Raw genomic sequence first — 144179 nt, forward strand, 5'->3', positions numbered from 1 at the left:
TTTTGGAGGCAGCCATTCAAATCTCTACAGGCTAGAAGCAAGCCTGCTGCTAATCCACCATCCACTGAGAATTAATAATTAGTAAGGGCCGGTCAATTCACTTTCCTTGCTTTTCAGACACTCTGTGTCCCTTACCATCTTCATTCTCCTAGTATGGTAGTAACAATAAGCAGAAGCTGTTAAAATCCATCTGTCGAGCTCATGGAAGGCAGTTGTGATAAAAGTCACAGTTGGGGATATGCTAAGAGAGGGGATTTACATTATGTTTTGACTTCTGTTATGGACATATAATCATCACTTTTGACACCTTACACCAAAAAAAAAAAAAAAGAAAAAATGGAGGAGCATGGGTAATTGACATGTACTGAGTTTGCATTAGCTAGAAGGCCAAGTGTTAAGTGTTTTTGTGTTGAATATTTTAGATCATGTTGTTTCCTTTATTACTCATAACAACAGGGCACAGCAGGTGATCTTAATCTCATTTTAATACAAGATAAACTATCAGTTATATATGCTGGTAAGTGCTGGCTTTTGAATATAAATCCAGGACTCTCTAAATCCAAGTCCATACTCTTTCTGTCACATGACTTTTGCTATGACTGAGGGCAAATGAGATGCTTGTAAACAAAGGCTATGCTTTCTTCTGCAAGGTGCAAAACTCTCAGCAAAATTTCCATTTGCTTTTGTGGATGGGCAATGTGGAAAACTGCCATTTCAGAAGGTAGAACCAATTAAGGAAATGAAGCGGCAGGAAAAGGGGGAGAGAAAAAGCCTATCTTTGAAGTGAGCTGCCTGGAAGAGAAAAAAACTTGTTCTGCAACCTCTTTCTGTAGGAGTCCAACATGATCAGGTTGTGAAACTGCACCTTTTCAAGACGGAGGCCAAGTAAAAGGCCAGGACAGAGCAGGGAGAGCTCACTCCAGCCTTCATTCCAGCTCACGCAGTTTGGAGTGTAGCAAGCCCTTTGCCACAGTGCTCTGAATGCTGTTCAGTGAAATTCCATGCGGCTTTATGTTTACCTTGGGCATTTTTATATCCTTATACAATTTTAATTAATCCTTTATGAACTATAGTGAGAGAAATGCCAAGTAGCTGAATCCCCACTCTCTGTTCCTGGCTATGGCTGTTGGTCATTAAATAGTCTCTCTTCCAATTATGGTGGGACCTCATCTGGCCTCATATTATGTCTTCTTCAATTAAGAGCACCACAGCAGCATGCCCTTACTCTTTTAGCAGCACAGCTGTTTCCTTGGACCAGGACCAATGTTGTGTGTGCCGAAGAGTTTGGGGGAGTCTTAAATCCCTGGGTGATAACTGCTATCCCAACTACAGTTCTCAATATTTCTTCCTTTCCCTTTACAGCCTGGACACCTGTAGGATTCTGAGTCTAGTGTGGGGTTACTTCCTTTCAGCTAATGCAAACATCTCACCCTAAAAACAGTCTCTTAGGGATGCTCTTTGCAGCTCTTCAGAAAATAGGCAGCTGGAGTCATATAGAAGTCTGTTTATGTGCTAGGGACACATTGTAAAATGCTGCTATATGTACTTTAAGAGCATGCTGAGACTGGACATGTGGCATAGCACTCCTCCTCCCTCTCTCCCTTTTAACAGTAATCTCTGCAACTTTTTTTAAACTTGATTTATTTTTTAAAAATTAATATATATATATATATTCCTTTATTTATTTATTTATTTTTCTATATATGGCTGCATCCATGGCATATGGAAGTTCCCAGGCTGGGGTTGAATCAGAACTGCAGCTGCCACCCTATGCCACAACATGGCAATGCCGGATCCAAGGTGCATCTGGGACCTGCACCAAAACTTGTGATCCTTAACCCACTGAGTGAGGCCAGGGATCGAACCCACATCTTCATGGAGACTATCTCAGGTCCTTAACCTGCTGAGCCACAGTGGAAACTCCTAAACTTGATTTAGATGCCTTAAGTTTTATTTTAACCAGACTTTCTCTGGGGAAATATATTCAAGGGGAAGACTCAAAAGTGGGAGATGTGCTAAATAAGCAGAGATGGCCTAAGGATGGATAAATGACTCCTGATTCAGAGGTGTTTAATGCTATGCCCAGGAAATAAGGAGGTTCTATAAGCATTGTACCAAGCCACAAATATCACCATGATATGAAGAAAGATGAAGAAATTTGCTGCTAAGTCTAAGACAGAGTCAATGCTGATTGAGATCTGTGTCTTTCAAGATTCTCTCATGACTTCATTTAAGGTTATTCAGAATTTAAATCAAATTCCATGTGACAAAAACAAATCCGAGAAATGTTATCAACCTTTCCAAATTCAACCTGAATTTCCCCTCGGATTGTAATATCCTTCCCTCATGTCTCTTTGGCACCCATATTAAACCACGAGAACCAAGGACCACTTGCCTATTTAATTTCCTTGTTTGCCGAAAGGGACATTCTCTTTCCTAGGAGGAACTCCTCCCTAATTGTCTGTTTATTTTTATCCCTATCTGAATATACAAAATATCACCATATGCAGATTAGATAAATATATGGTGTATGTTTATATGGTGCATGGGTAAGTAACTGGCACCAATGTGTCTGAGAGGAGGATGTCTCATGGCAAAAACAACTGAGCTATATAAGAAAAAAAAATGAAAGTAGTAAGAAAATGAACGAAGTGAAGATCTGGAACTGCAAAAGATTCTAAGACAACTAAAATGAGCAGTCAGCAAATAACCAGGTCTTAAGGATATTGAGAAGCTTGGTGGAAGAGTTTAGATATGAACTGACAGGCAGAGATGACAAGGAAACTTTTTGAGCAGAAGAGTGAAATGATTAGATAACATGGTAGAAAAAGTCACATTGATGGTATCCGGAAGGAAAAATTTCTCTTTTTTCTTTTTTGGTTTTGTTTGGCTGGTTGAATAATTAAAATGACACGAGACTGACTAACAGTAGAAAATCAAATTTGATATTATCTATACGGGAACCCCACATACATGAGAAGTTTGGGACCCCCACATAGATGAGACATTCAAAGACAAAAAGGTAAAATGAGGTTCTATATGCCAACCCAAGCAAAGGAATGGGACAGGAGCCTGGGACTTCTAAGGACAAAAGGTCATTCACGGGACCAGGAGAAGAAGAGCTGATGTTTGGAAATGAGATCTTTGTCCGGCTATCTAGATGGGGTTGCTTAGATAAAATTTATCTCCAGCAATAACTCTTCCCTGGGAAAAATCCCCAGTATAAATTATAGGTAGTTAAAGGAGGACAATAGTTTCTCTTGAACCTGCAATGTCTCCATTGCCTTTAGCGCAAAGTAATCTTCATGCAAAAGTGGCATATTTTGAGGAGGTCTGTTTCTGAAACCGTCCAACGGCAGTGTGAAAGGTAGAGTTTAGAGAGAAATGAAAGATAATGAGAACACTGAGTTGCCTCTGGTCCAGTTTAGAGGAAACAGGCTGCTTCAGGGCAGTAACTGTGGAGATGTTGTCATGCAGATACAGAAGAGAAGATGAATGTGAAACAAGAAATAAAGTTAGCAAGACTTAGAAACAGGGTAGATGTGAAAAGTGAGGGGGCTTCAGCAATTCAGGTGGTTTCTCAAGCTTGTATTATAATGGGTTTCAATTTGAAAAGATGAGATATTTCAAAGAAAGAATTGTTTTGATGTTATGGATTTGAGGTGCTGGGAGTAAGAAGATTTCAATAAGGAGGGCAGGGTTGCAGTACAGAACACTAGCTTTGCACAAAATCTCTATTTATAACACCCTTGAAGGAAAGCGTGATAAAGAACAGTCATGCTTCAGAGAAGTGAAAAAGAATGAAGTTTGAAATTGTCTCATGAGGGAGTTTGTGGCTCAGTCGTAACAAATCCGACTAGTATCCATGAGGACACGGGTTCAAACCCTGCTCTTGCTTAGTAAGTTAAGGATCTGGCGTTGCAGCATATGGAAGTCTGGAACTTCCATATGCTGCACCTGCAGTCCAAAAACGACAACAAAAGAAAAATAGAAATAGTCTCATGATAGCAAGTAGGAGGCCGTTGGTTAATTTTGCTAAAGATTTTTGGCAGAAGACTGATTGCATTTGTATGAGGAGAGACTGTGAGGTGAGGAAATGAAGACAGTGACAAGGAAAGACATGATAAATATGGGATTTAGAAAGTATATGTCCTTTCTCTTAAGAATTACAGTCCTGCACAGCCTGTCATCCAGTGCATAAAAATACCTGCCCCTACTATGCTCAATTTTATGTTTGTTTATGGTGGAAGGCATTTCTGCAATCTATGATGAGGTTTCCTAAGAGAAATTTTGGTGAGTAATGTTTTTTTTTCCAATAAAAATTGCATATTTATTAAATAGAAGACACATAGCAGACTATTTTTAATGTTGAGATAAGAACAATGACTATTTGTTGAATGCCACTCTACCTTATTAAGAAATATTTCATGATAAGATGCATAGTGATGAAATATCACCAAAATGTTTGCTCTGCTCTGGTGGAGTAGTGATTGTCCTAATTTTTAAAGGTGAAAAACAGACTAATTCTACATGATATTGTAACATATGTCAACTAATAAATAATAAGACCAAGCACTAAATCCATTCATTTCTCTGATTCTAATGCACTGAGTCATCAGACACTTATTAAACCCTCAATAACTATTTATTGTATTATAGGCTTATTTCACACCTAAGAACATTTTGTATGTTTAAAATATTTAAATTTAAAACACATTAATATATCTGAAAACATAAGGAAATGATTACAGAATTTATGGCTTTGAAGAGTTTTCTAAGCACAACATCAAAGGTGAAGCTATAAAGGTCAATATATTTCACCATCTAATTTTATAATTAAAAAATATCTGTTGTCAAGTGTATGAGAAAATGTTGAATGACAAATGGTAAGCTGGGAAAATTATTTGCAATATATGCAATAGGAAAACATAAATTTTAAATGTATACTAAGTTCTTAGATATAGTTTTAAAAAGATAAAACCAGAAACAGAGAAATGGGGTACAAACAAAAAAAAGAACTTTGTAAACATAGAAACACATACATTAAGAATATGAAAAAATACACAATCTAACTTGTAGTAAAGAAAATTCACATTGACACAAAAAATTAACTTGCAATTTTTACTTATGAACTTGAAAACGATTATGACACACAGTAATATTCTGTCTTTTCAAGCCTGTTGAGAAATGAGTATTCATATATAGTGCAATAAGGTTGTAAATTAATGATTGGTTAATGGAACAAAACCTGTTAAAATGTGAACGTTTTGTCACTTAGAAATTCTGCTTCCAGAAATCCGTTCTGTATAAATTATCGTTTATATATTGATTGTTTTTTTGTTTTTGTTTGTTTGTTTGTTTTGTCTTTTCTAGGGCTGCACCCACAGCATTTGGAGATTCCTAGGCTAATCGGAGCTGTAGCCTCTGGCCTACGCCACCGCTACAGCAATGCAGGATCCAAGCCACATCCGCAACCTATACCACAGCCCACAGCAACGCCGGATCCTTAATCCACTGAGCAAGGCCAGGGATTGAACACGCAACCTCATGATTCCTGGTCAGACTTGTTAATCACTGAGCCACGATGGGAACTCCTATTATGTTTGTTATATATATGATTTTCCAGAATACTATAATTCATAATTCAAATTACAATGGTGAAATTTGGAAGTTATTATTAAACAGTAAAAGTGCGTTCAATGGTTAATGGTATATTATAATTTCAAAAACTCTGCAGCATTTACAAATACTGATTGTTGCACATTGTACAAGATTGTTGCATGTGATAGGGAAAATGTTATGATGTATTTTAACTGGAAAAGGAAGTTAAAATTATATAGACATAACATTGTGAATAGTTTGGCCTCATTTGTGTCATATTCACACATACATGTCTAGTAGTTATTTCTAGATAGTGAGAATTTTTCTTTCATTTTGAGTGTCTTAATTTCTACAGTACTGAATATGTATTGCCATTGTAAAATGTTATTTAAAGTTACACACACACACACACACACACGTACATCCACAGAACACATCTCAATTCTATAAAATTAGATCTGAAGTGATAATAAATCTTTTGGCAATATCTTTTAATCCTTTTAATACCTCTATTTTACTTTCAGGCAATTCTTTTTTCTTTCTTTTCTTTTTTTTTTTCTTGTCTTTTTCTAGGGCCGCGCATGTGGCAGATGGAGGTTCCTGGGCTAGGGGTCTAATCAGAGCTGTAGCCACCAGCCTATGCCAGAGCCACAGCAACGCAAGATCTGAGCCGCATCTGCAACCTACACCACAGCTCATGGCAATGCTGGATCCTTCACCCACTGAGCAAGGCCAGGGATCGAACCCACAACCTCATGGTTCCTAGTCAAATTCGTTAATCACTGAGCCATGACGGGAACTCCCAGGCAATTTTTCTTTGGATGGTATTTTTAAAAAACCTTTTCATCCTGGAGCTTCACGCTTTTATCTGAACTAGCACCTCAAAGTAAAAGCTCATTGAGTGTGACTGTATATGAAAGAGAGCATCATAACTGTTCCCAAGGGAGTGTATGTGACTATGTGTGGAAGGAGGTGCGGAGTTTAGCAATGATGAATTGGTCACTGATCAATGCCTGGGAAAACAAGTCATTATTGACTCCCCAAATTCCACCAAATATGATGCATGAGGTTGAAATATTTCGAGGAATTTCCACTGCAAGCAGCATCACTGGGAGCTCTCTCAGAGCAAGGAACCAAAAGAGGGAAAAAGCAGACAGTCCTAAAATCAGCTCTGATCTAAGAACCAAAGACATATGATGATTATTTGACAAGGCTCCTTTACAAAACACTCTACAAGCTTCAGCTTTGCCTGCTGTGCCTTGAGTCAAGTGGTGGCTGGTGCTCTGAAATCCATCCCAGCACCTTGTGTTGGCAGTCCCTTGCCAAGTGAATTCAAGAGGTAGCAGCTGCCTTGGAGCAGCGGTGTGGCTGCTACTTCCCTGGGCTGCAAAGCAAGAACTGGAACCCATCATGATTCCATTTCAGTGAACAGAAGGATCTGAACTAGGGGATGTCTGTCCAAGAGTCAGAAAATATTTGCCAGCTGAGAAACTGGATTATGGCTCCTACAGCTTCTTTTCTAACCCATGAACATCTTTGGGGGGTTGCCTCCCTGGGATCCTCAAATTGCCAAACAAAATTTGAATTAGGCCCAGAGTGAGGGAAAACTCAGATGCTTTATTTTGCTTCTAGGCAAACATATGCCTATTTAAAACTTAGATTCTTCTATGAATTTATTTTAAAGAATGTTCTAAATTCAGTTGCTTTTCAGAGGAGAATGAATTCCTCTTCTTGCTCTACACCTGAATTTGGCCACATTTTGGACAAGGATAAAATTGCATTTGAAGACACAGCCCTTCAGTGAGAAGGTCGTTAGGATAAACAGTATAGTACATGACACTTTTCTCCATGAGCAATGAGACATTCCATTTTTTGTGCGTGAGTGCTGCAAATTTACACTCAGGCTACCTAGATAATAACTCCATCTTCTCAAATCTGCTCCCAAGAGGGACCCATGTCCCCTTCACCCAGAACAAGTCCCAACCCCAGGGTGAATTTTAAGAATGAGTTTGCTATTCAGTGAATTACTTCCTTTTTCTTTGGTTGCTTGGGGTTAGCTCTAGAAGGTTCATAAATTTTACCTCTGCTGATGGGCTACTTAATTCTCCAGCCACCATGTGAGGAGTTAAAGATTTATGAGAAAGGAACTCTACCAGATGCTTTTCTGCAGACTGGTCAGGGGTTTCATTTAAATCATTAACAGTTTAGAGAACTGGGGGAGAGTATGAATGAAACCCCATCATTCTGTCTTCAAAAGGAAATCCTTAAGTAAATAGTCTTTCCTTCTCCAGGAAGGAGAAGGAAATCATTGCAAATCACTATAATCATTGCAAATCATTATAGCAGTTTTGGGTTGGGTGTCAATCTGGGGAGCATTTGGGGGTCTGTAGTTGGCTATGGAATTTCTAGAGCTTCCTTAGCCCTGATAAATTAAGGAGAGAGTGAGAGAGAGGAAGGGAGGGAGGAGGGAAGAAAGGAAGGAAGGAAGGAAGGGGAAAGCTAGCTGACTATAGGCTTCAGAAGATTCTTCAAATCTCTGCATAGCCAGAGATTTGATTTTGTCTTTTTTCCAGCCTAATTGCAAATGGTACCCAAATTGAGCCCTTCTGTCTTTGCATAAACGCACAGGAAGATAAGCAACAATATTCAAGGAAAGACTTTGACTCAAGGGTCCTCTCTGTGTACAAAGTCTAAAATGAGAAGGGTTGATGAGGAAGATGGCTCCCCTCTGTCCTGTAACTCCAAGGTATTGACTCTTCCTGTCAGGTTGGCAGGATGGCTGTAGCTTTGCAGCAGCCTGCTCTTCAAACTTCTGAGAGAACAGCAGAGAGCTAGGTGCAACAAAGAAACTGCTATGTTTGATTAATGCATCAGAGTCTGCACTATGGTACTGCCAAAGTCTCATTTCAAGCCTCAGCACAGTACTTTTGCAGAGAGTGAATATTCAGTGTAGCTTCCTCTTTGGAATTCATCATACAAAAGCATTAACAGATTCCATGACTTTCATGAAAGCTGTAAGTTGAGATAATTTCTCTCCTTTGCACCTGCTTCAGCCCTGCCATCTTTGTGCAGCAGGAAGGTCTAAATATTGTGATTTGCTTGCATGGCAGTATGTCTTTTTAAAATTATTCCCTTTTATACCCAGCCAAAGGCTTTAACATTTCAGTAGTGGTTATGGAGTGATGAAAGCAGCTAAGGATGAGACTTTCATGCCACTAAAGTCCTCTTATCAACAGTGGGTACCTAAGCTATGGAAGGTCCTTCATGGAGAGGTGCAGTTTAATACTATAACAGGGAGACAAGCATTTTGATTCCTAGATGTTTCCTTGAATGAAGGAGAGGGGTTAACTTGTTGCTGAAGCATATAGAGTCAGAGGAAAGATGGCAACATCACTTACAATAGTAAGAAGTCTGGAAGAGGAGCAGAATGGGTCAAAGTGACTCATTCAGTTTGGACATAATATTTAAGGACAAAGGAAAGTACATGGAAGTTTGGTTTATCTAGGTCTGGAATTTCAGAATGAGTGAAAGACAAAGGGGTAATGTATTCTACGTAACTAAATGTGTAATAGAAATGACTGACATAGGAATTAGACAAGAAATTAGAAATTACTTGGCCTGATTCCTTGTCCATAAACCATTTAAGGACCATGGGATTCCTCTCTTCTGTCCTTTCTTGGTGGAATTCAGAGACACTTTCCAGAGTTGTTTTCAGTATATAAGCCAAGTTCCACACTAATGTCCAAGTTACGTTTCCAGTACATTCAAGGGACCCAAAAGGTCTGGAATTTCTTTCTGAAGCCACACTTCCTGAAAGGGACATTAAAGACTCTTTCCAGAATCTTCCCAGATATTCAGTTCTTGTGATTGCATTGATGGATTATACTCCTAAACTACACAGACACCCAAGAAACAGAGGTTTTCCTTCTTGGTCTCTGTTTTTCAAATTGGTGTTCAGAGAGTTCTCAATCTAAGCATCATCACTAATGAATGAGTCGCAATAATCTCTAGTGTTTTACAAAAGCTGCCATGCTGCCCAAACAGACAGCCTCTCAAACGTCTAAGTCTAAAAGGGTAAATTAAACAATGGGAATGGTATATATATGTTAACAACAGTGTAGGGACTTCTCTATTCCAGCTAGTTACCTCTTGGGGCAATAGCCTGGTCCCATCCCAGGTCCCTACTGGCTTCTGAGGTTGCAGCTGGCTAAGTACCAGCCAATTCTTGTTTATGAGGCAATGCCTGATAGTTAATTAATTCCAGGGGAGTATTTGCGACTTCTTGGCTTCTCTAGGATGCAAAAATTTCTATCTGCAAGTTTACCGTGCTTTGTTCTTTGATTGACCTGTACATGGTGTTTTACTGAGCTGTCTCCATTGGCTGGAGATGGGGAAGAGCTGACAAAACTCCAGGAGTTGAAATTATATTCCATAGAGGCACATGTGATAAGATGGTATAGTATATGCATACTGGTCAATGGTCCTTAGCAACAAGTGTTATAAAAGACCAATGAAGGTGCTGGTGATGCTCTGGGATTTGGAGGACCTATGGACAGATCTCAATTTATATCACAGAAGAGATCCTGATTCCATTTAGTTTGCTAACTAATCATTTTTTCATGTTGCAAATTGGTCAGTATTCAATGTGAGTGATTTTTTTTTTTTTTGTCTTTATAGTAGCATGCCCACAGCATATGGAGGTTCCCAGGCTAGGGATCTAATCGGAGCTATTGCTGCCAGCCTACGCCAGAGCCACAGCAATGACAGATCGGAGCCACAACTGCGACCTACACCAGAGCTCATGGCAACACTGGGTCCTTAATCCACTGAGCGAGGCCAGGGATCAAACCCACAACCTCATGGTTTCTAGTCGGATTTGTTTCCACTGCGCCACAATGGGAACTCCCGATGTGAGTGATTTATAAAGTACAACAGCAAAAATAATATTAACCCAAAAGTGCATCGTTGAACACTGATGATTTTTATTGCACTCTTTTTTCTAGGTCATAATTTTCAAAAGTGAGTTATATGAATCTAGTATCCTGGGGAATGTAATGTGTTATGGGTTAACAAAGTTATAGAAAAAAATTAAGTGGTGAATAAGTTTAGAGAATGCTAAGTTAAACAACAACAAAAAAAAACCTAAAATGACCCTTAAAACATTAATCTATTCTATATTTTCCCAAAGGTAAATCAATTAGGCTTGTGAGAATATATACATATTCTCTTTTCCCCCAATCCTGTAAAGGCCAGTGTGGGGGATAGGGATGGTGAGAAAAAAAAATGCTATGATTCTCTGTTGGTGTTTAGGTATTTTCTGTGCGTGTGTGTATTTTGTAATTTTTTTTTTAAATGGCTGCACCTGTGGCATATGGAAGTTCTCAGGCTAGGGGTCAAATCAGAGCTGCAGCTGTAGCCTACAGCCATGGCAACACCAGATCTGAGCTGTATCTGTGACCTACAACACAGCTGTGGCAATGCCAGGTCCTTAACCCCTGAGCAATGCCAGGGATTGAACCCACATCCTCATGGAGATGACTTCAGGTTCTTAACCTGCTGAGCCACAATGGGAAATCTGTGTATGTTGTATTCTTTTAGCCTGCCAATCCATGAGAGAAGAAATTATTCTGTATACAAGTGAGTTGCCAAGAGATATTTGTTTTTATAAATAAGAAAAGCATGCTACATAAATGTATTTGCATAGTACCTTACCATTTTTTCATACCTCTTTCATACCTGACTGCATCCTCAAAAAGAGAGTAAAGAAAGTTCATGTCTCAAGAAGTTGTCAGGATTGCACAGATTCAGTTCCAAATCACAAAATAAAACCTGAGAACTCCTAGCTATAGGCAATGATTCAATTTCACAGGTAAAGTATATGCTATGGAAGTCAAAGCTCAAAGTGTTAGCAAGATGAGTAAAAATTAGAATGAGAAACAAGATGATATGAAGTAAGATTTTTTTAAACTTCTCTTTAGTCAAACTCCTAGCTACATTTGCTTTTATGTATTGATCTACAATTTAAAAAAAAATAGTCTGTTTTATACATATATTACATACATTAAAGAATATATATTTATATATATTTTACATGAAGAGCATCACATAATTTCACAGTAATTGTAAAAATTATTAAAACTTAAAAGAAAAAAAGCAGAAGGACAGAAGGAAGAGGGAGAGAAAGAGAAGAGAGAAAAGAAAAGAAAGGGAAAAAAAAGCTGTATTTGGTGAAACAGAAAACAGAAGAGAATTCTTGATGAGGTATAAACTGGCCAACTTCTAGTGAACATTGCAATAGAAATAGCCTTTTACAGGCTCCCCAAGATTGCTTGAGCTTCAGATTCTAAATCAGCCTGAACAGGGTATTCTGGAAACAAGCCTGTTCCTGTTGATGTTTTCTTGCATCTGGTTTTACATTCTTACGGGGATCAAGAACAAACAGACCACTTAATCTCCATCCCCCAAGTATCACAATTTGGCTTTCTGTAGAATGGATGAAAAGTGTTGCCAACTCCATTCTTCTTTCCGTGTTCCTTAAAGCAGATGCTTGGCCCCATTAGAAGGAGATACCTTAATGGCCCCAAACTAGTCTGTCATCAAATACCAACCAAAGCAATACAGAAAATTGGTAGAAACACCTGTTTTGGGAAGGGGGTCCAGTTTAATTTGTAGAAGCATTTTTCTGAAGGGAGTATCTATCTAGCACATGTGGTGTCAGGATCAAGAGGATAATTTGTTCCATCCCCAAATGTAGCCCTTGAAGGTTTGCTGAAGACCTAAATTATATGGTTGAAAGTTAGATTTTTCAATCCATGACACAAATATGATCACCTTAAAAGATAGTGTAGTTAAAAGGACACACTAAGTGGGGAACATGTGTTCCATCCCTGATTGGACCAGCAAATAACTATGTAATTTTAAATGTACCACGTTTTCTTATTGAATCTCACTCCTTTCTTATATATGAAATATAAGGATTAGATTTCATGACTTCAAACCTTGATATTTCAAAGGATATTGTATCTCAAACTATTATCAGTCACTTATGCTTTGGTGTATGGATGAGTTTCAGGTTCATTATTGAGAGGACTTGCCAAGGCAGGAAGAATTAGGATTTTGTATGTTTCATGTGAAGATGGTGACAAAGGTACAAGTGACATAATTAAAGGCTCCAAGGCAAATTTTACCATATAATTTTGTTTGTACTGGTAGTACAACTTATAAAAAATATTTTTAAGTTCAGTTAAGTCTAAGCTTCATTGCAAACTCTCATGTCTTTACCAAACTGACCAATCTCATTACACTTTGTGCCGTGCTTTGAGATAGGAGTGGAGGAGTTTATTATCAAGACTAAAAATTATAAAAACATCATGCTTTGTTATGTGTTTTGCCTTGGTTTACTGTTTCTCCCAAGTCTCCTGTCTAAGGTAACATGCCAAGAAAAGTCACATGTCATCCCTCTCTTAAATAGAATTCCTTGGTTGTAAGGCTGTCTATAGAATACAAGCTCTTTGTTGCTGTCTCTGAAAGTTATGGAAACTTAAGCTGATCTAGATAAAACCCTACTTAAAAAAAATAATCAGTTCAGCTACATTCATGACAGGTTCATGCTGGGTAAAAAGTCTTACTGTGTCACTCCTTCAGAGTCCTGGAATCTAAGGGCTTATCTTGTCAAGTGGTCTATTCTCATTTTGGGTATTTTTAAAATGCCAATTCTTCCTCTTATTAAGTTGAAGAGGAGTGTTCAACCTCTAGGTTTGTGGATCCCATTCCCTATAAGAACATGATTATAAATCTGTTCCCTACCCTACCACTGTGATTCCAGTATTAAGTCACCTATCATACCTAACCGAATTTCTTTTTTTCCAAACCTGCACTGCTAATATGGCAGCTACCAGCCCATGTGGCTCTGAAGATTAGTTTTATATATCACCTTAGTTAGGCTTTTGTCCCCCATTATATAATCAAACACTAATCTAGGTATTGCTGGGATGGTATTTTGCAGATGTGGTTAATACCTACAATGTGCTGTCTTTGGAGATTATCCTTGGTAATATAAGTGGGTCTCTTTCAGTTGGTCAAAAGATTTTTCAAAACAGAGCTGAAGTTTCCCTGAATAAGATTCTGCCTGTGGAATACACCTTTAGCTCCTGCCCAAGATTTGCCCAGGAGTTCCCAGGCAGCCCTCTCTGGCAAGACCTCACACTCACAGAAGCCAATTTGTTGCAATGAATTAATTTCTCTATGTATACACATACATGTAACTGGTTCTGTTTCTCTGGTGGAAACCTGGTTAACACAGTTGCTGTTTACATTTTGCTTTAAATGAATTAAAATTAAATAAGACTTAAAAGTCAGTCAAAGTGGCCACACTTCACATTTCAGATGTTGGCTACCCATTTGAGACTAAGGTCTATTGTACTGGAGGGCATGGAACATTTCCATCATGGCAGAAAGCACTCATGCACAGCATTTATCTAAACCAAGCTTTTCTAGTTCCCTCAATCATTTTTTATTTCACATGTTGCTTTAACACCATACTATATTATCTTGTTTGAGCTTTAATATCTCTGTTAAAATATTATACTGGCAATTGAACATTATATCCTCCAAGTGAAATCTAATTGGCTCAGGATATAAGGGAATTACTATCCCTTAAACTGGATATTATTGAAATGGTTCCCAAAGCTATCTGTATCTAGATGGTCAGGCTTATTTTCCCAACCTTTATGGAAAATCTTGTTCCATATATCCCTCTAGCTTACCAGTGAATAGTTTTACTGTAGAAATAAAACTAATTAATAGAGAAAAGATGGAGGAGAGAAAAACCTAACCCCAAGAGCTACATTGCTGAGATATTTGCATTGGAAAGTTTAAGATTTACTCATAAACAGAAAAAAACAATAAAAGAATAAGGAAGAAGAGAGAATTAAGGGAAACATACAAGATTACATGGTAGAAAATAGAAAAGAGAGAAAGGGTGAGAGATGGAAGAAAGAGAATCTTCTAAGCAGATGAAGACCCTAGGAAGATTGGAGAAAGAGAGCAATGAGGGAAAGATGACTTTAAGAGGTGGTGGTTGCTTTTTGAAATAAATCCTCTTTAACATTGACATAGAAATATATGGAAGGACTGTACTTACTTTAAATCACTTTTAATTGTAACTAGTTTTCATTTTTAAAATTTGCATTTTAATGAAATATTGCCCTCTCCCTTAGTTATGGAGACCCAGAGTTTATTATATTCCTATTAATCTCATCTTAGATTATGGTTAAATTTGTTTCCATTGCATCTCTTTGCTCATTTTGTGTGTGTGTGTGTGTGTGTGTGTGTGTCTTTTTGCCCTTTCTTGGGCCACTCTCACGGCACATGGAGATTCCCAGGCTAGGGGTCTAATCCGAGCTGTAGCCACCGGCCTACGCCACAGCCACAGCAACGCAGGATCCAAACTGCATCTGTGACCAACACCAGCTCACGGCAAAGCAGGATCCTTAATCCACTGAGCAAGGCCTTAACCCACTGAGCAAGGCCAAGGATGAACCTGTAATCTTAGGGTTCCTAGTCGGATTCGTTAACCACTGAGCCACAACAGGAACTCCTCTCTTTGCTCATTTATATTGTTTGTAGTCAATAAAAACTGCTAAATGCTTTTACCATGAAATTCTATTAGGTTTCATCATTCCTTCCTGTACATGGGTAACTGATTGCCAATGCATATACAGAATTTTACATTTTATGTTAAATTTGTTACTGTGAATTTGGTCCCATAATACTAACATGTCAAGAAATTTTTAGAAATTTTCTCTGATAGCTCATATCTTATTTCTTTCTCAAAATTAGAATGATTTTAGCTCCAAAAACCAACTACCTATAAGAAACTCACTTGAACAAGGAAAATTACTGGTTTGTGTATCATTAAAGTAGAGGTAGAGTGGACTTCAAAGTTCATTGACCTAGGGGTTGTACAATGCCATCCATCAATGTTTCAGAGTCATTTTTTCCTTTCAATGTGCTTTCTGCAGTTTCATCATGAAATGGTGTACCCTTATGGTAATACAGTAGCTGCCAGGAACATTCAGGGTCATTGCTTCCTTGATCACACAAAAGGTAGCAAGAGTAGCTTTCACAGCTTCCCCTTAAGAGATAAAATTTTTTTAGTAGTCTCCAACAAACCACTTCTTGTCGATCAGATTAGATGACATGCTTATTTCTGAACTATCTCTGGCAAAGTAACAGGACTGTCTTAGACTAATTATATCTCACCTGTAAGGTGAGCATAGTCAGCTTCCTTTGAATAAAATTGTATTTATGTTAAGAAGAAAGAAGTGGAAAATAGATGCTAAATCAGTAGTCTACATTTGCTCTTTCAAAAATCCTTTCAATTTTGAGTGACTGAAATTTTTGATTATGTCTTTATCCAATTTTTAATTAAAATGTTCATAAGGTGACATGCAGGAATACCTCCAGGAATCACTTTTCAACATGTCCTCCATTTGTTAGTTAACAGGCTAAGTGTTAATGTAAGAATCACTGACAAAATATTAACTAATTAGGATCCAGAGTTTCTAAAGTGCAATAATTTGGGAGTTCCCGTTGTGGTGCAGTGGTTAACGAATCCGACTAGGAACCATGAGGTTGTGGGCCTTGCTCAGTGGGTTAAGGATCTGGATTTGCCTGAGCTATGGTGTAGGTTGCAGATGTGGCTCGGATCCCATGCTGCTGTGGCTCTGGCGTATGCCAGTGGCTACAGCTCTGATTAGACCCCTAGCCTGGGAACCTCCATATGCTGCAGGACCGGCCCAAGAAATGGCGAAAAGACAAAATAAATAAATAAATAAATAAAATAAAGTGCAATAAGTTGTAAGATGTGTTAAAACTTGTTGCTAATAAGGAAAATCCAAATGTTTACTGAACACCTATTATGTGCCACATACTTTTCTAGGTGCTGAGAATGTATGGTGAACAGAAGAGGCTCACATGCTTATTCCCATGGACCTTATATTTTAATATGAGGCATTGATTCAATAAATGAATGAGTTAAATTTTTAGCATATCCAATAGTGATAAATAGGGGAAAATAAAACAAGAAAGGACATGAGAAAGTGCAGGAAGTATATTGGGAGTGATTAGGATTTAAATAGGATGATTACTAAGAGCCTGAGAGGAAGGAACAAAGATCTGAAGGAAATCAGGGAATAAGATATAAAGATTTGTGAGGAAAGATCATTCCCCACATAGGGAACAACAGGGCAAAAGGAAGAGTTCAGAAAACAGAAAGAAGACATTTACGGGTGGAGCCAAGTAAGAGTGTTAGAGAGGGAGGTTGGGGACAGTGCAACGGGAGAGGGTAGCAATTACGTTGGGCTAAGATAATATGGGGCCATTTTAGTGACATTGGCTTGTATTCTGATGAAGATGAGAAGCGTTGGAGAATCTTAAGCTGTGAATTGAGGTAATCTAAATTATGTCCTTAAAAATATTTTTCTGGCTACTGTGTTCAACAGTAACTTTCAGAAGGATGAAGGAAGAAGCTGGAAATCACACTGAAGACCATTGTGAGAATTCAGGTGAGAAACGATGGGAGAAACAGAATGATGATTCTGTATTGAAAAGAGGTCAGAGTCTGGATGCATTCTGGAAGTTGCATTCCTACCAACAGAGTACAAGGGTTCCCTTTTCTCCACATCCTCACCAACATCTGTTATTTGTGTTCTTTTTGATGATAGATGTTCTGACAGGTGTGAGGTGATATCTGATTGTGGTTTTGATTTGCATCTCCCTATGAATTAACAGTGTTGAACATCTTTCATATGCCTGTTGGCTATTTTCATTTCCTCTTCAGAAAAATTTCTATTTAGTTCTCCTACCCATTTTTTAATTGGGTTGTTTGTGTTTTTGATGTTGATTTGTATTAGCTGTTTATATATGTTGGATATTAATTCCTTACAGTCACAGTATTTGCAAATATTTTTCCCATTAGTAGGTTGTCTTTTTGTTTTGTTGATGGTTTCCTTTGCTGTACAAAAGATTTTAAGTTTAATTGGGTCTCATTTGTTTTGCTTTTATTTCCTTTACTTTGGGAGACAGAGCCAAAAAATATTGCAGTGATTTATGTCAAAGTATGTTCTGCCTATGTTCGCCTCTAGGAGTTTTATAGCATCTGGACTTACATTTAGGTCTTTAATCCAGTTTGCATTTGTTTTTGCATATGGTGTTGGAGAATGTTCTAATTCCATTCTTTTATATGTAGCTGTCCAATTTCCCCAGTACCTCTTTTTTTAGAAGAGAGTAAGATACTATGCTTATACATTGATGGAAAATGATGCAGAAGAAAGGGAGGGAAAGATGTTGAAAAAGAGACAGGGCAGAATTCCAGATATAGCAACCATGTCCTTTTGTTAAAGAGTTGGAATGACATTTACTGCACACTTGTTCTAAATGTGAATAGCCAGCAAATGAGTCATTGGGAGATTCCACAATGAGATTAGGGAGCAGTAGCAGGTAAGCATCTTTGTCTTCAGTGTGTATAGGCCATTCATAGATGAATGATAGTTAGATAGTGTCATATATTTTATCCTCTGAAAAAGTTAGTTTCATACTAAAAAACACATCATTCTATGTGATTGCACAAGAGGATAGCCTATTACACATTCATAAAAATACTTTTAGATTGTGTTAAAATTAATTTTATTATTGATTTTAAAATGATATAATTAAAAAGACATCAGGGGATAATGGGTCCATTTAAAGAGTCAAGAAGAAACCTAATGGGAAGTAAAGTCTGCAGAAGTCTCAGAAAGCATATTAGTTTCCAACTGCTGCATAAGCTAACTTGGAGACTTAAGAAGACAAAAATATATTATCTTAAAGTTTGCAAGAGCTCCTGTTGTGGCTCAGCAGGTTAAGAACCTGACATAGTGTCCACAATGATGCAGGTTTAATCCCTGGCCTCATTCAGTGGGTTAAGGATCAGGTGCTGCTGCAAACTATGGCATATGTCACAGATGCGGCTTGGATCCCATGTTGCTGTGGCTGTGGTATATGCCAGTAGCTACAGTTCCCATTTATTCCCCACCCTGGGAAGCTCCCTATGCTACAGGTACAGCCCTAAAAAGAAAAAAGAAAAAAAATAGTTTTCATGGACCAGGAGTCCAGGTATCGATTAACCAGGTCCTCTGCTCAGGTCTCACCTGATGGAAATCAAGGTGTACACCTGGGATTGAGATTCTCATCTGAAGTTCAAGGTCCTCTTCCAAACACTTGTTGTGGGCGCTCATTTCCTTGAAGCCATGTGACCAGTATCCTCATTTTCTTGCTAGCAGCCAGCATGAGATTTCTCTCTGCAACTAGAGGCCACCACAGATCCACATGGACCTGATAGGTAATTCAAAGCTTGGCAATTTGCTTTCTTCCAGGCCAGTAGGAACACATGGTTATGATATTCCACCTTCTTTTAAAAGGTCCTCTGATCAGGGCAGGTGCACCCAGAATGGTCTCTCTTTTGATGAACTCTAGTCACTTGATTAGCAGCCAAGCACAGGAGTGATACCCGGTCTTATTTGCAGATTGCTCACACAGGCAAGGTGTTAGTACACAGGGTGTGTACTCCAGAAGGTAGAAATTTGAGGGGACAAACCTTTTTTTTTGTCTTTTTTTATGGCCTCACTCATGGCATATGGAGGTTCCCAGGGGTCCAATTGGAGCTGTAGCTGCTGACCTACACCACAGTCACAGCAAAGTGGGATCTGAGCTTTGTGACCTATATCACAGCTCACGGGAACGCCAGATCTTTAACCCACTGAGCAAGGTCAGGGATCAAACCTGTGTCCTCATGGATGCTAGTCAGATTCATTTTTGCTGAGCCATGATGGGAACTCTGAGGGGACAAATCTTAGAGTCCTACACCACAGAGAGTAAACTGTTCAATGGAAATATATAAAACCTACCTCACCATTCTTGGTGTCTTGACTTTATCTGACTGAGAAAGAGAAAGAAGATAGAGATTTGAGAAGAATATTGCATGATAAACAAGGCCCATTTCTGGGGAAAGACTATGTTGTCTAATGAAGGTCTGCAACCACGTGAAAGGAGAAGTTACCATTCATTCATAAGTATCATATTACATTGTCTCCCACTGACCTTAACATATACATTTATATATTTATGTGGGTAGATATAAATGGATCACTTTATTGTATAGCAGAAATTATCACAACATTGTAAATCAACTAATACTTCAACAAAGCTTTAAAAAATTAAAAAAATTTTGGGAGTTCCCATGTGGCTCATTGGGTTATAAACTCAGCTAGTATCCATGTGGATACCAGTTCAATTCCTGACCTTGCTCAGTGGGTTAAGGATCTGGCATTGCTCTGAGCTGTGGTGTAGGCAGACATGGCTTGGATCTCACATTGCTGTAGCTGTGGTGTAGGCAGGCAGCTGTATCTCCGAATCGACCCTTGACCTGGGCCCTAAAAAAAAAGAAAAAAAAGAAAAAAGAAAGAAAAAAGAAATGAAAAAATTAAACAAAGAAAATTGGGGTAGAAATTTTCTTCCCCCCACCTGCAAAGAAAAGATAGGAAACTCAATGATTTGGGAAATCCATAAATATATTGCTTTAAGATAGATGATTTTTGCTTTGAGATCTGAGCATCCTTTAACCTGGATTCCCCTTGAATGAAGGCAGCAGTGACTCTAGGGTGAGGTGAGGCAAGACTCAGGAAGACTGAGGCTTTTTGATATTTTTACTCCCCACAATTGGGAAAATCAATGGAAATTCGAAATTGCTTGTCTGTGCCATGAGATCACAAGGGATTTGAGCGTATCTACGTTGATCACCACACCAGTGGATAAACTAAAAAAATAGCTCTGTTGGGAGACAGATGAGAAAATCCCGTGGGAAGGCTTTTTTCAGAGGATTCTCTGGGCATAAAAGATGAGACTGTCACTGATTTATTACATTCTCTTTCTGAGATGAGCAAAGCCAGACCCAGTCCATCCAAAAAAGAAGGCAAACTGTGTAAACATATTCAGATAATTTTGGCTTGTTTTCCATTACCCTCCCTGCTTGTTTGGCATTGAGCTTGGTTGGAGGGCCAGTATCCACCCCCTCCCCAGGATTTAGGTTAAAGGGGAAAAACACAAAATGGGAAGTTTTCCAGGAGTTTGAGTACAGAATGGCTCTTTCCCAGCACCCTGGTGGTGAGTGAAGCCTGAGTGACTCAGGAATAAACTCTGACAGCCAATGAGCAGACCTCAAATTGGCCCTGAGTCATCCCATTATCGTTTTGTAATTACATCTTCACATACAGCGGATTTACATGTGTTAAGATTCATTTAGAAATGGCACAGGAGCACCTGCAATTTGGCATTCCAGTTAGAGCGTCAGTGTATCAAATACTTGATTAATAAACTCTGAAGTGTTGAGATGATTCTCTGTCATTAATCATATTCTCTTCTACCTCTATATTACCTGAAATCATTAGAGGAGAAGAAAGCCTAAAGCATAATCAGCTACCAGCATGTTAACGCAATGACTAGACACTTAGCTCCGAAGAGGCAAAAGAAATTAAGTAGGTGGGAAATTACACTAGATGTGTTTTTTATTGGGGGGCGTGATTGTAGGGCAATCCTTCTTTAAAGCAGGGGATAGTGAGCGAAAATCACCTATTAATAATGATTAAGAGAATTTATGACCACAGATAGGGTTTCATCTACTCAAATAAGAATCTGAAGAGCTTGTTGCTTTGAGCAAAAGGAAACCCCCAATAGCAACTCGGGAATTTATCCTTTGTGTGTGTGTGTGGAGCTATTGGTAATGAACCATGCAAAAGCAGCGGGAAGCTTCTTTTTTTACATCATCAGTTATCTCATTCATATTCACACAGATTTAATTCACTCATCAATCAGTGCTTACCAGGAGATAATGCAGTCTCTTTGAGGTATGGATGTGTCTATATTTCAGTGAGATCAAGCAGCCTCATAGTCGAGGTGTTTAAAAAGATTGTAGCAAAAATCAGAACACATCGGGGACAAAGTCATACAATGTACATCGGCTGGTCGATGTAGAATTTTTCAGGAATGCCCTGAATTATTGTGCACCTAAGAATTAATGTCACTTGCAAAATTGTAGAGGATAAAAGACTTTTTACAAGGCACAGGCAGAGAAAAATCTTTTGACTCAGACAAGCTAAATCACTATGAGTGTTGAATCCTAATATGGAAAGGGATTTTAATATGCAGACTGGAGTGGGGAAGAGATACTTACCTTGAATCAAATAACTCTTATGTGCACTTTGTTTCTTATAATTTAAATATTATATCTTTCTAGTGTCAAAGATCCTGAAAGAGCAACCCTACTAACTTTTAAGAGGCTATGTTAATGGAGTTATTTCTTAAATGTACGGAACTATGTAGATCACCCAGCCTGGGATGTACTGGGCTGCTAGTCCTTGGTTTATATCTTGAAGAGTTGGCTGAAATATGTCATTTTTACCTAATTATTTTAAATTATTGAATTGGCTGTGGAAGTTACTGAGGCTAAGAATGGAAAAACAATATATTCATATTTCATGTCCACATTTTTGCATTACCCAGTAGTTCAATTCAGTGGTTTTCTCTCATTATTTGTGAAGTAAAGACTCAGACCAGGTGACCTCTGAATGACCCCCGGCTCACACACTCTAGGACTCTTCAACAAATGCACAAAGATGTAAGCTCCATGAAGGCAAGGACTTTGGATTTTTCTGTCTACTAAAATCTTTAAAGAACATGTACATTCATGACTTCACTTGTTCCCCACAGAAATCTTAGCAAGCAGGACTATCAGACTTCTAGCTTCATTTTACAGAAGGGAAATCGGAAGCCAAGAAGTTAAGCAATTTTCTCCAAATCCCAGAAACCAGTGGCTGAGTCAGGACCTGATTCCAAGTCTTTCCATAAAGCTTAGAGCTGGTGGTATCCTGGTGAATGTTTAATAGTCTGATCTCGGAGGAGATAGCTCTATGTATATAATGTATCCTTTATACATATGATATTTACATAATATATATGATATATATAAACCTATAAATATACATGATGTATTTCCTATATATAGGATATTTATATATATATATATAAATTTATAAATATATAGGATATCTATATCCTTTATAGGAAACTTACTGATATAAAGGAGGTACAACACAATTTAAAAATAATAATACAAATATGCATTACTCTTTATTGTAAATTCCTACAGCCAATTGATTCCTGCAGATTGCTTTGGTTGATTTCTGCCAGACTTTTACATTTGAAAGCACCACAATTTGACAAATAGGGCTTCCTTCTAATTTAAGAGCTCTTTCCCAATAAATGCATTGTCATTAAATCTGATATGTAATATACTGTAAAACTTTTTCTCATTTTGTATAATACTAATTAAATTGAAACCTTTTTAAACTACAGTACCAAATCAATCCTTAATTTGTCATGTTTTCTGATTTTTGGTGGTGTAAATACTTGGTCATGTTCAAGCCACCAATGTGACATGACTGAACACAGATTTGGGAAGAGATGTGCAGTGACCCACTATCCTAGAGTGTTTCCACTCAACAGGTGCAGCAGACATAAATAAACACAGCACTGTAGGCAATGGTAAGTTTAAGTAATGTTGCTAGGAAGTAATGAGCTTCAAGAATTTATTACCTTTGGCTTTAATATAAGTTATTCAATCATAGGCTTTTATAATTTAAGTTTTAATAAAGAATGTGTTTAACTACTAGGTTGCAAAATTTCCTGAAAATTTAATGATTAGCTCTTACAAACAAAGCCACCTGGACCTGAACTTTTTTTTTTTTTTTGGCCTCTCAGGTAATTCTATGCTTTCTTACTATTTTAATGTTCATGTGGGAAAAATACTTTGCCTCCCTTGAGGTAGGTGTATTTGACTTTAAGATGCTCATGATATTTTTGTTTGGTGGTGGTGGTGCAGCCAGATAACTGGTGTGCATGTGAAATGATCGACTCTCTGAAGGAAGTTCTCTAAGCCCACAGTGAAAAATAACTGCCTTTGCATCCTCCATGCTCCCATCATTCTGGTTTCAGATGCTCTCTGCTGACTATCAGGATGGACGTCCTAGCTTCTTGACTAGCTACCTCATCCCCATCATTCTCAGGGAACCACTGGCTTTCCTACTTCCTCCCTTACACCACTCCGCCCACCAGTTCCTGCTGACCCATCCTTCAGAGGCCTTGCACATTACCCGTATAAATGTGACCACTTTAAGTTCTGTAACAATGCATTTTGATGCCTCAACCATAAATAGTTTCAAAATTAAAAATTAGGTGTCACTCCAGCATGTTCTACCTGCAGACATATTGTGCTTCTTAAGTGAATTAGTCTAATCCTTTAGCCATATAAAAGCCAAACCAATCCAACATGCTAAAATGAAATATTTTGACTGCATTTCAGAGTAGCATTTGATTATACAATGTTTGATTATATATATGTATTTATTTATATTAAATATATGTGTGTGTATATATATATATATATATATATATAGTTTTAAATTATTTTCCTTTTCTTTTTTCTTTTTTTAGGGCCACACCTGTAGCATATGGGGTTCCCAGGTTAGGGGTCAAGTCAGAGCTGCTATTGTGAGCCTACACCACAGTCACAGTAACACCGGATCCAAGTTGCGTCTGGGACGAATGCCAGAGCTTGCTGCAATGCTGGATACTTAACCCATTTAGCAAGGTCAGGGATCAAACCCACATCCTCCTGGATACTAGTTGAGTTCTTAACTTACTGAACCACAAGAGGAATTCCTCTACCCAAATATTTTTGTTCAAAAAAAGCAGAACTAAAGTTCTATACCTTACGCTCTAAGTCTATACCTGACGTTCATAATAAAAAGTCCCGTTACATTATATCCTTTGTAGAAATACATGATTAATGACAACAGACTTTGATGTCTCAACCATGAATAATTTCAAAATTAAAAATTAGATGTCACTCCAGCATGTTCTACCTGCATACATATTGTGCTTATTTGGTGAACTGGTTATTAAGAAAAAGCGCCTCTGCAGCAGACCATGCTGTGTCTGGATTTCCATCATATACAGCATTAGAAAGAAATCCTATAGAGCCTTAGAATATGGGTTACTGATTTTCAGAGTTTCATCCTTCCAGAGGTTTAGAATGTCCAAATAGGTGAGAACTAAATAAGGAAGAGGAAAAATTATTCAAATCGGCCATTTATTTATAATCTGCAGAGCTTGCCTTGCTCTTAGCCTTACTTCTCTGCAGCATCACAAAAATGCTGTTCTTCTCAAGCTGTTACAAAAGGGTCTTTCCTAGGCAAGTGTCCAAATCCTTAATAAAAAACCCAGCACAGGTCACAAATATTTGTCATTGAGTTTCCTTTCCTTTCCTTTCCTTTCCCTTTCCCTTTCTTTCCTTCCTTCCATCCTCCCTCCTCCCTCTCTCTTTCTGTCTGTCTTCCTTTCTAATTTCTTCTTTTCTCTCTTGTTCACAGCCACATGTGTGGCAAATGGAAGTTCTCCTTGGCAACACTGGATCTGAGCTTCATCTGCGACCTATGCCACAACAGCTTGTGGCAACAATGGATCCTTAACCTACTAAGTGAGGCCAGGGATTGAACCTGAATCATCAGGGACACTAGTCAGGTTCTTAACCCACTGAGTCACAATGGGAACTTCATTACTGAGTTTCTCTCCAAATGCCAAACACGAAGTGATATATTTTTTTCCTTTTTTATTTTTATTTTTCCATTATAGTGGATTTACAGTGTTCTGTCAATTTCTACTGTACAGCAAAGTGACCCAGTAATACATATTTATATATATTCTTTTATTCACATTATCCTCCATTATGTTCCATCACTAGCGACTAGATATAGGTCCCTGGGCTATACAGCAGGATTTCATTACTTATCCATTTCAAATGGAACAGTTTTCATCTACTAACCCCAAAGTCCCAGTTCATCCCACTCCCTCTCCCTCCCCCTTGGCAACCGCTAGTCTGTTCTCCAAGCATGTGAGTTTCTTTTCTATGGAAAGTTTCATTCGTGGCATATATTCGATTCCAGATGTAAATGATATCATATGATATTTGCCTTTCTCCTTATGACTTACTTCACTTAGTATGATAGTCTCTAGTTCCATCCATGTTGCTGCAAATGGGTTATTTTTCCCCTTTTTATGGCTATGTAGTATTCCATTGTGTATATGTACCACATCTTCTTAATCCATTCATCTGTCAGTGGACATTTAGGTTGTTTCCATGTCTTGGCTATAGTGAATAATGCTGCAATGAACATACCAGGACATGTATCTTTTTCAAGGAAAGTTTTGTCTGGATATATGCCCAAGAGTAGGATTACTGGGTGCTATGGAAGTTCTGTATTTAGTTTTCTGAGTTTCTACTGCCATACTTTTTTCCAAGGTGGTTGTACTAATTTACATTTCCACTAACAGAGTAGGAGGGTACCCTTTTCTCCACACCGTCTATGGCATTTGTTATTTGTGGACATCATTCTGACAGGTGTGAGGTGGTACCTCAATGTAGTTTTAATTTGCAATTCTCTAACAATTAGTAATGGTGAGTGTTTTTTTATGTGCTTGTTGGCCATCTGTATATCTTCTTTGGAGAAATGTCTATTCAGGTCTTTTGCCCATTTTTCAATTGGGTTGTTGTGTTTTTTCTGTTGAGTTGTATAAGTTGTTTGTATATTTTAGAGATTAATCCCTTGTCAGTTGCATAGTTTGAAACTATTTTCTCTCATTCTGTAGGTTGTCTTTTTTTTTTTTAAGGTTTCTTTTTCTGTGCAAAAGCTTGTCAGTTTGATTAGCTCCCATTGGTTTATTTTGCTCTTATTTCTGTCGCTTTGGGAGACTGACCTGAGAAAACATTTGTAAGGTTGATGTCAGAGAATGTTTTGCCTATCTTCTCTTCTATGTTCTCATAAAACTTGTAGGAGTTTGATGGTATCTTGTCTTATGTTTAAGCAACTTTAAGCCATTTTCAGTTTAACTTTGTGCCTGGTGTGAGGGTGTGTTCTAGTTTCATCGATTTACATGCTGCTGTCCAGTTATCCCAGCAACACATGTTGAAAAGACTGTCTTTTTCCCATTTGATGTTCTTGCCTCCTTTGTCGAAGATTCATTGACCATAGGTGTCTGGGTTTATTTCTGGGTTCTCTATTCTATTCCATTGGTCTGTATGTCTCCTTTGGTACCAGTACCACACTATCTTGATGACTGTGGCTTTGCAATATTGACTGAAGTCTGGGGGAGTTAAGCCTCCTGCCTGGTTTTTGTTCTTCAAGATTGTTTGGGCAATTCTGGGTCTTTTGTGGTTCATATAAATGTTTGGATTGTGTGTCCTAGTTCTGTGAAAAATGTCCTGGGTAATTTGATAGGGATTGCATTGAATCTGTAGATTGCTTTGAGTAGTATGTCCACTATTATGATATTAATTTTTCCAACCCAGGAGCATGGAATATCTTTCCATTTCTTTTAATCCTCTTCAATTTTCTTGATTAATGTTTTATAGTTCTCAGCATATATGTCTTTCACATCCTTGGTCACATTTATTCCCAGGTATTTAATTTTCTGGGGTGCAATTTTGTATTCCTTTTCTAATATTTCATTGTTAGTATACAGAAATGCAACCAAATTCTGAATGTTAATCTTGTATCCTGCTACTTTGCTGAATTTGTTGATCAGTTCAAGTAGTTTTTGTGTGGAGTACTTAGGGTTTTCTATATATAATATCATTTCATCTACATACAGTGACAATTTTACCTCTTCTCTTCTAGTTTGGATACATTTTATTTCTTTTGTTTGTCTGATTGCTGTGGCTAGGACTTCCAATGCTGTGTTGAATAAAATTGGTGAGAGTGGGCACCCTTGTCTTGTTCCAGATTTCAGAAGGAAGGCTTTCAGCTTTTCTCCACTGAGTATTGTATTTACTGTGGGTTTGTTTTAAGTGGCTTTTATCATGTTAAGGCATGTTCCTTCTATACCCACTTTGTTAAGAGTTTTGTCATAAATGGATGTTGCAGTTTGTCAAATGCTTTCTCTGCATCTATTGAGATGATCATGTGGTTTTTGACTTCTTTTGTTAAAGTGGTGTATGACATTGATTGATATGTGTATGTTTCAGTTGGTTAAAATTTTGATGAAATTTTTGCATCTATATTCATCAAAGATAGTGGCCTATAATTTTCTTTTTTGATAGTATCTTTGGTTTTGGTATTAGTGTGATGGTGGCTTCATAGAATGTCTTTGGGAATGTTTCTTCTTCTTCAAACTTTTGAAAAAGTTTAAGGAGGATGAGTATAAGTTCTTCTTTGTATGTTTGGTAGAATTCACCTGTGAAGCCATCTGGTCCTGGACTTTTATTTGTAGGGAGTGTTTTTATGACATATTCAATTTCATTTCTAGTAATCAGTCTGTTCATTTGATATATTTCCTCTTGATTCAGTTTTGGCAGGCCGTAAATCTCTAGAAAGTTGTCCATTTCTTCCAGATTGTCAAATTTGTTGGCATATAATTGTTCATAGTATTCTCTCATGGATTTTTGTATTTCTGTTATATCAGTTGTGATCTCTCCCTTTTCATTTCTTATTTTGTTTATTTGGGTTTTTTCTCTCCTCTTCTTGGTGAGTCTGTCCAGAGGTTTGTCAATTTTGTTTACCTTTTCAAAGAAGCAGTTCTTGGTTTTATTAAATTTTTTCTATTGTTTTTTTGAGTCTCTATTTTATTGATTTGCTCTTTGATCTTTATAATTTCCTTCCTTCTACTGACTTTAGGTTTTGTTTGTTCTTTTTCTAATTCATTTAGGTGGTGGGTTAAGTTGTTGATTTGAGATTTTTCTTCTCTTTTGAGGGAGGACTATATCACTATAAACTTCTCTCTAAGCTTGCTTTTCTGGCATCCTATAGATTTTGAACGGTTGTGTCTTCATTATCACTTGTCTCAAGGTATTTTTTTAATTTCCTCTGATTTCCTCATTGATCCACTGATTTTTTTAGTAGCGTGTTATTTAGTCTCCATGTAGTCGGTTTTTTGTCATTTCTTTTCCTGTGGTTGATTTCTAGTTTCATGCCATAGGGATCTGAAAAGATACTTGAAAAAATTTCTATAATCTTAAATTGGTTGAGGTTAGTTTTGTGCCCCAGTATGTGGTCAATCCTTGAGAATGTTCCATGTGCACTTGAAAAGAATGTATATTCTGATTTTTTTTTTGGATGTAGTGTCCTGAAAATGCCAATGAAGTCTAACTTTTCTATTGTGTCATTTAGGATCTCTGTTGCCTTAATGATTTTCCACCTAGAGGATCTGTCCATTGATGTGAGTGGAGTGTCAATGTCTCCTACTATTATTGTATTTGTATCAATTTCTCCCTTTATGTTTGTTAGTATTTGTTGTATATATTTGAATGCTCTTATGTTAGGGGCACATATATTGATGATTGTAATAACCTCTTCTTGAATGGATCCTTTTGTCATTAAATTGTGTCCTTTGTCTTCCTTTATGGCCTTTGTTTTAAAGTCTATTTTGTCTGATATGAATATTGCAATTCCTGGTTTCCCGTCTTTTCCATTGACATGAAATAACTTTTCCCACCCCCTAACTTTCAATTTATATGTGTCCTTTGCCCTAATGTGAATCTCTTGTAGATAGCAAATTGTAGGCTCTTGATTTTTAATCCAATCTGCCACTCTATGTCTTTTGATTGGAGCATTCAGTCCATTGACATTTAAGGTGATTATTGATAGATATGTATTTATTGCCATTTTAAACCTTGACTTCCAGTTGATTCTATGTTTCTCCTTTGTTCTTTTTTTTTTTTTTTTTGGTTGGATGATTTCCATTTATTTTATGCTCATGTCCTTTTCTTTTTAGTTTTGTGAATGTAATGTTTGGTATTGATTTGTGGTTGCCCTGTTTTTCAAGTATGTAAACCCCTTCCTATATCTGCTTACTTTAGCCTGATAGTCACATAGGCTCAAACACATTCTAGAAAAAAAAGAATCTAGATTTTTCGTTCTTTCCTTCCCTATGGTTTATGATTTTGAAGTCATTTTTTAACATCTTCATATTTGTCCTTTTGCTGTTTCTTGTGTTGATTATCACTTTTACAATAGGTTTTTTTTTTTTCCTTTTAGATATGTATACTGGCTTATATAAGTGACTGCTTTCCAATTCCAATTTCCTCCAACCTATTTCTTTTTACTTTTTTATTTAGAGAAGCCCTTTCAGTATTTCTTTTAGAATGGATTTGGTATTGCTCTACTCCTTCATTTTTTTGTTTGTTGGAGAAATTCTTTATTTCTCCTTCTATTTTAAATGATATTCTTGCTGGGTAGAGTATTCTAGGCTGCAAATTTTTCCCTTTTAGAACTTTGAATATATCTTACCGCTCTCTTCTGGCCTGTAGTGTATCTGTAGAGAAATCACCTGTTAGCCTTATGGAAGTTCCCTTGTAATTAATGCTTTGTGTTTCTTTTGCTGCCTTTAGAATCCTCTCTTCATCTTTAAATTTTGACATTTTTATTGTAATATGTCTTGGTGTGGACCTGTTTGGACTCAACTTGCTTGGGGCCCTCTGTGCTTCCTCTATCTTGATATTAGTTTTCTTTTGATTTGGAAACTTTTCAGACATAGTTTCTTCAAATATATTATCAATTGCCTTTTCTTTTTGTTCTCTGTCTGGAATCCCTATTATGCCTAGATTGGCCTGTTTTATATTATTCCATAAATCTCTTACATTGCTTTCATGTTTCTTCATTTCATTTTCTGTCTGCTGTCCTGACTGGGTGATTTCCATTAGTTTATCTTCCAAGTCACTAATTCATTCTTCTGCATTATTCATTCTGCTCTTTAGTGCCTTTAGCTCAGTTTGCATCCCTGCAAATGAATTTTCTAATTTTCCTTGATTCCTCCTTATATTTTCTTGTTCCTTTCTAAAATAATCTGCATTACTGTTTATATACACTCTTAATTCCTTCATATTCACCCTTAATTCCTTCAGTATTTTCACTATCTCCTTTTGAACTCAGTGTATATTAGACTGCAGAGGTCTATTTCATTGTTTGCTGCTTCAGGAGAATTCTCCTGTTCTTTTAACTGGGAATGGTACTTGAGCTTCTTCATTTGGCCTATATGTGAATTTAGGGAAACCAACTTCTGTAGGAGGGTTACTTCTATGCAAGTGTGCCCCTTTGTATTTTGTGGGGGGGTTACTACTTATTTTTGCTGTGGAAGTTTGGCTATTTGGTGTCTCTTTCTTCAGTGTGAGCTGTTATCCCCTTGATAAAGTGCTGAATGTGTTTCCAGGGAGAAGTAGACAATGGGTAGGTCTAGTAGTTAGTGCCTGGTTGCTGGGCTCTTGCCAGTAGCAAGGACCTGCAGGGAGGTGGCACAGGATACTCTTAATTGCAAGGCTCTTGGCAGTGGTAATGAGACTCAGGCAGATTTAGATGGGGCCAAGTGCCTGGAGCATTTGGCAGCAGTAGTGGCATGGTGTATGAGTTCCCAGGGAAGTGAGAGCAACAATGGGTGGCGTTCAGTCACAATGCCCTTCTCTGTGGTGCCCTCTGAGCTGACTGGGGCTGCAAGTGGTGCCTGTTCACAGACCCCTAGTGGTGGGGGGCACGTCCACCTCTTGAGTCAGAGATAACTTCAGTGGTTTGCCCCTGCTACCTATAGACCATGCACTATACACCCTGTCCTGCTTAGCCCACACAGGAGGTGCTGCTCAGACTGTTCATTGTTGCAGGGTCCTGGGATTGACAGTGACTCAATTGTGAGTGCTGCCTGGAGCATTTGGCAGTGTCATCAGCAGGGTGGGTGTGGTCCTAGCAGAGTGAGAGCAACAACAGGTGGTGCTATGTTGCAGTGCCCTCTTTTTTGCCAACCTCTGGGGTTACTGGGTTTGCAGGTGAAACATGTTCACAGACTCCCAGTGGTGGAGGGTCATGTCTCCCTCTGGTTTCTGATATGACTGCTGTGGTTTGTCCCTGCTACCTGTAGACCACATGAGAGGTGCGACATTGCACTTAGCCCCCCACTGCCTTTAGCCCACACCAGAGGTCCCAGACAACCTCTAGCCCACACAAGAGGCACCCAGTCTCTTGTAGCCTGGGCAAGGCGCCTCTCACCACCAGTAGCCTGTGCCAGGGGTGCTCCACACTCTGAGAGCCCACACCTGCACAAGGAAAGAGATTTCTATGGTGGTCCACGCAGCCTTCTCTTGCCCTTGCCAACAATGGCACCTTGCTTCTCCTGTGAGCCCAGACTTCCTCCTGGGTTCCCTCTGCTGTGGCATTTTGCTCCCCAGCTCATGGTGCACTACTCCCCTAGCCCCTCAGGCTGTCTCCACACAGCCAACACTAGTCCTCTCCCTGAAACTGACCTCCAGAGCCGTAGTCTCAGCACCCAGCCCCCACCAGAGTGTCTTAGGCTGTGCCATTCAGGGCAGCGGTGCAGATGATCTGTGTGGCTCACTCTGCTTTACCCTTCTCAGTCAAGCTGCTATGCTTTTCTCAGTGACTTTGAGGCCCCACCATCTTGGCTGATCTCCTGGTCAATAAGGTGTCTTCCCAGGGTGTGGGTTTCCTTTCTCTTTAACAGCTCTCTCTCAGGACTGGTAGTCCCATCTTAATTTCTTCTCTCTCTCTCTTCTTTTTTCTTTTGTCATACCCAGTCATGTGGAGGGTTTTTTGCCCTTTTGGAGGTTTAAGTTCTTCTGCCAGCATTCATTAGATGTTCTGTTTGAATCGTTCTACATGTAGATATTTTTTTTTCTATGTCTTTGTGGTAGAAGGTGAGTAGATGTCTTACTACTCTGCCATCTTGATCCTTCCTCCATGAAGTGGTGTAAATCTTGTTCCCAAGAGTTTTCTGAATCCCTCATTAAGCAGATCTCTGATGATTCTATAAATCCTTCAGAATAATGGTATTTGAACTTTAATAAAAATTCCTAATTGCAAAAAAAGTTTAAGGATTTAGTCTGTTTATAAGTGTATAAATAAGCAGGTATATGTGATATAAATACACTACTGAATATGTACACTAAAAATGAACTCTAAGGTAGAAATTTTATGGAATAAGATGGAAGATACTTATAAAGAGCTGTTGTGTTACAGAATATTGAGTAGAGATTCCTGTGCTATACAGTAGGTCCTTGTGGTTACCCAATTTATATATGGTAGTGTGTATCCGTTAATCCCAAACTCCTAATTTATTCTCCCCCTCTCCATATTTCCCCTTTGTTAGCTATAAATTTGTTCTTGAAATCTGTGAATCTGTTTCTGTTGTGAATAAGTTCATTAGCATCATTTTAAGAATTAGGTTCCACATATAAGTGACCATATATGACATTTGTCTTTCTCTGACTTACTTCACTTAGTATGATCATCTCTAGGTCCTGCAAATGTTGACTATTCCTGCAAATGTTGAATCTATATGGGAAAATAATCTGAAAAAGAATGAATATATGTTTACATATAACTGAATCACTTTTCTATTTCCCTGAAATTTACATAACATTGTAAATCAACTATGCTCCAATAAATAATTAAAATTAAACAATTTTTAAAAAGAGTAATTGTAGTGTCTCCCCCCTGTTTCCCTCCCTTACAGGGGATCATCAAGATTGAACCCCTGGGTAATAGTGCTGGATTTGGAGATCCCCCAACACAGCTTCCAATTTTAAGCAGAAAGCTCTGCTAAGACAAGAGTGAGCCTAGACCACTGCATGAAAGATACTCCTTTCAATAATATTAGGTTTGTTGATTTAGGAACATGACTGCTCTTCTCTGTATGTACTTCATTTCTTGAATGTAGTTTAATTCCTACTTGGTCTATTTTTCTCCTCTCTTTTCCTTCCTGCCTAAACATCTTACACAGAGTTCCATCCCCTGGAAAATCCAGTTATGCTTATCCCTGGTATCTCCGCATCCAGAGCCTTTGGGATAGTTTCCTTTTTGGTGGACTTAACAATATAAACGCCCCTTTAGTTCACATTGCACTCCTGTAGGAGGTGATAAAAAGTAAGATGTGCGACATCTGCCTGGGTTTCCCAGCTGAACATCAGAAGCAGTTGTTGCAGCTGGGCTGGAGGAACTGATTCTGAACAAAAGGGCTGTGAATCGTATTTCTACAGCCCTCAAGGGACTGTGAAGGTGGTGTGCTCGCATCAGTTATTTTACGACTAAATTATCCAGTTTGAGAATTATTCAATCTCATGTTTCCTTTTCTTTCCTGTTGCCTTCCTAATGTCACTTAATCTAATCCCTTCGCTGACATGTGACAAGAGGATGGGAAATAAAATCCTAATCAGCCAATGTGACTGCTTTGCTTTACCTGGTCACATCTAATCTTAGGCTGCTCCCAATATGTGCATAGCTCTGTGCTAAATGAGAGGCTTAATTTGTCTAATAAAAATTAAGTAGAAATAATCACGAAAATGTGTGATGCACACTTAGGCTACATTAAGAAGTATGTACCTGAAAAGAATAAATCCAGGTCTTCCCATAGATAATTACAAAAACCACTTTAGGAGAAACTTAACTTTGCTGACATTGCTAGATGGAGAGATTTAATTCAAACAATGAAAATTACTTAAACTGTTTTTTCAGTCCACAAATAGGTCCTTGGTCATTTGCAGAAGCCCTGCAGCCTCTGGTCTCCTTGCTCATGGCTCTTTTCCTTCTCTCTTATCTTCCCCCTTTAAGCAGAAAACAAAACACTCTTCATTTCTTTCTTAAGAGCAGTTTTGTTCTTTTTAGCACTTAGTCCCATCCCTAGGTAGCTGAAGTCTCTGTTAGAGATTTCGTATTTGTAAAAACCCACCAAGCTGAAGCTAGAGACACCCCAGAGCTTAATGGTTTACCCTCCAGATCTCCCCACTCCCCATCTCTCCTACAGTCACATGCAGCCACGGAGGCTTCTCAGAGGCGCTGCCAGGGACAATTCCAAGGCCACTGGGGTAGCTTTTGATTATTTTCTTTTTTTATGGATCTATAAGTGACAATGGTTTCTTCCCCATCACCTTGATCTTCCTCACCTCTCACCTCGGCCCATCGTACTGCCATTTCCTGCTTCCTCTAGTCTACACTGAAATGGTTCATTCAGTGAGAATCCACTTATTTTGTTCTGCTTCATTAACATACCCCTCTGGCCACTCTTTCAGTTTGAGGTGGGGTGAGAAGAGGTGTGGGCAATTCAATGTAAACCTCTGGTGTTTTGCTGAAAGGTGTTACAGGATGAAACCATCACATGTTTAAGTGTGTTTAAAATTAAGTGTTTAGACTTTTCCAAATGTCTTTTTCACAACAGAACCTGAAGAAACATTGTAAATCAAATATACTTTAATATAATTTAAAAAAATAAATAAATCTTAAAAACAACCAAATGTCTTTTTCACTTTCCAATTTTCTGTAAAGCATCATCATATAATACATACAATAGTCCTGTGAGGAAGAGTTGTTTTTTTCCCCTACCTACTTATTAAAAAAAAAAAAATCATGTAATCAGGACACCTAAGCTACATAATACATCATGGAATTAATAAGTGATGATACCAGGAGCTGAGTCCAGATTGCCTCACTTTATTTTTTTTTTCCTTTTAGGGCTCTATCCGTGGCATATGGAGGTTCCCAGGCTAGGGGTTGAATCAGAGCTGCAGTTGCCAGCTTACATCACAGCTCACAGCAATGCTGGATCCTTAACCCAACTGTGCTAGGCCAGGGATCGAACCCGCAATCTCATGGTTACTAGTCAGATTGGTTTCTGCTGCACCACAATGGGAACTCCTATTAATTCTACAAATACCATTCTATTCTGCAAAGTAGCCACGATCTCTAACACACAACTTCTTCTTTGAGATACCTCACTCCTCTGCTATTTCCCCCCACCACCACCTTGGAAAGAAAGAAGAATGAATTCTCAAGCAAGGTGTAAGCAGAGCCCTGAAAAAAAAAAAAAAAAAAAAAGAAAAAAAAAAAAAAAAAAAAAAAAAAAACCTCAAAGCTGCAGAAACCACAAAGCCCAGCTTTCAGGTCTGATTGGATTAATGGTGGTATACAGAGCAGTTAAGACTCACCTGGAGCTGGGATATTCCTCCACCATTTTTCTCTTTCAGAGAGTCAACTACCATACCCACTACAGAATCTGTGTGTTCATGTGAGGAAACAACTGCTTGATAGGGTCACAGCATATGGAAGCCCACTGCCCCTGCAAGAACATGAAGTTGTGCCATCTCCTGATGGCACTTCTCCAGTCTTACCCCAAGCCCACAGAATAGACTGGTACATTGCAGGTGTCTTTCCAGGCACAGAGTCTTGGTAGCAACCACACGGGCATCTTTTTAGAGAGGTGTGACTTCTCAGGGGGGTGTCAGCACAGTTGGTGAGTGTACAGAAGGGATTGGGTGGGGGTGGGGATGGAATGGATAACATTTGTCAGAACTCAGAAAAATCTTCAAATTCTCCTCTTTCTGAGCTGGAGTGAGGAATCTGAACAGATTGAAGCACAAGTCAATGCTGTGCTGTAAATTCACAGCCAGACTCGAAGTTGAGATGTGTAGAGTCGGGAAGGAGGAAAGCCTAAATTCATTTCTGCTCTTTTTGATATCCCCACCTGCCAAAGAAGATCACCACCGACCTCATCCTGGCTTCCATTTTCAGGTACTCAGAAGATGAAATGTTTGTCAAAACATGAGTGAGCTCATGCTGGGAAAACAACCGTTTTGAAAGAATGGATGGTGTTAGCGTTTGGTGTAAATTTTCTCACGTTGCCCAAAGTTTGTGAAATTACTTTTGAAAAATGCATTTGCATCATTCTAAGATTCCAAAGTCTCTTAGGTGCTAGTTACTTGGAGTGACTCTGTTTGGTCTCTCAGTTTTTTTGTCAGCAGTGAGCTTCATAACCCAGTCTCAAATATATTAATGTTGTTGGTGTACAGGGCTCTCTGTGCTAATAACACATCAGTGTTTTAAAGGAATACCTTCTAAATAAGCCAAGGAAAATTAATGCACTATTTTACAAGTGAAAATCTAATCTCTCCTAAAAGTTGTCAAGGTCAGAACATGAAAGTAGATTAAGATGTTTGGCTTACATTTGTAGCAACATGAATGCAACTATAGATTCTCATATTAAGTGAAGTAAGTCAGAAAGAAAAAGACAAGTACCATATGATATCACTAATTTGTGAACTCTAATTTGTGAATATGGCACAAATGAACCTACCAATGAAAGAAAAACAGATACACAGGAATAGAGAACAGACTTGTGGTTGTCAAGGAGGTCAGGGGAGAGAGATTGAGATGGACTGGGAATTATGAACTATTACATTCAGAATGGATAAGCAATGAGGTCCTACTGTACAGCACAGGGAACTATATTCAATCTCCTGGGATAGAACATGATGGAAAATAATATAAAAAGAATGTATACATTTGTATGACTGAGTCACTTTGCTATATAGCAGAAAATGGCACAATATTGTAAATCAACTATAACAATTAAAAAGAAGATGCTTTGACACAATGATGTTCAAATCATGTTTCTCATGATCCTGGGTTTTTTTGAAAATCCCTTTGGGACTTCATTAGATGTGAAGAAAGATGTTGAGAAGTCAGGAATTCCAACCACATTTCAAAACAAATGAATTCTATTTTTTTCACAGTCCATCAATGTGGGCCCTTGGAAAGATTTCTGTGGGTGAAAAGACTGCCAAAGCTTAAAAAAGTGGAAAAGACAAATATCGCTAAATCCTTCCATGATAATTGCACAAAGAACTAAAGAGAAGCTAATTCATCTTCTTTGTTATTGTCTGTCACTTTCTGATGCAAAACCTTCAATGACTCTGTATTGCCTAATTAAGTTCAAGTTCCTGATTAAAGCATTCAAATCTCTTTATTATATTTAAACTTTATCTAATATGTTCTCTTACTCTTAAGTTCCAACCCACCTGGACCTCTTACCATCAGAACAAACTTCTCACTAACTCATTTCCTCTTCCTGTCTTTGCTCACTCTATTTCCTTAGCTTGCAATGGATTCCCAGGGAGTCACCTCTACTTGTCAACATCCAACTCTTCCTTTGTCCCCCTTTTTAATGGTATTTCTATACTCATACATGCCTTCATTTTCCAGCAGGCTACATTCCTTCTTCCCACTGGACTTCACCAGTACTCTTTCCATCTTCAATAGCATCTCATAATCTCTGCTACTATCTCTTTTTACTTGTCTTATTTTTTGATTCGTTCTTTGTTTTCATTCATTAATTTTCTTTCAATTCTTTTCATCCATTTCAAAATGAGTCTCTGCTGCACCATATGTCTTCCAGAACCTTCGCAGGACCAGAGCACAGCCATTTTAGGTTGAAATAAAGACATACCATTGGCCTGGTGGATCAGTTGAGGGACTGAATGTGGCTTTCGTTTTATCATGGAGAAAATGTAAAATTTCCTTGCTGTGCAGCCACTTCTCAGTCTTTTTGAGACAATGAATGTTCTCTTTCTGCTTTCACTGGAATTGCCATTCTACTCATATAGGAACTAGAAATAATCATGAGCTATAAATATGTACTCATCTCCTACTATTTTCAGCCACCCTCACTGTTCTGGACACACTGGCCTCATTGCTATGCTGTGAAAAGAAACACACGTTTATTTTTGCCTCAGGGCCTTTGCAATTTTCTTCTCTGTGTGGTTATTTTTTACCCTCTGTTCAGCCAAATCACTGCTCTTGCAATGCAGCCTCAAAGAGACTTTTGCTAACACCTTATCTCAAAAGACACCCTGTTATTCTCCATCCCCATTATTCTGGCTTATTTTACTTAACCTGATAAACTATCATTATTCTGGCTTATTTTACTTAACCTGATAAACTATCATATGTTTAAATTGATCCTTTGTCTGACCTAGCTAGAACTGAAGTTCCACGAAGGCAAGGACTTAGCCTTGTTTACTGACATAACTCCAGCACCGGAATGGTCCCTGGCACAAATGGAGACCTCAATAAATATGTACTAAATAGTAAATGGAGAACTAAAGAAATTAACATAAGCAGACTACCAGAAGGGTAGTGTGATTTTTCAGAAAATTACACACTAGATTAGAAGAAAGAAGATTTGAATTCCAGTCCCTGTTCTGTCCTTAACCAAAAAGTGAACCAAGTAAATCCTCTAAATTTAATCTGTTTAAAATGGTGTTTTCTTTCTTTAAACATTGAGAAAATTAGACCAAAAAAGATAAAAAATTTCAAATCTAACTTTCTATTCTTTTAAATCAATGACTGCTTCTTCAGTGAGTTTCATTGTACCTCCTTATACAATGAAGACCTGTAGGCTGCTGGCATACACTGGGAGGAGTCAGCTTTCAGAAAGCATGGTGACATAGACAAGAAGTGACCAGAATTCACCCTGGAGCTGTTTATATGTGTGGAGCAGCTTAATGAAATGACAGCTCTTGTTTTGTAAAGCAGCTAATGGACTTGACAAGAATCACAGTTTCCACGCAAGGACACCAGCAGTCCAAATAATGAGTCTTTAACTCACTCACCAGGGCTGTCATATCCTCCAAATGCATTTGTTAGGAGCTATATTGGGCCAAATGCTTAATAAATTCAATAATCTTTTCACTAAGTGCATTAGCTGTGCCCGGCTATGATCTTGTTGGATTGTATTCGCTGTGCTTAAGCAATTAGAAGTAAGGGCAATTGTTCCAAAGAAGTGGGAGGGAATGGGAAACTGGAACTAATTGGTTGCTTTTCCTGAACTGGGATGGGGTAACCCACCTAACTAGGATGCAAAGCCAATTATAAAATCCATTTAAGTGTAACAAATGAAGGTCTGAAAGACTAAACTACTAATTAAGGTCAGGGACATTAAATTTCAAAAGGTGACCATTTAGCCTTAGTCCAGTCATGCATATCTCTTGCCAAGTAAATTGGTGATAGAAATTTGGGATGAAGACCTTGCTAGAACTCTGAAGTACTGACATGAGGCTGGAGCAGGAGGCATGAAACCAAGGAGTCTAACTTCTAGTGGCTTCTTGACTTCCTGGTTGATTCTCTGCATCAGAGATTTCTTACTTTGCACATTACTACTGGCCTATAGGTCAAGGACTTGGGGAAAAAAAAAAAAAACAGACATCTTGCAGAATTAAATAAAAATTGGAATCAAGACTCAGGGCTACAGCTGAGTCTTTATGTAGAGATAATAATACCCACATTTTCAGGCTCCCTAGGTGTTATTACTAGGCAGAACCACTTCAAGGAATATGGTTTCTAAATATGGCTATCTCACTTGTCCATCTCTTTTTCCTGTGAGTATCTATCGTTACTCAGCACCTACAGCTCTGTAGTTCATCTTCTTGGCACTCAGAGATATACATTCTCCAGTCAGCTCAGATTGTATCTATAATGTCTTCTTACCCTCCCAAGCAACTGACTTTTCTTCCATCCTTTCCCTCTGTACCCTCACCATGATTACTTCCCCACCCTGTTCCATTGCTCAAGGGGCAGCTCTTTCTTCTGTGATGGCGGAAGACTCATACACAGACATGAGTTCTGATAATTTATGAGGGCTAATATGTTTATTTCCAGAAAAAGAAAAACACAAAGTCTTAATACAAATATCATCAAACACATACTGAATTTTCTGACAAGAGGAAAATTGGAAGACCATTTATTCTGGAAAATTCTTTGTTACCCATAATGAATCTGAAGCCAAAAAATGTGCTATTCCAACCATCATGACACAGTATTCTTTCCAGTAACCATACTGACACCTTACCAAGTCATAATGTTGGACTAAAATAGATTTCTCAAATGTTAGATTTTTAGTCTCCCTGGCAGGATTTAGGGAAGGACAGCATTTTGATGACCCTTGGATCACATTCATTGCCTTGGTTAATCTAGAGGTAAAGGACAATACCATTGCCAGAAGACAGGAGTGTAAGATATTGGAAAGAGTTACACATCAGTACAAGCATAGTCTTATTAAAAACTTAACATCCCTCAAGGTACACCTGATACCTAGCTGGAAAGCAGCCTTGTAGAAACAAGCATGGCTTTGAGGATCAGTTTGGCCTGGGTTTACATGTTGACCTCATTATGTTCTTCAGCAGCTGTTTATCCTCCTTTCTCCTTAGTTTCTCTTTATGTAGAGATAATAATACCCACATTTTAGTAATATTGTGAACATGTAATATATATATAGATATAGACATAACTTTTTAAAAAAATTTTATTGTTATTTTGCCAATGCAATTTTTTTTCTACTGTACAGCATGGTGACCAAGTTACACATACATGTATACATTCTTTTTTCTCCCATTATCATGCTCCATCATAAGTGACTAGACATAGTTCTCAGTGCTACATAGCAGGATCTTATTACCAATCCATTCCAAAAGCAATAATTTGCATCTATTAACCCCAAGCTCCCAATAGTCCCCTCGGCCCCCAAGTCTATTCTGCAAGTCCATGATTTTCTTTTCTGTAGAAAGGTTCATTTGTGCTGTATATTAGATTCCAGATATAAGTGATATCATATTGTATTTGTCTTTCTCTTTCTGACTTACTTTAAATCGGCAACTTAACCCACCACCTAAATGAATTAGAAAAAGAACAACAAACAAAACCTAAAGTCAGCAGAAGGAAGGAAATAATAATGATCAGAGAACAAATCAATAAAATAGAGATTAGAAAAAACAATAGACAAAATCAATCAAACCAAGAGCTGGTTCATTGAAAAGGTAAACAAAATTGACAAACTTCTGGACAGACTCACCAAGAAGAGGAGAGAAAAAATCCAAATAAACAAAATAAGAAATGAAAACGGAGAGGTCAGAACTGATATAATAGAAATACAAAAATCCATGAGAGAATACTATGAACAATTATATGCTAACAAATTTGACAACCTAGAAGAAATGGACAACTTTCTAGAGATTTACGGCCTGCCAAAACTGAATCAAAAAGAAATAGATCAACTGAAAAAACCAATCACTAGAAATGAAATTGAATATGTCATAAAAACACTCCCTACAAATAGAAGTCCAGGACCAGATAGCTTCACAGGTGAATTCTACCAAACATACAAAGAGGAACTTATACCCACCCTCCTTAAACTTTTTCAAAAGTTTGAAGAAGGAACATTCCCAAAGACATTCTATGAAGCCATCATCACCCTAATTCCAAAACCAAACAAAGATACCATGAAAAAAGAAAACTATAGTACGAGTTCCCGTCCTGGTGCAGTGGTTAATGAATCTGACTAGGAACCATGGGGTTGTGGGTTCGATCCCTGGCCTTGCTTAGTGGGTTAGGGATCTGGCGTTGCCGTGAGCTGTGGTGTAGGTTGCAGACGCAGCTCGGGTCCCACATTGCTGTTGCTCTGGTGTAGGCCAGCAGCTATGGCTCTGATTGGACCCCTACCCTGGGAACCTCCATATGCTGTGGGGGCGGCCCAAGAAATGGCAAAAAGGCCAATATCTTTGACGAATATTCTCAACAAACTTTTAGCCATCAGAATCCAATAACATATAAAAAAGATCGTACACCATGACCAGGTGGGATTCATCCCAGGTTACAAGGATGGTTCAACATACGCAAATCAATCAATGTCATACACCACCTTAACAAAAGGAAAGTCAAAAACCACATGATCATCTCAATAGATACAGAGAAAGCATTTGACAAAGTCCAACATCCATTCATGATCAAAACTCTTACCAAAGTGGGTATAGAGGGAACATTCCTGAATATAATCAAAGCCACTTAAACCCACAGCAAATTTAATACTCAATGGAGAAAAGCTGAAAGCCTTCCCACTCAAATCTGGAACAAGACAAGGATGCCCACTCTCACCACTGTTATTCAACATAATACTGGAAGTCCTAGCCACAGCAATCAGACAAACAAAAGAAATTAAAGGCATCCAAATAGGAAGAGAAGAGGTAAAACTGTCATTGTATGCAGATGACATGATACTAGATATAGAAAACCCTACAGACTCGACCCAAAAACTACTTGAACTGATCAACAAATTCAGCAAAGTAGCAGGATATAAGATTAACACTCAGAAATCAGTCACATTTCTGTATACTAATAATGAAATAGTAGAAAAGGAATACAAAAATACGATACCTTTTAAAATTGCTCCCCAAACAAGCAAATACCTGGGAATACATCTGACCAAGGAAATGAAAGACTTATATGCTGAGAACTACAAAACATTAATCAAGAAATTAAAGAAGTTGTAAAGAAATGGAAAGATACTCAACGCTCCTGGGCTGGGAAAATTAATACTGTAAAAATGGCCATACTACCCAAAGCAATCTACAGATTCAATGCAATCCCTATCAAATTACCCAGGACATTTTTCACAGAACTAGAAGAAACAATCCAAACATTTATATGGAACCACAAAAGACCCAGACATGCCAAAACAATTCTGACGAAGAAAAACCAAGCAGGGAGCATAACTCCCCCAGACTTCAGGCACTATTACAAAGCCACAGTCATCAACACAATGTGGTACTGGTACCAAAACAGACAGAGAGACCAGTGGAACAGAATAGAGAACCCAGAAATAAACTCAGACACCTATGGTTGATTAATCTTTGACAAAAGAGACAAGACATAGACATATCTTATATACACACATATTTCACAATGATTTTGGCATGTAGTAGTAGTCAGAGAAGCAGTTATTGCACTTTGTTTTTACTAAGGTACATAGAGACTACTTTCTTAGTTATTGTGAAGTGTGAATTACCTGAAGACCACCAAGCTACAATGCAGGGTTTTCCTTGCCGCACACTTTTGCTACGTCAGAATAACTTTGTGAAAAATTAACTCTGTGAAAATTTGAACCTGCCAGAAAAGGTAATAACACTTTGAATGGCAATTGTGCCAAATCAGATGCCCTTTCCACAATGCAATTAGGCACATACATGCATAAGCGCATGCACACACACACACACGGTTTATAATTTAAGTCCTAAGATTTTGTGAATCCGATAGAAACAACATTCTCCTCCTCCTCAACCACCTGCAAGAGTAACCTTTCTCCATGACCCTAGTGGACCGTCCAGGATGATTCCCCCAGCTGCATGGCCAGGTGATCCATTTGCTGCCAGTTACCACCAGGAATGTCCTCCTTTCATGAGCACCTGACTATAGGTTGATGGAGGAAAGTCCAGGTCTTCCATTTCTGTTTCCGTAGTTTTGTTCCCCACTACACCACTGAGCAAAGCTAAATGAGTATTAATGATTATACCAGAGGGTAGGGGTAATTTGGGTGAACTGTAACAAAAGGAGAAAATTTCAAACAGTTGGCTAACTACTGCTTTACCCATGGTTCTTAGAAAGCTGATCCCTTGCTGGGATGTTCTCCTGAGAAGGTCATTTTCTGGCATCCTTGGTGGGATCCCAGGACCCCCCGGAGGTTACCAAAACACATAGATCCACTAGTCCCTTACACAAAATGGTGTGGTACAGTCAGCGCTCCACCTGCCGGTTTCGTATTCACTAATTCAATCAACCACACATGTGCAATCTGCAGATGTGGTGTGGAGGGCGGACTCTATGCTTGTCTCCCTAACCTGGCTCTAAAGATCCCCCTCTCTCCAAGAGCATTTCCTTCTTCTAACCTGCACTGGGCAAATTAATAACCATCTTTGGGAGATTCTATCCCTTATCCTGAGGTTGGTGATGGATACCCCAGGTTTGAATAAGTCAAGGTAAAGAACTGGAGAAGGTCAAGCTTCATGTTTTGTCATAGCTATTCGCTGACACCTCTACCTCAGGAATAGCTCAGAGCAGAGCCTTATCCTGATAAGTGGCCAGCACAGTCCAGGCCTGACACAGAAACACTGAGTCTGATCCTCCTTTGAGATCACTTCACCCAAGTGAGTGATGGGCACACCTATTCATCCCCTAGTTGTCCAGCGAGTAACTGTTAGGTACAAGTGACTGCTAACACAAATGTATGCAATTCCCAGAATAAATTATCAGTGAAATAGTAATTATCAGTTATATATCTGTCATTATATACATATATATATATACACACACACACATATCTGTATATCTATATATATCTTCTATGTTTTCTAGGTACCTCTCTAAATGATGGCATTAATATTTCACATGCAAAATTATTGTTTGCACAATAGTTATCTCCTGCTCTCAAATTTTGCCCTTTGTGACCTCTGAACATTATTTCTTCCAATGGTCACTGCTTGGGATACAAAAGAGCAGGTCAAAGATTTGAAATTATTCCCTGATAGAATTATATTAAGTTCTTTATCATGGACACACATGCACATCAATTTCCATTTCAAATAAGGGTGGGGAGGACTTATTTATTTTTCAGTTGGAGGAGTATTTCCAGAAGTAATTTCCCTTCTAAAAATTATGTGATCATTTCTCTCTGAGTTGACTTCTTAGGGACGCTTCCTTAGAAAACTGCCTTTTCCAGATCTAGCTTGAAATCAACCTGATGCCTAAACTAAAAACTTTTCCCTTTAAATGTTGTTGATGTGCGCATTAGAATACGCTGGCGAAAAAAAAAATAAAATAAGGCAAATAGCCTTTGTCTCATAATGGGCCAAGCTTTTAGTCAAAGCCTGAAAAAAATAAAGGGATTTCCTGCCTTCTTTAAAATGGGTCCCACAATATCTAGCCTGGTGCTCAAATGCCTTCCAAATCCCCTTTGAGTGCTTTTTAATCCCTACTAATGTGCAGCAACAAATCAAAGATTATTCATCCTCCTCCGTCGACCGACGTATTTGTCTGGCATGTAGCACTAGGCATTCTAGGTCCTATTAGAGTTGAAGCTATTAGAGGAGGACAGGCATCTGAGCAGGCCGTAAGGAGGGTGGGAAAACAACCTAATGCTTATCCTTTAGACTTGAAGCACTGGTGTCTACAGTTAACAAGACATATGGTTGTATTGAGCCAGGAGGCGACTGCTTTCCAATTCAGTTAAATGTCTATTTCCACAACATATATAATTTAATTGCATATCTGATTAAGTCAAAAAATGGGAAAAATCTCTGGATATACAGCACCCTATGCTGACTACCTTAACGTGGACTCACTTGTTACCTCACTACCAGCTTTAATACAGCAATTAGTGCTGGCAAAACTCTATTTGCTTATAGACCTAATTAGAGATCAAGAGAGTGGCTCACTTCTGATAATTGCATGGCTGTGGCCCATCTATCAGCCATTGTTAAATTGTTGTTATATTAATGTAAAGCTTATAATCACTGCTGTTCCAAATTGAATAAAATGTTCTTGCCAATTCTCCAATGCAATTAATTTACATAAAAGCCTCTGGAACCAAAATTAAAATGATATACATCTTTGCAAAGTCTTCAGTTAAAACAAAGCTAAGTAACAAGGAACTCATACATCTTGTTCCCATGCATTTTTATGTTTACTGGCGTTAATGGCCAAACAATCATTAAATTGTGCCTAAAACTAATTAAAATGGTTATGCTCATACCTCATTTACTTTAAGCTCTAATTTATTATTCAAAGCATTAATATTTTAAATTCTCTGTTCCAGAGTCCAAGGAGATTCCAGGCAGTGGAACAGGAGGTCAGCCACTCACCTTCCTTCCAGGAATCTGCATATAAAACACATTAGTCTCACCAAGGCATTTGATACTGGCTCAGAAGAACTAGTGGTAAAAGTAGACTTGTCTGTTTGTTCCTTCTGCTTAAACTAAACCAGTAAAATAAAACATAGTCATACATCATCAGAAGATCTGTATGAGCAATGCAAGCAAGAAATATTAAATTATAGATGGCATACTTATATCATCTCCAAAATAGAGAAAACCAAAATTTGTTACAGGGCATGTGCCAGGCACCTCACCATTAAAACTAGTGGAGGCAGCTATTACACTGGGTGGTATTAGGGATCTTCAGAGTTTCATCACAAATAATAGCATTGGTGTGATCACTGATGGCAGAGTCAGGTCAGAGAATTCAGTCTCCAGTCTCTGGGTCACTTTGCTATACAGCAGAAATTGGCACAACATTGTTTTGTTTTGTTTTGTTTTTTAATGTAGTTGATTTACAATGTTCTGTCAATTTCTGTTGTACAGCAAAGTGACCTGGTTATACAAATATATACATTCTTTTTCTCATATTATTCTCCTTAACACAACATTGTAAATCAACAATTCTTTAGTTAAGAAAAAAAAATTTCAGTCTGTGTGTCTAACATCAGAAGTCACATTAATAATGCAGTATGCTCTCTGATAATTTTACACTATTAGTCGAGTTATGTTGTTACTCAATTACTAAAATCTACCATTTATTTAGAGACTACTCTGAGGCAGTGTCTCTTACATAATTTATCTAATTCAATCTATACAACAATACTATTATTGCTGCCATTTTAATGTTTGATGAGAAACCAAAGCTCAGAAATATTAAGTAGCTGGTCCAAGGTCACAACAGCAGATGACAGAGCAGGAAATTAAGCATATGTGTAATGTTTCTAAAGTCCATGATCTTTCAATGAGACCCTGATGATCATTTTACATAATTTTGATTCTTCTGGAGCTGAGAGGTATTTATTCCTCACATATCTCCTATATGATTCATCTTCACAGTTTTTGTTCTTTAGTTCTTTCTTATTATCTCCTTGCCATCCTATTACCATAATGTAGATCAGAAACCTGCACCTTGAGTAGATTAAACAGGAGTAGAAATCTACTACAACAATAGTTGCTAGGAACCTAAGCCTGTTAAAAATAGAATATTTAGTAAATTCCTCATTTACCTTGAGTCAACTTTCACTGCTCAGTAGACTGAGTAATATTTCAGAGTAACCTAAGGAAAAAGAAAATACTGGTTATTTTGGCAAGGTAGAGGATAAAATGTGCATTCTTTTTGAAACCCATTTCTAATTTTGATCTTTTGACTTTTGTACTAAGTGGCAGCGTGAATGTGAACAAATTAGTCCCTCTTAGGGGCTAGTTTTGTCATCTGTAAAAAAACAGGATGTTGTACAGGAAGTTCAAAAGGCATCCTTGAAACTCTACTATCTATGATTTTATTTAGAAGAACCTAAATCTAGACAATGACCATAACTTGGAGCTCATAAAGTTGAAAAGGGAATATAAATGTGCTCTGGAGTGTGGTTCAAAAGGAAATTGGAAACTGAAAACTCTTGTGCTGATGAGTGGCCATATATTCGGGGTTTAAAAATATCTTTAAGAACAGAGTCATTTTGTCAAAGAAAACATGTCCCTGTCTGTGTGCACACATGTGTAGGTGTATAATCCCAACATATCCGACAGGTATAGCAGAAACAGATATGAGGGCTAGAGTTGTGGACATAGACATGATCTAGGAATTCCATCTTCTTGACTTCCCCTTTTATCTCTACAACATGAAACTCTGCAAAACCCCAGGTCTCCAAAGACCACAACTTAAACCATTTCAATGAAAAATTACTGCAATGGAAGACACAGCAAGGAGGGGGAAAAAAAAGGAGGCATCTAAAAAATAAAAACACGTGAAACTCCTCAGAGCCCTCTATAACTTTAAGTTGCCAAAAAAAAATGAAAGAAATAAAAAGAATGATTAAAAAATATCAAGGAGAAATAGGGACAAATGATATAATACCTACCATGGCAAGGGATTCAAAGTGTATCAGGACTAATGACAATAAAATTGACTTTATATACAGTGTTCAGACTGAGAATGAAAGGGGATAACTAGGAGTCTCCATTGTAGTTCAGTGCATTAAGAACCTGACGCTGTCTCAGTGAGCATGCAGGTTCGATCTCTGGCCTCATTCAGGGGGTTAAGAGTCCACCATTACTGTAAGCTGTGGTGTAAGTCACAGATGTGACTCAGACCTGGTGTTACCATGGCTGTGGCTTAGGGTGCAGCTGAAGCGTCAATTCAACCCCTGTTCCAGGAACTTCCATATGCTGAGGTGTGACACCAAAAAATAAATAAATTTATTAAAAATAAATAAAGAGGGATAAAATAAAACAACAACAACAATAATAATAATAAAATTTATTAAAAATAAATTTATTCAAAATAAATAAAAGAGGGATAACTTACCACCAGTGGGGGATGGACATTTTGGAGGGATGTCATGGTTGTTCAGAAGGTGAGAGATTACTTCCAAGTGTGGTAAAACTGTGACAAGAATCAGAATAAAGCCAAATACTCTTAGGTTAAAAAGATACTGAAAAGCAGCTGCATACAATGGAAACTTTTAGAAAAGAGATGAAGTGTTTATAAAATTTGGGTTTGAGTAGATTTAGAGAAAGGACAAAAGACATTCCAGGCAGAGGAAAAGGCTGCCAAACTAAAGAAGGGCAAAAAGAGGATAATGTGCATCTGGGAACATCATCTATATTTTTCAGAAGCAAAGGCTGAAAAGTAGTGGAAAGTATATTTATTCATTCAATAATTAACGATTCAAAATTTACTGTGTGTTCTAGGTATTGGACAAAACCCCTTGACATCATTCTATGAGGCGACAAATAATATGTAAGAGGTTATACAAGATAAAAATACATGTTATAGAAAAATATATATCAAGAAAAGGAACTAAAATGATAGAAACATGAAATGTTTGAGTGAGAGTTGCATGGGAGCCTCATTGAGAAAATGAATTTATTTTTTTTTTTAGGACTGCACCCTTGGCATATGGAGTTTCCCAGGCTAGGGGTCACATCGGAGCTGCAGCTGCTGACCTACACCACAGCCACAGCAACGCTGGATCGCCCTGAGTCTGCAACCTCCACCACAGCTCATGGCAACGTTGGATCCTTAACACACTGAGCAAGGTCAGGGATCAAACCAGCATCCTCATGGATATTAGTAGGGTTCATTTACCCATGAGCCATGATGGGAACTCTGAGAAAGTGAATTTTGAATCAAAGCCTGCACTAGTCTTACTGGATGTGTGAGTGAAGGGAGGAAAGGCCTCCTGTACCAAGGACCTAAAGTGGGAACAAGCCAGGAACAGTAGGGTAATATGGTTGGATAGCGGCCTGAGATGAGGGGAACAAGGTAACCAGGCAACAATGCATGTAGGGTTTAGAGAATATAGTAAGTGCACTGATTTTTACTGACACAATTAAGAAGGCACTGGAGGGCTTTTTTTTTTTTTTTTTTAAATTGGTTCTCGTTTAAAAAAAAAAACAGCTTTATTGAAACATAATTGACATACAATAAACTGAAAATTAACATATAATTTAATAAGTGTTGTCATATGTATTGCACTGGTCATGTTCTCCAGGAACAGAACCAATTACATATTTTTCTTTTTCTTTTTCCTTCCTTTTCCCTTTCTCCTTCCCTCATTCCCTCATTCCCTTCCTTCCTCACTTCTTTCTTTCTCTTTCTGTCCTTCTTTTTTCCTTCATTCCTTCCTTTCACCCTTCCTTCCTCCCTCTTCCTTCCTTTCACCCTTCCTTCCTTCCTTTCACCCTTCCTTCCTTCCTTTCACCCTTCCTTTCTCTTTCTTTCTTTCTTTCTTTCTTTCTTTCTTTCTTTCTTTCTTTCTTCTTTCTTTCTTTCCAGTTGGTTATGGAAGCTGAGAATTCCCACAATCTGTCGTCTGCAAGCTGGAGACCCAGAAAACCCAGAGGCATAATTCAGTCTGAAGCCACTGGAGGGTTTTAACCAGAAGAGGAGCTTGATTCAATCTGCATTTTCCAATGATAAATCTCTCCACTGAGTTGAGAGAAGAGAGCAGGAGACAAGAACAGAAATGGGAAGATCAGTTAGGATGTTAGACCAATAATCCAAAAAAGAGAAGATGCTGAATGGGCCAAGATGATGGTGGGGGAAATGGTCAGATCCTGGTTATAGGCTAAGGATGAGATGGATGAAGGAAAGAAAAGTTTCAAATTTGACTTCTAGGTTTTCAGCTTTGGCAACTAAAAGATGAACAGGTGATGTGGGAAGACTGAGAAAGGAATTACTTTTGGTTTCATGTTATGTTTTTGACAGGAAAATATCAGGAACTCAATTTTGGATGTGTTATTTTTGATATGAATATGAGATATCAAGTGGTGGTGTTAATCAGGTAGTTAGATATATAATTCTGAAGTTTAGGGGAGAGGTCTAAACTTGAGATGTAAATACAATGTGAATGGCTTGTAAAGCCATGAAACTGTGTAAAGCCATCTAAAGGAGTGGGTGTGGGTGAAGAAGAAAAAAGCGAGAAGGACTCAGCCTAGAGATCTTCAATAGCTGGATCTGGAGGCATAAAGAAAGGCCAGTGAAAATAATCTAAGAGAGACCAGAAATATGAAGAAAAATCAGGAATGCATAGAAGCCAAGGGAAAGTGTTCCAAGAGGGAGAAAGTAGTTTACTATGTCCAATGCTTTTGACAGATCAAGTTAAATGAATATTAAAAAATGACAGGATGGTATCTAGCCAAGCAGGTTTGGGGGTGTGGTTAGGGCAAAACTGGACTGGATTGTGTTTAAGAGAGCATGTAAAGATAAAAATAGAAACAATAGATATAAAACCTTTTAAGAGGATCTAGAAGGAATAGAAGTAATGGGGCAGTTTTTACAAGAGGGAGCGGGATCCAGATCTGATTTTCCTTTCTTTTACATTTTTTAAGGTGAAACACTGTAAGCATGTTTGTGTGGTGATGAGAATCACCAAGTCAAGTAAATTGGAAGGGGAAGATAAAACCAGGTCAAAAAGGTATTAAGCATTAGGCTGATAACTTTGAGCTTGTCTTATAGGCATTGAGGACACACTGAGGTCAGAGGCATATATGTTCAAAATTGATAAAAAAAAAATCAGTGGGAATCATAGCTTAAATTAGTCTCAAAGTAGATAAAAGATAGAGACAGAAGGTAATTGAAATGATGCTACCAAACCAGAATCAAGCATACATCACAACAAATAATGTGGGCTGGGAGTGAGAAAGAGTGAACAGTTCAAGTGAAGTGTAAACTTTCATTTACAGGTGATTAAAAGAACAGTGGTAGTATTCACTGAAATAGGGAAATAGGGGAAAGTGGGGCATGGACCAGGTTGAGATAGTATTGCTGTGCTCATAAGACATCTGTATGGAACATTCTAAAAAGCAGTGGAAAATAATCACTGTGTTGAAGAAAATTAGCTTAGGAAAACTCTTGTCTCTTCTGAATGTTTAAAAATCATAAAAAGCTTAGTAAACCAAATTAAAATAAAAATATAGCCAATGCTTTGGGGCTCATTTCCCTTTAATGTGATTTGGAAGGCAATGAATGATGAGCAGGATATACAGTTATGCGAGAATCCTTTAATACTTCCTTAACAAGTTAAATAGTTATATAAGAAATAAAATAATACTTTCTTAATATCCTATTTTATCTCTTAGGAAGCAAAAGGTAATATGCACTAATTGGAAATGTGGGAGAATTTATACCTAGACATTTTGATTCCAGGAGATACCGCTAGTTTTATGGTGTCTGAGATATGAAGATACCATTGTTGGAAATGAGACTAAGCAATAGTACCTGAGACTTTGAGAATTCTCAGATAATAGGTGTAAATAATCATGGCCCAAGTCTATTACTCTGAATTGCCTTCACCTCAGCCCTAGTATATCCCGAGTATGGATGTACCCTTCTTCTCTACCATTAATAGCATTTTGCCCAGATTTTGGTGTCATTCTTAGTTTTCTGATGCTTCACGTTCTGAATGCCCACACCCTCACCCCAACTTTATTCTTAGCTCTTTATCCTGTTCTCAGCCCTGAGCACTTCCTTCTCTCTACCCCAAGTACTTTTCATTTAGTCTTTTCCTGTCCAGCACAGAAAGTGAGTTTCATTGCTTAATGGGATGGGCCACCTAGATAAGATATATTTAAACAACTTGAGAAAAGCTTTTAATCCAGTTTTCAGCTTCCATGATAGCCTTAAGGTGCAAGAACAAAGGTATGTTATGGCCATTACATCCTAAGGCAAGGGCAGATGAGAAGGAAAAAAAGGAGTAGAAGAAAAAGGTCGAGAGAAGCATAGAAAAAAGGAAACACATGCACACACAGAAACAGAAAGAGGGGTTATATTTATCCTGAATACTTAAGCCATAGGTCTTAGGTCACAGGTGATAGGTCTTAAGTCATAATATTCCAATCCAAGGACTGCTGTCAACCCATAATTAATTTTTTCAAATGTGTGTGGCATGACAAAGTAGGATCAACTTAATGAATTTTTTATAATTCAAGTTTATTAAATTTACAACTGTGATTTATTCTAGAGTATATTCTTCCTATGTTTTGTGTCATATATTCCATTAAAAATGATAAAAAAAAACCAAATGATACTGCTTTGCTTTTTTTTTTTTTTTTTTTTTTAAATGGCCACACTTGCGGCATATGGAAATTCCCAAGTTAGGGGTCAAATTGGAGCTGCATCTGTGGTCTATGCCACAGTCATGGCAACACCAGATCCTTAACACACTGAGTGAAGCCAGGGATCAAACTTGCATCACATAGAGATAATGTCAGGTCCTTAACCTGATGAGTCAAAATGGTAATCCTAATACTGTTTATTTTTAATTTCTGGCAAAATTAAAAGTGGACATTTATGTGAATGAGTATACCTGTGTATATAAGTATGTGTAGTTTATATACTATTTACTCAACAAAAATTCCTAAACCTGGCAACTATTATCTAACTTACTTCTGTATCAACGTATTTCAACTTGCAAGTTAAGCAAAGGGGTCTATGAGTAAATGAAAGAATTCATCAACATAGCCTCAGTACATATATACTCCAATGAATCTAGTTAGCACCTACTTTTGTCTCTACTTAAGTGGCAGAATAAAGTAGAAATAAAGCTATACCTTGAAGAGGTAAAGAATTAAGAATGTAAAGCATCAGCAAAGAGCCATCATCACCTCAGATGCTCTAACATCTATCTGTAAGACCAGTTTGGTGATCCTTAACCCCATGTAGGGATGGTTTCATGTGAGGTTAGGCAGGTCCCTACATTTTTCTTTTCTTATTTATAGGTATGTTCCTATTCAGATTTTTAAGGGCCTTCATCTTATTTGGGCTGAACTTAAATGTTTCCCAGGACTGAAACAGTTTTTTTTTCCCTTGATTGTCTTGTGTATAATTATCTCCATTTTTTTTTTTTTTCTCCTGTCTCCACTCACCTTTCCAGGCAGGAACTTCTAGGGACCTAAATTCTATTTGCCTGTGTGTGACTGCCCTCCAGTTAACATATCACAGGACCACCTAATGTTCACTCATTTTCTTCTGATGCCTCTAAATCAGTATTCTGAGTGACCTTTGGTATAACTTCCCTCTGTTGCTCTAGTCTTTTATCCAAGAAGGTGGCAACATCAGGTCTCCAAGCGCCAGCCCACAGTTCAATAATGTGGATCGGTTTCTCAATCTTTTTTGCCTGAATACATACAAATGAAAAAGAATTGCTCCATTTCTTTTCAACGTGCTTACTTCTGACCTTTCACGTTTTCGCAAATCAACATTTGCAAAGGCAACAGTACAAAAGGAAAAAAAATTGGAAGGAGGAGAGAAAGGATAACCCAGCACTTTCACTTTGCCAGAGAAGTCTATTGACTTAGAGCAACAGCCGACCTTTCTCAGGAAGGACATCTTCAGACAGGTGGTGTTCCTGTTAATCATGAATTATCATTCTGCTCCTAGTGTCTGGGCCTTCTCTCCTCACGAATATGAAGATAACGCAGTAACACAGAGGCAGGCCAAATTCTCTTAGAATCCGGAATGCTAGTGCTGAAAAAGCATTTAGAGGTCAACCTGTGCACAAAGGCACTCATTTCAATAACAAACACAACTTGAGAAATCTTTCTTTACCTACCTGTGTGTTTGAGGGGCGGGGGAGACCCACCATGGAGCATGCTAGGTATGGGAATGTACAGATGGAAAAAACAAATGAACAAAAAAACCAGTTTCTATCCTCTTGAATAAATAAATACTATCCAGAGAGGTTAAGTGATGTAGCAGAGATTATGTGTTTAGGACAGGAGCTATCCTGATCTCTAGTATTATATACCCATTATCTTTCTTTTTTTAAGGCATATTTATTTGCCCTTCCAGCTCTAAGGGGATTAATAACATCCTCATGCTGCTGCTGAGTTACCATTGTATCACCCTCATTCATCCTTGTGCTCACCGCTGGCCAGTAGAGTGCCTTGAACATGGCTCGTGCTTATATTTCTTGTTAAATATGTGTACACTTCCCAGGGGGTGTAGACACAACTATAACCTATGTTGGTGGAATTGTGTGTAGGGCAAGAGTGGGGATGGGGAAAATATGTCATTATGGAGGACTGGGCTACTGTTCACAATGATTTCATAATTCAGTGATTCAAAGGTCAAAAAGGTTAAAACTGAGTCATTGACACACCAATAAAGAACATTCTTTTCAAACTTGCTTCATCCTTGTCTGCCTTGTGACTTTCAATCAACTGAGAACCTAATTAATGATTTGTACTGCCTCAAAAAACATAGGAAAGTAAATAATGCTTACATATAACATTAAAGTGTAGCAAAACACCTGGCCCAAAGATAATCAAAAAATATCAGAACAAGAACATGGATAATTTTGATACATAAAAATATGATTTAACTTTTAAGTTTTGCACCAGAAAGAGCTTCGTGAAAGCATACTTAGTGATTTTATTTTCTATAAATGAGACTATTACAGCCTAAAGAGTTTGTCAGGATATTCACTATAAATCAGACTAATTTTCAGGGAGCACAGTTGGTAATAAAAATAGAATAACTTATTAAGACAAAAAAATTACCCAGATATTTTTCAAGAAAAAAAAACAAAACAAAACTCATATGAGTAACAAAACCCTCAAAAAGATATCTGACTAGGAGTTGGAGTTCCTGTGGTGGCTCAGTGGTTAACAAACCTGACTAGTATCCCTGAGATTGCGGGTTTGATCCCTGGTCTTGCTCGGAGGGTTAAGGACCTGGCGTTGCCGTGAGCTGTGGAGTAGATTGTAGATGTGGCTCAGATCATGCATTGCTGTAGCTGTGGTATAGGCCAGCACCTATAGCTCTGATTTAACCCCTGGCTTGGGTATCTCCATATGCCGTGGGTGTGGCCCTAAAAAGACAAAACCAAAAAACAGACAGAAGATATCTTACTAGGAGTTCCCTGTGGTGCAGTGGATTAAGGATCTGGTGTTGTCACTGCTGTGGCTTGGGTTTGATTCCTGGATCCCTGGCCTGGGGAATTCCGCATGCTGCGGGTGCAGCCAAAAAAGAAAAAGAAAGAGAGAAAGAGAGAAAGAGAGAAAGAAAGAAAGAAAGAAAGAAAGAAAGAAAGAAAGAAAGAAAGAAAGAAAGAAAGAAAGAAAGAGAGAGAGAGAGAGAGAGAGAGAAGAAAGAAAGAAAGAAAGAAAGAGGGAAAGAAAGAAAGAAAAGAGAGAAAGAAAGAGAAAGAGAAAGGGAGGAAAAGGAAGGAAGAAAGAAAGGAAGGAAGGGAGGAAACTACAGAGAAAGGCTGAGAAGAATGGTATAACTTCTGGGAACAGAGCTAAAATTGAAGTAAGATAAACCACTAAAATCTTGGTAAATTTGTAAGGAAGCCACATTAAGATTTCTCCAAATTCAGACCTAACCCTTCAGCTTTTAGGTACAGATAAGTCCAAAACTATTTCTTGACGGGTTAAATCAAACAGATTTATTTTTTGATTCTTGCCAAAGGATTATTACTAATACGTAGGGTCACCCCAAGCCCAAATCTGGCCCCAGGCATGTCTAAAACTCAGTTTTATCCTTGTACCTCGAAATGATCAAGTTCGTGGTAAATTATAAATTAGAATTACAGTGAATTATTTTCAAGCATAAATTATCAAAAGAAACGGGTTTCAGTTCCTCTGATATTTACATTCTCTCTGCATCGGGCCAGGAACTCTCATGGGAGAACTGGGTCTGAAGTGACCATGGCTGTATCCCCCTGGGTGGGCTGGCAGCCACTGTCCTGGTGGAAGGTAGCTCTGGAGATAGAGGGGCTGGAGCCAGAGCTAAGTGCCAGCCAGAGCTTCTAGGCTCCAAGGCAGTCACCACCCTATCTGAGCTGGGGGTCCAGTGGAGGCGCTGGAGCAGATAGATGCCCTTAGGGAGCTAGGTTTCTTGCTGGGTGTGATGGCAGTTTCTACATGGGTTGGAGGCCTGGGCTTGTGCTTCTGTGCTGGTTTCATCCTCCTACCCCTATAAGCTTTTCCCTTTGTTAATAGCTGGGTTGGTGCTGGAGTTGTTGGACCTGCATTAAACTAGTCCCTCTCCCTCCCAAAGGTGTGCAAGGATGTGGGTGCTGGCAGTGACTGGTCAGAGGCAGGGCCCTGGCCTGGCCAGCTCTGTTCTCTGTAAATGTGTCCTTGGCAACAGCAGCCTTACCCTTAGTGGGGAGCAGTGCTGGAGAAAGAGGGGTTGTATCAAGAGCCTAGTGCAAGCCAAGGGCACATTGGGGTGTTTCTGACACTCCTGCCAAGGGCCCAGGCAGTTTTCAATCTGTTTCCTCCGTGCTGGGACTAGCAGTGAGACAATCCGCGCAGGTGCTCTTCAAGATCTGAGGCTTGCATTCTGTGGATTGTCTTTTTGTTTTTTTAATGGTTTCATTTTCTGTGCAAAAGCTTTTCAGTTTGATTAGATCCCATTGGTTTATTTGTGTATTTATTGTCATTATTCTAGGAGATGGATCAAACAAGATATTGCTGTGATTTATGTCAAAGAGGGTTCTGCCTATGTTTTCCCCTAGGAGTTTTATAGTGTCTGCCCTTATATTTAGGTCTTTAATCCATTTTGAGTTTATTTTGGTATATGGTGATAATGTTCTACTTTCATTCTTTTGCATGTAGCTTTGCCAACAATGCAACAGACAAGGGCCTAATCTCCAAAATATGTAAATAACTCATGCAACTCAACAACAGCAACAACAAAAAACAACCCAATTGAAAAATGGGCAGAGAACCTAACATTTCTCCAAAGAAGACATATGGATGGCCAATAGGCATATGAAAAAATGCTTAATGTCACTAATTATTAGAGAAATGCAAATCAAAACTAAAATGAGGTACCACCTCACACCTGTCAGAATGGCCATCATTAACAAGTCAACAAATAATAAATGCTGGAGAGAGTATGGAGAAAACTGTTGGTGGGAATATAAATTGGCAAAACCACTATGGAAAACAGTATGGAGGTACCTCAGGAAGCTAAATATAGAACTACCATATGATCCAGCAATTCCACTGCTGGGCATATATCCAGACAAAACTTTCACTGGAAAGGATACATGCACCCCTATGTTCATAGCAGCACTATTCACAATAGCCAAGACAGACATGGAAAGAACTTAAATGTCCATTGACAGATGAATGGATTAAGAAGATGTGGTGTATATATATATATATATATATATACAATGGAATATTACTCATTCATAAAGAAGACAAGCTAATACCATTCACAGCAACATGGATGGAACAAGAGAATCTCATATTAAGTGAAGTAAGCCAGAAATAAAAAGACAAATACAATATGATATCACTTATTTGTGGAATCTAAAATATGGAAAAGCTGATCATATCTAAAAATAACAAACAAACAAACAAAGTGAACCAAAAAAATGACCAGATGATGGCCAAGAAGAGCAGAACTGGAGTTTCTGGGGTGGGGAGGAAAGGGGAGGAAGTGGGATGAATGGGCATTTTGGGGGTTTTGGGGATGCAAACTGTTATATTTGGAATGGATGGATAATGGGATCCTACTGTACAGCACAAGGAAATGTGTATGATTGGGTCACTTTGTTATACAACAGAACTTGATGAAACATTGTAAATCAATTATGCTTTAATAATAATAAAATTTAAAAATGCAATGGCATAAAAATAATTATATAACTGTGTTGGTAAATTCATAATATATAAAGATGTAATTTGTGTTACCATAATAGTATAAAGGAAGGCAGAGTGTATGGGAACCATGTTGGAGTAAGGTTTTGTATAGCACTGAAATCAAATTGGTATTGAAGCACCCCCCTTCAAAAAAAATATCAGAGGATTACCACCATCCCCTAAGCTCCACTGGTCTTCAAAACAGCTAGAGAGCTCATCTTCCCAGTCAGTGTGGTACCCTGGGGCTGAAGTCTCCAATATGTGGCTCAAACCTCTGGTTTTCCAGGGAGGGCATCCCAGATCCCGGGATGTCCCTTCCTCTTCTGGATTCCTTATTGGGGTATGGGGCCCAAATAAATAGCTTCTCCCTTTCCATCAGTCTCCATGCAGATCTCCCTTTACAGCCATTGTTGTAGAAGAACCATCTTGCTAGTCTTCAGGTCACTGTCAGCTAGAGTTGTTCTATATGCAGTTGTGGTTTGATATGTTCTTGATGGAGGTGAGATCACCGTCCTTCAGGTCCTCCGACTCGGATCATGAGCCTGCTCTTCAATCATGTTTTTCTTTATTAAACAAGTTTTCTCCTAAAGCAGCTTTACAGATGAATTTTAGAATGGTTTATTTCTCCAGAAACCTAATCTCCTTCATTACAGGGCTTTTAAAAATAATTTAATTTTATGAAGATATTTTAACTAATGCTGGGGCTACTCTGCTGATAGCTCCTTGTTTAGACCAGGCTTCTTCACTGAATATATTTTTTAAAATGTTTTGTATACTCTTAGTTTATAGGCAGTAGATACCTAGTCGGACATATATATAGCTTTGTAATTAGAAACTTTGTGTGTTTGTTTGTTTGTTTTTGGCTATAAAAAAAGAGGCATGCAGCTGGCCAAGGATTAAACTGGCACCACAGCAGTGACAATGCTGAATCCTTAGCTGTTAAGCTACCAGGGAATTCCTAGGAACCAGCATTTTTGTGGGCAGAACTGGAGTCAACTCCTACCTTGCATATATTAATTCAACTGTTTATGTCTTAGTTTTTTTTATTGGTAAATTATCAATAGTAAAATTACCTTAGGGTCTTTTCAGGAAGACTGAATGAAATAAAGCATTCAAATGCTTAGCACAGTTTTCAATACATGGTAAACATTCACATGTTAAATTTTCACTATTATTATCATTGTAGAGCCTGATGATTATGCATCGATACTTAATCAGAGATTCTTGATGAAAAAAGTATGCTGGTTCAATATGCTTGTTTATATTCTATGAAGCAAAGCACTTATTCTACGATAAATGAACTCAACATACAGCCATAGCAACAATCCACAGATAAAAACTGAGTGTAGCAATTGTACTCCTACAGATTCTGTAATCAAAAATACTTCTCAAAGCCAAACCTCTAAATTGGACTGACAATTATTTTTAGAGGGACTGGGAATATTCTTGGTGTCTGTTTCTGGTTGTAAAAATCAACTAAAAGTAATGATGAAAAAACAATATTGAAAATGACAGTGTTTTTTATGCACCTAGGATGTTTTCTGCAAAAGGCTTTCTTATAAAGAAAAAGCAGCATTGGAACATAGGGGTTAAGACTGAGGACTCTAGCATCAAGTGCCTAGATTCATATCCATGTCCTGCAGTTTTCCATGTATGTGATCTTAGACAATTTCTTCACTTTGTATTCTGGTTCTTTCATCTATAAAATGGAGAAAATATTAGCATCTATATCATCGGAATATTATGAAACTTAAATGAGTTATTCCTTCAAGAAATTCTCCATATGGCCAGTACATATTGAATATCATTAGTTATTAACTTTCACAACCATTATTTTATATACCCAAGGCAAATATTATGATTTTTATTTTATAGGAAAAGAAACCAACCCGAGTGACTTCTTTGACCAAAGATGCAGTATTTGTTTTGTGATGGCACTGGGGTTAGAATACAACTCAAAACTCTTAAACGGGTGATATTTAAGCAGTAATATATTGTCTTTCTCTCTGACATACAAAAAATAGTACAGATAATAGAATTAATGGGCAGATAACTTATTCAGGATTCACTACAATGTACTATTGTTAAAACGATGAAATGCATCCATCTTGGTTGATGAAAAGCCACTGCCCTGAGCCCTTGGATGGTCAGCCCCACCCCCCATCAGTGCCTGCACTCATCTAGTCCTTTCCTACAGAACCCCTGCACATTTCACAGTTAGCAACTAAAGGATTCATGTCTACTACAGGCTTTGGATGCTGTTTGATTCATCCTCTGTTCTGATTAATTTGGTACAAGGGCAATTCCTGTTTTTAATATTTTTACAAGCATCACTGGGTGCCAAAGATCTCACAGGAGTATTATGAGGATCAAAGGAAGTTATGTTTATGATGGCAATAATAAACTAGAAGATTCAGAGGGTGTAAAGATGAGCTCTCTTGATCTATTCTAGGCAGGGAGCCACATTCCCATGACATACGTCTGAGCATCCCTGAAGGGTATCCAAGTGTTAACCCCACTCTTTTTTTCTTTTTGGCAGTTCAACTCCAACTCCTAGTTTTTATATTGCGATACCAGTTAGGTTATTTTTAGAGATCATCAAAATTAGCAATGAACTTGAAGTCAAGCATGAATTTAAAAAAAAATCAATATCACTCTACATTTCTTGTCAATATCCTATCTATCTATCTATCTATCTATCTATCTATCTATCATCTATCCATCTATCTACCTGTAAGTCAATTTCATTTCCTGCCAAAGTGTCCAGAAAAGGGCATCTTGTAACAGTGCAGCAAACAAATACCCGCCCGATAGAGAAAGTGAGGGGAAGGTGAATTCAAGTTAAAAATAAGATGTTATTGCCAAGGTGCTTAAAAGAAGTACTATGGAGTGGGGAGGTGCCAAAGAACACACAACTCTCTTTTTCAGAGGCCAAGACAGTCAGCGGCTTTACGATTTAATTCAATAGATTCGGTTTTGAGGACAGTCACCTCTTCTCAGGAATCATACATAATGTGAAATTATATGAGTTAAGTGTCTAGGCAATTTTCTTGGGAGAAATTTAAAAAAAAGAGTTTACCATATATAGTAAAATGATCTTTTTCTTTTTCCAAAGCTCCAAATTTTGTTCTGTTATTTATATTTCTAATTTCTTTTTCCATTTGAACATGGTTAGCCACAGGATATTTTTGCCTCACTAAAGAATGGAGTAAAATATAGAAAAATATAGTGTGGTAATGTGGGAAAATGCTTGTTTCTCAAAACTCAGAAAATAGGTCATTTAAAATGTAATTCAGCACACAGTATACTGAAGGCACTTTGGCTGTTAGCTGTAATGTGTGCACTGCAGTTCATCTATACCCATTAAGGTTTATTTAAATCTAACTATCATTGCCTTGGAAATAATTATTGTTCTACTTTAGGAAGAAAACAACATAAACATTTTGGAAACTGTGTCCTTTGTCATAATTTTAAAATTACTAATGTGAGAAGCTGTGCTTTAAGAAAGGATAAGAAAACAGGAAAAAAGACAAAAACAATTGTGAGGCATGGAGAAGAAGAACTAAATTTGCATAAACTTACATACTTAAATGTAGCTTTTGACTGCCTTCTACATTTCTTCATTATACATAATAACACAAATTTATCTTAGGTTTTGTTGACATGGCTCTAACATCACTAGCCCAATAGTAAATGTTATTGGGGTTTTTCCTTGTGCACATAAGTGTATGGATTGAATATATTGTTACTTTAGTATTGTGTGGACAAAAGTTTGGTGGCATCGAGATATAGACATGATTTTGTGTTAGTGGTGTTTGATGTCAAGCAGAGGGAAAGAATTTAAAATTCACCATTATATACACCCCCAATTATCAACCCATCATGGCAGACTCTCCTTTCCTCCAGCCTCATAGGGCACGAGGATCCTATAGCTGGGAATCAGCAAACATCGATTTATAGTAATCAGAGGACTATGCTGAAGTCCTTGGAAGTTGTTTACAGTTCTTTGGGAAATGAGTGGAGCAAACAGGCAGGATGTTGCTGAAAGCACAGTCCATTGTCACCCAAGGCTGCCTTGAAATGACGCAATTCAAAAACATGAGAACAACCTCTTCAGAAAGAAAACAGTTCAACTACATAATGTGGTAAACAGGTAAACAGTGTACAACAAACTCTAATCATATTGTTTCATTTCATCCCTTTGTAGAGCCATGTGAAATAGAAGCAAGAGAAAAAAACACTCCTGGGGTTTGTAGATGACATCCCAATATTCATAAATGTCATGCTGCTAATGCATGCCAGGCTCCTTTTGAGGCCAGAGTATTTGCAAACTCACTTTCTTTCTGACTCTGACTTCGTGGTAGGATGTGCAATTTTAGTATTCAATGTGGGATTCATTGGAGCTATAAATTTAAAGAATTCTCGAAATGGGGCAAGTGTCACCTGTCTCAGATAATTTTCTTTTAAAAAGCAAATCCTATTCTTTGAGTAATTCATCCATGTTTCCTCTTCTTATTGAGTAAATGAAAAAGTTTGAAATAAAGCACATTATCTCCCCATTCGCCTCAAACCTATCAATCTTGCCACCCGCTACAATTACTTTTCACACCACCCTGCATGAACCAGAGGGACAGCCATTAAAACACGACCATACATTGGAAGCCAAGGCTGCTCCAGCCCACAGCTGAACTTAATAAAACCGTTAATGTCAGAGCCTGCCGGCTAGCTTCCCAGGAATGCCACTTGCTCAAAATCCTTCCATCCAGCCATGCATGTGGCATTTCATCCTTCTCCCCATGCAGAACCAGGCCATCTGCTATGAGATACAGATATACCACATGCCAGGTGACATTTTCCTTTAAATTTCTTAAAAAAAAAATTTACTGGGAAACATACTCAACAGGCAGAAAGCAAGAAGAAATTTGAGCGCTACCTAGGCCTATTTTTCCAATCTCTTGATATTTATTATATTCTGGCTCTGCATTTGAACGATGAGTAATTTATGGGCAGGCATCCTTAGAAACAAGTCTGTAGATATGTAATAAAAAGCTCTGAGCACTGGCACTCTAATAAACCAAAGGATAACTGTGGAGTTGAATTTAAAAAAAAAAGAAAGAAAAAGGAAAGAGTCATTAAATCAATAATACTGAGGTCTGATAGAGCTGTGTGAAGTCAATAACATCATAAACTTTTATACTGACTTCAGCATGGGAACATGCTATTATCTGTGGCAAGTGATGGCAAAAGAATTTAGATCTGATAATTTTATCTAACAGAAAAAGAGATAGGAGGTTTTGGAGATGCAGCATGCTTTTGTCCATTTTGGGTAAGGATTCAATTCTATATGCATAAAGGGCAATGCATTTAAAGTCACGTGTGGACTGTGGTGGGGTCAAAAGAAAATATGGGAGAGTCTATTTATTTAGAAAGAGAGAATATAATCCTTTTCTCCATGTTCAATTCAAATTGTAGCTATACTATGTCCTTCCTTTCAAGAACTTTTATGGGAAAAAAAAAAAAACCCTGTAAGCTATAGATTTGGAATGTTCCTATGACAGAGAGGTAAAGTATAAGATCCATATGTTTAAGTCTGAGGAGCCTCTCTTGTAGAAGGAAGCATGTTCAGTTAAGTACCACGACCTGTCTTAAAAGCCAGATCAGCTACACTATGACCCATTATATTTAGTGCATACCAGAAGACTCTCTTATTGATTATGATTTGGCCTAATTAGTGGACACTTGGACAACTTAAGGTTGAAGTAGATGCAATGAGCATGGCACTCAAGCCAACACAATCAGAATTAATTTTCTCCATATACAATTACTTGTTAATTTGTTTAAATTATTTCAGTTTGCTACCCCTGGCATTGATTACTAAATAATAGATTTATGTTTAATAGATTCTTAATTACACCATATGTCCTTTTATTAACTCTCAATTCCCTCCTTGACTTCATACCTTCAAATATCCATTCACTTCACTTCAATAAAATTCCATCCAAAGCTATTGATGACCTCCCCTGACTACACAACGTTGACTTAGGCAAAAGATAGATTCCCTTAGGCAAAAGATAGATTCCTTGAAAACATCAGTTCTGATCAGGTCAGTTCTGAGTCCTGCCTTCTCCTGTCTTCTGTCTCCCAGCCCTGACCTGACAAAACACTTAAATGCTAAAGTCTTATGGTTCTTGCCTCTGGTCTGTACACACCCCTCCAGCGCACCTCACACCAAAGGGGCTTCTGCTCAACATGCTCGTGGCACCATCCTTCCCTTATTTTCTTGTACTGTCATGGTCCCTCCACTTCTGCACACATGACTTCTTTTCTGACGCCCTTCCTTTTCTCCCCCTGACAAGGTGCTCTCCTGGCACATGTTTCTCCTCAGGTGTCCCGCTATTGCAATTTTATATTTCTACAAGTCTTTGGTTATAGCGAAACTTCTTTTGAATTGTTTGTGTACTTCCTGAAGACATGAGAAATAATATAAAGACAATATGTCTCTGACCTTTGAATCTCTAGCATCTAGCACTGCTTTGGGTACATACTAAACACAGGACAAAAATCTGTTCCATGAGTGAATGGAAAAGTATCATTTCTGTTATGCTCCTTCTTGACTCTTATCCCACTCCTGTTAACTAAGGGCTAGGAAGTTTAGAGAATGTGTTTGAGATCAGGATGCAAAAAAATTAGCTTTTGATTCAGTCATATAATATATACAGTCATTGCTCCTCTCAAGCAATGCAATGGCAACATAGTTTAAGCCATTGTTGAAGGAGATCATCCAGAGGACATGACTGCAGTTAACCTGGGATCTGGACCCAGGCAATTAGAGGATCATCAGTCTCCTTCCGTCCCTGAAGTGTATGTTCTGCCCACTGTTCCACAGGCAGAGCTGTTTTTAAGGATGCAGCCTTGAGAGAGCATGTGTTGTTGAGACTATCTGGACTGACTATGTGACTGTGACTAAATCCAGTTAAGACCTCTGTGTACACAAGATTCTGGCAGGTGGGTGCAAAGATCTACTTGTCTTGTGTCCATCCAAGACAAGCCTTGTATGTAAGTTCTCTTACTTGTTAAACCTGCCACCTACCCCAAAAATGTATATTGTGCCTTTCCCAAAAAAAAATAAAATTAAGACAATAATGGTCGCTATACTCAAAGAATGGATGGTCTCACATGATGATAGGCAAAAGAAGAAGAAAAGAAAAAATAAGGTAAGCAAAGTTACAGATTGTTCTAAGGATTAAAAATGAAATACACAAGAGAATGAGATAAAGAGGACCAGAAGCATCCTTGGGGTGGTCAGGGAGATCATCTCTGAGAAGAGCAAGATGAGACACCCGGATGAAAGGGGACATCCAGGGAATTATGGGGGAGAACATCCCAGGCAGGAAGAATAGCATGTGTAACAATGAACCTGGCATCTTCTAGAAATGTAAAGAAGTTTAGTAAACTAAGCGTAAAGTAGCAAGATGAGATCGAAGGTGATCAGGGCTCTGCAGACCAACAGGAGTTTAGATTTTATTTTATATGCAATGATGGCTACTATGGTGCTTTAAACAGGCACTGCTGTCCTCTGGTTTACATATTGCTTTGGCATGAAGAATGGATTTGAGTGGGCAAAAGCAGATAAAAACAGGCCAACTAGAAGGTCACAGACTTACTGAAATAACAGGATGTGGAGAAGGAAATGTCAATGGAGATGGTGTCATGTGGACAAATTTGAAATATACATTGAAGGTAGAAATAGGAGGACTTGTTAATGGCTATGCGTGTAGGGAAGTGCAAAACACGCCATTAAGCATGACTTGAAGGTTTCCAGCTTCAGCACTTGGCTGCATGGTAGTGACATTTGCTGAGAGGGGAAGCTTGGGGGAGGAAGTAAGGAGGGCAAGAGAACAAAGCAAGATAGATGAGAGCAAAATTGGGGGGGGGTGTCAGTATTTTTTGAATGACATATTTTGCCTTTCTGCTCAGTAAAATCTCTACAAAGCTGTCTCTAGGCATCTGTATTATCCAGTTAAAATCAGAAATCTTTATCCTATACTGGATACTGGAAAATAGGATTTGATCACCTTTGTCAATGTCAACTATATAACCAATAGAGTCTAAACCTGATATGAACCCTGGATTTGGTGAAATTCTTTCAATATATAAGGTCATTGTCTGCCTGGCACCTGCAAACATCCACAGGAAACATCACTGTAACAGGCCTACTGGAGGTAGGAGGAAAGCTAGCAGGTAAAGGACCAGAGGTGTTCGCTACTACTTAAAAAAGAAAGTCCACTTAGCAATGGCACAGAGAAGTGAGCTCCAGTTGATCAAAACTTGTAGCATAAGAAGAGAGTCCAGAATGTTCTGAAAGATGAACAGAGGCTGTGGTAGCATCTAGTCAATATAATTCAATTAAAGAAAATGGGCTCCAACAGTGTAGCAGCACGTGAAAATCACGAAGCAAAGTTTTGAAAGACAAAAGTCATGGCAAAACTGGAAGTCTAGAAATGTAATGCCCCTTGTTTAAAAAAATGTCAGAAAAAAAAGCCCCCTTAAAAAGTGCAAAATAAAGACATCATTTCCACAGATGTAGTTTTCAACACAATTGGGGCAGGTGTAGGGGATGGACACAGGAGACAGCTGGTAAGTATTCTCTCTTACCTTTTGACTAATGTCTTCTTACTTTCTCCTGTCAAAATAGAGGCCCTCAAGTAATTAGCTGAATCCCAGCCATTATATAGTAAATTTTAAACACTAGTTACTCCTTGCAGACCAATTGCTTTTGATTTTGATGAGACAGCTTGTTTAAAAGGCAATGAAACTAGGGACCCTCTCCTCAGGAAAAATGAATTTAAACTTAGGCACATTTATTTACATACAATTTCACGGTACTCTCCTGCAAACTGGTCTTGCAGGAATAGAAAGATACCAGGTTAAAAGCTCCTCTTGTCTTAGCTTAAATGGAAAATAACTGATAATAAAAACTGAAAATTTTTAATTTTTAGATCGTTCTGTTCACAAATCTGTAGATTTCTTTTGTTGAGTTGGCAGGTGCAGCGGGCCCTCTTACCTCTTCTTCCGTGGCTGTAAATGACAAATTGCTGTCTCAGGTCCCTTTCACTCTCTGGAATTCCCAATATTTCAAGTTTTTTGAGGTTGCTGCAAATGAGGTTTGGTCTCAAAAGCCACAGTACTACCATTCCAAGTATAATAATTTACATTTATCATGCACTTCCTGTGGTTGGACATGCTCACACCAACCTATAAAATAAGTATTGCTATTCACTCTATCTTACATTTGAAGAAATTTCAATAAAGGCACTTTCCCAATATCAGCCATTTAATCCTCAGAATATGGAAGACTACATTTCCCAATATCCTTGCAGGCAGCTTGGGCCATATTTCTGGTTCTATCTAATAGAAAGTGAATGGAAATGATGTTCTTCCCTTTACTCTAAAATGTTCTGTGTGATGTTTTATGTTTCACTACACACTTGTCAGCCAGGTGAATACAGCTATTCCAAAGAGTGCATATGTGATGCAAGAGGTCATCAGATGGTAGAAGCATGGAACCCTCAGTCACCATGTGGGCAAAGACACCCAAGAAAGGCACCCAATAAGGAGCGTCTGGGCAGGATTTTGAGAGCCGAAAGTAAATACTTTTATTGTATTAAGCCACTGAAATGGTAAGGGGGTTGACTGCAGCCATGTGGATTAGCAGCCCTGATTAAGATACTTTTACACAATCATTTGACAGAAAGAGATTAAAACCCCTGGGTTTCTTACTTCAGAACACTCAAGCATAATGGCAACACTATGCCATATCCTAAGTGTGAGGCACTTATTCTTTTAATAAATATACAATAATTGATTTGTTGTTTGAGAACCACAGATTTTTAAGGAGAGCTAAAAAGGATCTGTCACAGAAATTTGTGAATAGAATAAAATAGTGGAATATTTGGGCAATGTGTCTTAGAAGTGAAAGGACAAAAATTGCTTTGAGAGTATTTGCCAAGTCCCTATATATTTTTTTTAATAGAAGCTTATTTTATTTTATTTTTAATTTTTTTATTAAGTTGATTTACAATGCCCAGCCCTGTCTTAATCATACAATGTTCTGGCTTTAAAATTCTTTTCCTAGTTAGCCAGAAAGCTGAGAACAAAACAACATGAAAGCTTGAAAAGAAATCACAATAATTTCCACAGAATGGGTCTCTGAACTTTTAGGATAAAAAGAGCTTTCTGTGAGAATTAAGATAATTACTGAAGGAAGATTGACAGAAATTGTTACACCAGTGTGAGTGAAATCTGGAGCCGTGTTAATGAGAAGTGGGACATGGGATGATAGGGAAGAAAATCTTGATGGTATATAAGAGAAATAAGTGGCTATCACTTCAGATGGAATGCTATTAGGTCCTGGAGTCTTCCAGGAGTTTAAAAAAAATAGAATTTGCTTGAATGAAAGGAAAGAGGCAAAAAAAAAAAAAAAAAAAAAGAAGATCTGGGATTGAACTCTACTCTGTATCCCGGGAAACGGAAAATGAACAGATGGCCATAAAAAATGCAGAGATTTACAAATATGAGAAAAACAAAGAATTTTATGACTATAAAAGTGGATCAAGTTGGCTTCTCTTAGTGGGAGATGTTAAAACAGAATGATGCAAGAACAATTGGCAGTGGAAGGAATAGTAATACCTCTTTGTTAATACCTTATATCTAGTTCCAGATGACTAAAAGATTTCTGTTTTTTTTTCATTAGATCAGTGGAACACATTGTTAGAATGATTTCTTCATACATTGATGAGAAAGAAATTAGGGCAAAGACTTCATGTCCTCTTCTTTGCTAAGAAAGTAAAGCAATTTCTACTGACAATGAGCTCTATTCCTACCTTAGAGATAGATAACAAATGGGTAGAAGAGACCAAAACTCCACTCACACCCCCAGTACTATCCTCTGTTATTACCCTCTGAGCGAAGTTAGGCTTGGAGAGTGAAACAATGCTGTAATGTATTACTTATTATCTCCTTCTTCTGAGATGAATCTCTTGTGAAATTAGAGACGTCAAGAGACCATAGACACCTCGCTTATACAGATGTCACTTCTCTCCACTTTGATCTAATAGGTTTGATGCAACCCAATTATAATAAAACTCCCCAGAGTTATAACAAAGGAAAAACCATATTTCCAATTAGCAAACTCACTTTGACTTGTGGAGGCCAAGAGAAAAATTTGCATGAGACCATGGGCTTATGAATATAATACTGAGTGGAGAATTAAGAGGAACAAGCAAGAGAGAATAAACAAGGATCATAATCCTGCACTGGGCTCTTTCTTCTTGAGCTTAACACCAAGTCTTGCAACAAAAGACCAAAGGGAAAAGTCTCATCTATGTACCTTCAGACATTTTAGAGTCAGACTACTTATATTTATTCCTTAAATAATTCCTAAATTGTTCAAAGACAAAAAGCTTTTATTTTTCTCATAATTTTGAATAATATTACCAGTCCAAAAAATTAACTCTTGTAGAATGGTTGTATCACATTTAAAAGACATCACTCTGGATTCAAATCTGGAATATACACTATACTTGAGTAGCTGCTCTGTGGTGAATTACCTTAGCAGTTGTATTCATTAGTCCTTCCTGGGGAAGATGGGCAGATCCTACTCCTCCAGCACTCCAAAGATACCATAAGTACCTGTTCCACATAATAAGTCCCCTTCTGCTTAAAAAAATCCAAAATATTTTTAGTTTCATTCCACTGGAATCTCAAGTATTACAGTTGACCCTTGACAGCATAGGTTTGAATTGCTTGGGTCCATTTAATGTATGGATTTTTTTCAATGGTAAACACTACACAATCAGTTGATTGAACCCACAGAAACAGAACGGCGAATGTAGAGGAACCACATATATGGAGGGCTGACTTTTCTATTATATGCAGATTTTCAACTGCATGAGGATTAGTGCCCTGAACTCCTGCACAGTTCAAGAGTCAACTGAATATATAAGATGTAATTTTGATTTTCTTGTCTGCTTGAGTTTCAAGGAAATGAGATCTAGATATTATTATAAAATAGAATGTTGATGATCCAAGGGATATAGGATCAAAACAGTTATTAAAATAGTTTATTGAGATACTATCACCTGGAAGGAAGTACCTATTAAAGGAAGATTTAGCGATAGACTGACATGTGACAATCCCTCCCCCAAATGTGTTTTTATCTGCATTTAAAGGAAAACATTATAAGCTAATATTTTGGAATTCTTAGCTTAAGCCATAATCAAATACCATCAAACCATAAGACTTTCTTCTCTTTGACAGCTAAATGCTAATGTAGTAAAGTAAATAAATGAAATAAAATTCCATCATTGGGTGAATTATAGGGTGAGTTGAATTCACAGTCTCACTAACCCAATTACCTAAATATGGGAGAGAATTAATTGCCAAAGAATGCAATCCTCACACTTGGTTTGGGGATATTTGGTTAGATTCAGATAATTCTGGATTAGTCAAATCCTTTGAAATTAAAATACCCAATGACCATTCCTTGACAGAACTAGCCCATGTCTATTCTCCTGACTTGTTAAGACACCTTAACAATCAACTTATGAGAGGCAAGAACATACTGTTTGTCCTGAGGTGCCATCCTTATCAACTTTCTTTGCTCCCAGATGTATATACATAACTCAAGTCAGGTCTCTAGTTGAAAAAATACTTATAGGTCTTCATAATCATAATGGGAAGGTACAGTTAGTTATCTTCAAAAAGAAACTCTTTTAGGTATTTCTCACTTTATTTTTAATTGAAGTATAGTTTATTCATAAGACTTTTAATTTTCACTTTTTCAGTCACCTATTCGAGACATATTACCATGTGCTAACTCTGTGTGTTAGGCATTGTTCCAAATACTTGGCAGAGAGTGGTAAGTGAGATGAACATAATCCTTGCCCTCATAGTAAAGACTATTAATGAAGTGATGAGGTGAGCAGACCATAAGACAATCTGGAGGAAGATCATCCTGAGAGAGGGAGAAGAGTTTGCAAAGATCCTAAAGTGGAAATTAATTTTCCTCTATTCATTTTTCTCTATTCGGAAGGCTAATGTGTCTAAGAGTAACAGGAAACAGAATCAGAGAAGTACCCAAGACTCCAGGTAACCTAGGACTCTGTAGATGACTATAAAGACTTTGGATTTTGTGCAATCATAATATGACAACAACAGCTACTACTTATCTGAGAGTGTGCTTTAGAATCTCATAGTTAGGAGTTCCTGCTGTGGTGTAGTGGGTTAAGAATCTGAGGTTGCTGCAGCTGTGGCATAGGTTGTAGCTGCAGCTCAGATTCAGTCCCTGGCCTGGGAACTTTCATAGGCTGTGGGTGCAGCCAAAAAAAAAAATCTCATAATTAAAATAACATAATGCATGATATGGAGCTCCTACCTGTAAATAAGTAAGAGAAACAGCCCTGGTTACATATCCCAGAATGTCTAAACCCACTCCAGAATCTCTAGGTATGAGGCCTAATCATTAGCATCTTTTAGAAGATGTGCAGGTATTTCTAATACACAGCCATGGTTTAGAAACATTTCCATAGAGAAAATATGATAAAGTGTCTGGAGAATATCTTTTCCAAAGACTGGAGAACAAGGGAGAGCTCCTGATTTCCATTCTATCCTGGTCACTAACAGCCTGGTTCAGTTTATCTCTGAGACTAAATGTTTCCATCACCTCTCAAATGGGCACTACTGCAACAGTGGCTTGTTCACAGTGAAATAATAACTAATAAGCTGCCTCTTCTTGGCAATTAGTTCCTGGGGTTTCTAAAATATTTATAAAGCATCTATCATTTCTTGGTGTTACATATAATATTTGCCCTAAAGGAACTTATATTCCAAAACAGATAAATTTAAGAAAAGGCTCAAAAACTCCAGGGAAGTACATTCATTATTTATTAGAATTGCAACATTTTACTTTTTTTCAAAATAGCTCAAGGCACATTACTTACTCTCTCCCTTGGTGAGGAGATGGACATTCACCCTGGAAAACCAATTTTAAGTGACCTGCTTATAGTGACATTTAGGATCCACCTGCTTTTATTGTTTCTTGTCTTACCTCACCTACCCACCACCTGATTGCCTAAAAATCTTCACTCAGCTATTATTACAACTGAATTTGAGAAGCAGAACTTTGACTTAACTTTCATGTCTGGGAAAGCCTCAGGTGTTAGAAATGAGATTCTGCTACTCTAGGACCAGAAACTTTAAGCTGACTTCTGGTTGGAATACTACCATTTGTCTGCATGGAAAGCTCAGCATTTATACTAATATTAGCTAGAAGGCAATGCTGCTTTATATTTCCCTTAAGAGTTTTGCATTGGGAGAGCAAATGTCTATTATCTAGCTTATCATCTTGGAACACAATAAGCAACATGACTATTCTGTTCCACTTCAAGGGAAAAATTAAAACATCTTAGAAGATCTATTTGTGCCCTCATGTAAATAGAAGTTTAGTTCAGATTATTTAGCTGTACCTTCTTTTATCAACCAAAATGTAACTGCACAGAGGAGGAGATCAAGTGTGTCTCTCCACTGTAGCCCTTGGTACCCAGTGATTTATAAGCCAAAAATAAGGCTTCCAGGAAAAACATGGGAGCTGTTTAACAGAAGTTTTAACCTATGCTTTGAGGAAATAAATGCTATCTCAATAACATATTCAGAAACTGTCCCAAAGAAGTTCATGGATGCTGATTTTGTAAAATGAAGAGTTCATCAGGAGAAGAAGGATGCATGTACCCTGGTAAAAAAGAAACAATTAAGCAAACAAATGAATCTAAGAAAGCAAAGGCACAATCTGAGACATGGAAGAGATCATGGCTTGAGTGTGGTGTGTAGTAAGGAAGAGCAATGGCAAGGAAAGACAAGGGTGTGACCGAAAAAGAAAAAAGAAAGGGCAATCATTAACATATTTTAAGGTCAGGGCTACAAAGATTACACTTGCTTTTAGAAGGATCACTCTTAGGACTCTAAGAATGGAAGGGCGAACTGAATCTGGACATAGAGAGACTATCAGTAGATAAAAGATGAACCTGCTAAAGAAAGCATGATGGAGATATTAGACATATTTGAGAGATATTAAGGTGATAGTGCAAAAAGGTTTTGTCACCATTTGCATGTAAAGTTAGGGGGAGAAGAGGAAGTCTTGGATGACCATTAGACAGGTTTATGGTTTATAAGACCAGGGGCTGGAGTTGCAATAATTCTAAAAAGAGAAATAGATGAGAAGCAGCAGATACAAGGGTAAATGCAGCAAAATAAACTTCAAATATATACCTATGTGGTATCTAGGGGCCATGCACCAGTAAGCAAAAGACAATGATGAATATTATTGAAAACCTATCAGACACCAAGCATTACTCTATTGTAAACCTTACCTCATTGATACCTCATAATTAATCATAGTAAGAATTATTCTCTCAGGGCCAATGCTCAGAGTTTTTAAACATTGAATTAAGACCAGTGCAAAAGTAATGCTGAATGTCAGAATCAATAAGAATTCACATCTGTCTGAATTTAAACCCCATATATCTACACCTTTCCAGGGCTTCCATGAAATTTAGAGGCCATATCAAGACTGGAAATAATTACTTGGGAGTAATCCAGCTATTTGCAGTAGTGAGAATCATAGTAACAATATTGCATGCAGGAACGTCTGCATAGTGACACTAGTACTTGTGACCAAAACATTTGTGACCTTGTCCTCCTCACCTTTTCCTGATCCTCCACATTTCAGTATTATTCCTCCTTTCCTAAACCATTCTCATGGCTGCTCCAATAATTTTCCTAAAGTACAGCCCAAATCACGCCACACACTTGTGCAGGCATTCATTGATTCAACAGATATTTGAATATCCATTGCAGGCTTTTTAGATAATAAGTGATAATACTTGCCCTCAAGAAGGTCACCATTTCTTTGGGAAAACATTTAAGAAAGAGGGCAATTTAAAAATAGTTAATTGTTGGAGTTCTGCTGCAGGGCAATGGGATGGACAGTGTCTCTACAGCAACAGGATGCAGGTTTAATCCTCTGTCTAGAGCAGTGGGTTAAAGGATCTGGTGTTCTTGCAAGACTGGATTAAGATGGTGGAATAGAAGGAGTGGAGCTCAACTTCTCTTCTAAAAACAACAAAATTCACAACTAGAGACTGAACGTTCTTCACCCAAATGGACTGGAAACCTTAAAAAAGATATCCTACTCCAGAAGAAAAAGAGGAGGACATATCAAGAGGTAGGAGGGGCGATTTCAAGATATAAACAACCCCATACCTCCTGGGTGGGAAGCCCCACAAACTGGAAACTAACTGGTTCACAGAGACTCACCTACAGGAGTGAGACTTCTGAGCCACACATCAAACTCTCATGTGTGGGGATCTGGCATGTGGAGAAAGAGCCCCTAGAGCATCTGGCATTGAAGGCCAGTGGGGCTTTTGCACAGAAGCTCCACGGGACTGGGGGAAAAAGAGACCCTATTCTTAAAAGGCATACATGGACGTTCGCGTACACTGGATCCCACGGCAAAGCAAAGACTCCATGGGAATCTCGGTCAAACCTGACTGCAGTTCTTAGAGGACATCCTGGGAAAACAGGGGTGAACATGGCTTGTTGTGAGGAAAGGACATTGAAAGCAAAGCTCTCAGGAATATTCAGCAGCTTGCCTGTCTCTGGAGGTGGCCATTTTGGGAAAATCTGGCCCTACCCATCAGTCAGCTACTGAGAAGCCCCAGGGCAAACAACAACCCAGTTGGGATCACAATCCCACCCCTCAGTAAACAGGCTACCTAAAGACCCCCCCAGGCACACAGCTGCCTCTAATCCCATCCAGAGACTAAGCCCTACCCACCAGAGGGATTAGAATTACCTCCACCTACCAGTGGCCAGGTATCAGCCCCTCCCATTAGGGAGCCTACAGCAAGGCCCCCACACCGACTTCAGCCACAGGGGGGCAGATATCAGAAGTCAGAGAGGCTACAACTCCATTATCTGTAAAAAGGTCACCACACCAAGAACCTATAAAAATGAAAAGACAGAGAACTCTAACTCAGATGAGGGAGAAAGGAAAAACCCCAGCTAAGTGATGAGGAGATTTTCAACCTCCAGGAAAAAAACTTTAGATTGTTGATGCTAAAGATGATGCAAGACATTGGAAATAAACTGGAGGCAAAGATGGATAACTTACAGGAAATACTGACCAAAGAGATACAAGATATAAAACTTAAACAAGAAGAGATGCAAAAACAATAACTGAAATAAAAAAATTACTAGAAGCAGCTAACAGCAGAATATGGGAGGCAGAAGAACGAATAAGTGAGGTGGAGGACAGATTAGTGGAAATTATGGATGTGGAACAGAAAAGAGAAAAAAGATTTAAAAGAAAAGAAGAGAGTCTCAGAGAACTCTGGGACATTAAATGCACCAACATCTGTATTATATTGGTGCCCGAAGGAGAAGAGAGAGAGAAGGGGACAGAAAAAATATTCCAAGAGATAATAGCCGAAAACTTCCCCACATGGGAAAGGAATCACTCACTCAAATCCAGGAAGCACAACAAGTACCATACAAAATAAACCCAAGGAGGAATACACCAAGACACATATTAATCAAACTGATCAAAATTAAAGACAATGAGAAAATCTTGAAAGCAGCTGGGGAAAAGAAACAAATAACTTACAAAGGAACCCCGATAAGGCTATCAGCAGATTTTTCAACAGAAATTCTGCAGGCCAGAAGGGAGTGGAATGATATACTTAACATGATGAAAGGAAAAAACCTGCAACCAAGATTACTCTACCCAGCAAGGCTCTCATTCAGATTTGAAGAAGAAATCAAAACCTTCACAGATAAGCAAAAGCTGAAAGAATTCAGCAACACTAAACCAGTCTTACAACAAATACTAAAGGAACTTCTCTAGGCAGAAAAGAACAAGAGAAGAAGGAAAGAAAAAAGAGCAACAAAAGCAAATCCAAAGCAATTAATAAAATGGCAATAAGAACATACATATTAATAATTACCTTAAGTGTGAATGGACTAAACACCCCAACCAAAAGACATAGACTGGCTGAATGGATACAAAAACAAGACCCATATATATGCTGTCTTCAAGAGACCCACTTCACTTCTAAGGACACATAGAAATTGAAAGTGAGAGGATGGAAGAAATTATTTCATGCAAATGGGGATCAAAAGAAAGCTGGAGTAGCAATACTCATATCAGAAAAAATAGACTTTAAAATGAAGAATATTTTAAGGGACAATGAAGGACATTATGTAATGATCAAAGGATCACTCCCAAAGAAGATATAACAGTTTTAAATATCTACACACCCAACATAGGTTCACCACAGTATTTAAGGCAACTGCTAACAACCTTAAAAGGAGAAATTGACAATAACACAATAATAGTGGGGAACTTTAACACCCCACTTACAGCAATGGACATATCATCCAGACAGAAAATTAATAAGGAAACACAGGCCCTGAATGAAGCATTAAACCAGATGGACTTAATACATATTTATAGGACATTTCATCCAAAAGCTACAGAACACACATTCTCTCAAGTGCACATGGAACATTCTCTGCCGACCACAACACTATAGGACTGGAAATCAACAACAAGAAAAAAACTGCAAAAAACACAAACACGTGGAGACTCAACAACATGCTACTAAACAACCAATGGATCACCGAAGAAATCAAAGAGGAAATTAAAAAATACCTAGCAGCAAATGACAATGAAGAAATGACACTCCAAAACCTATAGGATGCAGCAAAAACTGTTCTAAGAGGAAATTTTATAGCAATACAAGCCCACCTCAGGAAACAAGAAAAAGCCCAAATAAACAAGCTAACTTTACATCTAAAGCAGCTTGAGAGAAAAGAACAGACAAGATCTAAAGATAGTAGAAGGAAAGAAATCATAAAGATCAGAGCAGAAATCAATGAAATAGAAATGAAGAAAACCCTAGAAAAGATCAATGAAATGAAAAGCTGCTTCTTTGAAAGATCAACAAAACTGATAAACCCCTCACCAGACTTATCAAGCAAAAAAGAGAGAGGACTCAAATCAATAAAATTAGAAATGAAAAAAGAGAAGTAACAACGGACACCACAGAAATACAAAGGATCATAAGAGACTACTATATGCAACTATATGCCAATAAAATGGAAAACCTAGAAGAAATGGACAAATTCTTAGAAAAGTACAATCTTCCAAGAGTAAACCAAGATGAAATAGAAAAGATGAATGGACCAATCATAAGAACTGAAATTGAAACTGTGATTAAAAAACTTCCAACAAACAAAAGTCCAGGACCAGATGGCTTCACAGGCGAATTCTATCAAACATTTAGAGAAGAGCTAACACCTCTCCTTCTGAAACTACTTCAAAAAATTGCAGAGGAAGGGATACTCCCAAACTCATTCTATGAGACCACCATCACCCTGATACCAAAACCAGACAAAGATACCACACAAAAAGAAAACTACAGGCCAATTTCACTGATGAACATCAGTGCAAAAATCCCCAACAAAATACTAGCAAACCGCATCCAACAATACATTAAAAGGATTGTACATCATGATCAAGTGGGATTTATCCCAGGGATGCAAGGGTTCTTCAATATCTGCAAATCCATCAGTGTGATACACCACATTAATGAACTGAAGAATAAAAACCATTTGATCCTCTCCATAGACACAGAAAAAAGCCTTGAACAAAAGCCAACACCCATTTCTGATAAAAATCCCTTGCAAAAGTGGGCATAGAGGAACCTACCTCAACATGATAAAGGCCATATATTACAAACCCACAGCGAACATGATTCTCAATGGTGAAAAGCTGAAAGAATTCCTGCTGAGATCAGGAACAAGACAAGGATGTCCTCTCTCGCCATTACTCTTCAACATATTTTTAGAAGTCCTAGCTACAGCAATCAGAGAAGTGAAAGAAATAAAAGGAGTCCAAATTGGAAAGGAAGAAGTAAAACTATCACTATTTACAGATGACATGATACTATAACTAGAGAATCCTAAAGGACTCTACCAGAAAACTATTAGAGCTCATCCACGAATTTGGCAAAGTTGCAGGATATAAAATCAATACACATAAATCGAAAGCATTTCTATATACTAACAATGAAAGAGCAGAAAAGGAAATTAGGGAAGCAATCCCGTTTACCATCGCATCCAAAAGAATAAAATACCTAGGAGTAAACCTACCTAAAGAAACAGAGGACCTATACTCTGAAAACTACAAGCCACTGATGAAGAAATCAAAGATGACACAAATAGATGGAAAGATATACCATGCTCATGGATTGGAAGAGTTAATATTATCAAAACGAATATACTACCCAATGCAATCTACAGATTCAATGCAATCCCTATCAAATTACCAAGGACATTTTTCACAGAACTTGAACAAAATATTTTAAAGTTTGTTTGGAAGCACAAAAGACCCAGAATATCCAAAGACATCCTGAACAAGAAAAATGGAGCTGGAGGAATCAGTCTCCTGGACTTCAGACTATACTACAAAGCAGCACTTATCAAAACTGTATGGTACTGGCACAAAGACAGACATATAGATCAGTGAATAGGATAGAAAGCCCAGAATTAAACCCACTCACCTTCAGTCAACTAATCTATGACAAAGAGGCAAGAATATACAATGGAGAAAAGATAGCCTGTTCAATAAGTGGTGCTGGGAAAACTGGACAGCCACATGGAAAAGAATGAAATGGGAACACTCCCTAATATCATACACAAAAAGAAACTCCAAATGGATGAAAGACGTAGATATAAGACCAGACACTATAAAACTCTTAGAGGAAAACATAGGCCAAACACTCTCTGACATAAACGATGGCCACATTTTCTCAGAGCCACCACTTAGAGTATTGACAATATAAACAAAAATAAACAAATGGGACCTAATCAAACTTAAACGTTTCTGCACAGCAAAGGTAACCCTAAACAACATGAAAAGACAACCCACAGAATGGGAGAAAATATTTGCAAGTGAATAAACTGCCAAGGGATTCATCTCTAAAATTTATAAGCACCTTCTGCAGCTCCATACCAAAAAAAATAAACAACCCCATCAAAAAATGGGCAGAAAGGAGTTGCAACACTCATATCAGACAAAATAGACTTAAAAAAAAAAAGACATAGGGAGTTCCCATCATGGCGCAGTGGTTAAAGAACCCGACTAGGAACCATGAGGTTGTGGGTTCGATCCCTGGCCTTGCTCAGTGGGTTAAGGGTCCGGCGTTGCCATGAGCTGTGGTGTAGGTTGCAGATGCACCTCAGATCCCGCATTGCTGTGGCTCTGGCGTAGGCCGGCGGCTACAGCTCCGATTCAACCCCTAGCCTGGGAACCTCCATATGCTGCAGGTTGGGCCCTAGAAAAGGAAAAAAAAAAAAAGACAAAAAAAAAAAAAAGACATAAAGAATGACAAAAAAGGACACTACTTAATGATTAAGGGATCCATCCAAGGAGAGGATGTTACTATCGTCAACATATATGCCCCAAATACAGGAGCACCCAGATACATACAACAAATATTAACAGACATAAAGGGAGAAACTGATGGGAATACAATCATAGTAGGAGACTTTAATACCCCCCTCACATCAATGGACAGATCCTCTAGACAGAAAACCAATAAAGCAACAGAGATCCTAAAGGAAACAGTATAAAAGTTAGACTTAATTGACAACTTCAGGACACTACATCCAAAAAAATCAGAATACACACTCTTCTCAAATGCACATGGAACATTCTCAAGAATCGACCACATATTGGGGCACAAAGCTAACCTCAACAAATTTAGGAACATAGAAATTATCTCAAGTATCTTCTCTGATCACAACACCATGAAATTAGAAATCAACCATAGGAAAAGAAATGAGAAAAAACCTACTACATGGAGACTAAACAACGTGCTACTAAAAAACCAATGGGTCAATGAGGAAATCAAGAAGGAAATTAAAAAAATACCTTGAAACAAATGATAATGAAGACACAACCTCTCAAAATCTATGGGATGCTGCGGAAGCAGTGCTCAGAGGAAAATTTATAGCGATACAGGCCTTTCTCAAAAAAGAAGAAAGATCCCAAATTGACAACTTAACCCTCCACCTAAATGAACTACAAAAAGAAGAACAAAAAAGACCTAAAGTCAGCAGAAGGAAGGAAACTATAAAGATGAAAGAAGAAATCAATAACATAGAGATTCAAAAAAAAATAGAGAAAATTAATAAAACTAAGAGCTGGTTCTTTGAGGGTAAACAAAATTGACAAACCCCTGACCAGACTCACTAAAAAGAGGAGAGAAAGAACTCAAATAAACAAAGTTATAAATGAAAAAGGAGAAATCACAACGGATACAGCAGAAATACAAAAAACCATAAGAGAATACTATGAACAACTGTATGGCAACAAGTTTGACAATCTGGAAGAAATGGACAATTTTCTAGAATATTACAGCCTTCCAAAACTGAGCCAAGCAGAAACAGACCAACTGAACAGACCGATCACTAGAAATGAAATTGGATACGTCATAAAAACACTCCTTACAAATAAAAGTCCAGGACCAGATGGTTTCACAGGCGAATTCTATCAAACATATAAAGAGGATCTGGTGCCCATCCTCCTTAAACTCTTCAAAATGTTGAAGAAGAAGGGATGATGCCACCATCACCCTAATTCCAAAACCAGACAGAGATACCACCAAAAAAGAAAACTATCACCCAATATCATTGATGAATATAGATGCAAAAATTCTCAACAAAATCTTAGCCAACCGAATCCAACAACATATAAAAAAAAGATCATACACCATGACCAGGTAGGGTTCATCCCAGGTTCACAGGATTGTTCAACATAAGCAAATCAATCAACATTATACACCATATTAACAAAAGGAAAGTCAAAAATCATATGATCATCTCAGTAGACGCAGATAAAGCATTGGACAAAGTCCAACATCCATTCATGATCAAGACCCTCGCCAAAGTGGGTATAGAGGGAACAGTCCTGAATATAATCAAAGCCATTTATGATAAACCCACAGCAAATATAATACTCAAGGGGGAAAAACTGAAAGCCTTTTCACTCCAATCTGGAACAAGACAGGGATGCCCACTCTCACCACTGCTCTTCAACATAGTTTTGGAAGTCCTAGCCACAGCAATTAGACAAACAAAAGAAATAAAAGGCATCCACATAGGAAGAGAAGAGATAAAACTGTCACTGTACGCAGACGACATGATGCTATACATGGAAAACCCTAAGGACTCAACCCCAAAACTACTTGAACTGATTAATAAATTCAGCAAAGTAGCAGGCTATAAGATTAACATTCAGAAGTCAGTTGCATTTCTGTATACCAGCAATGAAATATTAGAAAAGGAATACAAAAACACGATACCTTTTAAAATTGCACCCCACAAAATCAAATACCTCAGAATACACCTGACCAAGGCTATATGCCGAGAACTATAAAACTTTCATCAAAGAAATCAAAGAAGATGTAAAGAAATGGAAAGATATTCCATGTTCCTGGATTGGGAAAATCAATATTGTAAAAATGGCCATCCTACCCAAAGCAATCTACAGATTCAATGCAATCCCTATCCAATTACCCATGACATTTTTCACAGAACTAGGACAAAGAATCCAAACATTCATATGGAACAAAAGACCCAGAATCGCCAAAGCAATCCTGAGAAACAAAAACCAAGCAGGCGGCATAACTCCCCCAGACTTCAAGAAATACTACAAAGCCACAGTCATCAAGACAGTGTGGTACTGGTATCAAAACAGACAGACAGACAGACCAATGGAACAAAATAGAGAACCCGGTAAGAAACCCTGACACCAATGGTCAATTAATCTTTGACAAGGGAGGCAAGAACATCAAATGGGAGAAAGAAAGTCTATTCAGCAAGCATTGCTGGGAAACTGGACAGCTGCACGCAAAACAATGAAACTAGAACATACCCTCACACCATGCACAAAAATAAACTCCAAATGGCTGAAAGACTTAAATATATGACAGGACACCATCAAACTCCTAGAAGAAAACATAGGCAAAACACTCTCTGACATCAACCTCATGAATATTTTCTCAGGTCAGTCTCCCAAAGCAATCGAAATTAGAGCAAAAATAAACCCATGGGACCTCATCAAACTGAAAAGCTTTTGCACAGCAAAGGAAACCAAAAAGAAAACAAAAAGACAACTTACAGAATGGGAGAAAACAGTTTCAAACGATGCGACGGACAAGGGCTTAATCTCTAGAATATATAAGCAACTTATGCAACCCAACAGCAAAAAAGCCAATCACCCATTTGAAAAATGGGCAAAGACCTGAATAGACATTTCTCCAAAGAAGATATACAGATGGCCGATAAGCACATGAAAAAACGCTCAACATCGCTGATTATAAGAGAAATGCAAATCAAAACTACCATGAGATACCACCTCACACCAGTCAGAATGGCCATCCTTAGTAAGTGCACAAATAACAAATGCTGGAGGGGCTGTGGAGAAAAGGAACCCTCCTGCACTGTTGGTGGGAATGTAAACTGGTACAGCCACTATGGAGAAAGTTTGGAGATACCTTAGAAATCTATACATAGAACTTCCATATGACCCCACAGTCCCACTCTTGGGCATTTATCTGGACAAAAGTCTACTTCAAAGAGACACATGTGCCCGCATGTTCATTGCAGCGCTGTTCACAATAGCCAGGACGTGGAAACAACCCAAATGTCCATTGACAGATGATTGGATTAGGAAGAGTGGTATATATACACAATGGAATACTACTCAGCCATAAAAAAGAACCAAATAATGCCATTTGCAGCAACATGGTTGGAACTAGAGAATCTCATACTGAGTGAAATGAGGCAGAAAGACAAAGACAAATGCCATATGATATCACTTATAACTGGAATCTAATATCCAGCACAAATGAACATCTCCTCAGAAAAAAAAAATCATGGACTTGGAGAAAAGACTTGTGGCTGCCTGATGGGAGGGGGAGGGAGTGGGAGGGATTGGGAGCTTGGGGTTATCAGACACAACTTAGAATAGATTTACAAGGAGATCCTGCTGGGTAGCATTGAGAACTATGTCTAGATACTCATATTGCAACAGAATAAAGGGTGGGGGAAAAATGTAATTGTAATGTATGCATGTAAGGATAACTTGATCCCCTTGCTGTAAAGTGGGAAAATAAAATTAAATTAAATTAAATTAAAAGAATGGGCAGAAGATCTAAACAGACAATTCTCCAAAGAAGTCATACAGATGACCAAAAAACACATGAAAAGATGTTCGACATCACTCATTATTAGAGAAATGAAAATCAAAACCACTATGAGGTGCCACCTTACACCAGCCAGAATGGCCATCATCAAAAAGTCTACAAACAAGAGCTGGAGAGGGTGTGGAGAAAAAGGAACCCTAGTACACTGTTGGTGTTATTCTAAATTGGTGCAACCACTGTGGAAAGCAGTATGGAGATTCCTCAGAAAACTAAAAATAGAACTACCATTTGATCCAGCAATCCCACTCCTGGGCATCTATCCAGAGAAAACCATGACTCGCAAAGACACATGTACTCTGATGTTCATTGTAGCACTATTTACAATAGCTGAGACATGGAAACAACCTAAATGTCCATCGACAGAGGATTGGATCAAGAAGATGTTGTACATATACACAATGGAATATTACTCAGCCATTAAAAAGAATGAAATACTGGCATTTTTAGCAACATGGATGGACCTAGAAACTATCATGCTAAGTTAAGTCAGCCATACAATGAGACACCAACATCATATGCTTTCACTGACTTGTGAAATCTGAAAAAACACAGACTGAATTTCTTTGCAGAACAGATGCTGACTCACAGACATTTAAAACTTACATTCTCCAGAGGAGACAGTTTGGGGATTGGGGGGATGTTATTGGGCTGTGGGATGGAAATCCTGTGAAATCAGATTGTTATGATGATTATACAACTACAGATGTGAGTAATAAAAAAAAAGGATCTGGTGTTGTTGCAACTGAGGCTTGGATCTGATTCGTGGTCTGTGAACTCCATATGTTGCAAGGTGGCCAAGAAAGAAAAAAAAATGTATAACTGGTAAAATAGAGGTAAGTTGATTGATCTACCTTAACACAGAGAAGTAACTACACTAAACTACTAAACTGTCATTATAAAGGTGGATATCAAAACAAACAAAATCTTCCCCCCCAAAAAAAAACAAAAAACAAAAAAATATGCTCTATGAGCTCTGTTTAGAAGGTTAGAAAGGATAGATGAAAACAGTATCAGGGTGTCTTTTTGGCAGAGAGGACTTATTGTGAAGCAGAAAAGGTCTGATGCCTCTCTTTAAGAAAGGTAAGGAACTGACAGATTTGGTAGGGATACATGAAATGAGCTGTGGAGGAAATCAGGTGGCAAATCATGAATAGTCTTGTGTGCTTAGCTCAGGAGTTTGGATTTTATCCTGAAAGAAATGAGAAACCATAGAAAGGTGTGTAAGTGTGGTTTGCACAGATTTACAATTGCAAAACTATTCTCACTCTGATGGTAGATAAGGGTTAGATGATTCTAGAAAGAAGGATGTCAGTTAAGAGGCTCTAGAAATAGTCCAGGTATAAACTGATAATATTGATACTGCTCCAAATGAATTCCTTAGCCTAACATTTAATACACCTGACATTCTGGATCTACCCTACCTTCCCAACCTTATGTCCAGTATTCCCTTTCCAATAGACTATGCTTCTGTAAAAGACCATCTGGCTATTTTAGAAGCATTGCTCTCAGATTCCATGTGCTTAAGCACAGACCTCAGTTCAGACTATCTTTATGGCCCAGCACACTGCATAAAAGGTTTTGGATGGTCAATACAAACTGAGAAGATTAATTTTAAAAAGGCAGATCCCTTAAAAAATTAGATTTAGTTATTGTATAGTCAACATTACATCTTAATCTGAATACTTGCCCAAATGTTTTCAGAATTCTTTCCTTAAAAATAAACTAGCATCATTTGAAATTATTTTCTCCCATTCTGTAAGTTGTCTTTTTGGTTTCCTTTGCTGTGCAAAAGCTCATTGGTTTTATGAGGTCCCATTGGTTTATTTTTGCTCTTATTTCTGTTGCTTTGGGAGACCGACCTGAGAAAATATTCATGAGGTTGATGTCAGAGAATGTTTTGCCTCTGTTCTCTTCCAGGAGTCTGATGGTGTCTTGTCTTACACTCAAGTCTTTCAGCCATTTTGAGTTTATTTTGGTGCATGGTGTGAGGGTGTGTTCTAGTTTCATTGATTTGCATGCAGCTGTCCAGATTTCCCAGCAGTACTTGCTGAAAAGACTGTCTGTTTCCCATCTTATGCTCTTGCCTCCTTTGTCAAAGATTCATTGACCATAGGTGTCTGCGTTTATTTCTGAGTTCTCCATTCTCTTCCGCTGGTCTGGTCTGTCTGTTTTGGTACCAGTACCACACTGTCTTGATGACTGTGGCTTTGTAATATTGCCTGAAGTCTGGGGGAGTTATGCCTCCTGCTTGGCTTTTGTTTCTCAGAATACTTTGACAATTCTGGGTCTTTTGTGGTTCCAAATGAATGTTTGGATTGTGTGTCCTAGTTGTGTGAAAAATGTCATGGGTAATTGGATAGGGATTGCGTTTAATCTGTAGATTGCTTTGGGTAGGATGGCCATTTTTACAATCTTAATTTTTCCAACCCAGGAGCATGGAATATCTTTCCATTTCTTTACATCTCCTTTAATTTCCTTGATTAAAGTTTTATAGTTCTCGGCATATAGGTCCTTTGCCTCCTTGGTCAGGTGTATTCCCAGGTATTTGATTTTTTGGGGTGCAATTTTAAAAGGTATTGTGTTTTATCTCTAGACTATTTTTCTATACAAGCACCTTATTCAACTCAACAGCAAAAAAGCCAACAACCCATTTGAAAAATGGGCAAAGGACCTGAAGAGACATTTCTCCAAGGAAGAGATACAGATGGCCATCAAGCACATGAGAAAATGCTCAATGTCACTGATTATGAGAGAAATGCAAATCAAAACTACCATGATATACCACCTCACACCAGTCAGAATGGCCATCCTTAGTAAGTCCACAAATAACAAGTGCTGGAGGGGTGTGGAGAAAAGGGAACCCTCCTGCACTGCTGGTGGGAATGTAAGCTGGTACAGCCACTATGGAGATCAGTATGGAGGTACCTCAGAAATGTATACATAGAACTACTATATGATCCAGCAATCCCACTCTTGGGCATATATCCAGATGTAACTTTCCTTAAAAAATACACATGCACCTGCATGTTCATTGTAGCACTGTTCACAATAACCACGACATGGAAACAACCCAAATGTCCATTGACAGATGATTTGATTAGGAAGATGCGGTATATTCACACAATGGAATGCTACTCAGCCATAAAAAAGAATGAAATAATGCCTTTTGCAGCTACGTGGATGGAACTAGAGACTCTCATACTGAGTGAAGTAAGTCAGAAAGAGAAAGAGAAATACAATATGATATCACTCATATCTGGTATTTAATATACAGCACAAATGAACCTTTCCACAGAAAAGAAAATTATGGACTTGGAGAATAAACTTGTGGTTGCCTCTGGGGAGGGGGAGGGAGTGGGAAGTACTGGGAGCTTGGTGTTAACGGATGCAAACTATTGCATTTGGAATGGATGAACAATGAGACCCTGCTGTTTAGCACTGAGAACTGTGTCTAGCTACTTACAGTGCAGCATGACAATGGGAGAAAAAATTATGTATACCTGTATGTGTAACTGGGTCACCATGCTGTACAGTGAAAAAAAAAGTTTGTTGGGGGAAATAACAATAAGAAATAAATTTAAAAAAATTAACTGGTTTGGGACTTTAGTCCCTATGTTTAACCATTTAAAACTGATCTCACTGAGTTAGTGGTACTGTGGTCACTATGGGACAAATAAATTTCTTTGCAACCATCTAAATGATAGAAGTGTCAAAAATGATGCCATTTCTGGTTAAATGTCATAAATAAATTCACGATATGTGACTGCCTTTCTTACTCCAGTACATCAAATTCCCACTAATTGAAGTCAGACTACTCTCTCAGATCTTGCTGTTATCAGATTATTATTTTTCAATTTCTTATTAGGTATCAGCATAACTTAGGGAATTCCAGCAATTATTGCAGCTATTTGCCTTTTTAAAATTCTCTTGCTATCCAAGGAGATTAAAAGAAACTTCAAAACAAGGGTGAAAATTCCAAGAATCTTGAGAAAATAATTTATAAATATGTTTTATGTCAAAAGGTAATATATAAATAAATAAATAACAAAAATCTTTCCAAGGCCAAACTTTATTTTCTCATGGTTATAGAAATTATAGTGTAGCTAATAAAATGAGGGTGTCATACACATACTACAATATAGTACAAATCATGAATTATACAACAGACAAAGATGAGGAACTTCAATGGAATTAAACCTAATGGAAATAAATAAAACATACAAGCAAAGTAGCAATCATGTTGTTTCTATTAACAAAATGTGCATGCATAGGGGGCTCCTCAGCAAGTGTATGTAATATATTAATTATTATTGGAGAATTCACTGCAACTATGAAATAGTTTGTAATTAACAAGTAATTAGAGCTACAAATTCTTTGGAAAGTAAAGCAATGGTTTGTAAAATACTCATATACATTGAATGAAAGGATAAATCAGATCTAATAGACACTTTCTGGATTGGATATAGTTGAGCTTTTTAGGGTTTCTCATCAGAAGTCTCGATAATTGAAGAAAATCTCTGGGTGTTTTTCTGTGGTTTTGTATGTCTGTGCATCTGCTTAGGTTATTGGGGTAGAGGGATTGTATAAGAAACAGAATATATATATATATATGTATGACTGGGTCACTATGCTGTACAGCAGAAATTGACACAACACTGTAAATCAACCACACACTAATAATAATAAACATATACTTGGTCTTAGTCTAGATTCTGGTACAGAGCCCCTAAACCTTTGAGATTTCCTAAGGGATAAGAACAAGAAAGGTGTCTTATAATTCCATTCCAATCTCCTTTCAACCACAGCAGAGTTTATGCTAGTGAGGTGAGTTTTGGAAAGCCCCCTAAGTGTGGGTGCTGAACACCAGGAGAACAAACCATGTGATTAAAGGGTTGAAACTTTCAGTCCGATTCCCCTGACCTCCTGGGAGGGAGAGGAGAGCTGGGGATTGAGTTAATCGCCAATGCCTAATGATCTCATCAATCATGCCTATGTGATAAAGTCCCCATAAAACCCCCAAAGGACCAGTTTAGAGAGCTTCTTGTTGGTGAACATGTGGAGGTGTTGGGACATGCATTCACAGAAGGCATGGCAATTTAGCAATTTTCCCCCATACCTTGCCCTATGCACCTCTTCTACCTGGCTTTTTCTGAGTTAGATCCTGAGTTAACTTGGTAATCTAGTAAGTAAGCTGTTCTCCTGAGATCTGTGAGCCATTCTGGCAAAAAAATCAGACCCAAGAAGGAGGTGGATTTATATCAACCACAAGCATAGGTGACAACCTGGGCTTGGGATTGGCATCTGAAGTGCAAGGCCAGGATTAATCTTGTAGCAACGGATGCAATCTCTAGGCAGATAGTGTCAGAATTGAGTTAAAGTGTAGGACACACAGCTCATGTCACAGAATACTTGGTACGTGGAACCCACACACAAGCACATTTGGCGATGAGAGGTGTCAGAAGTATCACATGTGAGCAATAAAGGAAATGCAGGAGCAGGTGAGATTTCCTTTACAGGTATGAGTTGGAAATGTTAAAATAATATTTTTTTTTCCTGGAAAAATCAGGCAGAGTTCATTTGATCTTACCTTCCATCCTTATTAAATGTCCATTTATGAGGAAGACTGTTTTATGTGAAGAATAATCTTATATTTATGTCCACTTTTTGTCTTTAGGGTAGCTTATAGAAAATACAAAGAATTTTCTTCTTATGAAACTACATACCTTGTTGCTTGATGTGATAAACCATATACCCTATATTTCTCCTTATGTTCCATCACCTCTCCGTGGCCCAACCACCCAGCCCAATCAAAAAAAAAAAAGCAACTTTGGAATCGAATTAAAATAACCCAGTCAAAACATCGAAAAAGTGGAGGCATTCAGCTGCAGTCAGAAAAGGACAAGAGTTATCAACCCTCTTGCACTATATCGTGAGTCTATCCCTGATGGGCTGTATACTGCAGCCAAATCTGGTCTCTGTGATTTCCCTAGAGGTCAGAGTATTTCAATGGCCTCTGAAAGAATCAATGCACCACTTATGTGACTCACTTTTCACCTTTATTAATCTGTCCCAAAAGTAAGGGCAGAGTTAGGCTAAAGGAACTTATTACATTTATTGGCCAGAATTAAATTAGTCACTCAGACTTTTAAAGAGGCCACAATACTTTGTGACCCATGATGACCAGAGTACCCTTCCCTAAACTGAGAGGAGTCCAACTTCAGTCCTAAAAAGTATTAACTGATTGGGGAAAAAAAAAAGCAGCAAAGGCACTTTATGCCAAGAACTTCCTGCGAACATCCTTCAGATCTCAACATTTAGACTTAAGATCTTGTTGAAAACTCAGTTAATAATTGGTATTAGGCCTGCAGTAACTACAGCTACATCCGTTTAATTGAATGAAAACCAGGAAACAGTACTGGTACCACCTCATTGGTTGATAAATAGAATATTTCTTTATATATACCTCACCATTTCTTCTCAGTACTTTACAAACAATATAAAGAATTGCTTGAAAATTCCCTAAAGGATCTATTTAAAAAGTCCAAGTGACTAATTAGTAGATAACTATATCTTCAATCCACATAAGGTCCAAAGTGCTCTAAAAATTTGACATTTTCAGTATGTTTGCTGGCATTAATAACATCCCTTAGCATTAATATTGCCTTTATGTCTCGCTCTACCTACCCTAGCTTCTAACCCCACACAGCCACTAATAGATATAGTTAGGCTTTATTAAGCAAATGGATATTTGTTAAGAAAATATTTTGTTGAAATAAAACACCCCAAATCCTAAGTGTACAATTCAGTAAGTTTTCACAAGTAAACACAATGATGTATTCAGAACAAAGATTCAAAAGGAGGAGTCTGTGACCTTTTTCCAATCATTAAACTCCTTAAGATAATCAATATCTTTGACTTCTATCTCGCAGATTAGTTTTAGTCATTTTTTAATATTGCATAGATAGATCCATATTGCACATGCTCTTTTGTATCTGAAGTTTTCTTTTATGACATGTTTGTAAGGTTCATTTGTGTTGATGTATGTACCAGTTAATTCTCATTGCTGCATTCTCATTCATCCCATTGTATAAATGGGAAATAATATTATTTGCTGATGATAAATATTTGGGTTTTGCCAATTTGGAGAAATTACTGTGTGACAATGAGCATTAAAGCATGTTCTTTGAGCATGCATGTATATGTATCTAATGTTATACAATTAGGAGTGGAATTTCTGGGTGACAGTGTTTGCATATGTTTAGCATTAGTAGACACTGGCAAACAGTTTTCCAAACTGATTGTACCTATATACACTCTAGCTAGAGTGTTCTTTCTTCAGTGTGACATCTCTCTTATCTAATTTTAGTGTTCAGTTAATTTTCACTTACTGTAATTAGTGGTGTATGAGGATATATATCTAATATTTATTTCACTTTGCTCTCTCTTCTTGCTTTCTTTTGGGTTATTTTTGTTATTACTCAATTTTTCCTCTGAATCAACTTTTTAATTGTATATCTTCTATATATATCTGTTTATAATATGCATATTTGATTCATTGCAAGCTAATATAAATTAGGATTTTTCTTTTTTGTCTTTTGTCTTTTTAGGGCCACTTCGGCAGCATATGGAGGGTCCCAGGGCAGGGGTCCAATCAGAGCTGTTGCTGGCAGCCTACACCACAGCCACAGCAATACCAGATCTGAGCCATATCTGTGACCTATACCACAGCTCATGGCAAAGCCGGATCCTTAACACACTGAGCAAAGCCAGGGATTGAACCTGAAACCTCATGGTTCCTACTTGGATTTGATTCTGCTGTGCCACTACGGGAACTTCTATATTAGAATTTTATCAATTCCTGGACAATGCTAAGATCTTAGAATATAGTAACCTCATTTATGAGTCTCCATCATTTCATTTTATTCTTATAATACATTTTAATTCTACATATATTTCAAATCCTGCAAAACATTATTATTATATTGTTCCATTATTAATACTATGGCTCTATATGAAATTATTTACAGTTATCTTCATATACATATCGTACTTTATTCCTTGCATTTTTCTTGTGACTAAGGTCATTTCCTACCTGACTATATAAATCTCTTCTGTGTTTTTCTTAGTGAGATTTTCCAGCAATAAATTACCTGATTTATTTTTAAAGTCTTGATGTTCCTTTTAATTATGCAAGATAATTTCACTGGGCATAGATGTGTAGGTCAGTGGCTACTTTATTTCAGTATTTTAAAGATATTACTCAATTATGTTCAGCCTTCCATATTTTGCTAAGAAGTCAGTTGTCAGTTTTCAATACCCTGAGGATAGTGCGTACTTTTTTGGAAGACTTTAAGATGTTTTCCTTAATTAAAGAAGATGTAAAGAAATGGAAAGATATTCCATGCTCCTGGGTTGGAAAAATTAAGATTGTAAAAATGGCCATACTACCCAAAGCAATCTACAGATTAAACGCAATCCCTATCCAATTACCCATGACATTTTTCACACAACTAGGACACACAATCCAAACATTCATTTGGAACCACAAAAGACCCAGAATTACAAAGTATTCTGAGAAACAAAGCCAAGCAGGAGGCATAACTCCCCCAGACTTCAGGCAATATTACAAAGCCACAGTCATCAAGACAGTGTGGTACTGGTACCAAAACAGACAGACCAGACCAGTGGAACAGAATGGAGAACTCAGAAATAAACGCAGACACCTATGGTCAATGAATCTTTGACAAAGGAGGCAAGAACATAAGATGGGAAACAGACAGTCTTTTCAGCAAGTACTGCTGGGAAATCTGGACAGCTGCATGCAAATCAATGAAACTAGAACACACCCTCACACCATGCACCAAAATAAACTCAAAATGGCTGAAAGACTTGAGTGTAAGACAAGACACCATCAGACTCCTGGAAGAGAACAGAGGCAAAACATTCTCTGACATCAACCTCATGAATATTTTCTCAGGTCGGTCTCCCAAAGCAACAGAAATAAGAGCAAAAATAAACCAATGGGACCTCATAAAACCAATGAGCTTTTGTACAGCAAAGGAAACCAAAAAGGAAACAAAAAGACAACTTACAGAATGGGAGAAAATAATCTCAAATGATGCAATGGACAAGGGCTTAATGTCTAGACTATTCAAGCAGCTTACCCAACTCAACAGCAAAAAAGCCAACAACCCATTTGAAAAATGGGCAAAGGACCTGAAGAGACATTTCTCCAAGGAAGAGATACAGATGGCCATCAAGCACATGAGAAAATGCTCAATGTCACTGATTATGAGAGAAATGCAAATCAAAACTACCGTGAGATACCACCTCACACCAGTCAGAATGGCCATCCTTAGTAAGTCCACAAATAACAAGTGCTGGAGGGGTGTGGAGAAAAGGGAACCCTCCTGCACTGCTGGTGGGAATGTAAGCTGGTACAGCCACTATGGAGATCAGTATGGAGGTACCTCAGAAATGTATACGTAGAACTACCATATGATCCAGCAATCCCACTCTTGGGCATATATCCAGATATAACTTTCCTTAAAAAAGACACATGCACCCGCATGTTCATTGCAGCACTGTTCAAAATAGCCAAGACATGGAAACAACCCAAATATCCATTGACAGATGATTGGATTAGGAAGATATGGTATGTGCACACAATGGAATACTACTCAGCCATAAAAAAGAACCAAATAATGCCATTTGCAGCAACATGGATGGAACTAGAGACTCTCATCCTTAATGAATAAGTCAGAAAGAGAAATACCATATTATATCACTCATATCTGGTATATAATATACAGCACAAATGAACCTTTCCACAGAAAATAAAATCATGGACTTAGAGAATAGAGTTGTGGTTTCCCGGGGGGGAAGGAGAGAGATTGGGGTGTATTGGAAGCTTGGGGTTGATAGATGCAAACTCTTGCTCTTGGAATGGATTAGCAATGAGATCCTGCTGTGTAGCACTTGGAACTATGTCTAGTCACTTATGATGGAGACTGATAATGTGAAAAAATAGAATGTGTACATGTATGTGTAACTGGGTCACCATGCTGTACAGTAGAAAAAAATTGTATTGAGGAAATAACTATTAAAAAAATACCAAAAAAATGTTTTCCTTTATCATTGATCTGAATTAGCTTTACTCTGGTGTGCCTATTTGTAATTCTCTTTGTATATATCTAGATATTAGTACTTTTACAGTCTGTTTTGAAGTTTTACATCAGTTTCAGAAAAGTATAGGATGTTTTAATCTCCAAACAATTTCCTTCTTTTTCCTCCTTGCTCCTTTTGATACTTTAGTTTCACATACATTGATGATTTAATCATGTTTAATATAGCTCTTTTGGTAAATATACGTGTGTGTATATATATACATTTATATACGTTTATATTTTCTTTCTTCTTGGGATTTTCTCTCTCTCTTTTTTTTTTGTTGGGGTGGGGGTTTCCTGTGCTTTATCTTAAATGTTGTCAATTAACTTACTCCATTTAATAAAATTAACTATTTCTTTCACTTTATCCAATTTGCTTTTAAATGTATAGTTTCAGCTATTTTATTTCTTAGCTCTGGGATATTGATTGCATTTTTTTCTTATAGATTCTATTTCTCTGGTGAAAGTTGCTATTTTGCCATTTATTTCTTTTAACATCACACTTATTTTAATGTCAAAATCTGATAACTTCAGAATTTGGGGCATTTACAAATCTGTTTCTATTTCCTATTTTTTTAAATGAGTCCAGCTATTTTTAAATTTAATGCCTGGCATTTAGTAGAATATTTTGCAGAGGCTAGAGATGATGAAGACTTCCTCCAGGTATTCCTGGAACTATTTCAGATACTACTTCCTATCTACTACTAGGCAGTAATAGTGGGGGGTACTTTGCTTTAATTCTATCTGGGCCTGACCAGCTGATTTGATGCAGGTTTTCACATTTTAAAATGTTCACTCCATTTTTATCTGGATCAATCACACTCCTAGACTTCTGTCTTTTAGGGAACTCCTAACTGAGACGCTAGGTGTTTACTGATGCTCTGACTTCTTGTTTTAAAACAATTTTATCCTTAACTTTTCAATATGTCATATTGTGAAGCTTAAGATTTGGGGAAATTTTCTCATAGTTTGGTAAAAAAAAATGTCGCTTTTGAGAATTTTTCCCATGCTATATTTTCCTGAGCTTCACTGATTTTTTGGTGATATCATCAAATACCAAGGTTTTGACAATATTCTTTATTCTTATAGTTCCTAAATTTAAATCTTTGGTCTTAATCTCTCTCTTCAGCTCTCTACCCAGATACAAAAGGATCATTTCCACCTGGGTGCTATATAGGATATGTAAATTTTTTATAGTCAAAATTCAACTCAACCTTTTTTCTCAGTGGTGTTCTCCTGCATTTCATACTTCAGTTAATGATATGCATAAAATTATATAAAAATAATATTCTATGTGTCTCTTTGCATCACCAAATATTCTTTTCCAAATTTAGTTATATATTCATCTTATCATGTTTCCTCTAGTTCCACTCTATTTCCCTAGTTAGGATTCTCTCATTTAATTTTTTAACACTGTTTCCAGAATTACCTAAGGCACAGATCTGTACACATCACCTTCCCATCCACAACTCTTCACTGAATTCCAGGTCTTGAAAAGATAAACTTTAAATTTCTGAGTGTGATTTTTTTACCAGTTCTTTCACATCTTTCCCCATCCTTCACACTTTTACCTTATTCTCAGTCTCTTATGTCTAACCTCTTCAAACCTCATTTATACGTAATTCTACCACACCTGGTTTCTCTTTTACTTTCCTCATGCTATTATTTCCAGATATAAAGATTTTCCTTCCTCTTTTTTTTCCATTTGGAAAATTCCTTCAAGGTCTATCATGAATAGTCAATTTTATGTGAAGCCTCCCTTTTCCTGCAGCCAGCAGAATTAAAAACAATCTTTTCTATATATATACCACAAGTGAAACTAATTTTGAACTCAGAACCTTGTGTTGTAATGTGTTTGTCCCTCTCTGAACTATAAATTCCTCATTAATAAAGTCTTATTAATATTTCCAGAACTTAATATAGTGCATGACAACACATTCAACATTTACTATATGTTAAAATAAAACTGAATAAAGTTAAGCTTAAAATATTAAAGAAGGTTGCACTGTGCCTTAAAATTGAGTTGCGGTAGAGTTCCCGTTGTGGTGCAGCAGAAACAAATCTGACTAGGAACCATGAGGATGCAGGTTTGGTCCCGGGCCTCACTCAGTGAGTTAAGGATCCAGCAATGCTATGAGCTGTGGTGTAGGTCTCAGACACGGCTCAGATCTGGCATTGCTGTGGCTGTGGCTGTGGCCAGACGCTAAAGCTCCTATTGGACCCCCAGCCTGGGAATCTCCATATGCCACAGGTCCAGTCCTAAAAAGATAAAAACAACAACAACAACAACAAAAAAAAAAACGAAAAAGCAGTTGATTTGAGGTACCATCAAGCAGCTGAATCAGGCCCTATTTTCTAGTCATTACAACAGTTCATTGGGCCAAAGTTTAGTGATACATTGTGAAAGAGCAAGTTTTTCTGTATTACTTTTACTAATTAGCCTCCTCCAACTCTTTAATTTCACAGGTTGCACCATTTAACTTTATTTAGTTGTCTCACAAATGCGTCAGTCACATAAACAAATTGAAGTAAATTCATCAGTGAATGAAATGCAGTCACCCTTGGTATCCACAGGTTCCACATCTGCAGGTCCAACAACCTGGGATTGCAGATGTGGGGTGCCTACACAGGGCCATGAGAGCCCACAGGTTTTGGTGTCCAAAGCAGGATGGGGGGCGTCCTGGAACCAATCTTGTACAAACACCAAGGGACAACTCTAAGCTCCAGGACAGAAAGACTAACCTCAAAATGTAAAACCAGTAGAAGTGTCTATGAATTAACATTTTTAAGATTCAAACATGAAAACTTGTGAAATGCACATTTCAATGATCTTTATCTTATTTATGAGCACAGAGCTTCAATCAAAAGAAAGATTAGGATATAAATAAAAAGATCTTTATTATCACTGTCACCGATTTTACCTCTGACTGGTAATGGTGGAAATCACGAATTGTCTGCTACTGTAATATACCACCCATTGTTGTGTCATTCCAAATGATGTGACTTAAGTGTTCAGCTTAAGCATGTTGTAATCATGAAAATTAACAGTCCATCTCTGACTTCACTGAGGACAAACTGCTCTGCTTTCTATCCAGATGGTGCTGGTTTAATTTTTAACATTGTAAATATTGTGACCATGTTTTCTAAGAGGTCAGATAATGACAATGAAAATGATGACCATATCAATGCTAGCCTAAACTAGATATCACCAAAAGAGAGGGCTAAATAGCTGTTAATTTAGAGACAAGTGAAAAGATTAGGAAAAAGGAAATAATCAAAAACAGAGCATCCAGACAATATGCTAAAAATATTTTTGGATTGGGCATTGTGGAGAAAGGCATCTGAAAGCAAATATAGAACCCAAATCTCAAAGGCTAGGCATGATAATAGGCGAGGACTTGTAAATTAACATTTTTTTAAATCTCACCAAATAAAACCAATGCTCACTTGAAAATTGTAGACACTTCATGAGCTATCATTCCTCTAATTTCTCAATGAAACTTAATAAAGTTACAGGTCCCGATTCAGCTACTGCAACTAAAATGGAGACCAACAGCAGCCAAAATTTTGGCATAGATATTAGCCCCTTATGGTATGGAGGTTGTTCTGTCAGACTTTACCAACCATCATGTCATACTGTGTATTGATGAAAAATTGAACCACAGCAACAACAACACAAATCTCTCTACCTCTTGAGTGGTTTGAGAAATGGAGTTTTAAATAAACCTGTTTTCTCTGAAGATTGTAATAAAGTCATAGAAAACATAAAATAAGGTTGTTGAAATCATGTCACATACAAACTAAACCATGCTCCTCTACCTGTATAATTGGCAGGCAATTACAGTTTTGGCCAATTTGGCAAATGTAAAATTTTGGCAGAAGCCATTCGATCTATAATTTCTTACCCAAGAAAGAAAACGATCCTAACTGCTAAACATCCTGCACTTAATACTTCTCCAAGGGCCATGATTAGTTTACCTCTGGTATAATCTTTTGTACTAAGGTTTGGGGTCACTTTTCAGTTTTCTCAAAATATGATTAAGCACTTAGTATAGAAGTGTTTATTTTACCATGTCTAAAGATGTAAACTCCTTAGAAATGTGCCTACATGTATGTCTGCCATTGTTGTTGGTCATATAAAAGATGCTAAAATATTGTCCCCCCCCATAAAGTCAAGAAAATGATCTTTAATTTAGAAATGCATTGAGGATGAGAATGGAGAAAAGAATTACAGTAGAAAATACATTTTTATACTTCTTTTATATACATTTATGTAGTTTTCTGAAGCTATTTGGTAATACTGGAAGAGGTATAAAGAGCCTAGAAAAAAGATGAACTGTCAAACATTAAGTGTAGGTTGAGATTAAAAGTTAAACTAGAATAAAATTACTCTTTTTGTTGTTCTTGGAAATACGATTGCTTCAGAACTCAAAAAATGTCATCAGAAAGGGGCAGCCAAGTTAAAAGGAACTTTCTCAATTTTTATTGCGAAAACTGACTTTTTTGGAATCCAACTTTGATTTTACAAGCTCAAATTACCTTTGTGCTTTGAAACCACTTTCTCTGAGAAAGGAAAGTTTAGTTTATGATAATATCCAACATGTTTTAAAAATGTGACTGGTTAAATATTGATACCCTCCTGTAGTAAATATATAAATGCAAAGGACTTAATGGATAAACAACTAGTTTACGAAAATAAGCCTGCTGATACAAAATAAATGCACATTTTTGGAAAGGTGAAAACTCATTTATACAAGTTTTTTTAATTAAAGGATAGTTGATTTAATTTCTTCAATTTCCACTGTATAGAAGTGACACAGTCATTTTTTTTTCCATTTTTCATCAGATTCTTATTGTGCCATACGTTAAGACCTCACAAGTTTAAAAACCAATTGTTTCCAATAAATGAAATCCCAAATATTCTAGCTTGTTTTTGCTGAGAGGATATTTGGCTTGATGTTATCACACTGAACTGACACCAGGATGTGAAGTGGGTGTGAAACAGGCAGCCTGCAAATCATGGTGAGATGTACGTTTGTACTGTTTTTATCACTACATTAAAAAAAGAAGGAAGTTCTAGAAGCTGCAGACACTTCAAAAAAGTACTATTAGGAAAAAGAAACAAAAATAAAAATATTCTATAATATGGCACAGAAGTAAATATGCATTTTTAAAAAAATTAAATAAAGGTAACATTAGTGTAATTAGTCCTACTGCTTTCTTTTCAAGTATATTACACTTACACATTTTAAGAAACAAAATAATATTGCCTACACATTTATATACCCAAGTAAAAGATTTTTTAAAAAGTTAAAAATAAGCCACTGAACCAGAAGGTAAAAATATTATAAAATACTATGTTCTTTTACACGTGTTAGTTAACTAATCCTACCATTAACTAGTACTGTCTAGTCACTGTTGACTAGTCCTTTGTTTGCTTAAATAAAAGCATTTATACAACTGAAAAGTAAATAGTACAGTATAATATAAACTTCTAAATACCTATGTTAGATAAGCTTATGACTGAGCCGTAAAAATGTGTGTATAAAAAATTATTATATATTATATTTCTTTGTTGGTTTGGTATCTTTATATCTCAAGCTGGCTTTCTGAAAAGTTGGTCACACTGTTGACAGAGAAAGAGAATCCTGGCTTGAAGGAAAAGGAGATGCATCAGTCAGCTCTCGCAATGTTAACAATCCCCAAATATCAGTGGCTTAGAACCATAAGACTTATGCATGCCTTACCCAGTATGCTTTAACTGCATCTCTGCTTTCCATTCATTCCTCTTCATTCTGGAAATGAGGCTGATGGAACAGCTTCTATCTGGGACATGCTGCTCTGGTTATGGCAGACAAACAAAAAGTTTTCTCAGATGTGGCTTGGATCCCCTTCTGCTGATATTTTATTGGCCAGAGAAGCTGTGTTGCACTAGCAAATCACATGACTAAGCTAGACGTCAATGGGCTGAGGGTATATAAACTTCCCACAGGTAGAAGCAGAGAGCACTTGAGAAAATTAACAAGATTTCCTAAGTATTCTCTCCTGGTCACAAGTATTTGCTTCCTTCCCTTCTTCTTCCATAACACACTAACCCCTTCCCAAGGTAAACAACATCTAGCAATAATTGGAAGAAGCTCTGCCCTTTGTCTTTATTCTGAGACTGAGGCTGAAAGTGAAGCCTGTATATGAGGCAAGCAGCTCTTGTGAGAGAGAGAAGAGAGTAATTGTAAAACAGTACTGTGGCTTTCAAACCCTCTGCCCACACGCAGCATGTGTCACTCTGCTCACATTTTATTGACCAGTGCAAGTCCCATCACTGCACCTGACACGAGTAGGGTATGATACCATTTCCTTTGTTACAAAGTAGGGAAACAGATACTTGGAAACAATAGGTAAACTTCCCAAAAGGAAAAAGACAGGTGACAAGGCAGAAAGAAAGGATTTGCAATACAGTAGAAGACAGATTACAGTGCGATCCCATGAGCCACTGAGGAGCAGACCTTTTATCAAATGCTTATAGCTGTGGTTTCAGGTGGGGAAAGGATTGATCAAGGCAGCCAGCTGCTTCACACAGCATGTGAGTTTAAAACAGAATTTCTATCAAAACATCCTGGACAATGAAATAATAGGCATCATTTGCAAATATTTTCTCCCAGTTCTTAGGTCGTCTTTTTCTTTGCTGTGCAAAAGCTAAGTTTGGTTAGGTCTTATTTGTTTATTTTTGCTTTTAAATTGCCTTGGGAGAATAATAAGAATCATTGACCTAAGAAAACACTGACCTAAGAAAACATTGGTATGATTTATGCTAGGGAATGTTTTACCTATGTTCTCTTCTCGGAGTTTTATGATGCCATGTCTTATAATTTAAGTTTTTAAGCCATTTTTAGCTTATTTTTGTGTAAGGTGTGAAGATGTGTTCTAATTTATTGATTTATATATGACTGTCCAGCTTTCCCAACACTACTTGCCGAAGAGCAATGTCCCATATTTAATTTCACAATCTGTGAGTCAACAATATATATTTTCTTGATATTATTATACTTATTTTTGTCTTAAAACACTTTCTAAAGAAATATATACTACTGCTATCCATAGAAAATTGGAAAAAAAGATACTCATAATGTGAAATCTTGAAACAAAAGTATTCAAAGACATTGAAATTTTTTAAAGTCACATTTTGCCCATTAAAATGTTAAAAATCATCAAAAAGTATTTATAACCATCAGGGGTTTGGGAGAGAGAAACCTGTGTATTTAGTTATGTAACCAAATTAAATACCCCAAGAGCAATTTGGAAATATGTATCAAAACCAGTTAAGGAGAGGAGGCAAAATGGCGGAAGAGTAGGGGCACAGACTCGACCTCTTCCACAGATCCAACAAAAAAACACATCTACACATAAAATGACTTACACAGAACAGCAACTGAATGGTGGCAGAACTTAAACCTCCAAAAATGGCAAGAATCTCTTGACATAACTGGCTAAAACAAGAGAGAAAAGGAGAGAGAGAGAAGGGGAATCAGGACTGGACTGGCACTCCCGAGAGGGAACTGTGAAGGAGAAAGGTAACCCACACCCTAGAAAGTCACCTAACCCATGGAAATATCAACCGAGTTGGAGGGATCGCCAGATGTGGAGTAAAACACAGCAGCAGGCTGAGATCTGAAAAGCAGAGTGAGAGAGGAACAGATCATCTGAACCACTGGCACAGACACCAAAAACCAAGACACTCATGCTTGGGTGGGGCTGGGTGCTAAGATCTATACTCTGGAGGTTAGTCCCTAGGAGCAGCCTGGGGTTGGCCTGGGGTTGGTGGTGTGGAGACAGCCTGAGGGATTAAGGAACAGTGCATCATGGGTGGAGGGAGCAATAGACTAAGGGCTGGGGAGTAGAAAGCCACAACAGAAGGAACCGGGAGAAGGTCTGGACCTGCAGGAGAGATAAGGCGCCATTTTTGGGGAGGGGAGAGAAGGAGGGGTGGGCAGCCATAGAACACTCATTGTGCCCCAGTATGCTCACATGCCCACCAGCTAGCAGAGCACAGAGCATTCCCAGTGCATCCCCCCAGCTCCACCCAAGGCCTGCCTGGCCAGAAGCTGCCTGTCATCTGCAGTGGACTGGCCCCACCCCCTGGGGAATGCCAACCTCTGCCATGGTGTTCCCTGGTCAGGCCTACCTGCCCATGGGAAGTGCGCCACTGCCCAGCATGCCCTGGCAAGCCCCTTCCAGCATCAGGAAGTACATCACCACCCTGATGCATACCTGCCAGCCCTGCCCACCTGCAGGAAGTGCCCGCTTCTGCAGAGAGACCAGGCCAGTTCTGCCTATCCTTGCGAAGTGCCCCACTGCCATGGTGTACCCTGGCAAGCCCCGCCCAGCCACAGGAAGTGCACCTCCAATGCCATGCGCACCTGCCAGCCCACCTATCCGCAGGAAGCACCCCGCTTGTGCTACATGTCCAGAAAGCCCAACCTGGCCTAGGAAAGTGCCCAAACAGCTCAGAGCAAGCCACCCAGCACCTCCGCCCTCAGGAAGTGCTCCTTTGCCTCAGAGTGAGCTGGCTAGCACCACCCTCCCTTGGGAAGCGCTCCACTCCCACAAAGCAAGATGCCCAGCACAGCCCGCCCTTGATAAGAGCTCTGCAGCCCAAGAGCACCAGGGCAAGCACTTCCCAGCCACGGGAAGTGTGCCCCCACTGCAGTGCACACCTGGCAGTCCTGCCCGCCCTCGGAAAGTGTTTCTTTGACTCAGAGCAAGCTGGCGAGCCCCACCTGTCCTTGGGAAGTGCTGCACTCCCAGGGATCAAGCTGTCCAGCCCTGCCCATTCTTGGGAATGACCCCACTCCAGCAGAACAAGCCAGCCAGCACTGCCCACCCCTGGGAAGTGCTCCTCCGCCATGGAGTGACACCAGCTAGCCCCGCCCACCCTAGGGAAATGCCCAGCTGCCTCAAAGCAGGGCAACCAACACCACCTGCCCTGCAGGAGCACTCCGCAGCAGTGCCAGGGCAAACCCTGCCCAAACTCAGAGAGTGCACCACCACCATGAAAAAGAAAACTACAAGAAACCATTCTCAGTTAAACCAACAGGAGAATTCACCTAAAGCAGTCAACAATGAAACAGACTGCTGCATTCTGACTTGAAGTTCAAAAGGGAGATAGTGAAAATACTGAAGGAATTAAGAGAAGATATGAACAGTAATGCAGAATCCCTCAGAAGGAACTACAAAATATAAGGAGAAGCCAAGAAAAACTAGAATATTCATTTGCAGAGATACAAACTGAGCTAACGGCAGTAAAAATCAGAATGAATAATGCAGAGGACCAAATTAGTGACTTGGAATATAGAATAATAAATCACTGAAATAGGATGGCAGACAGAAAACCAAATGAAAAAAATGAAAGCAATATAAGAGACCTATGGGATAATATAAAGCAGGCCAATCTATGCATAATAGGAATTCCAGAAGGAGAAGAAAAAGAAAAGGGGACTGAAAATATATTTTAAGAAATTATCACTGGAATCTTTCCAAATCTAAAGAATACTGATTTCAAGATGCAGGAAGCACAAAGGGCCCCAAACAAATTGAACTCAAATAGACACACACCAAGACATAATAAAAATGGCAAAAGTTAATGACAAAGAGAGGATCCTAAAGGCAACAAGAGAAAAGCAAAATGTCGATTATAAGGGAATTCCCATAAGGCTATCAGCTGATTTCTCTACAGAAACTCTACAGGCCAGGAGGCCAGGAGGGAATGGCAAGAGATATTTGAAGTGCTGAAATGAAAAAATACACAACCTAGAATACTCTATCCAGCAATAATATCACTTAAAATAGAAGGGGAAATAAAAAATTTCTCCAACAAACAAAAACTAAAAGAATACAGCAATACAAAACCCATTCTAAAATAAAAACTGAAAGGGCTTCTCTAAATTAAAAAAAAAAAAAAAGAGAAAGAACTAGGATTGAGGAAACCACAATCAGAGAGCAGTCACTTAAATAAGCCAGCACACAGATTTAATCATGAACATGCTTCAAACAAAAGCAAAATAAAATGACATCAAAATTATATAATGTGGGAAGGGAAGTAAGGAAATAAATAGATTTCTTTATTCTTTTTTTTCTTTTTTCTTTTTTTTTAAATTTTATTATGGTAATAAAGTGTTTGAACCTATAGGACTATTAGGCTAAAACACACAATTATAGGAAGGGGTTAACATACTTAAAAAACAGGGCAAGCACAAATCAAACCAAAACATTACATTCACAAAAAATGAAAAGTACTCAAGCAGAAAATAATTGGAGACCATCCAACCAAAAAAAGAAAGGAAGAATGGAGAACCATAGAATCAACTGGAAAATGAGGTTTAAAATGGCAATAAATAAACATCTATCAATCATCACCTTAAATGTCAATGGACTGAATGCTCCAATCAAAAGACACAGAGTGGCTGATTGGATGAAAAAGCAAAAACCTTCAATCTGCTGCCTACAAGAAACTCACCTTAGGACAAAGGACACATATAGATTGAAAGTGAGGAGATGGGAAAAGATATTTCATGCCAAAGGACAAGACAGGAAAGCAGGAGTAGCAATACTCATATCAGACAAAACAGACTTTAAAACAAAGGCCATAAAGAAAGACAAAGAAGGACACCATTTAATGATTAAAGGATCCATCCAAGAAGAGGTTATTACAATCGTCAAGACAAATGCCCCAAATATAGGAGCACCCAAATACATACAACAAATACTAACAGACATAAAAGAACTTGATGGGAATACAATCATAGTAGGAAAGTTTAACACCCTACTCACATCAATGGACAGATCCTTTAGACAGAAAACCAATAAAGCAACAGAGATCCTAAAGGACACAATATAAAAGTTACACTTAATTGACTTAGGACATTACATCCAAAAAAGTCAGAATACACATTCTTTTCAAGTGCACATGGAACATTCTCAAGAATCGACCACATATTGGGACACAAAGCTAACCTTAACAAACTTTAGATTATAGAAATAATTTCAAGTATCTTTCCCAACCACAATGGCATGAAACTAGAAATCAATCACAGGAAAAGAAATTAGAAAAAAATGACTACATGGAGACTAAAAAATATGCTACTAAAAAAACAATGGGTCAATGAGGAAATCAAAAAGGAAATTAAAAAATACCTCGAGACAAATGATAATTAAGACACAACCTCTCAAAATCTATGGGACACTGCAAAAGCAGTATTCAGGGGGAAATTTATAGTGATACATACAGGCCTTCCTCAAAAAAGAAGAAAGATCCCAAATTGACAACTTAACTCACCATCTAAATGAATTACAAAAAGAAGAACAAACAAAACCTAAAGTCAGCACAAGGAAGGAAATCATAAAGATCAGAGAACAAATCAATAAAATAGAGATTAAAAAATAGAAAAAATCAATAAAACCAAGAGCTGGTTCTTTGAAAAGGTAAGCAAAATTGACATACCTCTGGCTACACTCAGAGAAAAAACCTAAAATAAACAAAATAAGAAATGAAAAAGGAGAAGTCATAACAGATACTACAGAAATACAAAAAACCATAAGAGAATACTATGAACAATTGTATGCCAACAAATTTGACAACCTAGAAGAAATGAACAACCTTCTAGAGACTTACAGCCTGCCAAAACTGAATCAAGAAGAAATAGACCAACTGAACAGACCAGTCACTAGAAATGAAATTGAAGAAGTCATAAAAACACTCCCTACAAATAAAAGTCCAGGACCAGATGGCTTCACAGGTGAATTCTACCAAACATACGAAGAACTGGTGCTCATCCTCCTTAAACATTTACAAAAGGTTGAAGAAGAAGGAACACTCCCAAAGACATTGTATGATGCCACCATCACCCTAATTCCAAAACCAGACAAATATATCACCAAAAAAGAAAACTATGGGCCAATATCTTTGATGAATGTAGACACAAAAATTCTCAACAAAATTTTATCCAACTGAACCCAACAACATATCAAAAGATCGTATACCATGACCAGGTGCGATTCATCCCAGGTTCAAAAGATTGGTTTAACATACAGAAATCACTGCATACACCACCTTAACAAAAGGAAAGTCAAAAATCATATGATCATCTCAATAGATTCAGAGAAAGCATTTGACAAAGTCCAACATCCATTCATGATCAAAACTCTTACCAAAGTGGGTAAAGAGGGAACATTCCTTACCATAATCAAAGTAATTTATAACAAACCCACAGCAAATATAACAGTCAATGGAGAAAAACTGAAAGCCCTCCCACTAAAATCTATAACAAGACGGGGATACCTATTCTCACCAATGCTATTAAACATAGTACTGGAAGTCCTAGCCACAGCATTCAGACAAACAAAAGAAATAAAAGGTATCCAAATAGGAATAGAAGAAGTAAAACTTTCACTGTATGCAGATGACATGATACCATACATAGAAAACCCTAAGGACTCAACCCAAAAACTAGTAGAACTGATCAACAAATTCAGCAAAGTAGCAGGATAAAAGATTAACATTGAGAAATCAGTATCATTTCTGTATAAAACAATGAAATATTAGAAAAGTAATACAGAAATACAATACCTTTAAAATTGCACCCCAAAAAATCAAATACCTGGGAATACATCTGACCAAGGAGGCAAAGGACCTATATGCCAAGAACTATAAAACATTAATCAAGGAAATTAAAGGAGATGTAAAGAAATGGAAGGATATTCCATGCTCCTGGGTTGGAAAATTTAAGATTGTAAAAATGGCCATACTACCCAAAGCAATCTACAGATTAAACGCAATCCCTATCCAATTACCCATGACATTTTTCACACAACTAGGACACACAATCCAAACATTCATTTGGAACCACAAAAGACCCAGAATTACCAAAGTATTCTGAGAAACAAAAGCCAAGCAGGAGGCATAACTCCCCCAGACTTCAGGCAATATTACAAAGCCACAGTCATCAAGACAGTGTGGTACTGGTACCAAAACAGACAGACCAGACCAGTGGAACAGAATGGAGAACTCAGAAATAAACGCAGACACCTATGGTCAATGAATCTTTGACAAAGGAGGCAAGAACATAAGATGGGAAACAGACAGTCTTTTCAGCAAGTACTGCTGGGAAATCTGGACAGCTGCATGCAAATCAATGAAACTAGAACACACCCTCACACCATGCACCAAAATAAACTCAAAATGGCTGAAAGACTTGAGTGTAAGACAAGACACCATCAGACTCCTGGAAGAGAACAGAGGCAAAACATTCTCTGACATCAACCTCATGAATATTTTCTCAGGTCGGTCTCCCAAAGCAACAGAAATAAGAGCAAAAATAAACCAATGGGACCTCATAAAACCAATGAGCTTTTGTACAGCAAAGGAAACCAAAAAGGAAACAAAAAGACAACTTACAGAATGGGAGAAAATAATCTCAAATGATGCAATGGACAAGGGCTTAATGTCTAGACTATTCAAGCAGCTTACCCAACTCAACAGCAAAAAAGCCAACAACCCATTTGAAAAATGGGCAAAGGACCTGAAGAGACATTTCTCCAAGGAAGAGATACAGATGGCCATCAAGCACATGAGAAAATGCTCAATGTCACTGATTATGAGAGAAATGCAAATCAAAACTACCGTGAGATACCACCTCACACCAGTCAGAATGGCCATCCTTAGTAAGTCCACAAATAACAAGTGCTGGAGGGGTGTGGAGAAAAGGGAACCCTCCTGCACTGCTGGTGGGAATGTAAGCTGGTACAGCCACTATGGAGATCAGTATGGAGGTACCTCAGAAATGTATACGTAGAACTACCATATGATCCAGCAATCCCACTCTTGGGCATATATCCAGATATAACTTTCCTTAAAAAAGACACATGCACCTGCATGTTCATTGCAGCACTGTTCAAAATAGCCAAGACATGGAAACAACCCAAATATCCATTGACAGATGATTGGATTAGGAAGATATGGTATGTGCACACAATGGAATACTACTCAGCCATAAAAAAGAACCAAATAATGCCATTTGCAGCAACATGGATGGAACTAGAGACTCTCATCCTTAATGAAGTAAGTCAGAAAGAGAAATACCATATTATACCACTCATATCTGGTATATAATATACAGCACAAATGAACCTTTCCACAGAAAATAAAATCATGGACTTAGAGAATAGAGTTGTGGTTGCCCGGGGGGGAAGGAGAGAGATTGGGGTGTATTGGAAGCTTGGGGTTGATAGATGCAAACTCTTGCTCTTGGAATGGATTAGCAATGAGATTCTGCTCTGTAGCACTGAGAACTGTGTCTAGCTACTTACAGTGCAGCATTACAATGGGAGAAAAAATTATTTATACATGTATGTGTAACTGGGTCCCCATGCTGCACAGTGGGGAAAAAAAAAGTTTGTTGGGGTAAATAACAATAAAAATAAATTTAAAAAAAAGTTAAAGCTGGTCATGGATTCCACAATAGTCTACCTCAAACCAAAGTTTTCTCTGCTTTATATAAAAGGACTTGACTTTCCTCTTATTACTGAATGCTAAAGTGCACGTGTCAACAGGAAGGTTAAGATATCAATTGTTATCAGTCATAGACATTTGGTCATATTAGAACCATTTTGGAAGACCACTACTTGGCATCAGCATTCCATAGATGAAACACATGATACATAATTCTAATACAGGAAGAAGCTGTGGGACCAATTCAGAGAGCAAGTCTTGTGTCAAGAAAGTGCTCTGTAAATAGGGAAGTATCATGAGAACAGGCACACCCAGATGTGTGGGCTAGATACCAAAGATAGAATAGCAACAACAGAATGGCAGAACATCCCTAAATGTAGATGGTACCACAATGTTGGCTTTTGATCATGCTGCTTTGAAGAGAAACAATAAAGAAAATATGTTGCAAAGGAAGAGGGCGTGACTGAGAAAAGGCATCCAGTTCAATCCGGGCAGATGGCCAAGGTGATACGGAAAAGGCTTTTCACCTCTGGCCCCTTTGGATTTTGTGAGTCAACTCTCAGTACCAACCATATAATAATGAAGACATAGGTTGTACTGATATTCAATAGAACTCACTAAAGGATGCATCAAGGAAGGGACCGAGGTGAGAATCCACCTAGGGCCTCCCCTGTTCTCACATTTGTTAATATGATGAATGAGTTTTTGGCATCAGTCCCTTCTTTTCTTCCCCTTCACACTCCACAATACTTCCAGAAGAACTCCCTAATTGTCTCTGTGCATTAAATCTTTCTAATGATAACAGCGTTAACTCAGGCTCACTTTTATTTTGGGCCAAATTATCATCATTGTACCATATGGAATTAATTAAAATGTAGCCAGGAGAGGCTGCTGTGAACGACAGAGGCAGAGTTTGATTCTAAAAACCTGTAGGAATCATCAGTGAGATGGATAGAGTAGCCAGCAGTCCAGCACCAGAGCCTGGCTGGCATTTCTGGTGCTATTTGTAATAGGGGGCATAGTGGGCCAGGGGAAGGGGACAGTGAAGACAGAGGAAACACGGGTCAGATATTGAGATAGCAGTTTTAAAAACAAGTTTGGGCTGTTCAAGTTGGGAGCGTCATTTAGTGTAATTGCATATGTTCAGCATTTAATATCTCTAGAGAGATTTAGCTTGAGTTGCGACTTCTCACATTTAATGAAGCGAAACTCTTTCAGGCCACTGCAAGACATATCTAAGGATGAAAACCAGTAATTTACAGCTTTAGTGACCTTATTACAGTGTACTTTGTGCTTGGCTGCTCTTCACTCTTATCCAGGCCATTATCAAAGGCTCCATGGAATATTGGCCATTAGCTACACACAGACCAAGGGTTTTGTCTTCAAGGGCTGTGAGTGGTGGGTGAGATAGACATTGAATATTTTATCTTGACTCCTAAGAAAAATCAAAATAGCAGCATGCTCTTTGAAACACTAATATGCATGTGAATGGTGGTGATGAGGCAAAGTCTCCAATAACAAACAAGTCTTGGTGCAAAGCCTTCTAAAAGATGAGCTAATTACACTGACAGCCCAAATAACAATGAATATTCTCCACTAGCTGTTGAATAGCTCCTGATTTTGAGATGCCTAACCTACATCTGTGCTATGGAGATGGAAATAACAACGGGACAGAAAACACTGTCATGTTTGCCAGATGCTAGTGGCTCACAGTGGGAGAATGGAGGCATTCAGGTTCTCTCATTTGGGTGGGTCTTATTGCCAGGAATTAGCAGCCTGGAAGAAGATGCACTTCAACACAGGTGCATGCATGCACACATTCATTAGACAGATACATGGAGGTCCTACCATGTGCTGGGCAGACTCCTAGACCAAGAGTTGGCAAGCTTTTCTGTAAGGGGCCAGATAATAAATATTTTAGGTTTTGTGTGCCTATATACCATCTCTGTCATATATTCTTCTTCATTTTTTAATTACATTTATTTTTTCCTATGGTGTAGTTGATTTACTGTGTTGAGCCAGTTTCTGTACAGCATAGTGACCCTATATTCTACTTTTTTATACTCTGTACTATTATAGTCTATCCCAAGAGACTAGATATAGTTTCCTGTGCTATACAGTAGTACCTCATTGCTTATTGATTCTAAATGTCATAGTTTGCATCTACTGGCCCCCAAATCCCCATCCATTCCACTTCTGGTCAGAAGAGCCATCATTAACAAGTCTTCTCCATTTTTAAATTTAAAATTTAAAATTTTAATTCATTTTAAATTTAAAAATCCTCATTTTTACCTTTTAAAAGTGTAAAAACAATTCTTAGTTTGGGAGGTCAGGTAGAAACTAACTATAGACTATTGTCTGTTTATCTTTGTTCTGGACACTTAACCAAAACTCCACGACCAAAATAAAACAACCATAAAAAAAGTAATCCTGTCCTCAAGGAGTGGGGAGGAAGAAATTCAACAGAAACACATCATTAATACCGTAAAAATAGATTAAAAAGTGATTAGTGCTAGAATACAAGGAAAAAGTAGATCAGGGACAGCCAATATAGTGTTTGTACATCTGGTGGGAAGATAATGTTAAAGAAAAAGAAATTTGGAAGGAAAAGACTTTCTTTGATTTGAGATTTCATGATTTGAGGTCTCAGTGAGGAGAGTACCTCCTGGATCTGAATTCTCAAAGGAATCCAGGTATTTTAGAGCCAACACACTTGAACTTAACACCTCAACTCAGTTAATCTATATGATGATGCTTTGCAAGGTGGTCAAGCAAAAGACAGATTTTTTTTCATGACGTCCTTATCAGGGCTGTAGCTCCTAGAAAGGTGAAGTTTTTGTTGTTATTATTTTGCTTATGAATTTCAAGAAAGTCTGAAACAAATGATAAGAATATGGCTTTATGTTTCTACAGTAAAGACAAAGGTATAAAGAAAGAGCAGCTTGTGAGTCAACGGAAAATGTGTTCTCTTGTGTGAAGTGATTTGAGTAAAACCATCCAAAAATCCCTTTTAACATAAAATATTATTTTACAATAACTATGAATATGCCCACAATTTGAAGTATTAGTCACACAGTCTTAACTGAGTAGAGTCATGTGACGTCATGAGGGGTCCCATAAATACAAAGAAATTGGGTTGTCATGGTTAATGCTGTGTATTTTTTTTTTAAGTTTTATTGAAGCATAGTAGATTTACAAGGTTGTGACAATTTCTGCTGTAAATGCTGTGTATTACAATCTTCTGTTAGGGAATAATCAACCACTTAATTAGGCATTTCTATGGCACAGCAGATTAAGGATCCGGCATTGTTACTGCTATGGCTCAGGTCTCTGGTATGGCATGAGTTTGTTTCTTGGCCCTAGAACTTCCACATGCTGTGGTCACAACCAACCAACCAACCAACCAAACGAAAACTTCTTAATTAAAGCAGGGCTCCCGTCCTGAACGATTTATCCAAGGCATGGAATTTTAGGTTGGAAAGAAAAAGTTCAGGAATAGCCAATAAAGTGTTTGTACATCTGGGTATAAGAATTGCCAGGGCAGCAATCTAAACAGCATGGGGCAAGACAGAAGCTCCCTGCATACCTTGAGAGTGCAAGGCAGACACCAAAAGGAAAGCATATACCAAATATGGCTTTGGCCTTTTAAGTGTTTTTCATATAGGGCCAATCTTGGGAACCTAGTGAAAAATCATGTATGATTTAAAGAAAAAACCTGCTGTAGGCTTCATGGAATTTTGTTACCCTTAGACATTCACATAACCCTTGAAACTGAAAAATGAACAGATGTTGTACATTTTTCCTCCATTTCACGGATACTGCAGAGTTCCCCTGGGTAGAATCTGCTAGCTTTATCCTAAAATATTAAGAAAGATAGATTATAAAAGATAAAATGCCCTAAAATCATTTTCTTTGAGAGTGTCCCTGTGATGGACTCCACAGTCCATTTTTTTTTTAAATCTTTAAAAAAAATTTTTAGGGCCACACCCATGTCATATGGAAATTCTGAGACTAGGGGTCAAATTGGAGCTGTACCTGCTGGTCTATACCACAGCCACAGCAACGTGGGATCTGAGCCACATCTGTGACCTACATGACAGCTCATGGCAGTGCCAGATCTTTAACCCACTGAGCAGGGCCAGGGATTGAACCTGCTCAGTGGGTATCTTCACAGATACTTGTAGGGTTTGTTACTGTTGAGTCACAGCAGGAGCTCCTGCGCAGTCCATTTGAAGGAGAGAAAAATGTACCACAAAATTCATCATTGGCAAGAATATCTTATAAATGCCAAAGCCTCCATGATGTCAGGGTGTGTAAAAAGGAACAGCTTCCTGAAAGGACACCAAGAGAGCATACTGAGACTGAGGTGTAATTAAGCCATTAAATAACGATCTCGTCTTCACAGTTAATCAAAGGAGACCTCTCTCCTCTACACACACACACACACACACACACACACACACACACAGAAAAACACACTTACTTAAAAGCTACCTTTTTTAGAAGAAATGAAAGATAAGATTTACTTTCAGAGACTTCCTCTGACAACCTGTTACAAAACTATTCCCTTTAATTCTGCCTGAGGCCATTTCATTTCTAAAAATTTCTTCCTATATAATTAAAGAACCACTGCCACATTCTGGCAAGCTCTACCAAATATACTTTAAAAAAAAAAAAAATACTTCTAACTCCATTTTAACTGGCATTTGCCTATATTTCCTCTCTTGTCATCACTGATTAGCAGGATATTTCTATGTAAACAGAAGCTGTCTAAGTTCTAATCAGCCTGCCCCACTCCCTGTGGTGACTCACTAAGATACACCAGCACCACGATGAATCCTTTCTGCTCTGCTGTGTCCTAGGCTGTGCTGTGGCCACAGCTGTGAGGCTGAATTGCCTAGAGAGGGTTTATGAAAGGCAGGTCTTAGGTCTCATTTTTGAGTCAGTTGGCCAAGGGCTATGACAGAGTCACAGACTTGGTGCACACAGTATTTTTGAATTCAACAATGTCCATAGGAAAAATCTCCTTGTATCCACTTTCTAGTGCTCATAGAGTCTTAGGCACATTGAAAGAACCCAATAAATATTTATGGAATAAATATTGAATGATTTTTTTTCTTCCTGATATGGAAACTCAAGTTTAGCAAGGTAATAAACCAACTTAATATCAGATGAAAACATAGATCTGAGCATTTTGGTTTGACTCCATCTTGTGAAAGATTTCAGTTAACAAAGCAAAACGGATTTGCTAAATAAATTGACTTGTCAACGGATTTGTCTAGTACATACCTTAGATATCAGAGACATAAAACTGCCAAGGGAATCTGGATAAAATGATCAGCTTTACTAGTTGGAATTGATGTACTTTCAGTCAAAACAAGAAATCTGAGATACAGTTGGCTAGTGCAATTAATTACAGCATCAGAATATCTAAAATAATAAAAAGCTCTCAGAAGCTCAACTTGCCATGAGAAGCCAGAGAACTTGGATGAGGACTCGAAAGCTAAATAAAATTCTTATAAATCTGTCAGCTGTCATTGGAATAAAGACCTCTAAGTGATCGTCTAGCTTCATGGTGAGGTGACAGCATTATTTGTGTGTATAAAGGAAAATAGAGTGAAAAGTCAAATGAGTGAGGAGTCTAGATTTCTAAATTTAACTTGACTGCTAAGTAGGACGTGAACTTCCACAGGTCACTTTAGCAGTTGTGATTGCTTCTCTTCAGTTTTTTTGTGCAGATAGGTATGGCTGTTTCAGGTCTATATAAAATCAAGCCTATAAAATTATTTTTAAGCTATAAAATACTATATTAGCTTAGGTGTTGTCAAATATTGTGATTACTTCGTAAAGATCTGAGGAAAAGGGCTGAATTTTGTTATTAATTTCACTTTATCAAGCTTGTCAGTTTGCCTGCTAGAACTATGAGCACTCAAGGTGAGACGGTCAAGACTGAACTCTTTGCTGCTATTAAGTCGTCTGCATAAACATTTGATGAGCCATGGATAAATGGCAATGGGGAAAATGGGCAGTATTGATTGATTCTTAATTTTAAGGAGAACAAAAACATTTTATTGCCATTACATTTGATAGCTTCTAGTGAAAGATACTATGGAATATTGATTACTCTTTCCATACTGAGGCTTGCTGTCAGCACTGGCTACTGAAGGATGAAAAAGGGAAGAACTAGATCAACAAACCATTCTTGAGTGACTATGGTGTGTTTGATTTCAGGCAAAGAGGGAAAAGATATCCACACATAGAAGAGAAAAATGGCACATTTTTTCCAAATAATCAGAAAAAAATTTTTTTCTGAATGATAAAATGCATAACTTTAGATTTTTTAATTATTTCTTAACTGCCTAGCTTTGTAAAAAATATTCTGCTTCCTCTTCTTCCTAAATTCAACTTACTTAAAATAACGAATACTCTGGAGTTCCTGTAGTGGCTCAGGGGAATTGAATCTGACTAGCAACCATGAGTGCGCAGGTTCAATCCCTGGCCTTGCTCAGTGGGTTAAGGTTGCAGACACGGCTCAGATACAGAATTGCTGTGGCTGTGGTGTAGGCCAGTGGCTACAGCTCTGATTCAACCTCTGGCCTGGGAACTTCCATTTGCCAAGTGTGCGGCCCTAAAAAGACAAAAAATTAAAGATAAAAAATTTAAAAATAAAATAAAATAAGCAATATTCCATCCAGATGTACAAATTGAGATTCACCACAATTTCTCTCTCTTCTTCAACCCTTCCTTCAGTTGTATCACACAATCTAATTGATGCTACCCAAAAATTATGTCTTGAGTCTAGACACACTTTTTGTCTACAGAGCCTTAGGTAAAGTCTTTATTATGTACAATACCCTCCAGGATGTCCCCCATTTTATACCTCTCCCAATTAGAAAATTTTCTTCATTGACTTATCATAGAATATACGATTTCTAATACATAAATTTTTGCCAGGTCAACTCTTCATATATATATATATATATATATATGCATCCTGGGTTCTCCTATTTAAAAAAGAAATCATGGACCTGGAGAGTAGACTTGTGGCTTCCCCGGGGGGAGAGGGAGGGAGTGGGAGGGATCAGGAGCTTGGGGTTATCAGATACAATTTGGAATGGATTTACAATGAGATCTTGCTGGGTAGCATTGAGAACTATGTCTAGATACTTATATTGTAACAGAACGAAGGGTGGAAAAAAAAAAGTATACATGTAAGTGTATCTTGGCCCCCATGCTGTACAGAGGAAAAATAAATAAATAAATTTAAAAAAAAGAAAAGAAAAGAAAAAGAATAGAGGGAAGGAGAGAAAAAAAATAAAATAAAATACAGAAAAGTATAATCAGACTTCAAAGAAAGCCAGATAAACTACAAAATCCCAGCCTTTCTAGACTGAATCAGAGAGCTGCATCACAGGGCCACCAAGTAACCTGAACTCTGAGAACTGCAACGCACCTGGTGCAAAAACACCTAGTACTTGACCAGATGCTTGTTCATCACAGTCTTTGAAAATGAGAACTGTGCCCACTTTGCCAGTGAAGGCTCTGCTCTATTTGTTAACTCATAGCTAGCACTTTAGTACTTTGGTCAAACAATATGTCCTTATGTTTAAAGGATTGAAAATTCAATGCATTCAAGGACAAAGTAGGCAAAGCAAAAGAAGGAGGCAACTGGGAACCCTGAGGACAGTGACAATGGCTAATTCCTGCTTTTTCTAAAGACTTTTGTTGCAAGCCAACCGTTTTCCATTCTTTTGATTTCTACAGAACAATTGGAAATTCCTTATTTGGGGTGAAATCTCCTAATTTGAAAATATGACAACTACTTACTATTTTTTTTAACTCCTATGGAAATGAAACCCTGATCTCTGCTTAATGTCTACTTATTTAAGATAGGACTAAGACCAGGGATGACGATTTGAGGTATAATCGCACAAGAGACAATGCGTGTTTCCTAAAAAAAGTGCATGTTGATCAAATATATATATGCATATATATATATATATATATATAGTTCTAAGATGTATATGTATCAAGTTGATATATATATATAAAATTCTCTCTATATAAATAAATTTCTTTTTAAAAAATATATCCCTGTAGCTTATTTATTTTTTATTTTTATTTCTTTTCTTTTTTCCAGGGGGGGGGCACACCAGCAGCATATGGAGATTACCAGGCTAGGGGTTGAATTGGAGCTATAGCCACTGGCCTATTTCACAGTCACAGCAATGCCAGATCTGAGCTGCATCTGTGACCTCCACCACAGCTCACAGCAACACTGGATCCTTAACCCACTGAGCAAGGCCAGGGATTGAACTTGCATCTTCATGGTTACTAGTCAGATAAATAAAGTTCTAAGTGCATCAGAGATACTGGTGATTTAAGGAAGCCCATGATGAATCCTCTTGTAAAGAATTATTCCCAATTTTTTGATAAATTATTATTGAAGGTATAGAAAGAGATCACAGAAAGAATAAAGTGCAAAGACAGTGGAGTTATCTGAACATGTATCTATGCTAGCTTTGCTATACATGAACACTGCAGACAAGATCATCTATATCTCTGTTTCCACCTTATATCACTTTTGTGAAAATTATATCAGATAATGTACTTAACACAGTTTTAGTGACAAATAAGATATTTAAGAATTTAGAGAAATGCCTGATTAAAGGTAGATATTACCCTTATAAATAGGGCAATTCTGTAGTTTGTAAAAGGAATATTTCATATAAACATTATTACATTTCAATTTTAGGGAGATTTGATCATAAGATAAAAGATAACTTAATCATATTGTTTTTAGGTACCAAAATGGGCACAAAGCTGACAATCTACTTCAGCTCTAATTCTGTTCCCTAGGCTTGGTCCTGGGGCCATGGGGAGATTGTCAGAGTTTAGTCAAACATGGCTAATATCCTTGATCTAAAGGTTATTAAATACCATAGCAGGTCATAACTGTCTTGAAAGACCTTTAAAGACTGGATAGACAATTTTGTCTTGTAGGAATTAGGTGTTGACTGACCAGGACAGGAACAAGACAAGCCAGTTGCTCTCCTGTGACTTCTTCCTTCTGCTTATTTGGATTGACTACTATATGATCTTGAACAAAAACACCTGGAACTTCTGTGACTTCTTCATACTTCTCAGCAGCAAAGAAGAACAGATAATGCCCTCCCATTTCTAACCTTACAGGAATTATGAGGCAGGGATGGCACGTTAAATTACTTCACAAGAAACCCTAGAGCACTCTCTAGATGGATACCTTGACAGCATGTGCCACGCCATCCAAATTTAATGTTGGCATTGCTTCACAAAATTCTGGCTACCGTTACTGAAAACTTAGCCTGTGGCACTGAAACAGCCTCCTGGTCCACATACACACAAAACATCTTTTGTTAAATTTTAAAGATATTCACAGCAATTTTTGGTTTAACTTACATGACTAGTTGACAATGTTTATTAAGTAATGTGTGTACATTCAGGGTCATAAAATATATTCATAGTTTTGTAAAATGAAAACTTTACAAAGTTTAAGTTGTGCTTATCCACCCAAATATAACCAAAATCAGATAAGAGGAAAAGAACTGATTTAGTATGTCCTAAAGAAGAATTACACGTCAAACTTCTGCCTCTCTATATGATAAAAAAAAAAAAAATCACGAGAATGTACTATAAACCAGATAAGCTAAAAAACCCATAGATTTTTTTATCCCCATTATAAAGTTGAGCTACAGTCATCAGAGAAATGTAAATCAAAGCTACAATAAGCACACTCAACATAGCAGAGGAAAGAATTAATGAACTTAAAGAAAGGGCAATAGAAATTAGTCAAACTAACACTTTTATAAAAAAAAAAAAAGGAAAAAAATAAAACAACCAGGAGAGAGCTTCAGAAATCAGTGGGACAATAATCAAATGATCTCATGTATCATATACATATATATATGCAAAGGGACTATATATATGATACATAAGAAACAGAGAAAAAAGAGAATAGTGAACTAGCTACATTTGAAGATAGAATGTCTGAGAATGTTCCAAAATTGTCAAAAGGCATCAATCCATGAAGTAAGGTAAGTGAATGAAGCAGGACAAATTCAAAGAAAAAGACATTTAGGCACATCAGAGTCAAAGGCAGAAAACCAAAGCTAAACGGAAATTTGCAAAAAGGCAGTAGGACAAATAGGTGAACAAACACATACAGTGAACATACAGTAAAGATATGAATAATAGATGATGCCTCTTCAGAAATAGTGGAGGATAGAAGGAAAACAATGATACCTCTAAGATACTGGGGAATTTTTCTAACCCCCAATTCTATGTGTTGTAAAAATATCAAAAATCAAAGCTTAATGAAAACATATTTGGAAAGTCAATAGCTGACAGATTTGTCTCCAGTAGACCTGTATTACAGGAAATGCTAGAAGATCTCCAGGCCCAAGGGAAATAATAACAGATGGGAAAGTCTACCCTCCATTACATTAAAGTAATGAAGAGGTCTAGTACATACAGTAAATATAAAACACATTCTTCATTCTATGTATAGATACATGCATACATACTACATAAGTACCTACATAAATTCATAGATACATAGATATTTTGATACTTTGATAATTACATAGATGCATAAATACTTGTATCTATGTTGCTAAATTTATTTAAAAAGTTATTGACCATTTAAAGAAAAGTCATTGAGGATTTCCTGTTGTGGCCCAGCGGAAATGAATCCCACTAGTAACCATGAGGTTTCAGGTTTGATCCCTGGCCTCACTCAGTGGGTTGAGGATCCAGCGTTGCCATGAGCTATTGTGTAGGTCGCAGACATGGCTCAGATCCCACAACTGTGGCTGCGGCTGTGGCATAGGCCAGCAGCTGTAGCTGCGATTTGACCCCTAACCGGGGAATTTATATAAGCTGCAGCTGTGGCCCTAAAAAGCAAAAAATAAAAATAAAGTCACTGACCATTTAATTAAGTACCAAGAATGAAAGAGGGTCTATCACACAAAGTACCATGGATATTAAATATAAGTTGTGGGGATATATAAACAACTTATTTCCAATAAATTTGAAAACTTAAATAAAATGAGTTAAAAAAGACAAAAGACAAAATAAAATAAAATAAAATGAACATATACCTTGGAAAACTTAACTACAATAAAACAAAATAAAAATCTTGACACCATATCAAAAAGTTAAATTTGTGATTAAAAAAACTCTAGGTGTCTTCACTTATTGAATTCTAGAAAATATGTAAGTGAGAAGTAATACTAATATTACAGAAACATAAAAGAGAGAATGGGGATATATTTCCTGACTCTATTTAATAAGCCAAGCATAACTCTAATACCATTAGAAAGAAAGAAAATTGTAGATAAATACTCCTCATTAAATAGAAGAAAATAAAGTCCATAAATTATTGAAAAACTAAACATTATGTTCAGTGAAATGTGTCACCGGAGTGCTTGTTTGGTTTAACATTTGAAAATTAATCAATGTAAGTCACTACACTAAAAAATAAAAGTATAGTGATCTTCAAAAGCGATGGAGAAAAGGCATTTGGCCAAATTCAGTTGCAATTTTAGCTTACTAAAAATAGAAGAAAAGACATTTAACCTTATAGGATGTACCTACAAGAAACTTACAGTTAATACTGTAATTAATGGCGAAGCAATCAATAATTTTTCTTTAATATTGAGAACAACACAAGGACATCTATTCTGACTGCTTCTATTTAACCTTTGGGGGCAGGCCCTACGCAGTGCAATAAGATAAGAAATAAATGTCATAAAGATTGAAAAGAAGTTAAACTGTTTTTGTTCTTATACAAAATTGTGGCATACATGCAAAACATTATGGAATTTACTTACAAAAACATCTCCTGGCACTAATATGGAAACTTAATAAGTAACAGGATACAAAGGCAATATTAAATAAAATTGTATTTCTATATATTGGCAACACAAAACCAAAAGTGAAAATTTTAAAATAATGCTGTTTGTAATATAATCAAAAAACATTAAATAACTTGCAATGAATATGATAAAAATGTTTATGCCTCCATTCTCAAAGTAAAACATCACTACAAGAAAATAAATTAATAAAATATATTTTTACATATATAAAAGGTATCAATAAGAATAAAAGATAAAAATAAAAGTTTTCATATACTAGAAGACTCAGTATTGTCTAAAGTTTCATTCTTCTCAAAATGACCTTTAAATTCACTGAAATTCCAATAAAAATTCTATTTTAGAAATTTGTTGAGCAGGATTTCCCATTGCATTTCAGTGGATAAGAAACTGATGTAGTATCCATGAGGTGCAGGTTTGATTCCTGGCCTTGCTCAGTGGGCTAAGGATCTGGAGTTACCTCAAGCTGCAGCATAGTTTGCAGATGTGGCTTGGATCCAGTTTTGCCGTAGCTATGGCATAGGCCTCAGCTGAGGCTCTGATTAGACCCATAGCCCGGGAACTTTAATATGCTACAGGTGCGGTCATAAAAATTAAAACAAAAAAAAAAAAAAAAGAAAGGAAAAGAAAGAAAGAAAGTTTTTGAAAAAGAACACAATTCCCTTAAAAGGACAGAGTTGGAGGATTTTCAGTATCCAATTTCATGACTTACTCCAAAGGTAGAATAATCAAAATAGCGTTGTATCTTCATGAATTAGACAAATTAATCAAAGAAAGACAATGAACTCCAGATTAGCTCACTAATACTATAAATTGATTCCAACCAAAGTATCAAGTGTGTTGGGTGAAGACAAGATAGATTTTTCAACAAACAGTGCCAGGAAATGGAATATTTATATGGAAAAAATAGACTTGAAACATTTCAACTGTTAAAGCATAATTTTTGATGGTTCATAGAGCTAAATACCTTGCTAAATACCTTTAGTTCATAGAGCTAAATATAAAAACTAGAACCACAAATGTTCCAGAAGAAAACACAGAATAACTTTGTGACCTTAGGCTGGGCAAATCTTCTGTAGGTAAGTCACAAAATACTAACCACAAAAGAAAAAAAAATAACTTGGGCTTCTTCAAAATTAAAAATTTCTTCCCATCAAAATAATTATTGAGAAAATGAATAAGCAAGCTCAGGTCCAACTCATATAGGTCAGTGGGCAGTCACATCCTGTCAATTACCTCCTCCAACAGTGAGAAAGAAACAAACAGGAAATCTCAACTCACTGCTAGTGGGGGTGCAGAATCATTCAATTACTTGAAAAATGTTTGGCCATTTCTCATAACAAGCAGGTACCACATGATGCAGCAATTCAACTCATAGGTAATTATAAAAGAAATCACAGCATGTGTTTTGTGTAGAAACTTTATTCATAATAGTTCCAAATAGTAAACACCCCCAATGTCCACTAATAAAGAAAAGGATTGACAAATTGCTGTGTAATCATAGAATAAAATACTACAAAGAAAAAAATGGAACATAATGACATATTCAAAACATGGATGAAAATGTTATGTTCAGCAAACAAACCTAAACACAAAAGAAGACATACTGTATGAAATATTTGTATTGTAACCAAGAACAGGCAAAACAATTCATGGTGAGGTCATAAAGTGGTTGCCTCTGGGCTGGGAGGTGGGGAAGGAAAGGGATAAATGTTATGCAAATTAACTGGCACAAAGGGTCTTTTTTGGAATGATAGGAATATTCTATAGCTTGTTTGGTGTGGTCATTTATGGATGTACACTTTTTGGTGCATATAGTTGTCAAAATCATCAAACTAAACATTTATTATCTGTGTATTTTCCTCTATGGAACTGATATCTCAATAAATACAAATAAATAAACATGAAAAAATTTATGATAAGATTGAAGAAATATAGAGTATCAGTACCCTCAGATAATATTATTCAGACTCCCTGTGGAAGAGTGAACACTCCCACATAAACATTCATCTGCTCTGTGGGAGGCTTGCAGTGGAAGAACATATTGTACAGACAGCCTTGCAAGCGGCTGTGTTTATTTTCGGTTTAAGACAATGAGACAATAACAGGCTGTGAATTTGAGATGAGGAAAATTATGGTGGAAAGAGCTGTTAGGTATGTGAGAAATGGCAAGAGGAATGGGCTTCAGAAAAGAGCAGTCTGAGCATCTCTTCAAGTGGTTAAGGAGCTTCCAAGGGGACAGAAATCTGATGGTCTTTTGTGTACACATTCATTTGCACAATCCTCAGATTTGAGCACCATCCTCTCAATAAGCTGAAACAAAACTTGCAGCAAACTTCACCTGCAAAGGAAAGAATAGGCTACCAGGAACATAATTCACTCCCCTTTATGGAATTCTAACCTTCTGATGGCCAATGGTAACAGGAAGAAAAATGGCTTTTCTGGTTATCAACCTTTGCATTCATATCAATAGAAGTAGTATTTTCCTGTAGCCAGTAGCTGGACCAATTAGCAATTTGGGGGGTAACTGAGATTTAAGCATTTTTTTAAATATTTACAGAGATCAAGCAATCAGTGAGTTGTGGACAACTTGCTGTGATGTATCCTGTGCAAATCAAAGAACTGATCAATGTTTTAGAAAGCTAACACTAAACCCTTCCTCCACCTTCTATGAAAAGGGAGGAAATCATATACTTTAGTCAATAATCAATTACACCAGTTTAAAATTTTTAAAGTGCTCATGTAGTTTTTCCCAGTTTTATTGAGATAGAATTGACAATGCAGTATAATTTTAAGGTTATACAACAGTGATTTGACTTACATACATGATTCCCGTAATAACTTTAGTAAACATCCATTATCTCGTATAGATTCAAAGAAGAAAAAGAATTTCATTGTAATGAAAACTCTTAGTATTTGCTCTCTAAACAACTTTCATATATAACATACTGCAGTGTTAATTATATTTATTATGTTATACTTTATATCCCTAATACTTATTTATAACTGGGAGTTTGTAACTTTTGACCACCGTCATACAATTCACTCTCCCAGAAATCCTTTTGGTAACCACAAATCTGATCTCTTTTTCTATGAGCTGGTTTGTTTGCTTTTGAATTATAATTAACCTATGGCAGTAAGTTAGTTCCTGGTAACACAACATTTGTGATTCGATATTTCTATACATTTCAAAGTGATCATAATGATAAGTCGTGTTATGATTTGTCACCATACAAAGATATTACATAGTTATTGACTGTATTCCTCACACTGTACATTTTATACTTGTGACTCATTTATTGTGCAAAAGTGCTCACATGGTATTATCTTAGTTCCTCTTATCCAAATCTCTGAGGAATATACAGTTTTCTTTGCTCCTCTCACTTATGAATGGAGAAGGATGGTTTGCTCAGCTCACAGAGTAACTTACGAAGCTCTGTACTGTACTGTCTCCCGATACTACATTTCAATGGATGTCATCCTATTCTTATCTCTGTTTCCTATTTTTTGCAGCAATCCAGTCCAGAGGGTTGGGTGAAATACAAACTCTTGGCACCAATGCTAGTGAAGACATTGCTTAGGAAAAACTTTCCATAACCTCATTAAAAACTGTATGTAACCAGAGATCTGAAGAAAGAGGCAGGCTGCAATATCAGGCAATTGGTTCAAAAGAAAAAAAAATGTTATATTTGAAGAAGTATAATTCACTGAACGAATTTTAGGACTTGATTCCAGGAAGAGTTGCCCATGTTACGTTGTAGAAGTTATTGGCTGCCATTTGTGACAACATTAGGCTCAGTTTGATCCTAACCTAACTTTTTCTCATTCTCTTCTGGCTGAACATAATATCTTAATTCCTATTGTTAGTTATTTATTTCAGATTTGCTTGGGATTTTCCTTCCTTGAAAAAACCCTTTAGGGTTTATAGCCATGAAAAGTCATAAAGAATGGAAGACGATATCTGTTTGTAACATGGCAGAGGTTTGCTAGGATGCGGGACAAGGCATTGAAGGCAGGGAAAGTGCATGAAAAGAGGCGGGGAGCACAAGGTCCTTCTGATGGGTTAGGTCCAGAAGGGACATCCAGTGGGGTGACTGTGGGCAGCCCAGACAAATGGATGTGTATCTGCAGTGCTAGAAGCTTAAGGAAAGGGGAGACTTCAGCAGCCAGGAGGATAATTTCAGGTAAAGAGAATCAATGTTTAATATATAAACTACAAAAATACTTATTGAGAATATACTATGTACCAGACATATTGTTCAGCACTAGAAACGCAATTGTAAAGAAGACCAACAAGAAGTATAAGTGATCACATTTGACCCCATCATTTGAGAGATATGTGGCCATGTTGAAAGGGTAGGGAAAATGTAGAAACAGGGAGATAGGAGCTTAAAACACACACACACACACACACACACACACAAATGCGCACACGCATTCGCGTGCACACCCACACACATGTATTTCTTTTCTAAATTTTCTCTGTTCTGGGTTTTTCTGCTTGATTTTATATTAATTTCAGAAATTCTGATTCTATTGAAATTCTATTTTGAAAATCCATATCACCTGTTCCTAATTTCAGAACACCATAAATCTGTTTGCTTAAGAATCATGAAAAAATTAGTTTAATTATATGGTGTTTTCTTTAGCAATTTTCTTTAGCAGTACATGGGATTAGAATTATTTTTCCTGCTGCTCTGCTGCATTCTTCATACTACTGTACCCACCTCACGTTTGGAGGTCCCATCTCATTAGATGCTACAGTTCTGTGTGCAGAGAGTTGGCATTATTATGATCGGAACATTATTTATTCCTATTAAACAAAAGGTGGTTTTATGTAAGTGCTAAAACATTATTGCTTTTTGACTCCCTGGATCCATCAAATACCAGCTTGTGCTACATGGCCTGGCAGGGAGTAATCATACGTTAACATTCAGCCCTGGTGTACACAGAAAATGAAACTAGTATTGGTTGTCTTTAAATGTTAGAAACGTGCTCCCTTCTGATGGCTGTGGCATCCCCCCGCCCTGCCAGAACACCAGCTACAAGGAAGTAAACAGAGAGCTTTCCTAAAGCCTATGCTTGGAAGGAAGGTAGACAAAAAGCTCTCTGAAACCTAAGCCCCACTTTCCAGCCCTGAGAAAGCAGGTCAGGAGACAGAGACTTGGGGGCTTTGCAAAAGCTTTGGAAAAATCTAAGGAAAAAAAAAAAGATGCTGAATTAATATCAGGAGGAAATGGCCAGAGAGGAGTGGAAGAGGTCTGTCTCTAACCCTCAGACCATGCAGACTTGTCAGCTTCCCCTGATCCAAAGGATATCTTTAAAAGAAGCAAGAGTATCTTTTTATCCTCATTTTTCCTTGGATTTTTTATTTCTTAAATGCAATTCTAAAAACAAGCAACCCATTTCCAGGGTCTTTTTTATTATTTACATATGCTTATACCACTGTCATGAATAGCTAGACATAGTAGCCTCAATGTGGAGTCCTCAGGAGACTGGGATCCTAGTCTTGCCATGCCACAGAATGACTTCCAGTGTGACATTGCATCATTCTGTTCCCAATCAGCAGCACTAGCTTAGCTGCAAATCCATTACAAGTGCAGGTTCTCAGGCCCTGGAAGTACCACATCAGAAACTCTAGGGATGGGTTTCTGTTTAATGATTTGTGCTCTAGAGATTCTGCTCAAAGCTCAAGGATGAGGAGCACAGCTTTAAATCCTGGGTATTTTCTGTGACTCAGTTTCCTCATTTACAACATGAGGGAATTCATCTAGCTATTTTCCATGTGCCTTACTGAAATGCATACTGACTTTGTAACATTGTAAATTGGATAAAGAGTCTTTAACGGTCTGTGTGCCTAGGCAGCATGGCACCTGCTACCCAGTTGTGCTCATGAAATAAAATGGTTATGAGATGATCTCTGGCCTGACCTGAAAACACTTCCATCTTAATAGGGAAATATTTCAGGACAATTATCAGTTGTTTATATGAACTGGATCTGCCAAGTAGAATTCTGCTTAGAAGCAAATGTAAATAATTCTGCCCAAGAGAGCCAGGAAAATGTTATGAAAGAAATGTGCATTCCACATGGCTCTTAAGAGTGAGTTCATCAGAGAGTGGGAGAAAACCAAAGAATAAAGCAAATACAAAGAAATTGGGCATGGAGGAGCATTTTGTTTGGGAGTATGGCAAAGTGTATGTAGTAAAACAAAAAAGCAATGATTTCTACTCAGAACTTTGTTAAGGAAGGTTGTATATATTTTCCCAGACTTGTGTAGCCGATATAAATGTGCAACTGTGAATTTGGATATACAGGAAATATAACATTTTTTCTTAATGAAGCGAATAATTTTTGACTCCAGCTTCCATTCTGCTAGATGTCAAGAGATTCAGTGATCTCAGCCCTGTATATACCTGCCCCTACCCCCAAGGACAGAGGGGCTATTGGACCAAAAAGCATCACATCCATATTATTTCCTTCAAGTCTTATGATTCTGTGGTTTCTATGACGCCTAAAGCATGCACGCCTTTGCATGGACTATGTCAGTCTCCCTTAGATGCCAGGGAATTGCCAGGAAGTAGGTTGTATGTTTCTTCTGATCTAGGAGTATGTAAACTTCTATCCCAGGAAAATCTAAAGAAACCTCTCCTCTCTCTTGCTGCCTCTCAAAATCCTCACCCCTCGGTATTTGATCATTTCAAATACCTATGAGAGTGCAGCTTCTGCAAGGGCTAGCTTAGGAAAAAAGATGGAAGGAAAAAAATGCTGAGAGCAAAATACAAAGGAATGCAGTCATATTTTGTGAGCCAGAAACAGCAGGACTGTATTCTTTCTGAGATTTGGAAGGCATAATGGTATTGTACAAAATAACACCGAGATGGGGCCGCATATCCCAAAGGACTGTTATTTTCATAATTCAAAGCAGAATCTATGAGGTAGACTATTTCCCCTGCCAGGTCATGGCTTTATAATAAATGAAAATGTTGCACTGGTAGAGTCCTCCAATTGAATTTATCTAACCAAACTAAAATCTCCGTTAAGGTACCACAAACTCGTGTCTCCAGGGAATGAGTAGCAAAGAACATTTTCTCCTGACATACAGAGAACCGAAACCATACTTCTGACATGCAGGCTTATTTTCTGATAATTTCAAGAAAGCCTTGGCAAGGTCTGGAAGGATTATTTCTGGGCAGGGGGGATGTCTACTGTGTGTGATGTTTATGCAGTTTTGTGAAAAGGAGATTCAAGCCATTAGACAGGAATCATGTGGTTTGTAAGAACTAAACTCTCACATCAGGCCCTTTCATATTTCCTGGTCCTTCTGATTTAGACAATTTAAAGGGGATAAAATTTTTTTATTAACCTTAGTTTTACAATAACCAGTGAATGTATCCTCTTAAATTTTTTAAAAAGTTTTTTTTTGGGGGGGGTTTAACACATTTATTTATTTTTATAATGATTTTTATATTTTCCATTATAGTTGGTTTACAGTGTCCTGTCAATTTGTACTGTACAGCAAAGTGACCCAGTCACACACATATATACATTCTTTTTCTCACATTATCCTTCATCATGTTCCATCATAAGTGACTAGATAGAGTTCCCTGTGCTATACAGCAGGATCTCATTGCTTATCCACTCCAAATGCAATAGATTTCATCTATTAACCCCAGACTCCCAGTCTATCCCCAAAAAGTTTTTTCTGTATTTCCCCATCCTACTCCCACATACCCAAGGAAATTCTTCCTGGATGGAGACAGGGCAATTCAGGGAAAGCATCAGTTTATTTGCTTAGAAATCATCTTATGCTTCCCTGAAGAAATTGCTATCATTCAGATCTTCTTTCTGATTTCTTATCACTGTATGAATAAGTTTGTCCTAGCTGTGGTTCTTTTTAAAGAAAAAAAAATAAGCATCATTTTCTTTCTTTTTTAAGGATGTCTATATTGATTTGAAGTCTTGAGAAAATTCCGAAAAGGAGGCATACACATATACATACAAAAGTCATCCATAATTAGGGTTTTCTCTCTCAGTATTAACCACTATTAACATTTTGGTGCTTACTCTACCAGAATTTTTCCTACATATGCCACATACATACAAAATCACCCATTATCTCATCATGTAACTGCTTAGACTTAATCACTGTTAAAATTAAAAATAGGTTTTAATACAACTCTACATGGATTATACATACTTTATAAAATTGAAAATATATCCAATATATGAAGCTGCTGCTGATTTTTTTCCATTTATAAGAGATCAGGAACGTGCCCTAAAGCCCTTACTCATTTCCTTCAGTTAAGTGATGTAAACAGAATGCAATTTATTTAATTTCCTTTTGTCTTCAGTTTTTCACTATTATTAATATCATTATGATTAACATTCTTAATGATGTCATTGCACATATTTATTTTTTAGGATAAAATCCAGAAATTGGATTGCTGATTAGAGCTATGCACATTTTATTTTTTAAATATTAAATATTTTTTCTATTGTTTGTGAATAAACTCTAAGGCGGTTGAATGATTTATTGATACCATCATTCTTATTCTTTGAAATTTTCAAGTGAAATATCCATTAGCAGTTAATCTTGAAAATGCTATGCACATTTCAAATGTTTTGAACAAAAATGCATTCTGAATAACATGTAACAATATATAGTCCTAACAAAAATTAGAATACCACTTTTTACATGCTCACAAACACCAGGTATTTTCTTTCTTCTTTTGCTTCTGAATAAATTTTAGCAGAAAATTTAAATTAAATGGTAATTTAAATTACATTTAGAGAATTACTAGTGAGAATTTAAATTAAATGGTAATTTAAATTACATTTAAAGAATTACTAGTGAGATTCCACTTTTTGCCAAATTTTTCCATTGTTGCTCTGTATTTCTTCATAGATTAATTGCCTTTCATGTCTCTTCAATTTGATCCTGTTTTCCTTGAGTTTTTACGGTTAATTTTATTATGTAAACTAACAAAATATTGGCAGCAATAAAAAAAGCTCTGTAAGACATGGTAGTTAATGGATCACCAAGGAACTTACTTTCTACCTGTGGATGAGTGATTTGGGGTTCCTTTGGCTATTCGGTGTCTTACATGGGTGAAAAAAAAAAAAAAACACGTGTTTTAAAGTCCCTGTTAGCGAAAATGTCATTTAGGTGTTTCTATTTAATATCTTAAGTTGAGTAAATTTTCCTGTGTTTCTATTAGTGTGTAGTTCTCTTCTCCAGGAAAGAAGGAAGTATGACCTAGACCCCCTTGGAAGATGCTACCAGAAATCTCAATTCCTGGGTAATGTTAGTTTCAAGCTGTTGCCTTAACGTTTTCAGATGGCCTCTCTAGCCCCTTTTCCTTTGAGAATATGTCCTCATGGATATATTTTACAGAAAGAAAAGGAGAGATGAGAAAAAATGAAAATGGTTTTTCTTTCCCCTTGGACTAGGCTTCCGCTATTTCTCTTCCTTGAATTATGATGCTATTGTGTCATGAGAAGTGATTTGAGGTTCCATTTTTTCCCTCGGATTTCTTTGTCACAAGACTAGGGTATCAAATATTTAAGGTCCTGTATATTCCATGAATAATAGCACAGTGGATGGGATACAGTGACCTTTTCAGTATTCTATATTGTGACTAGCTCAAGCCAATCCATTCATTTCCCTCTTTTATGGCCTCCCCGAGCTTGAGAGGAAAGAGTGAATGGCCGTCCGAATCAAAATATGATGTGCCAAAAGGTCAAAATAGTAAAGCACACTAGTCTATTTCATAGAATATATTAAAGCATTAAAAGCCTAATATCTCGCCCCAGTGCCAGAATCCATAATGGGAAAAGAAAATGGCAGTTTAGGAATCTGCCCTTGTTGAGAACTGGAACAAGTCCAAATGGGTAATGACTATTTCTCATCTTAATTACAGCAAAATTGTATTACTTATGTTCAAAAGCCTATCTATGGTGCTACATTTTTAAAAAGCATATGTGTTGGGGGTTTGTTGACACATATAATCTCCCCATTGAAGGTGTGAGAACTTGTCTTCTCTATAGCTCTGCCATCTGGTACCTTATTTTCTATAATTTCCCACATCTTTCTAATTTCATCTCACTCTTAAAAAAAAAGTGTTTATATGTGTATCTGAAGATAGATATATAGAGATAAGATAGGCAGATAGATGACACTATCCCTTTCTTATTTCTTTCCTTTGCTTTTTATATGTGATAAAATTTTAAACTTAATTTCACAAAGGATACAATGCCCTAAGGTCAAAGGGATGGTTGTTTTTCTTTCTTTCTTCTAATCTTTTGAGAATTGATATCTCAACATCTTTTTATCTAGAATTATTTCAACCAAAAATATTGTCAAGTGTTGAGTCAATTCTACAATAGTTTACAAAAAAATTACCTTTCAAGCATGTTATAAAATTAAGTCAGAACATAATTTGCTATCAGGTCCATGCTGAAATTTATTTTGAATCAGGAGATCATGGTAGCTATATTTGACTATGTGTTCTTCCCCCAACACAATGAAAAAAAATGTTATTTTTTTAAATTGATGAGAAGGATATACTTGCTTTATTTTTTTGATTTAGAGTCAGATGTTCATATATTAAATTTCATTTGAAATAGCAAGGGAGAGCTGGAGAAAGAAACTCAAAATTATAATTAACAAAGAAAAACATTATGAAGCTTTTCTTACCCAGACTCAGGGTCAATATTCTCCCTTAAAAAAATCTATAATTAGGAGTTCCCGACGTGGTGCAGTGGTTAACGAATCCGACTAGGAACCATGAGGTTGCAGGTTCGATCCCTGGCCTTCCTCAGTGGGTTAAGGATCCCGCGTAGCCGTGAGCTGTGGTGTAGGTCACAGATGCGGCTCGGATCCTATTGCTGTGGCTCTGGTGTAGGCCAGTGGCTACAGCTCTGATTAGACCCCTAGCCTGGGAACCTCCATATGCTGTGGGAAGCGGCCCTAGAAAAGGCAAAAAGACAAAAATAAATAAATAAATAAATAAAAATACTTTTTTAAAAAATCTATAATTAAAAGATTAGGCCTAGTTTCAACTTTTAATTTTTAATTCCATCAACTTAGAAGCTGCTTAAGGAAATACCCAGAGTAACTTTTACAATGTACATGCGTATAAGAATAGAAGAAAGATAAATTTAAGTTGTTAAGATCATGAACTTTTTTCTTGATACTATTTTGATGAATAGCAAGCATTTATTATCACTAATGACAAGATCAAGTTATCCAGCTGGCCTGGGCTTTCCCAGCTTCTCTTTGCAGTCTCTTCTGACTTGCAATGGTATTGTTAATTAGCTCATTTTCTACTGTCATCCTTGTTGCTGATCACTTGCTCCCTTGGAAATTGGGCAAAGAAAAAGTAGAGGAAAAAACACTTTTCAGTTCTGTTACTTTCCCTTACACATACATATTAATCCCCGCATAGAAACACCATATGTTACCACAGTTAGCCTTTTCTTAGAATGTGTATGCCAAGTTACCCAACAGTGAAGTGATTGTGACCACAGAAATATATACATGTGAAATTCTCAAGGATGGCCCAAACTCTGAATTTCTGAAGAGGAGTATAAGGATTTGAAATAGTTGGCCACCTCTTTAACAATGCCCCCAAAGCAAGGTCCTTTTGATTTATCAGGTCACTTTATATAATTTATTTTTTACTGTGATGAAATAGGATAATAAATATTTTTCAGATAACCAATTAATACTGCTTGATTACCACACTTCCAAAAAAAAAAAATCAATCATCTTTTATGACCTCCTTAGAAAAAGTCACTCCTCTTTCTAATCCTTTAAACAAATTAGTCTATGAATAATGACTTTTTTTTTAGCTTAAAGTGATCCCTGTGAACATGCACTGAGGTAATAATATCTTTTTTTAATATTTAAAAATGGTCCCAGACTTCTGGATTTTCAAGTTCTCATACTCAAGATATATAGAGTTACTATCTCTCTGTCTAAACTCACTGAAGGGGAAGTTTTCTTTCATGGTATGGTTGATGTTCTCTCATCTCCTTTACTTCTTAGGTCTTGGTTCTCTGCTAGTGGTTGAGTCTCTGACATACAGATATGTGAAAAATTATTGTGTAGTCCAAACTCCAGGTAGGCACATAATTTAATATTTCTTCAAGTGTGTTCCTTAAGCTTTTGTTCCACATTTATTTAAACAACAACTGAATGATATCTTTGGGAAAGACAGAGAAATAAATGTCGAGAGCAGAGATCACCCTTTCTTCTGCTGTCCTGACCTATTCCCTTTGCCTCCCCAGTTTTTGTACTTCATTCAGCACTTTTTCTAAAAACTTTTTTCCTTCTCTTTTTAAGTTTTATTGAAGTCTAGTTAATTTACAAGGTTATGATAATTTCTGCTGTACAACAAAGTGCTTCAGTCATACATATGCACTTATCCATTCTTTTTCAGATTCTTTTCCCAAAGAGATTATCGCAGAATATTGGGTAGAGTTCTCTGTGCCATATAGTAGTTCTCCACTGGCCAATCATCCCGTATACCTTAGTGTATATATGCCAGTCCCAAACCCCCAGTCCCTCCCACCCCCACCAGCCATGCCCTTTGGTAATCATAAGTTTTCCAAAGTCTGTGAGTCTGTTTCTGTTCTGCAAATAATTTCATTTGCATCCTTTTTTTTTTTAGATTCCACATATAAGGATATCATATGATGTTTATCTTTCACTGACTGACTAACTTCATTTAGTATGATAGTTTCCAGCTAGCCATTATTTAAATCTAACAATTGTTAACATTTCACTGCGTTTGTATCATCTATTTTATTTCCCAAAGTATTTGAAAACAAATTGTAGACAGTAGACCATTTCAACTCCAGGTATTTCAATAGGGGGCTTCATAAAGTAAGGGCATTTTCCTGTGCAAACACAAAACCATTATTACTCCTAAGATGATTAAAATATTTTTAAAATATCATCCAACAGTCTGCCCTTAACCAGACCCAGGTTCTTCAGATGGTGGTTTAGAGGTGGATCATCTGTTTTTACTCAATCTGCATTTTAGAATATTACTCTTAAAGTTCCCTGATGGTGCAGTGAGTTAAGGATCCTGTATTGTCACTGCTGTGGCAAGGGTTCCATCCCTGGCCCAGGAACTTTGGTATGCTTTGGTGTGATAAAAAAATAAAATAGTAAAATTAAGAGATCTGTCTTTAAAAAGAACATTACTCCAGCTCTAATGCCAACTCAAAGCTCTCAAATTTGTCCTTCTAACCACATGGAGTCCTCCTTTGGAGAATGGGTTTGCGGAATGGGACAGTCTCTATTATATTAAGTCCCCAATCATAATTTAGTGTAGCAATGAACCTTAAGCAGACTTTGTTTTTTTGTCATTTCAGACTTCGGAGGCTTTAAAGGAGATGCCTTAATTGTGATTTGGGGTGAGAAATCATCAGAACTCTGCACCCCAGTTGGAATTCCAGAGACTAAGAAAAGAAGCAAGGACAAAGTCAAAGGTCGTGATCAAGTTCATGAAGTGGGAAGAAAGCTAAGTCATTTAATATCAGTGAAACTGACTCTTGCATCTGAAATTCTAAGCCTGGTTATTCTGCTGCTTAAATACACTGCAATATGGATGTTAGATTTTTGGTCAAAATGGGTTTAGCAGCTTTGGTTGTTTAAGCAGTTTGCTTTTCCATTCAACCTCTTTGGCAGTAGTTTCACTGTTTTTACTGGAATTGAAACCCTGTGCACCAAATGCTAACCATAGACATTAAAAGCCATCATGAATCAAGGCTAAGACAGAACAAATCTGCAGGGCTCTGTGTCCTAAGATGTGCAGTGAGAATGAAAATTGCAGTTATTATACACATTTATTCCCAAAGGGAACATGAATCTGGAAGAGCAGAAGCTGCCACCAAGACTCAGAAGTAGAAGATAAAATATCCTTTTTCATCTATGGGACAAAAACCGATGTTCAGACTAAAAGCTTCCAAGATGTATACCAATCAAAATAGCTCTGGAACTATAAACATTTGCGATGATGATATTAACATCTATGCCTTCCTGATGACAAATAGGAGATATTTTCCCTTTGAGAATTAAATACTCCACAGTGGTGATTCTCAACCACAGGGCTACTTAATTTACCAGGTGGAAATCAGTGGAAAAGGAATTGTGGGAGGAAAAGGGTAATATGTCTAGATGGCAGGATATTGAACATAATTTGCAGCTTGACTTAATGGTGCAGAAGCCAAAATAAACACATGACCATTATGACAGAGATGCATGCCCTTATGAACATCACCCCATCAGTAAAGTCAAGATGAAATGAATGTTGTATGTTAGTTTAGAAATTCAAGTGTGGTCAGCCTGCCATGGTTGTGTTCCAAACATAGCCTTGTGGTTTACCAGTTGTGTAATATTGGATAAGTTATTAAAACTCTTAAAATTTTCTGTTTATTCATTTATAAAATGGGAATATACCCCAAAAGCTGTTGTGAGGATTAAGTAGATGTAGGAGAACGTTGTTGCCTTTTACAATGTGTGTTAGCTGCTATCCACGTGGTGTCCTTTTTTGAGAAGAGGTGAGTCAATTTGATGTATTTTACTGCTTCACGGTGGCAGCAAACCTCCAAGATGACCCCAAGGACCCTTACCTCCTGGTATTCATGGCCTTATGCAGCCACTTCCATGATTAATGAAGCCACTGTATAACCACAGGGAAAGTGTGGAAAAGATAGAGTATGACGCCCAAGGCTAGATCTTAAAAAGCATAATGGCTTCTGCCTACTTCTCCTTGACTCACTCTGGGGCAGGCCAGGTACCATATTGTGAGGACGTGCAAGCAGGCCTGTGAAGAGGCCAAAGTATCAAGGAACTGAAGCCTCTTGTCAACACCATGTAAGCAAATCATCCCGGAGATGAATCTCTGAAGCCCCACTCAAACTTGCAGACAATTGCACCCTGGGCCAATTTTTTTTTTCTTTTTTTTTTTTTTTTGTCTTTTTGCTATTTCTTTGGGCCGCTTCCGCAGCATGTGGAGGTTCCCAGGCTAGGGGTTGAATCGGAGCTGTAGCCACCAGCCTACGCCAGAGCCACAGCAACGCAGGATCCGAGCCGCGTCTGCAACCTACACCACAGCTCACGGCAACGCCGGATCGTCAACCCACTGAGCAAGGGCAGGGACCGAGCCCGCAACCTCATGGTTCCTAGTCGGATTCATTAACCACTGCGCCACGACGGGAACTCCCAATTTTTTATTACAATCTCAGGACAGACTCTGAGCTGAATCACACAGCTAAGCTACTCTTGATTTTCTGACCCAAAGAAATTGCAAGATAATAAATGTTTGTTGTTTTAAAGTACTACATTGAATTAATTTGTTAAGTAGGAGTAAATAACAAATATACTTGCTATGTTACCCTAGATTGGAAATGAATAAGATCCATGTGATCTTGTTATAATGCAATCAAAATTGTGTAGCAAGATGTTTTCAGGTTCATTGAATCCCAATTTCATTAAAGGAGTTTTTTTTTAATTAATACATGGCAATACCCTTTTAGGAATAAACTTTCAAGTTTAAAAAGAGGATAGGTAGTAGGTAGATTGAGATCTAGGAAAGTAGGTAGATTTAAAGCATGTAAAGCTGAGAGCTAACGCAGAAAGGAGTCTGAAGAACAATCCATAAGTAGGAATATTAATGACAAGATTTCTTTATATGAGAGCCTGTAATATCCTACATAACTAGTTAGCCAAAATCATCTATTTAAGAAGATTCGATAAGATAGCCTTTGATAAGTAATAATCGAGGGTTTACATGTGGCTTGGTGAAGTGGTAAGGCCTCATTGACTTTGTTGCCTTTGAGATATGTCCATGGTTCTACATCTCTGCCTGGGCTCCAAACATAGCACTGAGCTCAGCTAAATGAGGGTAGCCTGTGCATCCTCTGCAGAGTCCCTCCCATATCCCATTACTCTGTTAAGTGAAAGATCAGATTAATACTCATTCTTTACCTGTGAACTAAGAAATCTGAAGGGTCACATGAGTGTAGCAGGCACCCGTTAATTGTATGGCATTTTCCTGGAGAGATTTTTCTTAACAGTTAACATTTTAAAGCAGTTTTAGGTTCACAGCTAAACTGAGGAGAAGGTATAGGGATTTCTCATATGTCCTCTACCCCTACACATGCTTATCTTCCCCCCACTATCATCATTCCCCCCCAGAGTGATACAGCATTTGATGCTGTGATTGTTCCTCATTTGGCCATTCTAATAGGTATATAGTGGTATCTTGCTGTTCTTTTAATTTGCATTTCCCTGATGACAGATGATATGAAGCATCTTTTCATATGCTTATTTGCCATCTGTATATCTCCATTGGTGAAGTTTCTGGTAAGGTCTTTGGCTCATGTTTTTAATTGGGTTATTTGCTTTCTTATTGTTGAGTTTTAAGAGTTCATTTTCTACTATCAGCAACAGTCCTTTATCAGATTTTTTTTTTTGCAAATATTTTCTCCCAGTCTGTATTTGCCTTTTCATTCTCTCAGTGTTGTCTTTTGCAGATCAGAAGTTTTTTGTCTTAATGAAGTCCAGCTTATCAGTTATTTTTTTCATTGGTTCTCTCTTTGGTGTTGTGTCTAAAAAGCATCACCATATTAAAAATCATCTAAATTTTTTTCATAACTTATCTTCTAAGAGATTTACACTATTGCATTTTACGTTTAGGTCTATTATCCATCTGAGTTAATTTTGGTGAAAAATGTAAAGTCTGTGTTTAAATTAATTTTTTAAATGTTGATGTCCAATTGTTCTGACACCATTTGTTGAGGACACAAGCTTTGCTCCTTTGTCAAGTTATCAGTAAACTATATTTATGTGGGTCTCCTTCTGGGCTCTCTGTTCTGTTCCTTTGATCTATTTGTCTACTCTTTTGCCAATACTTCATTATTTTGATTGCTGTAGATTTATAGTAAGTCATGAGGTCAGATAGTATGAATTTCTCACCTTGTTCTTCTCCTTCAATATTTTGTTGACTGTTCTGGGTCTTTTGCCTCTCCATGTCAGCTTTACAATCTGTTCGTTAATATCTGCAAAACAACTTGCGGGGAGGCCAATTGGAATTTAATTAAACTTACTGATCAAGTTGGGAAGAACCAACATTTTAATATGGAGTGTTTCTGTTTATGAAGATATAAGATCTTTCCATTTATTTAATTATTGTTTCATTTCTTTAGTCAGAGTTTTGTAGTTTTTTTTCATATAGATCTAGTACATACTCTGTTAGATTTGGACATAAGTTTTTTTTTTTTTTGGTGGTGCTAATGTTTTTAATTTTAAATGCTATTTTTTCATCTCTGGTATGAAGGAAAGCAATAGATTTTTGTATATTAAACTTTTATTTGACAACCTTGCTATAAATATTTATTAGTTCCGGAGTTTGCGGGTTGATTGTTTCAGGTTTTTTACATGCATGGCCAAGCCATCTATGAATAAAGACAGTTTTACTTCCTCATTAATCTGTACATAGCTTTCCACATACATGCAGAATGTGGAAGTTCCCTGACCAAGGATGGAACCCACACCACAGCAGTGACTCCAGCTGCTGTAGTGACAATGCTGGATCCTTAATCCACTGTGCCATAAGTGAAATCTGGTAATCTGTGTATAGTTGACCCTTGAACAATATGGAGATTAGGAGTCCCAACCCACTTCACAGTTGAAGATCCACATAACTTTTGACTCCCCCCAAATTTGACTACTAATAGCCAAATAATAAACCTTACCAATAACACAGTAAATGAACACATATTTTATATGGTATATATATATATATAATACACTGTATTCTTACAATAAAGTAAACTAGAGAAAAAAAGAAGGAAATCACAAGTAGAGAAAATAAACTTACTGTACAATATTTATACTGCAAGTTTATGTCATCTGTATACGAGATGAATCACCTGTCTATCTGTACCTACATCAATAATGTCTTATAAGATACAAAACACAGTGAATGTTATATGTATTACTAATACCAGACATCAAGAATGGAAAGATAATGTGAAAAAGAAATTCATATTTATTTGTAGGTGTAATAATTCATGCTTTGAAAATGAAGCAGCAATATGATTTCTTTATTGTCTCCTAGTGTAATTGATACAATTGTTTCATGGTATCCTAGACTACACACAAATGAATGAATCAGTATAACTTTTTTATGGCATATGGTAGTACAGTCATACTCATAATACAGTGTTGAAACCACTGGTACATTTTCTAAAAAGACACTTGCCCGTGCTAATTCATTGATAATGCAATTTCTCCAATTATCAGAGAGGCATACTAAATAGTATTGTAATTCTTTGAAAACAAAGTAATAAAACTGTATAAAATTAACACATTATATTTATTTTATATTAAATATCATTCATCTTATATCAATGTAGGTGTAGACAAGTATCTACATATATTTTAATGCACCCATGACTTACTGAAATGTTTAGAAATCATTTTATATTTCTGGGCTATGCAGTTTATCTGTGAGTTTTTCAAATTGTCACAAACCTCTACATTTTCTCCAATGTATTTACTGAAAAAAATCTGAGTGTAGGTGGACACATAAAGTTCAAACTTTTATTATTCAAGGGTCAAATGCACTTTTTATTTTATTTTCCTAATTGCATTAGCTAGAACTTCCAGTACAATGTGGAAAGGGTTTTCCAGATACCATTTTACTATTGATTTTTAGTTTCATTCCATTGTGGTCTATGATTAAACCTTGCATAATCTCTATTTTCTATTTTTTGTGGTGTATTTTATGGCCAAGAACTGATTGTCTATCTTTCTTTTCTTTTTCCTTTTTTCCTTTTTTTGCTTTTTAGGGCCATACCTGCAGCTTGTGGAACTTCCCAGGCTAGGGGTCAAATAAGAGCTACAGCTGATGGCCTACACCACAGCTACAGCAATGCTGGATCCTTAACATTCTGAGTGAGGCCAGGGATTGAACCTTGCATCCTTACGCATCCTAGTTGGGTTCGTTAACAGATAAGTCATGAAGGGAACTCCCCAGAATGACTACTTTTAACTGCCTTATGCCAAGAGTACAATGGGATTTTGTTCAATCTTCCCTGTGAAAACCTGGAAGAATTCCTAGAAGTAAAACATAGGACGGCCTGGGACCAAGGAATGCCTCACTAAAACTGGACCTCTGTGGATTTTTTTTAACCTCTCAGGCCTCCCATAGTGAGTCTCCAGCAATTAATTCATCAATTACAGCTACAGTTTTCTTCTTGAGTTCTGGTTCCAGTGGTTGGTTCTGCTCCTGGACTTCTGCTCCAGTAAGCTGTGGATGCTCTGTGTTCACCTGTTTGTCTCTCCAATTTGGGGGGCAGCACTTTTCCCTATGATCTCAATTATCTGATGAATCTAAGAGGAATTGTTGACTATTTTCACTTTGTTCAGTCTTTTTATTGTTCTGAGGTTGAGAGTGATGCCTTCTAAGCTCCTTAACTGGTGGCCTGGAAACCTAAACTCTTAAGGAATTTCAAATTGAACAATAGGGGAGACCGCACATCTGGCAGAACATCATATACAGAGCAATAGTTCCTTGATATCCACAGGGAATTGGTTCAGGGACTTCCCTAAGGATATCCATATCTGCAGCTGCTCAAGTTCCTTATACAAAGTGGCATAACATTTGCATTTAACCTGCACATATCCCCCTGTACTTTAAATAATTTCTGCATTACTTATAATAATAATACAATGTAAATGTGATGTAGATATTAACTAATACAATAATACTAATAATAACTTATAATAACTAATACAATGTAAATGCTAGTGTAGCAAATTCAAGTTTTGCTTTTTGGAAATTTCTGGAATTCTTTTTCTAATATTTCCTATCCTCAGTTGGTTGAGTCTGTGAATGCAGAACATGCAGATACAGAGGACCAGTTGTAGACATGAAGCCCAAACATGTATCATAAAATTTGAAAATGAAAAAACAATAGAGAAAATTTATAAAACCAAGAGCTCCAAAAAAAAAAAAAAAAAAAAAAGAAAAAAGAAAACCAAGAGCTGGTTCTTTGAAAAGGTGAACAAAATTGAAAAACCCCTGGCCAGACTCACTAAAAAGAGGAGAGAAAGAACCCAAATAACCAAAATTATAACTGAAAAAGGAAAAATCACAACGGATAAAGCAGAAATACAAAAAACCATAAGAGAATACTATGAACAACTATACGGCAACAAGTTTGAAAATCTGGAAGAAATGGACAATTTTCTAGAATATTACAGCCTGCCAAAACTGAATCAAGTAGAAACAGACCAACTGAACAGACCGATCACTAGAAATGAAATTGAAGAGGTCATAAAATCACTCCCTACAAATAAAAGTCCAGGACCAGATGGCTTCACAGGTGAATTCTATCAAACATATAAAGAGGAATTGGTGCCCATCCTCCTAAACTCTTTCAAAAGGTTGAAGAAGAAGGAATACTCCCAAAGACATTCTATGAGGCCACCATCGCCCTCATTCCAAAACCAGGCAGAGATACCACCAAAAAAGAAAACTATCGCCCAATATCAATGATGAATATAGACGCAAAAATTTCAACAAAATCTTAGCCAACCGAATCCAACAACATACCAAAAAAATTATACACCATGACCAGGTTGGGTTCATCCCAGGTTCACAAGGATGGTTCAACATACGCAAATCAATCAGCATCATGCACCACATTAACAAAAAAAAAGTCAAAAATCATATGATCATCTCAGTAGACGCAGATAAAGCATTTGATAAAGTTCAACATCCATTCATGATCAAGACCCTCGCCAAAGTGGGTATAGAGGGAACAGTCCTGAATATAATCAAAGCCATTTATGATAAACCCACAGCAAATATAATCCTCAATGGGGAAAAACTGAAAGCCTTTCACTCAAATCTGGAACAAGACAGGGATGCCCACTCTCACCACTGCTCTTCAACATAGTTTTGGAAGTCCTAGCCACAGCAATTAGACAAACAAAAGAAATAAAAGGCATCCATATAGGAAGAGAAGTGATAAAACTGTCACTGTATGCAGATGACATGATACTATACCTAGAAAACCCTAAGGACTCAACCCAAAAACTACTTGAACTGATTAATAAATTCAGCAAAGTAGCAGGATATAAGATTAACATTCAGAAGTCAATCGCATTTCTGTATACCAGCAATGAAATATTAGAAAAGGAATACAAAAATACAATACCTTTTAAAATTGCACCTCACAAAATCAAATACCTCAGAATACACCTGACCAAGGAGGTAAAGGACCTATATGCCGAGAACTATAAAACTTTCATCAAAGAAATCAAAGAAGATGTAAAGAAATGGAAAGATATTCCATGTTCCTGGATTGGGAAAATCAATATTGTAAAAATGGCCATCCTACCCAAAGCAATCTACAGATTCAATGCAATCCCTATCCAATTACCCATGACATTTTTCACAGAACTAGAACAAACAATCCAAACATTTATATGGAACAACAAAAGACCCAGAATCGCCAAAGCAATCCTGAGAAACAAAAACCAAGCAGGAGGCATAACTCTCCCAGACTTCCAGAAATACTACAAAGCCACAGTCATCAAAACAGCATGGTACTGGTATCAAAACAGACAGACAGACCAATGGAACAGAATAGACAACCCAGAAATAAACCCTGACACCAATGGTCAATTAATCTTTGACAAGGGAGGCAAGAACATAAAATGGGAAAAGAAAGTCTACTCAGCAAGCATTGCTGGGAAACCTGGACAGCAACATGCAAAGCAATGAAACTAGAACACACCCTCACACCATGCACAAAAATAAACTCCAAATGGCTGAAAGACTTAAATATATGACAGGACACCATCAAACTCCTAGAAGAAAACATAGGCAAAACACTCTCTGACATCAACCTCATGAATATTTTCTCAGGTCAGTCTCCCAAAGCAATAGAAATTAGAGCAAAAATAAACCCATGGGGCCTCATCAAACTGAAAAGCTTTTGCACAGCAAAGGAAACCCAAAAGAAAACAAAAAGACAACTTTCAGAATGGGAGTAAACAGTTTCAAACGATGCAACTGACAAGGGCTTAATCTCTAGAATATATAAACAACTTGTACAACCCAACAGCAAAAAAACCAATCAATCAATGGAAAAATGGGCAAAAGACCTGAATAGACATTTCTCCAAAGAAGTTAGACAGATGGCCAACAAACACATGAAAAAATGCTCAACATCGCTGATTGTAAGAGAAATGCAAATCAAAACTACCATGAGATACCACCTCACACCAGTCAGAATGGCCATCCTTAGGAAGTGCACAAATAACAAGTGCTGGAGGGGCTGTGGAGAAAAGGGAACCCTCCTGCACTGCTGGTGGGAATGTAAACTGGTACAGCCACTATGGAGAACAGTTTGGAGATACCTTAGAAGTCTATCCATAGAACTTCCATATGACCCTGCAATCCCACTCTTGGGCATCTATCCGGACAAAACTCTACTTAAAAGAGACACGTGCACCCGCATGTTCATTGTAGCACTATTCCCAATAGCCAGGACATGGAAACAACCCAAATGTCCATCGACAGAGGAGTGGATTCGGAAGAGGTGGTATATATACACAATGGAATACTACTCAGCCATAAAAAAGGATGACATAATGCCTTTTGCAGCAACATGGATGGAACTAGAGACTCTCATACTAAGTGAAATGTGTCAGAAAGACAAAGACAAATACCATATGATATCACTTATACCTGGAATCTAATATCCAGCACAAATGAACATCTCCTCAGAAAAGAAAATCATGGACTTGGAGAAGAGACTTGTGGCTGCCTGATGGGAGGGGGAGGGAGTGGGAGGTATCGGGAGCTTGGGCTTATCAGATACAACTTAGAATAGATTTACAAGGAGATCCTGCTGAGTAGCATTGAGAACTATGTCTAGATACTCATATTGCAACAGAATAAAGGGTGGGGGAAAAATGTAATTGTAATGTATACATGTAAGGATAACTTGATCCCCTTGCTGTACAGTGGGAAAATAAAAAAAAATTGAAAATGTCTTTGGAAGTTCTTTTTAATACATTTTAGGTACTTACTCAAAGGCAAGTTCAGTGCTGGAAGGAAATAGTAAAAAATTCTCAATGTGTCAATGCAGTTTGCTAAATTTCTCTAGGTCTCTTGCTTTGTAATGAATCACATAGGTATTGCTTTGTAACTGGAGTCAACTGAAATTAGAAGAGGAAGAGAAAAAATACTCATTGGCTTTTGGAACTTTGGAGATTGAAAGCAATTCACCTGCTAACTTGTTGCTGAGTTGTAAAGAGAACAGTATCTCAATTTTTCTTAATCTACTGTTTTCACCAAACACAAACCAATACATTTAAAAGTTTCCAGGGTTTAAATATCTGCCTTATGAGTTAATATTCTTTTCAATTTTATATCTGTAAACACATTTATATGAGAAAAGTTACCTTTAATTTAAGTAATTAATTATGGTGTTGAAACAGTTGTCATTATAACACCATAATGCTACAATCTGACTTGCTCCTTGCCTCTTCTTCCTATCTCTCCCTCTTTCTCTTTCTTCACTACTTATGATGTTTCTTATATTTAAATATGAGGTTTCCTATATTTAAATATGAT

The 144179-nt window shown here is 37.4% G+C and overlaps 1 long non-coding RNA gene across 2 annotated transcripts; it reads right to left on the reverse strand.

Moving 5' to 3' along the window:
• LOC102162238 lies at window positions 34203-99981 on the reverse strand. Of its 2 annotated transcripts, none has more exons than XR_308034.3 (4): window positions 99842-99981; window positions 48738-48815; window positions 47440-47489; window positions 34203-34348 (listed from the first exon to the last, which is right to left on the reverse strand). It is a non-coding gene; the product is annotated as an uncharacterized LOC102162238 (long non-coding RNA). The 2 variants fall into 2 exon arrangements; XR_001301409.2 differs by lacking the exon at window positions 34203-34348 and adding an exon at window positions 43247-46273.

The sequence above is a fragment of the Sus scrofa genome, chromosome 15, assembly GCF_000003025.6.
Source record: "Sus scrofa isolate TJ Tabasco breed Duroc chromosome 15, Sscrofa11.1, whole genome shotgun sequence".
Taxonomy (NCBI): Eukaryota; Metazoa; Chordata; class Mammalia; order Artiodactyla; family Suidae; genus Sus; species Sus scrofa.